This window comes from Callospermophilus lateralis, chromosome 16 (genome assembly GCF_048772815.1).
Source record: "Callospermophilus lateralis isolate mCalLat2 chromosome 16, mCalLat2.hap1, whole genome shotgun sequence".
NCBI classification, from domain to species: Eukaryota; Metazoa; Chordata; class Mammalia; order Rodentia; family Sciuridae; genus Callospermophilus; species Callospermophilus lateralis.
The window spans coordinates 89,310,529-89,450,923 of NC_135320.1; the positions used below are offsets into that span (position 1 = coordinate 89,310,529).

The window sequence follows — 140,395 nt, forward strand, 5'->3', positions numbered from 1 at the left end:
TTCTGGCTCAAATCCCACCAGCTGGGACTAGCCTCCTATTTCCCCTGCTGCCAAATGGCTGTGACATTGACAACCCTCTTGGGTGGAATGCCATAAGACCTAGATGGTGTTTTCTGCCCCAGGACCCTGCGTGCATTAGGGACCACCAAAGGTCACCCACTGCCCCTTCCTGGCAGGTCAACCAGACCCGGGGCAGTCTGCAACTTCCCAGCCCCTCCTCCACCGGAACAGCCCGGCCAGGCTGCGGAGCTGTGGCTCTCAGTGCAGCAGAAGCAGGGTTGGGGAACTCAGAGGTGGGCCCAGGTCTGTAGCTGGGGGAGCCTCAGGGAAATGGAGACCTTCCTTGTGCCCACCCCTACCTTCAGCCCTGGGAGCAGCCCTCCTCCCTGCTCCTCAGGCCCAAGGAGGGCAGGGGGCAGCCATGGGGAAGTGACAGAAACCCACGTGGGCAGCTGAGAGGGAAGGAAGGTTTATTCAGAGGAACAGAGGAACAGAGGAACAGAGGAAGGGGTGGCGCTGACCTCTGCACAGGCTCCTCTGCAGGAGGTCAGTGCTGCAGCCCCATGCGTGCAACAAGTGGCTGCAGGGAACAAGGAACCCCAGGCTCTGCAGAGAACAGACATACACAGGAGAAGAAACTAAGTCATGTGTGACATTACTCTTCTTTATAATCCCTTTTCTCATAAAACATAACATCATGTGTTTAACACACACTTAAACCATTGCTAAAATCAGCAAGAGCTATTACAGTGTTCCAACTTAATAAGTTGATTTAAAAAGTTGTCCTGTGGCCAGTTCACAATGGAACCAAATAGCTTTGTTCCGAGGTGTTTGGGGAGTTTCTCTGGTACCAGGCATTTCAGACAAACGGACCATCCAGTCTCAATCCAGTGTACACAGTGACTGCCCCGTCAGCTCCAGGGAGGGCAGTAGAAGCCACCAGAGGAGGGCATCAGGCTCTCCTAGAGGTCTGAAGATGGGCAGGCCAAGGGGCCGCTCAGGCTGGGGCTCTGGCCAGGATGGTGATGCCAGCTTCATGTGAGGTGGTGACCAGTGCTACTTAGGCTGGGCCCAACACACCGCCTGAGCCAGGACCAGTTCACCTGGAACTGAACGGACAACACTCCCAGGTGGTGCTGGGCAGTGCCCAGGAGTTCTTGGAAGCAGGCCACTCCTGACAGGCCGGTGGGGCCCAGCTGGACACAGGCTGGACGCTGGCAGTGGGACGCAAGTCTCAGAAGCGGCTTGATGGATGTACAAAGACAGACAGGGCTGTTTCTGGTGGCAACTCACACACTTGGTCTTGGTGGCTAAGGTAGGCAGACGCTCAGGGAGATGGAGCAGCCTGGGGACAAGGCAGGGTGCCTCCTTCCTGAGGCTGGCCAGTTCCCGCTCCAACTGCCAGGCGGGAGTCGCTTTGCCGCTGCACATGCCCCCAGGAGCAGCTGGAATCAGAGTGCTCTTCAGATGTGCGACCAGTACCACAGGCCGCAGAGGTCACGGGCGCTGGAGGAGGGGACTCAGCTCTGGGCATCAGAGCAGTTGCTGTGCTGCCTCTCCCACCCAGAGCCTTGCAGAAAGACCGAGCCCAGCTGGAAGCTACTGGCGAGCTGCGGAGGGCGTATCTGTCCTGCCTCACCCAGGAACATGACTGGACATGCCTTCCCCAGGCCTGGCCCTTGCTGGGGCCCCAAAGCTCTAAAGCCAGTGGGCAACGTCACCTCAGCGAAGACCCCTGCATTAGGCTAAGAGAAGGAGACACCACGCCCACCGCCAGCTCCATAGCTATCAGGGCGCGTCAGAGCCATTCTGCCAACAGAGGGGGCCAGCTGGAGGCTGGCAGGGGCAGCCCACGCCTCTTCCCCCTCCAACCAGCCTGCGCTCCTGCAGAGGGAACTTCCCCACGTGTAAGAACCATCTTGCCAAAAGATAAGATACTCAGTTGACTCTTTACAGCTCATAAAAACACCAATCAGACCAAGGCCACCCTACCCAGGGAGCCAACAGTGCTCAGCCACTTAAACCCCGCGCAACCCTTGCAAGCACTCGGGGGCACAGCCAGGGGCCTACCCGGCCCAAACCTGAGGGTGCTGCAGGCTCACTCCACATTGTGTCCTCAGCTCTGCCAGGGTCCCGTAGGCCCAAGTCTTTCAAGTTAAGAGGCCACAGATGGGGAGCCTGTGGGACTTGGCACTCCCGCCTCTCCCCTGCTGCTGTGACTGAGGTGTGGACGGCGCATGAGCGCCAGGCCAGCGTGTCCTCTGAAGCAGCAGGCACAGCCAGCTTGCCCTTCTCCTTGGCTCTTAAGACACAGGCTCCAATGCCCACAGCCTCAGGCTTGTCGGGCTGCAGTCAACTCATCCTAAGGGAGGGCCTAAGGGTCCTGTGCCCAGACCAGACCCACGCCCAGAGTTCAGGGACCTGGGTCACCCATGTCTACCTACCAGGGGAAACCGGAAACTGACTCCACCAGTGACCCTAGGAACTAAGTACACTGACCAGACTCACAGGAACAGACTTTGGTTGCAAATATCTAAAGGGCTACAGCTCTGGAGCTCCACCAGGTGTGAGCCAACTGGTGTCACCTACGAGCGGACACTGGCTTTCTTTCTGGTATCTCACAGTGGCTCTGATGAGGCCTGTGTGGGAACACAGACGTCTTCGGTTGTCAATTGAGATCACAGTCAAGTCAAGGCCAGGGTCAGAGGGCCAACATGGCAGGTGGTGGCCCCAAGCCTCCATCTGCACACCTTGGCCAGGCAGAGCTGCAGGTGAACCAGCTTCAGGTGGCACAGTTGACAGGGGCACAGTGCATGGCTTCCGATTAGACCCCATGCTGCGCCTGGCTGTTCCACTTCTTGGTTCAGACCAGCCCCTGCCCGTCCAGCTTTCTCTGGCCCCTGTTTCCTAGTCACTAGGTGGGGAAGGACCAGCGGCAGCCAACAGCCAAGGCGGGATATCCCCTCAGGATGGACCTGCTACAAGCTCTGAGCACTAAAGAGAATCAGGCTGCACAGGAGGGCCCCGCCAAGGATGCTCAGCCAAGGAGGAGCCCAGGAGTGCCCGTCACCCTGAGAGGGACAAAGTGCCCAGTAGGTAGGGCTTGGCTGGTGGGAGGGCTAACAATATGCCAGGGGCGCTTTCAATAGTTGAGACCTTCCCCGTCCAAGCACAAGATTCACAAGACCATTCTCAAGAGTTGGCACGTACAGAAAGCATCTGGGCTGGAAGCCTGTCCTCAGCTGGTGGAACGCGCCCTTACGCCCTGAGTACACACCTCATAAACAGGCACCAAACTGTTTCTTGTACACAAAACATAAAAGCTATAAAGTGCCACCAGTGGCAGGAGACATGGCAAGAGCAGTGGCCTGCTATGGACATTAAACAGCCATTCCTTAAGTACACAGAAAATTCAAGTAATTTATTTAAAAACTGCTTAGCTTCATCTTGAAATATATATATATATGTATAAATATATGTATATATATATCCTTTAGAATGATCATATTGCAGCATGATTCTCATGCATTTTAAAGTACTTTATTTAAAAAACAACTCGTGGCAACACGAGCATTACAAGGTCTGGCTCCGTCTGGGTGACTGCGGGGCTGCCCTCCTCCTCCTGACCTCAGTGAGCTCAGACCGACCGTTTCAAACAAGTGGACACGGCTGAGTTTTTCATAGAGATTGTGGTTGAAAACACTCCAACCACCGCAGCATTTGGTGACTGTTCTTCCCCACAGCCTGAGTTTTGCTGATTCGCTGAAACCAGGAAGACCACGCTGAGCCGGGGGCCTTGAGAAAGACACTCGCTGACCCAGGAAGAGACACTTGTTTCTCTCTACACGGGTTCCATGTCCTGTGATGAGCGTCCCGTGACGAGCGGGTGAGCAGCAAAGAAGCTGCGAGAGTTCAGATGAGCTCCAGCAGGGAGTCCGACAGCAGGTGGGCCAAGGCCACCACCTACACACTCGAGGTAGTCTGGCCAGGGCTCCCAGCACATGACAGAGGGGACAGAGGGCCCTGGGACTGACGATGGGAGCAGCCTGCAGGTGGCGGGCCTGGGAGGGCATGCCGGGGTCTGGACGCGGACACACACAGGTGCCAGCTGATCTGACATGGCCGCTCTGCCAGCAGCCACCATTGGGCCTCCCAGCTCGGGTGTGTGGCTGCCAGAGCAGGCAGTTGTCCCAGCCCAGGCTCACCCCAGGCACGATTCGTCAGACTCTCTGAGGACGAGATGAGACGCTGTTCTTCTAAGAAAACCACAGTTGTGAAGGAGAAAAATAAACTTTTAAAAATGATCATAAAGAAAAATACTCTCCAACAGCTGGAGCACCAACAAAATGTGACAAGACCCGATGGACATCCACACCTGAGCGCCAGTGAGGGACGTCTGGTGTACGTCCCCCGTCACCAGCTGCACTGTGATTTTCTGACATAGTATGACAAGATATGTCAAGGACGTCAGAGTTTCTGCATTTTCAATTATAATTTTAGAAATGCAATATCTTTTCTTCTAAATTGCTTATTGGCTATATTGTTTTACAATTTAAAAACATGCAGAATAATATACCTGCAGAATAAAAGAGCTGAAATTAAAAGATCTTTTTCAATTAAAAAAAAAAGATTTCAAATGATTTTTTTTTTTTAATTGTGGAAAAAGTAATTAGTGTGATATCTTTGCCTAAAGAGCTCAAACCTACCCCTACAACTACGGAATTTCGACTGTTCTGAGAAGGACCTCTGCTTGCACTGGCCTGGAAGCCCCAGTGAGGACAGGGCCCAGCAGTCCCTGCCCACAGTCTCCCGCACGGAATATGCCAATGGAGTGCTCAGACCATAGACTCGGTCTCCACCAGCCCCTGCAGGCCCTCCTTCCGCGACAGCTTCAGCACAGTGGGCTTCTCACTGCCCCCGTGGCCTTCACCTTCCAGGGCAGGCTGGGAGGACAGAACTTTCTGCTCATCCTTGGCCTCCTCTGACACCTCAGGATAGATCACCAGGAACGTGGCCGTCAGGAAGCCCAGGAAAGAGCCCACAGAGGCCACCATTGGGATGACACGCACAGTTCCCACGGCATCAACCACACCCCCGAGGGCGGATGCCACCAGGATCTGGGAGATGTAGACCTGGCAGGAGAGGATGGCGCAGTCGATGCCAAACCCACGCTTCGAGTTCCCAGGACTGTGGTGAACGTACTAGAAGAGAAGAGAATTCAGAGTGAGGGGTTCTGGGGAAGGGAGACCTGCCGGGGTTTCAGAGGTGGGACCCTGCTGAGGGGTCTGCACAGAGCCCTGCCTTCCTCTCAGCTTCCAGGCAGCTGCTCAAGACGGGGGATGTTCTTGCTCCCTGGAGGGGAGAGGTGAGGAAGCAGCTTTGTCAGCCCCATCCATCAGAATACAGGCTCCCTGGGTCCCGGCCTCTAGTCCCAAGGAAGGGCAGCAGGGCTGACTCTGCCCACCCAGGTGGTCTCCAGTGAGGGCTGGAGGGCAGGGGCTCTGAGTCCATGCCAATACTTCCCACGCATTCTGAATGCACTGACACGTAGATCATACTAACAGAACATGGGGCTTCATCTGTTTCCTAAGATACAAGTGAACCCTGGTGCATAGACACTTGTGGTCACACTAAGTGACCACATCTTCTGATGGAAGGCAAAGCAACCTTGATGTGTGTGTACCATGACTACAGAGGGAGGTTCCAACGTACCTTTCACAGAGTTAGTGGACACAGGATGGAAGGGAACAGAAGAGCTCAACACACTCAGGGCACTAAGCACAGCACACACTTTCTTTCCAAGAGCATAAAGAATGTTTATAAACATTGGTGACACACTGGGCCACAAGGGGGGGCTCAATTAATTTTAGGGGCTGAAGTCATGTAAGATTGTCTTCTGACTTTGAGGAATTACACTAGAAACTGGAAAATCCACCATATGTCAGAAATTCATCAATATACTTCTAAATAATTCATGGTTCAAAACAGAAATCATCACAAAAATTAGAAAATCTTTTAAGTGATTGAAACTCAATGAATTACAACTTCTCAGAGTGCAGCTCAAGCTGTGAGTAGAGGGAAATTAGTACCTTTAAGTGCAAATACTCAGCTAAAATCAAAGAAAGAAATTAGAAGATAGCAAATTAAATAAAAAAAAAAAATAACAGAAAGCAAAAGACCTGTAAAGAGCAGAAACAGATACAAAGTGAACGTACCACAGAGGACCGAGGGTCCGAAAAGCTCCTGGAAACAGACTCCACTGATTCCCAGACAATATAAAAAATGATAACAATGCTACTGCATTACATTGTAAGGAAATACTCTGAACAATTTAATGTAAATATATTGGAAATTTCAGTTGCAATGAATGAATTTCCAGAAAACCCTGACTTCTGTAGTGAGATGTCAGCACTCCTGGCTAGAGTTTGAACAAGAAAACAACGACGGCACTTGCACCCAGCCTCACGTTGGAGGTACTAGTCGTGACCAGAAGGCAAGGAAAAGAAAGAAAACATACCAAGGTTAGAAAGGAAGAACTAAAACTCATACACACAGCTAATGTGGTTTTGTATGCAGAAAATCATGAGAATTCATAACAGAATAACACATATTTGTGCCCAGGAGGGCTTGGCTCTGCCGCGTTATCAATCATTCCCAGGAGGATGCATATGGGTAAAGGTGTACTCAAAAGCTCAGAGTGGAAGAAAAACAAATGATTAGGAGAAGCCAAGACACTTCTGAAGAGCCAGAGTCGCTTCACTCAAGCCAGCACGCACCTGTCCCAGGAGAGGAAGATGACTGGCCAGCACCCAGCCACCTGCGGGAGGACACACGGCTGTCTCCGTCCCCCACCTCAAGCCAGCCACAGGATCAGATGGGGCATGGAAGACCATGAAGGCATAGGGAGGGGTGCTCACTACTGCAGTATCTCAAACAGCTCCAAACCGGAAGAACCCAAGTGCCAATAAGGGGGCGTATCAGAGCCCATCAGGGCACAGGGATTAAGAGCACGCATGCAGAGCTGCTGGCAATGCACTTGTCACAAGAAGGAGGTGAAAGAAAGAGGCCAGATGGGAGAGGACAGTGCTAGAGGTCAGGATCACGGTCACCTTCAGAGTGAGGGCAAGGAGGCCAGGGATTCTGGCTTGGATTAGATGCATCTATGCAGCTACTCAGTAAATCCATTTTGCTTGGACCACTGTACAAGAGACTGCGAGTAAGCACAGCTGAGGCTCAGGTAGGAGAAACGAGCACCTCCTTTCCCCTCAGAGGTGTACAGTGCTGGACAGTCATGGTCCACACCCATGCCCAGGTGTATGATGAACTCTGTACTAGGGCAGATGACTATGCTTAATGGGTCTTTCGAGCAGGGCAGGGAGTGACCCTCCAGGGAGCACTTCCAGAAGCCTCTTGGCAGGACTGGCCTACAGTGCTGGAGGGGTCCTGTGGCCAGAGACTGACCAGGGCAGACAGCAGCTGAAGGCTTCTGGGAGTGCAGATGGACAGCACAGTCTGGGATGGGGATGTCCCTGGCTGGAGTGTGGCTCCCTAGGCCTCCTTTTTGCCACCCCTACCCCAGCACCCTGGGGATGGACATACCTCCTTGACTTCATGGTAGTGTCCCAGCAGGGCATAGGGGCAATAGGAGATGCTCATGGAGACAATGCCCATGGTGCTGATGGTGACCATGGCCACATAGACATTGGGGAACATGGCCATCACAGCTGTGCCTGCAGAGAAGCCCAGTGTCCCCAGCACGTAGATGACCTTGATGCTCAGGTCGTAGTTGTCCAGGTACTTCTGTAGCAAGGCTGCAGAGAGGGACCACAGGGACAGGGATGAGCTCATGGCTGCTGTCCTGTCTCATCCAACATGGCTTCCTCCAGCAGAAATGGGGTCTGGGGTACAGGTACTGCCTGCTCTTGAATGCATCTGCAGCCTTGGATCCGCCTGGCCCCCCGTGGCTCTGGCACCTCTGCAAGGCCAGCAGCTGGCCCTTCCTACAGCTCTGGGCCTCCCTGACCTGCCAGAACACTCTCTCTCGCCTGACCCAGCACTACTTTGTTCTCCTGATGGGGGCACCCCAGGTCGTCGTCGTCTCAGGACCTTGCCTTGCACCACCCATCCTGACCTGGTGGCTTAGATGACACCTCCTCCAGGAGGTGCCTCCCAAGCTCCTGAGAATTCCTCTACCAGAGCTGAGTCACAGCTGCTCCAGTGCCTGGCTGACCTCGTGGCATTTACCTTAGCCACCCAAGTCCACTCGAGGCTGGTGTAAAGCTGGCCTCCTCCCCAGGGTTTAGACAGTGTGGGTAGGCAGGGGGACCCTGACCATGATCATGTCTAGTCCCAGAGGTTGAGCTGGACATGCTGCTCCTGGGGTGGGTGCCTGTCACCCCACCCTGTCCATCAGGATAAAGCTGTGCCTGCAGGTAGAGGCCTCATGCCCATGAAAGCCTGGACCCTGCTCCTCCTGCTGAGCCCTGGGCAGGAACTGGCAGGACCCAGGGCAGCCTAGACAGAGGTACCGTCCATATGGACAGCATTGTGGGACAGCACAGACAGCCTCCACGGGCTCTCAGAGACACCCCTTCCTAGCACAGCCGACAGCAGCTATTCCCACAGCTTCTCATCTGCCCAGACAGAAGTCAGGGTCCCACGGACACTTCAGCCTTATGAGGTACGGGATCCCCTCATCTGACTGCTGAGAACTCTCTAGGGCTACAGCTTACCTGAGCTGGACATTCTTACCTGAGCAAATAGCACCGGTAGCAGCGTAAATGACCAAGCCCCAGCAGCCCATCTTCACACCAGCGTTGTAGGCGTGCCAGGCAGTTGAGTTGGAGGCGTCCTGTTCAGAAGGAGACTGGGTAAGCAGGGTATATGCTGCGTGCTCAGGACAAAGGGGTGATTCTGCATTTCAACTGTGGCTGACTGTATTTCAGGAGGTGAGAAACACTCCAGCAAGGAAGGGCCCTCCCTGGTCCACAGGAGGTAAGAAGCGCTCCAAGCAAGAAGGGGGCCCTCCCTGGTCCAGTCTTCAGTGGGTCAGTGGTTTCGGGTCACTCCTTGCCACATCTGACTCTGAAGCTCAGAAACCCAGGGGTGACCCTGCCCTCTTTAAGCCCCAGGTTAGACCTGAAGAGGAGTGGACATGTGGGCCTGGTGTGTGTTGACTACTGAGGCCCTCCTGACCAGGTAGCAAACACGTCACAGGGTGTGCCCCGCTGATACCACAGGGGCTGGAAGAACCGCCAGCACAGCTGGCATGAGTGACGCCAGATGGTCACCTGAACTGCCAGGTTGGGTGAGCTTGGCACAGGGCAGCAGACAGCTGAAGACAGCCTCACTTGGGCTTCTCAAAGTGCCTCTTCCTGGTGGAGTGCCTGGGGGGCATGACGGCTCCTGGGGCCCCATGGTGACCTGCTTCAGGCTTGCACAGCGCTTGGTCCACGTGGACGGGGCAGTGAGGGCAGGCTTGGCAGAGGCCCTATTTTCATTCTCAGCGTGCCACACTTCCTCCCCACCACCCTACGCTCCTAGCCGCCTGCCCAGGTGCTCACCTTGGGGTCCCCTTTGAAGATGACCTGGCCCATGAAGTCGGTGTAGAAGACGGCTTCAGCGATGACAGAGAACCAGGTGAGCAGGTGGCAGAGGCACAGCCGCTTCAGCTCCTTGGGCATCTTGAGCATGGATAGCCACAGCAGGCGCACGGTGGTCTCACTCTCGCCCTCCTCGCTCTCTGTGTCCCCGCTGGAGGTGGTGGCCCCGCTCTGGTTCCGGTGCCGACAGCGCTGCCGCTGCCTCTGCTGCAGGTCGTACAGGTCGCTCATGCTGCGGGACGGCTTGATGAGCACCACGGCGTTGGCCCGCCGGTAGCGGTAGCAGTGGGACCCGACCTTGCCGTAGTAGGAGAAGGTGCTGGAGGCCTGCCTACGGAATGCATGCCGTCGCCGCCGCATGGAGCCAGATGTGGCCGAGGGCTTCATGCCCACCCTCACGTAGCCAAGGGGGTCCCTGGGCGGAGAGCCGCTTCCGTTTGGGACTTTAGCTTCATTCAAGTGATTATCAAGCAAGGTCTCGTCCTCCTTGGCCGTTTCCCTGAGGAACGTGGACAGGCGGGGCAGTGTGGCCTTCAGTAGCTCCTGGCTGGTGCTCCGGGGGGTGTTGGGGCAGGAGGTGTCATGGAAGATGGAGGGCTCGATGTCGTGCAGGAAGAGCAGCTCAGGCTCCATGTCCAGCGCAGCATCCGGCACGTGCAACACAGAGTCGCTCTTACTGCGCACCAGGTCCACGTCCAGGTAGTCCAGGGGGAGCTCATGCTCCGACTGCACCTCGTCTGGGAACAGGGGGCTGCCGTCTTGTGCAAGGCCAGGGGTGGGGGCCAGGGCGCCACTGAGCCTGGTGCTGGGCAGGGCGGCCTCCTCCGAGCTGCGGTCCTGCTGCGGGCAGTACTGCTCCTCCTCGATACTGAAGACATGCAGGGCCACTGACACCGTGAAGACGATGGCAGCGAAGAAGAAAAGCACCTGGTTCTGTGTCCGGAACCAGCTGCCCAGGAAGGTCTGCGTCCAGTCCAGCCCGCCCAGCACATAGCCAATGGCCCCGCCGAGGCCTGGTGGGGAGAGCAGGGGTGAGCCAGTGACCACTGCGGCCCCCATCCCCAGGCCCACCCTGAGTGAGTCAGGACACAGGGGCTGGGAAGGAGCACGAGATGGCAGTGGGGGCCGGGAGGGAGGGGACAAAACAGGGGACCCTGACTGTGGAACTGAGGACTAGGGTCTCCCAAATCCCTGCCTAATTAACTAAATGCAAACTACTTCCAGATCTGACATGGCCATAGGTTCAGGATCCTCTACTGGATGCGTGTGGAACTGCCTGGCAGAGGGCAGAGATCAGGATGGGGCCTGCCCATCTGCCCTGTGAGCACGTCACCCCAGGCAGGACTGGCCGGACACTCTGTCCCCATTCCTGCCTCTTCATCCTGCTAGGGCTGCACACAGGGCAGCAGAGGCCCACCCCCTCCTGGAACCCTGGCAGATGACTGAGGGAGGCTGGTCTGCCCCAGGCAAGGCGTTACCAGCAGAGAAGGCATGGATGTTGAGGGCCATGTCCTGTTCCTCGCTGTCCACCACATCCAGCAGGTAGGCGCGGATGGGCCCTTCGGTCGCATCAGCGCTGAAATCCAGGACTACCACTCCCAGCACTGTGAGAACGATGCCGATGGGCTGCCGGGTGGGGACATCACCAAGGGCCAGACCTGGACAGAGAATGGGAGGGGGTGATCAGATTGCAATACCTGCCTCGTTGGACCGGGGAGCTAGCAGTCCCCTGCAGGGAGGCGGCCGGCACAGTGGGACCTCTCCAGAGCAAGAGCCTCGTTCTTTGGCAGACCCTTGGGAAAGAAACGAGCTGCTTCTTCCCGCTGTGTGGCGTGTGGGGAGATTCTTCCAAAAGGCTCCTGGCCCTGTGCTGTGAGCAGGAAGGGGAGCAGGCCGGGCTTACTGTACCATTGCTAGGGGTGGCCTCCTTCTGGGGGTGCCAGCTAGTGCCAGCTAAGCACTGCCATTTCGCCTTCTGTGAGAAAAGCATCTCCTTGCCCTTCTCAACAAGAACTGATGCCGAAGGCCAGTCCCCAGGCCGCCTGTGGCCCCAGAAGGCCAGCCCCCAGGGCCAGCCCACGGGCTAGAAGACCTCTGAGAGGGCCCCTCGGGCTTTCTGCCTCCTGCCTGTACCAGCCTGGCCCTGGAGGGTGCAGCCAAGAGGGACCCGAGTGGCCAACCACCCTGGTCCCAGTCCTATGGAGACAGCGTGAGCCTGCAGGAAGCTCCTCAGGAGTCTACCCTGACCCAGAGATCAAACTGCCCTCCTGTCCCCGATGCCTGACCAGCCAAACTGGGCCTCGTGTTCCCATGAAAAAAGCACACACCCTCCTGTATGAGGGTCAGAGGGCATGGGGTGGGATTGAAGCCTGGGGCCCAGGACTGGCCCCACAGCACTGTTCGGCCAAATCTGGACAAATTGGTTCATAGGAGGCACAGAAAACGGGGTTTCTGCCAGGAAGCACCCCACTGGCCTCAGACTGCAAACAGAGACAGCACCCAGGTTGAGGGCTGGAGCTTCTGGGCTGGCTGTGTTTGGCTATATGTGATGGGGCTGTACCCCAGACATGGCCCAGGAAAGCCACCCTGCTATCGGAGGACCTCCCTGCTCATGGGAAAGAGGAGGCTAAGCCCAGAGCCAGCAGCAGGCATGGGAGGCAAGCGGCCCCAGGGCATCTGTACAGGGCCTGGGCTGGCTGGAGGACACTAGGCTCAGGAGGTGGGCAGGACCAAGCCCACAGCCCCACCTGCAGCAGGCCCATTGAGTCAGCAGCCCTCCTGCACCAAGGTTCCTGGCCCCGAACCTGACCTCAGGTGAGGCCCTCTCTCCTTGGGCGTGCACAGGCACCTCCACCTCAGGATGTGCAGGGAGCCACTACCCCATTTGACAAATGCCCTCAAGGCAAACACACTTTCCCACACATAGTTGCTTTGATTAAAAACAAAACCACCACCAGTAAAAACAGCACGTGAGAGCCTGAAACAAAAAACAAGTATCAGACCTGCCTCTGGACGCTTTCAACACCAACTCTGAGAAAAGGAGAACAAAAAGAGAAGAGATAATTACTGAAATAAGCTGGAAACAGGACGTGGTGTCAGATATGCATGAAAAAACAAACGGTCGGTGGGCAGGAAGCCTTTCCCTGTGAGCAGGTTCCTTCAGCTTTCCCACAAGGCGGCTCCAGCAGCCGCCTGGGCCTGGCCACCGCCAGGGGGCCAGAGTGAAGTCCGGGTTACTGCACAGGGTGAGCAGCAGCACTCACCTATGGCAGAGCCGTTGAGGAACAGCGCCACGCCCACGAGGACGCCCACGCAGAGTGCCAGGATGAAGGGCCGGCGGCGGCCCCAGCTCAGGGTGCAGCGGTCACTGGCAGAACCGATGAGCGGCGTGAAGAGCAGGCCGAGGACAGGGCTCAGGAACCAGGTGAGACTGTAGTACTGCTCCGGGAGCCCTGGGGGAACATGTGGTGTGAGGCGGGCGTGTGCCCCCGTGCAAGGTTCCTAGGGCATACCTCCTCCTGAGGGAGTCCAGGCAAGCCAGGAGCCTTGGTGTGGGTGACCAGGCCTGCAGGACCCCACCTGCTGCATACAGTACCAGGGCAGCACACACTGGGCGCAGCTGTGTGGTCTGGCTGTGCGTGCTGCAGGTGCTGGGGCAGCATGGCCTGGGCAGACGCTCCAAGCTGCTGGTGCTGCCAAGTGCCAGAGGGCTGATGAAGGGCCTTGGGGCACCAGAGGTGGCACCACAGTAGGCACAGACTCTGGCTTCTCCTTGAGAGGCACACGAGGGGGACACATGGGCTGCCACTGGCCACACCACCCCGACCACCCTTAACGATGCTCATGTTAGGAATCCTCTCTCTGAAATAGCTCTTGACCAAACCTACTTAGAGTGAGGCTAAAAACTCAGAGAATGGGAAACACATCACCCCCACAGACTGTCACAGCTTCATGACAAGTGTTGAGTCCAGATTGTGTCCCTGTGCTCAGCACCTCCCTACTTCTCTCCATGGGTCCTGCACCCCTGGTGCAGGCCTCCAAAGAGCTGGGGTACCCTCTAGCACCCCATTGGCTCTCATGTTCATGCCAAAATGAGGCACTCACCTGTCACTGTTCAAACTCCTGGTGGGGGGGGTGGGACACCTGTTCAGGAGGCCCCACACCTACTTCCTGCCCTGCCTGCAGCATCACCCACCCTGAGCACAAGGTGCACTTTGGAACACCTGAGACACCATATGCACTGCCGACAGGCTGTGGCTCCCTGGAGATCCGTGACAGCTCACCTACAGCCCCCTCCCCTCCCAGCCTGGAGCCAAATGACACCCACAGAGAAAAAGGCTTGCTGACCTAAACCATACAGAGATGCTGGCCAGGGAGCGTCAGTCTGCCCTGTGCAGAAGTCACCTCTCTGCTCAGCCTCCAATAGCCTCCATTCCTTTTCTAAGACTCCTACTCTGTCCCTGCCATGCTGCTCAGGGACCTGTTAACCAAACTCTGGTCCTGTCTTGGGCTGTGGCTGGCCAAGCCCTTAGTGCAGATCCTCGGGTGCCCTCCACTGCGAGGCCTTGCAGTGTGGTCTGCTACCAAGTCCCTTCTGAGACCAGGTTTTCCACAAATCAGACCTTTCCCAGTGAGACTGAAGTGCCACATAAGGGACCCTGTGGCTCCATCAACCTGGACACACACACACCTGGCACATCAGTGTGCAAGTTACAGCAGACGCATTTGTTTGATGCTGGTCCAGCTGCAGGAGATGAGCAGACATGAGGGGGACCTGTTGCATGTCCCCCTGGGTAACAGCAGCAGGCCTGGTGCTGGGCCTGGCCTGGGCAGCCTCCAGTCCCCAGGCCACCACATGGGATGAGAAGCCGGCCGTGAAGAGATGTCATATGATTGTGCTGCTCAGGGTGGCTGACAGGGTTGGGAGGCCACACCATTCAGCCAAGGGAAGAGGAGTGGACAGGGGAACTGGCCTGTGGACGAGGCAGGAGCAGGTACCTGAGCCCATGGAGGGTGGGGCTGTGGGGTCATAGTCTTCAGAGGGGGACACAGGCAGTCCGGCAGGTGCTCTCTCCCAGCAGGTTGACAGAGCAGGCTTTGAAGTCCTGCCGAGCCTGTGTGCCCCACACGCTTGCCCCCATATCAGGGACAGCTTGCTCAAGTCAGGGCTGTGCCTGGGCCCGAGGAACACACTGCTCCTCCCCACACTTCTAGGTGTGTGTGGCTGGTAGGAGGCTGCCCAGGGTCAGGGGCAGGGGCAGGGCTCCAGTGTGGGCTCTTCAGGGCCCAGCTGTCTGTCATCACTTGTGCTATTTGGAGGAGCTCATAGGTGCACCCCAGTCTCAGCTCCTTCTCGAGAGCTATGGCTCTAGCACAGGGACTAGCAAATTCTGCCATCTATTTTTGTGTGGCCTTCCAGTTAAGAATGGATGTTACATTTTACCAAGTTGAAAAGATCAAAGTAAAACTATTTCCTGACATAAAAAGCTATGAGATTCAAAATCTGGAGTCCCCAGGTTAGACGCTGCAGTTTGCCGCCAACCCGGCGGCTCCCCAGCTGCACTCTGTCTGGAGGCCCTTCACCTGAAGGTGACAGCCACCCCGCCGAGGCACCCCTCTGCCAGCTGGGTCTTCACCAGTCCCCCTCTCAAGGCACTTTTTAAATACATGGTATATAAATGGCTCTTATTTTTCTATGCATCTTTGTTGGCATATTCAGTTTACTTACACTTAACGTAATTATGATTAGGTTGGAGTTAGGTCTGCCATTTGCTATTTGCTTTCTGTCTGACCCCCCTTGTTTCTTTGCTTTTCTGTTCCTATTTTCTTTTGATTAACTGAATATCTAGGCAAATTCCAATATACTAGAGCCTTCAGTGGTAGGTACTTTTAGTGATCGCTACAGATATTATCTATCAAACACTTACAGTCCATTTAGTGAATATGATAACACATAACACAAACCCCACTATATGCTTTTGCTTTTACTAGTTGTATCTATTCTAAAGGAATCCAGAAGAAACGATCGTATATACCTACACATTTCACCATTTGCAGGACAACTCCTTCCTTCTTGAAAGATCTTTTTCTTTGTACCTGAAGACGCTTCTTTGGTTTATTTGGCATTCCTTAAAAAGCATCTGCTGATGTTTTTTTTCAGATTTGGACTCTGAAATCTCCTACTGCATTTTTATTCTTGAATATTTCTGCTGGATACAGAGTTGGGGCTCCGACCCTCTTCACGGAGAACCCTGAGGAGGGTTCCCAGTGGTCCAGCTCCACTGTGTCATTCAAGGAGGCTGTGGCGGTCCTCGGGACTGTGCCCTGCTCATCGTGCGCCAGGCTGCTCTCCAGAGCCTCCTGCTGTTGCTGCTTCTCAGCAGTGTGGCTCTGATGAGTCTAGGGAAGAGGTGCTTGACACGTACCATGCTCGGGCTCGCTGGACTTCACGAATCTGTAGATTTACAACTCTTACAATGTTGTGATGATCTGTTCTCTGTTTCTTCTATTCTACGACTCCGATTATAGACGTATCATACGTGGTTATATACATACATCACACAGACTGACTCTTTGATACTGTCCCCGTTTCCTCAGGCTCTCTTCATCTCTCTTTACGATCTTTATTCTCTGTCCTTTGCTGTGGATGATCTCTACTGAGCAATCTTTAGGTCTCCTGTCTCCTCTGCCATCTCCAATCTGCTCTTAATCCTACCGGTTAACTTTCAATTCGGATGTTGTATTTTTTGGTTCTCGAGTTTGTCAGTTTCCCCTCTCTTACACTTGTTCCTGTGCTAGAACTCTACGTCATGAGCATGTTTCCCTTCATGTAACAACCAGTCACGCGGGCTTCCTGACAATCCCAATCTGAGTCCTCCCCCTGAGGTCAGTTTCCCCTGCTGCCTTTTCTCTAGAGTACAGGGACATTTCTTTTTTATTTTTTTAGTCCTTTTTCTTTGTGTCTAGAAATACTGTGGGGCTGGGGACATAGCTCTCAGTTGGTAGAGTGCTTGCCTTGCATGAACAAGGCCCTGGGTTCAATCTCCAGCACCACAAAAAAAAAAAAAAAGGAAAAAGAAATGCTGAATTGTGCACTAGACATTGCGAATAGTGTGTCACGAAGACTTCATACTCTTGTTATGTTCCTTCCAGGACTATCGATATTTCTGCTGTACACACAATTAACCGAGCTGGACTCAAACTTCAGAGCTCTGTTCTCCCCACAGAGTGAGACGGCAGAACTCCGTGCAGTTCTACCAGCTGCAGCTACGCAGCCTGAGATCTGGCTATGAATGTGCAAAGGCCATTCAGGAAGCAAACAGAGCCACGAGCAGTGTACACGCGAGGCTTGGTCCCTCCCTGGGTCTTTGGTTCTGTGAGACAGGAAGAGGGCTGGCAGCTGCCATGTCTTCGCCACCCCGTGGCACGACTAAGGAATTTTCAGTTCAAGTTGGAGAGAACAGAGACAGACAGACACACCGGTCAGCCCATGCCATTCCTTTCTTCCAATTGCCCCTCCTCTTCCAGGTTCTGGCCCTCTGTTACTCTACTGCCTTTGGGGAGTCGTTCTTTACATCCTGTCCATAATCTGCGCCCGTTACCTGTGGGAGGGCTACTGCAGGTGCTTCTCTGTGACCTCTGGCTGCCTGATCCTTGGCAGCCATTATTGGCCTCATGGACTCTGTGTCGTGACCATCTGCCTTCTGCCCTGCTTTGTCACACTGCAAGCTGCAGAGAGAGGCAACCAACATGTCCTGTTCCCTCAAACCAAACTGTGTCATGCAGCAACTGCCAGCTCTCTCTGCATGCCACACTGCCCTAACCTTCCGACTCAGGGTAACTGGTAAGTGGCCAGCAGGTAGGGTGAACTGCAGTCACTGACACAGGCCAGAAGGGAGACTGGTGGCAGGGACAGCTCTCCATGACCTACTGATGGTGATGATCTTGTGACAGGATTTACAGAGCCTGGTCACATGTCATTGTGTTCTCACAGTCACCACTGAGGCTTATATTACGGTTCCTGCTTTTCTGGTGAGGAGAGGAAGGCTCAGAGAAGTGACCTGCTGACATGGTGACAGTCCAATGAATGGCCTGACAAAGACAATCCGCCAGCACCCACGATCCCAACACCCCTTGTCAGCTCTGCGTGGGTGCAGCCACCCGAGGGCCAGTAGCAGCACCAGGAGGACTGGTTCGAATCTCTAGCTGGGGTCTGGAGACAGGTCTGTTACCTCCTCTGTTACACCTGGGCCAACTGGCCAACCTGGCACCTGCTACTAGCGGGTCTCAGGGCTGGAAGCCTAGGCTCAGGAAGTGGCTGGGAAGGTAGGTGTTAAGGCAGAAGGAGGGCAAGCTGGCACCAGGAGGATGGGCGTAGACACATGCCACTCATCCCCTTCCCACTGAACACTCTCCATGTAAGAATAGAGATGCACCAGGCTTCCTGGCAGAAGCTCCAGCCAACTTCAGCCTCTCAGGTTGAGGTCAGTAAGGTGGAGGGAGACCACCAGGCCTCATACCTGGAGAAGTGAGCTACATGCCTCTGTAGGGCCGTGGTCAGCCATGAACACTCTGGGACCAAGCATGGACATGCATAGGGCCTGGCCACAGGGGACTGTCCATAATTCATCCTCTTGAGTGTGTGCAAGGCCCTGTGTCAGCTGGACTCATGCAGAAGCCCCACTACAAGGACAGGCAGAGGGAACCTGCCCACTGAGCCCCACAAAAAATGTCTGGGGGTCGTCACTAGACCCCACAGAGCACTCGGGTCGACTGCCCCACGTTCCTCTCCTCAGAGACTCTTTCACTGCAGGCCAACGGGTCGGCTCAGGAAGTGGTGGGAGTCGCGGCGTGAGGGACAGACACCCTGTGCTCTGCTGAATAGCTGCAGCTGCTTTTCAAAGCTGCAACCACAGGAAGTCAGGGAGACTGAGGCACAGAGGCCATGGCTTAGCACCCATTCAACCCAACAATGGCGGGGGTCAGATGCAGCCTCCCCAGGGCCAGTGGCCCTGTTCTCAGTCCACCCACATGCTGTACCCCAAGGTTGCTCTCCAGAGGCTGTCCCCAAGGGCAAGAGTGTGCTGGGGCGAGCCTGCTCTGTGGGTGTGTGCTTCTCTGGGCAGAGCCCTGCACTGACCTGCAGATCTGGCTGGGAGGGATGCGGGTGGCTCTAGGCACAGAGTTCTCAGATGGGAGCTGGGAAAGCCCACCACTCTTCTGAAAATAGGGCTGTAACTGGAGAGTATTTTATGATGGGGCAGCAGTGGCCAGGGATCAGGGAGGCAAAAGGAGATTGCAGGCGTGGGCCAAAGCTCCACGCCCCCAGGGAGAATGCTCCCAGTCACCAGCTACATCCGGCCTGGTACTGATGGCTCCAGGGGATGCACAGACCCACTGGGCACCAGCCTGCCTTCTCCAGCTCATAGCAAGCCTGATGCCCGAAGGGCAAAAAGAGATGGCCTTGGGGAAAACCACCTGCCAGGCCCTCAGCTCCCTGCTCCTACCCCACCTGCTCACCCGGCCAGCCATTACTCACTGCCGTGGCCTTGAGCCTTTGGGCAGAGTCCTCGCAGGCTCATCAGCTCACCTGGGCCCCAGAGGAGGTAGAGGTCCCTGGGTGGCCTGCTCAGGCCACCCCTCTCCTCCTGTCCGCAGCCACTCTCCCCTCCCCTCCTCACATGCCCCCATCTGTGTCTCTGGCTTGGTGCTTTGCTCTGCTGAGCAGCATGTGCTGGCACCTCCACCTGGGGGCTGCTTCCCTCTCCCTCAGTCCTGACCCCCACAGTCACCCTGCCCTGCCCTGCCAACCAAGCTCTCTTGTCAGGCCACCAACCCAGGAGGGCCTCCTCAAGGCCAGAGCTGCTGAAGACCCATGCTCAGAGCCTTTGGCAGCTCCTCCTGGCCTGATGTTATAAATAACTTTAACACACAAGGTGGAGGGCCCAGGTTAGATCTTCCCAAGCCATGTGTCCTCAGAGCCTGGTCAGACCCAGCAGCTTAGGGGCTTCTCCTGTCTACCCTTCCCCTGCCCTTGGGCACCCAGTCTACTTGGAACAGCATCACCGTATTGAGACAACAGGCCCTGGGCAGGTCTGCTCCAGCAGCGGTCACACCAAGCCTGCTGGGCATGAAGACACCTGCTGAGGCACCAGCTCCCAGTGATTGGGGACACACTTTTGCTTCCCTTCAGTGGATACAACACTGCTTGGTGGCAGGCTCAGCCCACTGCTGCAATCCCACCATGTTGGAGGATGGCTTATGGAGGAGCTGCAGACCAGCCTGGCCAAATGAGACCCCATCTCAAAGTCAAATCAGCCAAGTGCCGCAGCGCATGCCTGTCGTCTCAGCAACTTGGGAGGCTTCAGTAGGAGGACTACAGATGAGCGAGATCCTGTCTCAAAATTAAATGAAAAGGGCCGGGGATTTGCTCAGTGGTAGAGTGCTTGCCTAGCAAGTGGGAGGCCCTGGGTTCCATCCCAAGCACTGCACAAAACAAACACACCCAACTACAGGCAGCCAACCTACCCCTTGGGCATACAGGTGCTACTTAATCTGCTAGAGCCTATCACAGACGAGGTGTCTAGAAGAGGAGACCAAAGCAGGGATCACAGTACTGCCAACCATGTGGCCTGGTTCCCTTAGCACGTGTGGCCCCCACCCTGAATGGACCCCACCTCCCTAGCAGCCCACTAGCTCCTGAGGGCTGGCCACGCAGCCAATTCCTCTGTGCTCAGCAATGCTGACTGACAACAGTGTGGGGTCGAGCCATGCCAATCCAACCCCCAACTCTCCTCCCCGGAAGGAGTCTGATGCCTGAGATGAGAGCTCTTTACTATGGCAATAGACACAGGTTACTGGACACCTATGGGTGGGTTTGCGGTCTCCTAGGTGTTGCCTTGGGGTTAAGTAAGACACCACCAAAGCCTAAAAACCATGGCTGGGTGAGGCAGGCAGCTGGCACAGCCAGGGCTCCGGCAGGAAGGCTGAAGGACCTGGGTAGCACAGGCTGGAAGAAGGGTTGAGCCCAGGCCCACAGAGCAGCAGGGGCAGCCTCTCCCTTCTCCCAACTCCCCTGGAAGTTCTTTCCAGGCTGCCAAGGGTCAGACCAGCAGGAAATGAGGGCCTCTGCTCCAGAGCTACCTGCCACTGAGCTAACAAGTCCCAGGAATGGGACAGAGCCCACAGAGCTGGCCAGGTGACAGGGTGACAGCTCTCTTTTGTTTCACATGTTGGCAAGAAAAATAAACACTTCCCATCACGTCTCCAAGGCAGCCCTGGATGAGCGAGCCCCCTGCACCTGCCGCAGGCTGAGACGCCCCAGCACCCCCCTGCCCCCCCCTCCGGGGCCGTTCCCCCCTCCCCTGCAGGCTGAGATGCCCCAGACAGGCAGTTCCCAGCAAAGCGCCGCACACAACGCCGGTCCCTAGTAAATAACTCTTGTTTTTTCCAGGCAAAAACTGAACAACAATGGTGGGACCCGGAAGGCTCCCCGTTCACAGGAAACACTCACTGTGTCACTGCGCGTCGGCGGGCTGTGTGAGGTCACTGCGACGCTCGGGTCACGTGGGGCGACTTCTATTCACAAGGGCACTTTTGATAAACTGGTGCTTTTGAGGGGGAGGGGGCTGGGAAAGTGGCCTATAAATGTTAACAAAAGGTCTGGGATGGGAATAGGAACTCACGCTCTTTCACTCAATAGCCAAAGCCTGCCATGTCCAGATATGCTTGTATTCTCAGACAAAAATTCATGATAGCAGCCTCGTGAGAACCGGTCCTCCATGGGAACGGCTCTGCATCCTCGAGTGACCTTAGGCCTGCCACTCAGAGAAGCCAAGCCCAGGTCAGGCTGCCAGGGGTGCAGCCCACCCCTTACCAGGCCCAGAACCCAGGATGAAGGGTGATGGGGCCTTGTCGGGTAGGGGCCCTGCCATGGGGAAGGGGCACCTCCAGCTGTGGGGGAGCACAGGGCTGCAAGGAGTGCTCTGGAGAGGGTTCAGAGTGGAGGAGGGACACCCAGGTGGTGTCTCCCCAGCCCCATTTCAAATTCTGCATCCTCAGAGATGGGAGGGGCGGGATTGCTGCCAGGCTATTTTGTAAGTCACCTCTGTATCCCTGCCTGCCACCCACCAAGCCTTCCTAGAGGTCTACAATCCTCAGAGTCCTATGGGACCAAGGGCCAGGATGAGGGTGGGCCCTGGGTTGCCTCTCTGGGCTTTCCCAGGAGTGGAGTAGTTAAATCTTAGCATGAGCGACCAGAAGCCCCAGGGCCAGGGAGGCGACCCCCATCACATCACTCTACCTTATTCTAGATTCCCTGGGAGCAATGAGCAAGGGTGACACGGAGAGTGGCCCAGGGGACAGTGGGCCCAGTCTTATGAGGCCAAAAAGGTCAGAAGGTGGAGTCCTGGGACCCCCGGTACCTCCCCAAGTCTGCTCCCTGCAGGGGGTGGAATGGTCCAGAATGGCCCTTCCTGTGATAAAGGAAACTTCTAGCTGCTCTTGCCAGCCAGTGCTGGGTATGGCTGTAGGCCTACCCCATGCCAAGGGCTTCCCAGTGACTCTGCAAGGCCGTTGCCTCCTGTTTTTGAACCATGAGGAAACTCAATAGTCCAGCTAGGTTAGATGCATCTGGCCAGTGCTGCCCCCCAGAAGCTGGGGTCACCCTACCTGCTCCTCTGCCATTTCAGCTAGCCCGCCCAGCTTACAGGGGTCTTTATGTACTGGCAAGTTGGGATGTGAGCTGCTCTCTGACTCTTAATAGCTGCCCATCTCACAACTCTTTAAAACAGATGTTCTGGTGCTGGGGATGTAGTGCAGTGGTAATGCACTTGTCTAGAATGTGCAAGGCCTTGGGTTTAATTCCCAGCACTGAAAAAAAAACAAGTAGAACAGGCGTTTTGTCCTGTGTAAGCAATCACATGGCACTTGGCTTAGGACTCCTGAAGCTTCCCCAGAGTACACCATGCACACACAGCATACCCGGCAGCCTAAACCCAGGGTCCACACGGCCAAACCCCACTGCCTCTAACAAGCAAGACTTGGGCTTCAGAGAGGGAAAGGTCCTCAAATTTAGTATGCACAGAACCCATCTCTTGCCCTCCTGTGGGGTCCCTGAGTCAGAGAAAAGACCCCATCATCCATCCACTTGTGCTGGCAAGACCCTAGGGTCACCCAGCAATCCCAGCCCACAGCCCAAGCAGTGCCAGATGCCACAGGCCTCCTGGCCACATGTACCAGCCTGGCACTTAGCTTCTGTCAGCTCCTCTTGCCCACAGGGCTTAGCTCACGCTGCTGCCTCTGTCCCCAGCTCTCTGCCTTTCCCCTCCCACGTGCCCTGAAACACCTGTGATGTCATGAGTTCTACTTAAGCACCATGACTTCCAACTGGTGTTCCCTTCCTCCCTTGTCCCACCACCTCCCAGCCCCACCTGGCAGCCAGTGATCTCAAACCTCACAGGAGGTCTGTACCCTGCACAAACTGCCAGCCCGGGACAGTCCAGCCTCCTGCCCAAGGCTGCAAGGCCTTGCCCTGGCTGCTGGCTGGCCAATCCTCCAGCCCTCTTCCCTCCTAACTGCCCCAGCCGATGGGACCCACCTCCTATTCCCAGGAAACATGGGGCTCCCATCCAGCTCAGAATCTCAGCCCCACCCCACCCCACCCCACCGTGGCAGGCGGCTCCACCGTGCTCCCACATTCCTGCTCTTGCGCCATCTACCATCCCTACTCATGGTGCCCGTGCATCTGCTTCCTCACTGCCCAAGTGCAAGCTCCAAGACGGCATGGCCTTGTCCACTGTCTCGAGGTTCCCAGGCAGCACCTGTTAAGCAAGAATGCCAAATACACACCCACGGCATGTGGGAGATGGGCCTGAAAACTGACTGCTAAAGAGTTCTAGAGCAGCTGCCGGACCCAGATATGTGCCAGGACCTCCCACAAGAGGCTGCAAGCCACAGAGGCCTCGGGCTCCACGGCAGACCCGAGCTGAGCCCACTGTGCAGCTGAGGGACCCAGGGAGCAGACCGGACATCCTGTCACCTGGCAAGGAGGGGGCACACTAAAAAAGGCAGACACACAGAGGATTAAAGAAAGCAGAAACCCTAGCTCAGTGCCTCGCATGAGGAACGCCGTGTATGTGGAGTCCCTCTGTACTTTCGAGGCCCCAGTGCTGCAACAAATTCCACAGAGGCCAAGGTCGGCAGGCTGGAGGAGTCCACTAGCTCCTGGTCTACAGAGAACAGTGAAAGCCCGTCCTGGGTGAGCGTTCACCCACAGCTGGCCTGGTGAGCCTGCTCTTCACAGCAAAGTTCCCTAGGAACTGGGGAGGACGACCAGGTGTGGGAGGGGAGCTACTCACAAGCCAAAGCCAGTAGACACAACCCTGAGCAATTAGGCCATCCAAGAAGCACCCAACCCCTTCTTCAGCAAGGAAGAGGACACACAGGACACAGTTCCCAGACCCCGGCCTCATCCCCAAGGCTCCAAAATGCCTGGGTGGACCCTACAAACCCACAGCAGTCCCTGCATCCCACACACCTGTGTGAGAGGGAAAGGTTCCTTTAGCAAGGAGCAGGGTTCAGGCCTGCACGGGTGTCCAATTTGATGCTCTTTCTTGTGAAATCAGCTGCCTGAAGTCTCTTGTGTATTCAGGTAGCAAAACTGGCAAATTCACCTCCTGGAGACAGCTGAGGGGACAGCAATGCCACAGGGACCCACATGTCACACATAGGACAGACAGTGATGCCATCGAGAGAGGTGTCCCAAAGAAGTCTGACACCACAACCCCTGTGGAGGGACTCAGACAGGGCACCCGAGGGCTCCTGCCAGGGCCGGTGCTGTGCTGGCTGTAAGGCATTCCCATGACCTTGGGGAGCTTGGGGAGGCTTGCTTTCTTGTCTGTCACTTGGGGAAGTGCCTGATTTCCAAGGACCAAGTCACACGAGGAGCCTGACACATAAGAACTCCCCAACAATGCTGGTGTGAGAGTTCCTTTTCACACTTGCCACTGGGGAAACAGAGTCCCTGCACCTGGGCCCTGGGACAGGCACAGGGACTCACCGGGAGCAGGAACCTGCACCAGGTGACATTGGGGATGGTGAGACGTTGGTGGGGTGTGGGGAGCTGAGACGAAGAAGGAGCTATCAGATGGCAGAGGACCAGGCAGGAGAGGCCTCCCTGTCTGCTTCATCCCGTGTCTGCCTCACTAGAAGCTGAGGTTCTCCTGCTAGCCAAGGGCCCAGGGCCGGCATCCATGGCCTGGTGCATGAGGAAGAGGGCATCAGGGGAGGCAGAACAGGAACAGTGTGAAGAGAGTCAGGACCTTTGCAGGTGGTATCAGCACCACGAAGGAAGTGCAGCCAACTCTACCTGTGTGACACCCCCAGGAGCACAGGTCTGGTTCATTGGGCTTAGAGTGTCACAGGCCACTCTGCACATGAACCCTGTTAATGGCACATAGTTGGGATCCATGGCCATGCAGGGGATGCATTAGTGGGCTCTGTGACCAGCAGCTGTGGTCCCAAGGACCCATGGGAAGGCAACGGGAACAGCCGGGGGGTGACTCTTGTTTCTCCCTGAGGTTTGAGCCAAGACTTCTCAGCTTTCTGTCTAGGTTCCTAGAAGTACTTCCAGCCCTCCTCAAAGATGACCTTTCCTTTCACATGCCTGAGGCCTACGGCCACCTAGACAGGCAGGGACCTGAGGTAGCTTGATGAGAAGAAGGGCACAGGTGTGCTTCTTGAGGGACGAGCAGACTGGTGGAGGGGAGCTGTGGGTCCAACACAGGGCCAGCAGAGGGAAAGTGGCTGTGAGTGTCAGGCCAGGGCACTACCCTGGTACCCCAGGCAGCAGGAACGCCTCAAAAACTTCTGGTCCATCAGATGCAGGGGAGGGTGGGGCACAACGCTAACAAGGCCTACTGGGAGGGCTCAGAATACTGGGGTCAGAGGACCTACCAAGTCACCAAAGATCAGGTGCCAGGTAACATGGATCAAAGACCCTAGAACAGCTATAAGAAGCTACTCCTGGAGGGCAGCCAGCTACCCTGAGCTGGGCAGCAAGTTGGGCAGCACTCAGGGCAATAGCAGGAGGCCAAGAGTGGAGATTCACATCCAGAATGATCAGACCACCTGGCTTCTTTAGAGCAAGACTCCCTGGTGCACAGGAACAGGCCTGAGGACCAAGGAGGGTCCTCCCTCAGCAGAAAGGTCAGCACCCAGCTGCAACCTGCAGAGTCCAATGCAAGATGGAAATGGTGCAGGACATCAGACCCCCACCTGGATGCATCTGCAAATGAGGATTGATTTTAGTTTGCAAACCTGTTGGCTTGCTGAGACCAGGGACTGGCACGCAAGGGCAAATGGCCTGAACATCTGAAAATTGCAGTTTGCTCACAGAGGACCAATAACCAGCTCTTCTTCCCTCCGTGGGAGCTGGACAACAGTGCTGGGTAACCAGCAGCCACTGGGCTGAGGGCAAAGGGCAGCAGCAGGACAGCACCACGGCATGCTCAGCAGGTGCCAGGCACTAGGCCAGGGTCTCCACTCACCCTGCCCTGCCTTGCAGATGGCATGTCCAGGTGAGCTTTAAAGTAAGGGGGGGCTGAGCTTCCAGAAGATTCTGTCACGGCCAAGGTCACATAGCTACTAGGGATGGAGCAGGTAGGAACCCAAATCTGCCCTCCACACTTGGGTTCTGGGAATCTCCCTAATCTGTGTTCCAGTTCTGGGGGCATAGGGCTTCGCATCCATGACGAGGACAAGAACACAGCAAATGCGTCTTTCACCCCAAGATGTTACCATTTGAAGAGGGACAGGCCAGAAACCCAGGCACCATGCTTGCACAGTGTTATATATAGCTCTGATTCCAACAAGTGGCCAGAAACCCCCAGGGGAGCTTGATGCCATCTTCACATGACAAGGCCAAGTGTGGCCTCCACAACAAGTGCACGAACATTCCACTGGCCACAGAGTCTCCTCCACAGTGCCATGGTCCCAGTGGTGTAAACACCCCCCTGTGGCTGACTTCAACCACCGAGGGTGTCACTGAGCAAGGAGCTGAGGAGGGTGGCAGCCAGCGTTCCATTGACAGGACGCAGCAGATGACCTTGCCGTGGGCACGGGCAAAGGCTGCTGATCAGGAAGTAGGGAATCCTTATCACCTTTGTTGCTAACACAATTCAAACTGTGAACACATAATTTAGTTTTTAATAACAGATATGTCAGCAACCACCCAAAGGGCTGCCTCTGGCCAGCTGGTACCAGCCAGTTCCAACTCAGAGCAGGGTGAGGGAGCTGGAAATCCCAGGATTCAGAGATTACACCTTGCCCTTCCGCAAGGAGTTTCTGAGGTAGCTTGAGAATGCTTTTGAATTGGAACTAGCAAGGGAATGGAAATTAGGAGGACTAAATTCTTATTAATGGCTGCTGTCTCAATTCACCCCCAGCCTCATCTGCCTCCATGGCACCTCTGCTCACAGGCACCCCCACTCCTGCCTTCTTGCTCTCTGGGTGCAGGGCCTCAGCAGGGAGGGGCTGTGGGTCCGCTGATGGGTGAAGCTGTCCTGCGAGGCTGTGCAGGGCCCTGAAGGAGCAGGCACTGTGGTCTGGACTCTCACCAGTGCTGTAAGAACTGCAACCTTGGAGCTGCTGAGACCACGGTGGACAGCCCTTGGCACGGGGCTGCGGTTTCGGGTCTGTTGGAGTTCTCTCCTTGTGGGGGCCTAATGTGCCCAGCATGGTCAGGAGCTGGCCTGGGAAGCCGGCCTAGTGGCCCTGTGAGAGGCAGCGGCTGGAAGAAAAGCTCATGTTCTCACTTTTCACCCACTGGCTGGGGCCCCAGGCAGGTCACTTTCCCTTCAGCTTTGATTCTGACCTCAGAGAGGCCGCCTCCTCTTGTCGCAGCTTTGTAGGCCTGAAAGGGCCAGTGTGCAAAGTGGCCTTGAGACCTGCTCCCTGCCCCATCCTGACACTCAGCTCTGGGTGCTACTTGAGTCCTTCCACCCGAATGGGGTCTTGGGTGTTCTAGCAGCACATGCCCCCACACAGGGTACCAGAGGTGGGTAGGAAGTGCCGGCCTGTCAGCTCTGTCCACAAATGGACAGCTTGCTCTAGGTCATTCTCCTGCTCAGGGCCAGGATCCTCACCCCACACAAATGTGGCAGTGATCTGAGAAGACCAATCAGCCAGCCCACACACTGCCAGACCATATCCCTGAGAACCAGCCCCGATGACCACAGGCCTCTCCCCAGGGCTCAGCTTGCTTCCAGCATGGTGCTATCTCCTGGGTGTGAACCCACCTCCTAGGAGCACTTCACCCCAGGCTTCTGCTCACACTGGGCAGGCGGTCCCTGGAGGGGTGTGCCCCTGCCGGTCTGCCCTCCAGGGGGACAGGGTGTGTCTGGCAGCTGGCAGCTGCTTCCTAACAGGCTCTCAAAATGCATGCTGCAAAAGGAAACTGACTCCTCAGCTCCGAGCTAGTCACTGCTGCCCAGTTTCCAGCGAAGGTCACATGCCTGGGCCAGAGATGCAAGTGACCCACATACAGGGCCACAGCTGGGCCTGTGCAAGGTCAACACACTGTGAAGTACTCTGACCCACAGCAGCACTGCTGAAAACAATCCATGCGAAACTAACTCCGCTCAGAAGCCCCCGCTTCATGTAAGAGTGACAGTTAAAACGTCCGAGCTGCGCAGAGGCCCCACTTGCAGAGCATGAGCTGTGGGCAGAGGGGCTGCAGGCTGCAGCAGAATCACACCTGGCTGTCACACTCTACAAGGACACAGGAGAAGACAGGATGTCTGCAGTTGGGAGAAAACTGGGCACAAAGGCCCCTGGAACCTGGTGAGGACTTCTGAGGATGCCAACTCAATGCCTGCGAGCTAGGCAGTACGCCTGCAGAGCGCGGGCAGGGTTCCGGAAGAGGAAGAGAGCAGCACTGCCCCCAGCTGCTGCCAGGTAAAACACAGTCCTCTGAAGATGGGCTGCCTTCCTCACCGGCATGTTTCCAGACAATACTGAAAAGTGCAGGTGTGTGACCCTCAAGAGTGTTTAAGCAAGAAACAACAATGTAAGATTTACATAACTTTTTTTTCTGCAGTGCTAGGGATCAAACCCAGGGCCTCAAATGCATTAGGCAAGAGCTCCTCTACCAAGCCACATCCCCAGACTAAAAGTGAGATTTTTAATTAAAAATTACCATTATTAGGAAGTACTTCCCTGGCAGACCCATTCTTTGCTGGTTGGTTTTAAGAGTAAAGACAACACTTATTTTGAAATTTATAGTGTAGAAGAATACAGTTCTCCATGATGCTAACTCTGCTTTTAGAGTTAAACATCTTACAGTAATTCCCTTGAGCAATGTCTCACCCTTCCCAGGGAGTCACTCTCCTGTTTGTGAGTGGCACTGAACACCTGGACCCACAGGCCTCTGCGGGGCTCCGCTGGTCTCCAGATCTTGTCCTGTCCTTTCAACACATGCCCATGATGTTCTGCTAAAATCTAACTTATTTTTGGATTTTACTGGAGTTTAAAGATCATTTTCTGCAGGAATAACTGATAAGATCTTTTGTCTTTCCTAATCCAGAGTATAGAGGGCTCAAGTTGTCACTATATTTTGACATTCACCATGACCCAGGAAGCTCAGAAACTGCTGCAGTACAAGGTGGCCTACTGCTGAGGCTCACCCAGTTCTGGAGCCCTGCCAGTCTCAGGCTGCTCCCCTGCCCAGTGCCCCTCCCTGCTGTGCTGCCTCACCTTGCTCCACTGCTGGCTACTAGGCCTCTGCAGCTGGAGACACACACCCACTGCCCACGCCCTCTTTTGGTGCTGTGCCGGCTTCCCCATCCTGAACCTGCTGCACCCCCTGCTCTCCTTATGAAGTCCTTCCCACTCCCCCACCCCCCACACACTGGGAGGGCCCAGGGCAAAGACCAAAGACCACAACCTTTGTCCCAAGCCTGGCAGAGCACCTAGCACATGGTGGACGCTCACTGGCTAGGGACCTAAGTGGACAGTCTCACCTGAGGCTCCCCATCTGAACTGTGACACAAACCCTCAGGCCCTTTGTACCTCCCCAAATTCACTGCCCAGGTGACAAAGCCCGTGTCCAGGTGAGCCCCAGGTTTCCAGATGCATGTCACCTCCAGTGCCAGGCCTGGTGCCCAGAACTCGAGGCAGGTGTTTGGTAGGAATCAGATATAAGAATAATATACACATTTAACTCCTTGGGAAAAACAATTGCAGTGAACATTTCATTGTTCACAAACACAATGATGAAAGTCGAGGAAATGCAGACTTCCCGGCCCAAACAAAGCCCCTAGCACAAGAGACTTCTCAGCCCTGTGGTCAAAATCCAGGAGACTCGCCACGCCCAGACCCCACACTGGGATGTCCTCTGGTGGGTTTTAACTGACTCTGGATGTGGTGAGGCCTGCGTAGGTGGGTTTCACACAAGGACTCCCAAGGGGCCATACACGTCCCCCAGCTCCCTTCACTGGACTGGTGTGGGCTGTGCTGTGGTCCCTTCAGGCTCTCCATCCAACCATTACTGGAATTCCATGGTTCACCCATTTCCCCACATCTCATGGTGATAAACTACGTAAGATTTACCACTTGAACCTTTTTAAGTGTAAGGTCCAGTGGCTTAAGTACACTACCTGACTGTCACCGTCGTCCACCCTGCCACTCCTTCCTCTTCCTGAACTGCCAATCTGCCCCTTCAGACACCAACCAACTCCCCAGCCCTTGGCACCCACCAGTTCACCTCCTGCCTCTGAGGTGACTCCTCTAGGGACCTCACTCAATGGCATCCTGTGGTATTTGTCCTTCTGTGACTGGCTCGTCTCACTGAGCAGAACATCCTCAAGTTCCAAGCTTGTCCGACTGGGCCATTCACCTCCTCCTCAGCAGCGCTGGCCCACTGCCCTCCTGCCTCCTGGAAGCTGAGGCACAGGCAGACGCGGACTCAGCCCCAGCATCAGCCACAGGAAGGGCTGCAGGTCATGTGTCCCTCACTCAGCCGTAGGCGTCCCCGAGTGTCTGCCTAGCACCTCCCCAGACCAGGCGCGGCTCTGTGCTGTGTGCTCCAGCCCTGGCCACAGTTCCAGGGGACCAGTGGGGGCAGAGCAGGCGGCCAGTCTGGGGGGCTGCAGACAAGCAAGCACACTAGTCGAGGCCCAGGCACCCACTGTGAGGTGTCCTGGGCTTCCACAGTGCCATTTCCAGCCCTGCAGAGGTGGCTGTCTGAGGGAGGGAGCACTGCCAGGCAGAGGCACACCAAGCAGGTCTCTACCACCTGAATGCTGGCACTTCTGGGCTGTCATGCTTGCAGTGACAAAGTGAAGCAGGACAGGGGTGCCTCTTAGGGGAGCTAAGACGGGGTCTTCCACTATGCTGCCCATGCGGATCTTGAGGTCCTGGGCTCAAGTGACCCCCTCGTTCGCCCTCCCAAGTAGAGCTATAGGCGCACACTTGGCTAAAACACCTGCAGTGTTTTAGCTGCACCCATCCCGCAGGCCTCGTGCACTAGGAGCACCGTACTCCACGCCTGAGCTACACCCCAGCCCTGGTTTCTCAAGGAAGGAAAACACAACCCAGGGGCATGTTGCCTCTGAAGCCCCTCCAGCCAGCTGCTGCCTTTGTTTCCAAGAGCCATGCTGGGAACTCTAAGAAAGGTGTCAGTGCTTCTGAGCTGCAGGAGTGCTTTACTGAAATACCTGCACCCCACAGCAAGGGGCTGCAATGTCGTCATGCCAACCCACCAGCTCCCCAGATCAAAACATGCACACATGCATGATCAAAAACCAAAGAAATGCCAGGCGCGGTGGTGCACATCTACAATCCCAGTGGCTCAAGAGGCTGAGGCAGGAGGATCGCAAGTTCAAAGCCAGCCTCAGCAACTTAGCAAGGCCCTAAGCAATTCAGAGAGACCCTGCCTCAAAGTAAAATAGGAAAAGGGCTGGGGATATGGCTCAGTGATTAAGTGCCCCTGGGTTCAATCCCTGATATGAATTTAAAAAAAAAAAAAAGACATCTGGGCACCCTTGCAAATATGCACCACCCACGTGCAAGCACACCTGTCACCAGTGGCATTTCCACTCATGGTGGGAAGGCAAGCTTCTCAACTCCGGCCAAGGCTCGCTGTCCCTGGATTCCAACACAAGGCCACCAGTCAGCTGCACAGGAAAGCAGTGCTCTGGAGACAGTGTGCAGGGTCCCTATAGTGGGCTGGGCCGGGCCTGAACCTGGGAGGCATCTGCCTGCAGGTGACTCTTGCAAGGCAGCCTCAGAGGTCCTGCCCTCCACACCCTGGCAGTGGGGAAGGCACCAGCACTGGGGCATCTGCTGAGAGGTGGCTTTTAAGGGGCAAGCCATGCCAGGGAGGGAAGGCGAGCTCTCAACCACAGCAGACCGCACCTCAAAGCTCCGACTCACAAGAGGCCACCAGGAAAAGTGCAGACGCTTAAGACCAAGTGGACGTGTACAAAATGAACATAAGCTTTGGCCTTCAGACCTGCCTCCCCACGACAGGCTCATCTGGCTTTCCCCATAAACAACCCCCAGACACGACTGCTCACCCCTGGATGCTACCCCAGGATTTGGCCGAGGAGGGGACAGGTAGGATCCCACACCAACGCCATTCTCATTCATGAGTCAGCCCCTAGAGACGGAAACCAAAGACGCCCTTTTGCTCTGTTATCTGATTTTTCTCTTTCCCTGGAGTATACTTCCTGAGCCAAGAGGGAAACAATAAACGGAGGGGAGCCTGGACTTTTCCTTCCCAAGAGAAAGGACTACATGGGAACAAAACGGAGGAGGGCTCCCCAAAAGGCCACTTGTGACTCAGCACCCAGGCCGGCTCTCCAGAACAGGCCTTCCTGGTTGCTCCCGGCGCCTGCTCCTGCCCACCTCCCCAAAGTGCCTGCCACATACTGCAGTTCTGCTCCAAGCTGGAGATGTCAGGTGCACCGCCGGCTTGTTACTAAGTGAGGGTCTTCATGGCAAGTGTCCCTCCCCCCAGCGTGGGGGGGCCAGGGACAGGTACTGGGAGAACCACTCAGGCTCTGTAGGGTTCTCCATGTCAGGCAAGGGTCTTGCCACCCCCCACCCATCTTGTGCAGGGCAGGGTTGTGGTCTTATCATCACAAACAACTTTGGCACCAATAAGACCAAAACCAAAACACAGGATTTTAGGTGAATCTCTGATGGGCTCTATCCAAATCTTTTGAGCCTGGAACTAAGAATGCATGCATTTTTAAAAGTCTCTTCCAAAACAGTTGAAGCATTCAGTAAATGGTGTGGAAATCCTGTATGTCCTACATGTGGCATCTCAAACTGGCCAGGAAGCTCTGAAGGCAGTTGCAACAGCACAAAGCATAGTAGCCAGGGTGGCCCGGGCCAGTGCACATGACACAGGCCTCGAGGGAGCTGGCAGGCTTTCTGCTCTGACTCCACCTGTTGCACATGCTCTCCAAGAGCCACACAGATGCTGCCTCACAGGGGATCTGCGTAGCAGGCAGGCAACACAGGGGACAGGAACCTGGTGCCTGGGAGACAGGAGTGACAGACTTCACTGTCTACCCGAGTGCAACTTCGGCACTCTGCATCGGATGTAAATGCTATTGATTTAAAGAAGTAGACTGGTGTTCTTAGAACAGCTCCCCACCAGGGAGGGCTGGGGAACTGTGGGTGGGTCTACTCCTAAGGCCAAACCACATCCTGCGCAGATAGGGACAGTAGATTGGCCCTCCTGTATAGACTTCCTGTCGGCCAAGTCCCAGGTGTGCAGGACTGGGACAGGAGGGGCTGGCTCTGCTCCCAGCTGGCCATACTCCCTACATACCTACCTCCTCATCAAACATCAAGGATTCCCCGCCCCCCCACCTAGAAACTTGGCAACAGTCTCTCCAGCACCAGGCCCAGCACTGTAGCTGGCCCAAACCACTTTCAGGAAAGGGGCAGGTCATCTGGAACCAAGAGAGCTGGATCCAGGTGTCTACCTGGCCCAGTCAAATGCTGACGAAGACCTCCCTGTTGAGTCACACAGTGTGGTGTTCGGGAGTGCTGGGGAGAGGCAAGTCCCCATCCTGTCTCAGGATCAGAGAAAGGAAGGGTACGCCTCTTCTAGGTGTCAGGTGCCTGCTCAGACTCCCTCTAGAAGACCAGACAGGCAGACTACATCTTCCTCAAAGTTTGGAAATGCAGAATCCCACCAAGTCCAGGGTCCAGCACATGTGCACAGTGCTAAGAATCAGAGAGGAGGACCTGTAACCAAAAATAAAAATCCACACCCTCCAACTTCACCGTGGAAGAAAACAGGCAAAAACCTGTATAACTAAGAGTACCAGCAGACTCCAAGGGCCAGGGTTCTCCTGGAGCACCAGCTCCCAGGAGGAAGTCAAGAAGCAAAACCGCATCGACCCTGGAATTACTGACTTCTTAACTTCTCAAGCCCAGATGTCCAACAGGCCAACCCAATGCCCTCTACACCAGGAAGGTCTGGCTCCTGCTTCTGATGGTCTCCAGCAGTTTCCTACAAGAACACTCAGAACAAGGAAGAAAGCTGTAGTTAACAAGGCAGGCTCCTGTATCAAAAGTGAAAACACGGTACTCTTCCATTATCAGGACCTGGGAACAGATGGGGCTGGGTTCAAGAACCCAGGGCTCTCATGAGAACAAATGTTCCTTGGTGGTCGCCTACTTGGGCTCACAGTAGGGTGAGACGTGTGCACTGATGTCAAGCTGAAAGCACCCTGGACAAGTCCTTGGCCCAGTCTCATTAGGTGGCCAAGAGTGCTTGGCACCCTTGCCCTCACGCGTGCTGCTGCAGAGCTACTGGAAGCTGTGGTGGGCTCGTCTCTCCTGCGCTCAGCACAGTGCAGCTGCTGTGTAACGGGCCACACCTGATCAGTCCTCACGGGTTCTGCTCAGCTGGGTGGTTCTGGCTCAGGGGCCCTGGAGAGGTGCACTTAAGGAGGTGGCCCTGGCTGTGGCCATCTCCATGCTCAAGCGCAGGCAGGGCTTGAGTTCTCACAGGCTTCCAGACACAGAGCTGCAGGCCCTCGCTAACTGGGCTCCTCCTTGTTTCTTGCCCCCCAGGTCTCTCTAAGAAGGTCACTTGGTCCATCAAAATGTGCAGGCCAAGAAGGCCACAGTGTCTCCTGGCAGGATGGAAGCTGCAGTCTTCTGTAACTTAACCACAAAGTGACATCCCCCAACATTGCCATATTCTGTTGGTTAGCAAAAATTTACTCGAGGAGAGGGAACTAGAAGAGGTCACAAAAAAGCAGGAGGTAAAGACCAGGGGCCATCTCTATCTCAGGGGCCTCCTGGATTCCATCCATGCTCCTCCCTGGCCCTGCTCTGTGACCCCAGTCTTGAGTGCCCTCTAACATGTACAAGGCCCTGGGTTCAATCCCTGAGTCGGGGGGAACCTAAAAATCAGTCTGACCCTGACCTTGAGAAGCTAGAAGTAGGAAATGGTCAAATAGCAGGGGGAAAAATCAAAATTAAAATCTGAGCTTTTGAGAAGACCAATAAAATTAATAAACCTTTAACCAGACTTATCAAAAACAAGAGATAATGCAAACTACCAATATCAGAGAAGAGGGAACATCATTACAGATCTCATACACTTTACAAGCTACCAGAGAATAGATGAAAATCATTTCCATTCCTCTATGTAGTGATGAACCATCAGAAGTTGAAATTAAAACAGTGTTCACAACAGCATTAGTCATGCTCAGGGATAAACTTAAATAGCAGGATAGATGTACACACTGTAAGCCACAAAGCACCCTGAGGAGAAGCCAGACCGTAGAGGTACACAGAGGACACCCATTTTCAAAGACTGCAGGACTCGCCATGTGTTGATTCCCCCTACACTGATGACGGTTCGACTTGGTCCCAGTGGAAACCCAGGAAGCTCTTCTGTAGGGATGGGCGGATGGCATCACAGCTCCCGTGGGAATGTGAGGTCCCAAGACGCCCAGAGGGAGCTGTAAAAGGCCAGGGCGGGCCTCCTCCCAACCACAAGCTGCAGCGCAGAGCCCGCCGGCTCCGGCTCTGGCACCAGGCACAGACACAGAGGGGCTCTCTGGTGAGAGGGCAGTCAAAGCCAACCCAGGGGAGGACCGCGCGGGAACAGGTGTGTCTGCCATGGCTGGATCCCACACGCCAGAGGGAGGGGGAGTCCTCAACGCTCATTGCGGAAAAAGTGAATTCGTGGGAGAGTTCAAACTGCGAAACATCTAGAAGGAGAAGCTGAGAGAAAACCATGACCTTGGGCCAGGCAAAGATTTCTTAGTTTAAAGGGAAAGAATTAATATGCCAGATCTCATCAAAATCAAAAAGAGCTTTTTGAAAGATACCAGGAAAAAAATGAAAAGGCGAGCCCCAGCCTGAGGCAGACCTCTGCAGAGCTGCAACTGCTGCAGGGCTCCTGTGAAGGAGCCAGGAGAGGACAACCCCCAGCAGACCCTCGCTGGAGGCCACCAGGATGACACAGGAGCACCACCCACCAGGGGGATGCCAAGGGAACCACAGAAGATGGGGTTCCTGACAGAGGGCCAGCACCGAGGGCTGCGAGGGTGGGGGAGCCAGCACTGTGGTGGCCACACTGCTGCAGACTCAGTCAAGACCACGGAACTGTTCACTCGAGAGAGAAATTGTCCCCAAATCCTGAAATAAACAACCCCTAAGGTGTGAGAAGTCCAAGAAGTTGTGGTTCGGGGTTTCAGCCCTAATGCACAGACCCTGCACAAAGAAGACCTGGGAGGGAACATTTGCTCATCAAATCCAGTCATTTTCTCAGTAGTTGGTATGGCTACAACTGAAGGACGCACCACTTTAACCAGCGTGAAGCTCCCAGGATTTCCTTGCTGCATGTCCCTATAGCCAAAGGGGCTTCAGTGTCTGATAGGACAGGCTGCAACCCATCTACTCCCTCCCTGGGACCAGCCTCAAAGGTGGGCTTCCAGCCCTGAACACACCAAAGCCCATCTTTCCTCAGGCCTAGGGACCTGCTGCCCTGGTCCCCTCTCCTGTGGAGAAATCAGCAACCCCACCACCAAAGAGGGTCTGCGTTTCATTCCCTTGGGGCTTTTGATACCAGGAACTGAACCCAGGTGTGCACTGAACCACAACCTCAGCCCCTTCTATATTTTACTTTGGGACAGGGTCTAAGTTGCTTAGGGCCTTGAAGTTGCTGAGGCAGGCCTTGAACTTGAGCTCTCCTGCTTCAGCCCCCCCCCCCCTCCAGTCACTGGGAGTAAGGCATGTGAGGTTACACCCAGCTCCCTCGGGGCATTTTTACAGTGATGCTGTGGACAGCTTGCTACACAAAGTCAGAGGTGGTGTCCTGTCCACCCCAGTGCCTTAGCATGGCAACACTCAAGGGATGAGAAAGGAAATGAAGAGTCATCACAGGTCACGCTCCGCAACTCCCAGGCCCTCCTGCCGCACGCCTGTGGGCTGGCTGGCCTGCTGGGCACAGGGCCCACGGGGCAGTGCACTGACCCAGGGGTCACGGCAGAACACTGCACTGACAGATGGGGCGGGGCAGCGGTAAGGAGCCCCATGGCACCTCAGGCTGCTCTCACACAGGGGGACAGAAACCTGGGTCAAGCCCAATGACACTGGGGCTGCCACTTGCAAGGGGAGGAGCTGCACAGCTTCCCACTGCACTGCACTTCAGACCTGCGCTTGTCGCATACGCGGGGTGGAAGCGGTTCTCGCAGAGCACCAGACTTGTGGTGAGAAACTCCCTCAAGTGACTGACCTGTACACATGTGGCCTCGGGCATGTGGGGTCACAGAGCAGAGCTCAGGCCTCTACAGTCTTGTCCTCACCCAGCTCTCTCAGGAGGCCAAGGAGTATGAAATTAGAGATTCAGACCTTCCTGGGACCAGGAGGAAAAACCCAACGTTCTGACATAACTTCTGGAGCCCAAGACTCCCCAGGGGCATCTGTAGGGGATACCTGCTCTTTCCACTGTGCCAGCGTCCCTCTGTGAACCACAGCACTTCTAGAAACAATTGCCCTTGGCACTGGAAGTCCACCCTGATCCCCATGCCAGGCACTGCTGTGAGCATGCGCCCTATCCCCGCGGGGTCAGTCTGCGCTTCCCCACTTCAGAGGCGAGGAGCCTGAGCGCGACAGAGCCCGGCTTGCAGGGGAGCCCACTGCCCTCAGCACTCAGCCTGCTCCAAACACTACCTGCGGCTCTGACAAAGCACAGGGGCCCACGCCCCACCTCCAGCCAGGCTTCAAACAGGAGAAAGCCCGGAGGGCAGGTCAAGGGGGAGAGGGCAGGATGTGTGTCAGGACTCCACCACTGGTGGCAGGGTCACAGCTGTGCTGGACGCCAAGCCCACAGGCAGGAGCAGCACTTACCAATCTGCAATAGGACAGGCGTGACCAGCGCCGTTTCCATGGCATAACAGAACTCCCTGCCAAACATCACCGCCCCATGCATCACCCACAGGCGCAGGGGGATCCTGTCTATGGACCCCTCGCTGAGGGTCTCCTCGTGGTTCTCAGCCTCGGGGTCTCCAGGCTTCTGCAGGTCTGGCAGGGGCACGGGCAGCTCTTGGACTTGCATGGACTCGGAGTCGGCATTCTGCGGGGCCATTTTCATCACCACCAGATGAAGCGTCAGTGTGTGCTCCACCTACACGGACGAGACGCAGCTCTGCGGGCAGAGGGAGATGCCTCCCGGGGCTCAGGTGCGCTCTGCAGGCAGGCCGCGCTCACACCCCGCTCTGCAGGCACAGGGCTCTCCCTCACAGTGGCACATGGCTCGCTGGCTCACTGCGAGCGAGGGCTAAAAATCCATAAGTGCCACTCAGTTAATACCAGTGTCATCGTCATTGCTGAGGAGGCGCTGCGGTCACTTCTCCTGCCACAGAGAGGTGGGAAGGCGACACACACTGGCAGTCCTCTGTGAATCCCCATCGAGTGGCTCGAGGCTCTGCAAGAGGAGAGAGGACGGCCAGTCAGGAGAGTCGGGTGGGCTGTCTGTGCCACCTACCCCCGCCCACCTGCACCTCCAAGGTGTCCCCCAGGACCCACCAGCCCCGGCTGCAGAGCCTATCTGTGCTGTTACACCATCTGCTCACGGGAGCTCCATGCTGGGGGTGGACAAAGATGGGCAACAAAGGGAAGCGGGGTCACAGGAGGCCAATACCATGGCCTCTGTGTCCTGTGGGAGGCGCTGGCAGTGACCCCTGTGGTCCACCAGTGCAGCGATGGGGCGGAGAGGCACAGGGGAGGCACAGGGGAGCCAGGGTGGCAGCTGAGGGAACTGCAGAGGGATTCTATGCGGGCAGAGGCAGCAGGGAGGATGGAAAGCAGGCCTGGCGGAGGGAGGACTCGCCTGCTCCACCCAAAGGGGGTCCAGATCTCTCCTGAGCCTGGGCTGGCCTGCACCCATTCAGCTATATGGGCAGTGGTCCTTGACCCGCCCAGATCACAAGACCAAGGATCATCAATGACAGTTACAGACCCTCTCTCAAGAAATGACACACCAAGAGCCAAACCTTCTGTACCTTCCGGGCATGCAGGACCAGGACTCCATGCAGCCCCAGGTCTGAAGTCTCCTCCACCCCTCTCCTATGACCAGCTTGTGAGGGAGGGTCTTCCTGGGGACAACTGGTTATAGCCAGGCACTGGCTGCCAAGAAATGACCAATAGGATAGTGCCCTGCAGATGCTTCAGCAGGGCAAGGCCAGCTGCCCCTATGAGGCAAGGTCAGCAGGCACGGCACCCCGCGTTCCTCTGGAGGGGCCTCCAGACGTGGGTTCCACCTGGAGTGCACTAGAGGAAGGGACCTAAAGTCACACCCGACAGTGGGCCCACTTGATGTCAAGACAGTTTTGTAGTTTGATACTTTACTGCTTATGACATGCGAATAATATCTCATCACCGAAATATGACTCAACCAGCCTCCCCTTCTCCTGGGGACGGGGTGCGAGCAGGGTGGGGCGGCAGGGCCCCTTTCTGTCACTCAGCCAATCTTACACCAAAACAGGGGCAGCGACTTAACTGCCACCCCCACCAGAAGAGGGCTGGCTCTCAGGAGTGGGCCAGCTGGGCTGCGGCAGGAAGGGCAGCGGTGAGGACTCTCCCAGCAACACTGGCAGCCTGACCATCACGACCACGACCCGCCCACCCTGCCCGGCGGCCCAGGCCCACTGCCTGCCGTCCTGTTCTTAGAAGCTCGTCCTGACACAGCTGCAGCCCCACAGGGGTCTCAACTACACATGTGGTCTTCTGAGAGAAGGCGGCCTTCCGGGTCGGGAACCCTGACCTCTAGGGCTCCACCCGGGTCCAGGTCCTAGTGGAAAAGGGAAGGAACCGTCCTGCAGAGCAGCACCTCTCACTGCAGCCGTCCTTCACTGCTGCACCCAGGAACCGGGCTCTGCCACTCTCACCTTCAGCTCAAGTCACCTCCAGGGTCACCCCTCCTTACAATGGATGGCCCCTGCCTCGCACAAAGGGCTCCCGTAGCTGCTGTACTTTGCCAGGCAGTGAGAAGCCCCTGCCCCTGGACTCGGCCCCTTGGTTGCCCCCGGCTTTCCCAGGCCTCCTTGTGCACTGCGGGCCGCACAGCCAGAGTCAGTGAGATCTAGTGAAGGGAGGACGAGCGGGTGGTGGTTGAGGAGAGCTAGCCGCCCCAAACCCCATCTGGAAGAGCTCCTCATGCGTGGTGTGGGTGCCTGTCCCGCACCCAGGAGGAGGATGATGGGTGCCAGCCGGCCCAAGGTATCCTGCAGGAGCACCCATGTGCTGCGGGGGACTTAGGCCGGGCGGGACACAGGCTCAGCCGCTGGTGGTTATAATCGCACTTGCTTAGCACCAGGGCCTCCCCAGTGTCTCCTGGTGGCCAGCCTGGTGTCACCACACCATCTGCTTGAATGTGGGTTCCCAGCCCTTTGAGATGTCTCTCCTGTCACACAGCAAGTTTCCGTCCCCCAGCGAGCCGTCTCCCGGGCCAGCGTCCCTGCATGGGGCAGAGAGGCCTGGAGCATGCTCAGCCAGAGCCCGGGCAGAGCCATTCCACCCCTGCTGCTTTTCCCAGCATTCCCCCAATTGCTCTTCCACGTGCGTGCTTTTCCCAGCACTTTATGAGCATATGAACTTTTAAGAGCAGCCTGAAGAACTCTGGGGGAAAAGATTTTGTTGGCATTTTTATGGAGGTTCCAGTCATTTTCTAAACCAGCAGGGAGCACGGCAGCTTCCCGCTGGGCCGTCCTCTGCTGCGCCCAGCACTGGGCAGGAGAGCCCAGCACTCGCCCTGCAGGCTCTGCGCATCCGCATGGCCACAGCAGACAGATCTCCAGCCCTTCGCTTCCCAGCTGCTCAGTCCACACACACAAAGACTAGCAGGCACTGTCCCTTCACTGAGGGCCTGGATCCCTGCCCATCTGACTGGGGCTACTGATGTTCAGGTTCTAATTTCATAATCAAATGCGCATTGTCTGAGAATGGACAAAAAGAAAAGGAAATCCATTTAACCACAGCTCTCACCATCACCAGAGCATGGGCGCCCCTCACTCTGGGGGTGCATTCCCACAGCAGTGGGTACGGCTCCCACTTCCTCACTGAGGATGCTGCTGGTCTCATCCAACTGACCTGAACTTCCCACAGCCCTCATCTGGAGACTTGACAAGGCCCACATGGCATACAGAAGGGATGACTGGGGCACAACAGGGCAGCGGCCGCCACTGCAGGACAACCAGTGGGGCAGTGTGACCAGCTCACTGTCCATGAACATGTGGCCACAGCCCACGCAGCTGTCCCCTCTCAAGAGGCTCAGAAACACCATACAGCACTGGTGTCTCTGAGATTCAAAAACACACTAGGATGCTCCCTTTCAGGGCGGGGCCAGAGGAGAATAGCCAAGCCATGGTGTGATGGCTCTGCCCCCTCGGCAGCTCCTGGCCTCCTCCAGTCGCCCAGAAGGCCAAGTTCAAGAGTCAGCTGTGGCCTCTCCAGGCATCTTCCCTGTATGAGACAAATCTTCCCCAGCACCCAAGACAGATCTTCCCCAGCACCCAAGACAGATCTTCCCCAGCACCCAAGACAGATCTTCCCCAGCACCGAGGGAAGCATTCCCCTGGAACCCACTGCCGCAACTGCCCTGTGCTCAGGGACAGCAGCTTTGCTGGGACCTGCAGATGCACTCAGACAGCAATTGTTCCAATCAACAACTTCCTCTATTGTCCTGCTCTTATAATCTACAGACACGGATGCCAAGCACGTGACTTCCCAGTGTGCTGGGGGAAGGCCACTATGTATCGAGCCCAAGAGAAGCCAACCGGACAGTGTATCTGCACAGCACCCCATGCTCGGCTCAAGTTTTAGGTGGACGCCATCACTGCAAATTCTTGACAAGCAGCATGGATGTGGCAGTCATACTTCCTTGAAGGTGGTCCCACCAGCTCTGATGCCTCACATCGGGCTGAGGATACCAATGCTCACAGACGTAGACAGCCAGCTGCCCATCATTCCATCATTCAGAGACAGGCACAAGATGGGGTGTGCCACCCTTGGAAAGCCCACAGGACCACAGAGGCTCCTGGACTTAGGACAGCACTTCATCTCCAAATACCGATCTTAGTGGAAACCTCACTAACCTACTGGTCTGGCTCTGCAGCACACAAAGGGTACATGCTCTCTGGTCGTCACAGGACTGCCCAGAGTGGACAGCAGCATCTTACCAGGTCACTAGCCTGGAAGAGATCAAAACTCAAAGTTTGAAATGTGATTTCTACCTTGCCTGCCACTTCCTCATGTCACAAAGTCAGAAGACGGTCACACAGACCTGTCCTAAGTTGGGGAATAGCTGTCCTGTTTTCCGTTAGAAAAGCTGTCAGCTGCTCCCTGACGACCCAGCTAATGTGCGCTAGTCAGCTAGTCCTCCCGTACATGCACATGGTTGTGGGCAGAAGCAGTGTGGGGACAGCATGGAAGCCAGGGACCAGGACGCTGGCAGTGTGTAAGGAGGAAGCCAAGGTAGGGTGCAGCCCAGCGGGGTGCCTGTCCAGCACACTCAGGGCCCACGTTCAATCCACAGAACTGCAAAATAGCAGTAGCACCAATAAAATTAGAAGAAAACCAGCTTTTAGATCAAGAGCATAAAAAACATGAAATCGGATCAAGCAACTCCAAAGCACCTTGGCAAGATTGAAACCAGCCGACGGCAGTTCTGCTTACAGCAGTACTTCCTGAATGGCACTTCAGAAACTCCACTGACCCAAACGCAAAGTCAGCATTGCCCCCACAGAATGAAAGCACAGCCACAGGCTAGGAGGAAGTATCTGCAGAAGACACATCTGATAAAATATCATCTAAAATACCCAAGGAACTATTAAAGTCCAACAATAGGAAAACGACTTGATTTAAAGTAGGTCAAAGACCTCAAGAGGCAGCTCACAAAAGGGACGTTGCAGATATGTAAACCATACAGGGACCATTCCACATCAGTTTCACCAGGGACAGACAGACAAAGCAGATAGGCCACCATACAGCACTGGGAGCGGCCCAAACCCAGAATGCTAGCCCCACTGGGAGCTGGGAGGGCCTAGGCCTGCAGGCCCCCACTGACTGCAGGGGGTGCAAAATGGTCTGGCTGCTCCAAACACAACCTGACCAAGTTTGGTTCTGTTTTTTTTTTTTTTTTTAATGGAATATCCTCTAACAGTGCAATCAAGATCTGGGTTCCTTGGACTTACCCAAAGGAGGTGAAAACTAGTGTCCAAAAACTGGCACCAAAGGTTTACAGTGGCTACATTTATAGGTGCCAACACCTGGAAGCAACCCAGATGTCCTTTAAAGGTGACAAATTATGGCCTATCCCAACAATGGAATATTATTCAGCACTGAAAAGAGATGCGCTCTTGAGCACTGCAGTCATGTGGGCCCCTCAGATGCTAAGTGAAAGGAGCCACCGGATGAAAGAAATGTACTGTGTTTACAGCAGGTCAACGGGAGTCAGGTTAAGAGGGGACTGTTGGACAGGAGGAGCAGTGTCTAGGGCAGGGAAAACATTCTGGTGCGTCAAAGGGAGATGCATATCATGGCATCTTTGTCCAAACCCACAGAAAACACAACACCACAGGCAGCCGTCACTCTGGTGACACTGTGGTGTCAGGAGGCCCCCTCTGGTGGGCTATACGCATCTGAGAGCAATAGGCATAAAGATACTCTCTGTATAGTCCTCTGAATTCTGCTGCAAATTTGAAACTGCTCTGTAAAGTGTAGGATTTAAAAAATAATTAGTGTTTTGTCCTTATATTTAAACAAATAAGTAACATGCTCTAGACAAGAAAGGACTCAGGACAGTCACTGGTGTCACACGGTTGGGAAAGCTTTTCTCAAGCTGGCTCACATATGTGCTGATCCCTCCTGGACGTGTCTACTCCTGGTGTTACGTGTCACCTGCAGGAACTCTGACCGGCCCCTCAGGTTGCACAACATACCCCTGGTCTAAGGCATACAAAATAACATAAATTCAACCGAGGCGCAGGACTTTGTGGCCTCTCCAAAACTCGGCTGGTCGCCCTGTGAGTCTGAATCAGAGGGGTGTTTCTGCACTGCAGGCTCCTGGGCTCCACTCCAACCCCACACACCAGGCTGCCCACCTGTTGCTGGAGCAGGGGTGAGGCAAGGGGTCACTCATCTGTGTGCACAAACTTGTGCCTGTGAGTCTGTCTCCATCCACCTGTCTGTGAACGTGCATGCTTGTGTCTGAGCATCTCTTTATCTATGTGTATAAATTACTCTTGAGCATTACGAAATGGAATTGAGGAAACCTGGAAAGAGTCCCCAGGGCGTGAGGGGATCAAAACATTGTCACACTGTACACAATCATCATTAAGGTTTCCTCAGTGAATCAGTATCCCAGCAACAGAGGAACCGCCCAACCCTGGACTCAGACCACAGCCTTACCAGGGTCCTGCTAGAGGACCCAGTCTTCCCAGACCCTGGGGTCCTCCGGTCCTCCACACAGCCTGCACTCTTCCTTCCACCCGCCAGCCCAGAAGCATGTGCAGCACCTGCCCAGATCAGGCAGGCACCACATGGTCAAAAAAACAAAACAAAAAAAACATTCAGAAGCACTGAATGCAGAGGACCCGACTAACCCCTCACCACTCCATTAAAAAAGAAAACCAAATTTTACAAATGTCCCTCTTTTAGTGAGAAGGAGGAGAAAAAGGGCTCCAAGAAGACCCATCCCTCTTCCAGCCAGGAAGCAAAGGCCAGTGTGACTTGCCACCAAGCATCAGAGACTGCTTTTCTAGTTCCAAGCTGGGACACTGGCACACTGCAGCAAGAGTGCGTTTCCAAGACAGACACACACACCAGGCCTGCTGAACCCCTCTGGAAGTGCACCACACGCTGCACCTCATGGACTGCACAGCCACCTGTTGTTCCTCAGAGAACTGCCACCCAGACCGTCCCATGCCCCACCCACCCACTGGGCATGACCCAGCTGCGTCTGCATGCTACAACCACCTGGCAGACCTTGGCAAGTCCACTTACCTAGACTGGGCCTGCTTCCTCAGCGGTAAACTGCAGATACCAAAGGGTGCTTCCTCCAGTCCAGGGGCTTCCTGGTCCCCCCATGACAACAGGGGGCCACTCCTGTATAATCTGTGATGTACGGTCACCCTGCCCATTGCAAATCATGACCCAGCAGCTGGCAGAGAGCAATACCTGCCAAACAGATCCAACAGACCTGCAACCAGCACACAATGCCAGCACTACCTGCAGACACCAGGAAAGGTGCCCCAGCCTGGCCGGCACTGAGGGACACTGTCCTTACAGCAGCTCATCTGTGGAGACACTCAGCCCCTTCTGAGCCCAGCACACAGGGCTTACAGTAGGTAAGAGGGCAAGAAAATCCACAAGGAACAGAGCCCCAGGGGATGAGCCATGAGGCTCCCCCACAGCAAGAGGCTGTCAGAGTCCTGCAAGCCTCAGGCTGTCCACTCGAACGGCCTTTGTTTTCACGGCTGGCACTTCCATTTCTGGAAGCCACTTTTCCACCTGCAAAGGAGAACATCAGGATGGCCAACAGAGCTCCAGGGTGCAACTGGGATCCCCAGGGCAACTGGGATCCCCAGGGCTCCTGGGGCAGGATATCAGTTGCAGACTTGTCCAGACACCCAAGAACAGCACCTCAGAAAGTGGTGTACAACTAGACCAGGGCTCCAGTGACCCTGGAAGGGCTGCTGGGGTGACTCGGTGGGAGCCAACTGCAAGCATTGTCTAAGGAGCAAGAAGACAGGTGCCAGAGGCAGCTCAGCCTCTCCAACAAATGCCACCCACCCAAGGCAGCGGCCACAACGGGGCTGCCCGAGCATCCACAGCTCATCAGCAGCCTCCTCAACCCGCCAGAGGCACATGTGTAGGGCAGGCATGGGCACACGCAGACACCTGAGAAAACGGCCAGCACCTCTCCACTTCTGATTTTCCAGGTCTTCCTGGTCTCAAAAGCAGGGAATGCATTTTCACTGGTTACCCTCAGGACACTAGAGCCTGTTGCTGACTCACCAGCCCATTCCTGGGCCTGGCATGCACAGTGGCAGGCTGCCTCCCAGCCCCTCCACTCCTCCCATCAGTGCCACCTGGGGCTCCACCAGAGGATCCGAACTGGCCTGATGGCTTGCCCTTCACCCGAAGAGCCTGTTTTCTCAATATTGTCACCTGGGCAACCCCTTAAAAAGCCAATTAGACACACCACTCCCTGCACCAACTCCCCCGTAGTCTGGGCTGGTCCCAAAGTCCCCCTAAAGGGCCACCTGTTCTCTGGCCATCACTCTGCTCTCCCCGTGTTGCAGGGTCCACCTCAGCCCCTGCACCTGCTGACTTCTGACTGCTCCCTCAGCAGCCCTTTCTCATGGGCCAGGCAGACTACCTGGCCACACAGCCTCCAGGCAGAGCAACCTCCTGGCCGAGAGGACCCCGTCAGATCAACAGCAGGCCCAACGGCAAGCTTCCAGGGAGACAGGCAAACTGATGACATGAGGTCGAATTCCAAACTTCCACCTCTTAAAACCACAATAAAATCCACTTAGAATCAGAAATCTCTACACCACTAAGACAACTGCCACCCAAACATCAAGGGAACAAAAAAGCACCCAACAAAAATAAAAAGCCCAGGACGAAAGTTCACTTATGAAAAAATGACCTGAACCAAGGACAGGCATCCCCAAAGAAAACCGTCCCCCAACATTTAGCCTTCTTACCACAGTTCTTTACAGCCTCCTTGATTTGCCCAATCAGCCGAGTAGGTTTTTTAATTAAAAAGCAGTGAGGGGTTCTTCTCTCCCTTTCTTTCTAAATGTTCCTAGCACTGATTTGCTGATTTGAGCCACTGGAGTCAGAACGAAGCTTTGGCTACCATGGAAACAGCAGCAAGCGTTTAAACTGCGCAGCTCCTGGAATCCCGGCTGGCTCAGGAAACCAAGCTGCAGCATGGATCCAAAATGCCAAACGAGTATCTCAGCCAGGAGTCCCGAGGGAGATGAGCGAGTGCTTCTCTGAATCACTGCTCGCCTCATCTAGCAGCAGACCCAGGGCAAGCAGGCAGGCAGCCTCAGTCACCCATCACACAGAGAGGCCAGGGCCAGCCACCTCCGGCCCGCAGGATGACCAAGCGGCGTGGAAATGAAGCAAGAATCCCTCGCGGGGCTGGGGATGTGGCTCAAGTGGTAGCGCGCTCGCCTGGCACGCGTGAGGCCCGGGTTCGATCCTCAGCACCACATACAAACAAAGATGTTGTGTCCGCCAAAAACTAAAAAATAAATATTAAAAAAAAAAAAAGAATCCCTCGCGCTGCACACATACAGTCCAGACCTGACCGAGGACATGGGCACAACTGAGGAAACAGCCCAAAGGACAGCCAGGATGTGAGGGGCTCTTGAGTGGTGCTCGTTCCTGCCGTGACTCACTGACTCAGATCCTGCAGGCATCCTAAGGCCACGATGGACGCAGGGCTTCGAGAAGTGAGAGCTGGGACTAAGCCATCCACTGGCACAGAACTACAGTGCTCACGTGGTCAGACAAACACCAGGCGCAGGTCAGGCTGGCAAAGCACACCTGTCATCTCAGCGACTTGGGAGGCTAAGGCAGGAGAATCCCAAGATCTAGGCCAGCCTCAGCAACTTAGTGAGACCCTGTACCAAAATAAAATATAAAAGACTGGGGATGCAGCTCAGAGGTAGAGCACCCCTGGGTTAAGTGCCCAGAGTGCAAAGAAAGAGAAGACGAAACCCATGAAGCACTGGCATTCTTTTTTTTTTTAATGTTGATTTTTTAGTTTTAGGTGGACACAACATCTTTATTTTATTTTTATGTGGTGTTGAGGATCAAACCCAGCGCCCCGCACATGCCAGGCAAGCGCGCTACCACTTGAGCCAAATCCCCAGCCCAGCACTGATATTTTTAAAGAGAAGCACAGGGCGTACAGCAGCACCCCTGCCCACAGGAACCACTCCAAGACCCCAGGGACGCTGACACTGTGGCCATAAAGCCAGCACTGGTCCTTTCTCCTGCAGGTGCATGCAGGCTCAGCTGCCACCTGGGCCGTGGCCTCGCACTGCTGCAGTCTGAGGCACAGCAGGCAGCTCACACCCTTTCCTCCACCACGACTCCCTGGGGAGGCCACTCTTCCTGTGAAGGACAGCGGAGGACTCTGACCTCTCCACTTAAAGGAAGTGCTCTCTGGCTTCTCCAGTGCCACCACTCTATGCCCAGGGGCCACCATGAAGTAAGACAGGCTCGCCCTCACCACCAGCACTCGATATGTGCAGCCATCTGGTGACCGCCCTGCAGGCAGTGGCACAGGGGTCCCAGGTGGGAGGGAGGGACGCACAAGACTCCTCTACACTCAGACGGACGCACAACTTAGAAGTCTATGAGCTGTTTCTTTCTGGAACCTTCTCATTTATATTTCAGACCTTGGTTGATGGCAGACAACTGAAATAGTGGGACATGGGACACTACTTTTTCTTCGACAACTGTTAAAATGACAACTAGTTTTTTTTTAAAGTCAAGTTTAGAAGACAATTTACATGGGCTGTAGCCTGAGGTCCCATTTGTTTTCGTCCTTCCTATGACCAAAGTGATGGGCTGAAACCACAAGCCTTCCTGCATGGTGCTCCCAGAGCACCAAGGACTTTATCTAAAGCCACAGGGCTGAGTCACCATAGTGCCACCCACCAGGAAAAGGTGCTGCAGAGACCTCAGCGCCTCCTCAAGTGGCAGCCTTCTCAGATCCCTGGCGCTAACCTCCATGAGCAGGCAGAGGGGGAGAACTGGACAACCACTGCTTCTTCCTCCTCCTGGTCCCCACTCAGGGAAGCAGCTGGAACTGGGGACACCTCCCACAGAAGAGGTGGCCTGGCCTTCCTTAACTGCATAAATCAGACCAAAACCTACCAATATCTCCCCACCTCTGTAGAGAAGAGGAGTCCCCCAATCTGGTACCCTCCATTTTTTCTGTGATGAGGAAACCCAGTCAGGTATTTAATGACCCCAAAGCTCTGGGGAGAGCTGGCTTTTCAGGACCAAGCAAGCACCTTCTGGAACTGTGGACAAAGCACTGCTCTTGCCCACACCAGCGCAGCCTCCTGGACCACCACAGCAGCTTCCTGTGCTGGGCAGCCCCATGGCATGGCTCCTGCCCAGTGTGTGAGGCCTGGTACAACCCCCAGCACAGAAAGAACACCAGCACCCTCCCCAGACTGCAGCCTGCTCAGGGTACACAGAAGCTCAGCACACTCCACCCCCAGGAAGCCCCGGCGGGCAGGGTGTGGCTCGGTGGCACATGAGGCCTTGGGTTCCATCCCCAGGCCCGCAAAAAAAGAGAGAAATCTCAAGCATCCAGAAGAAACTGGCTAAAGAGTGGCATGTCCATAAAGAAAGCCACACTGTACAACAGTTGACAGGAAACACCTGATAGTAAGTGTAAAAAGCAGGCCATAAATCAAGTGCGCATCATGACCACATTAGAAGCTTTAAAAGATGGATACACAAATTTCTGTGTGGTTCATTCATACTTAGGTTCTTTGTGCTTCTATATGACCTAAACTTTAATCAAAAACAAGTAAGTATGGGCTGGGGCTGTAGCTCAGTGGTGGAGCACTTGCCTAGCATAAGTGAGGTACTGGGTTCGATCCTCAGCACCACATAAAAATAAATTAACAAAGATACTGTGTGACCATCTACAACTAAAAAAAATATATTTTTTTAAATAAGTAAACTTGGCTGGGACTGTGGCTCAGCGGTGGGACACTCGCCTGGCATGTGTGGGGCCCTGGGTTTGATTCTCAGCACCATATAAAAATAAATGAATGGAATAAAGGTATAGAAAATAAATAAATGAATAAGTAAAATAAGTAAATTATCTTTAAAAATATAGCTCAGTGTGGTGAACATGCCTGTAATTCCATCAACTCAGGAGGCTGAGGCAGGAGGTCTGCAAGTTTGAGGCCAGCCTCAGCAACTTAGCAAGATCCTATCTCCAAATGAAAATAAAAGGGGCTGGGGATATGGCTCAGAAATGAAGCATCCCCAAGTTCAATCCCCAGGAATTAAAAAACAAATAAAAACATAGATATATCACTGTTTTTGGGTGGCCAGCCCGTCCCACAGAGGACTGCATTGGGAGGCCAGCAGTAGCCCAAGAGGTAGGTTGGGAAAGTCTGTAAAGATGCCTGTGGACTGAGCTGTTGGGGGATCTACACCATTCAGTTGCTGCAGACATGAAAGACTCAACCAGGGGACACCCAGCAGCCTGTGGGGATGCCCCAAACCCCTCCAGGGACGACAGTGGGCTCCTCTGGATCAACCATCTCCGGGTACAGGGGCCAGTACTTCACTGGGGCACTCCTCCCAGACCTGTAGCTCAGACTGTCCTTCCTGCCTGCCTCCCCCATGGTGAGGGTGAGCCTCCCGCCCTGCCACTGCAGGCTCAGGGCTATTCCATATGCCCTGCACGATGGGTATCCATGGCCTAGTCCAGCCCACAGGACACTGGCCCGCTAGGGATAGGACCAGCCATAGGCTTCTCTTTTCTCTAGAATGAGATGAGATAGAGGGTCGTGGGCCCAGGCCCCAGACCCCAGGCAGGTCAGTGTGGGATCAGGCAGCTCCACCCCTTGTCTGGGTGATCGATAGCTTCCTTCCTGCCCAAGGTCTCCTACTGGCACTGGGCTCCCCAGCCAAAGGCCCGTTGTGGTTTCTCAGCTGAAGACAACAACAAGCACCTTCCCACTGGTAATTCTCGGGGTACCATCACCCCAGGCCTCAGCACTGCCCTGCAGCATCAGATCAGACCCTGGGCACCAGCACCAGGCTGCCTCCCAACAGGCCAAGAACAGCCAGGAACCAACTTGGGAACCAAAGGGACCAGGTTCCCCAGCCACCTGAATTGCAGAGGGGCGCAGGCACTGGGGCAGGGTGACTCACATGTGCCCAGAGCAACCCGGTGTGCCAGGAATGCGGGCCACATACTTCACACCATACATGCCGCCGCCGACGCTTCCGCTCCCATGCTGGGGACTAGCCACCACTGTCAGACCCTCCACATACGGAAGCTCCATATGGACTCGAGTCAATCAAGGACTGGATGTCACTACAATCGTGGGCTCCAGGCCAGACCCACCTCGAACACCAGCCGCTGGCTTCTGTCCCCTGTGTGAGAACCTCTCTGCTAAGCACCAGACTCAGGTTCATGAAACTGAAGCCCAAAAGGCTTGGAATCCAGAAAGCCAGGAGGGTCAAGCTGCGGGGTACAGTAGGGTCCCTAGGGGTGCAACTACGACTTCCTATGTCCTGGAGACACATGCTGTGATCCCAGCGAACGGCCAGGATGGGGGTGGGGGTGGGGCTGAGGCAGGAAGAGCACAAGTTCAAGGCCAGCCTCAGCAACTTAGTGAGACCCTGTCTCAAAGTAAAATAATAAAAAGGCCTGAGGTGTGACTCAGCGCCAGACCCCCAGGGTCCAAGCCCGAACCAAGTCAGGCCAGACACATGTGCTGGCACAAACAAGCAAACCAGTCAGGGTTTTCCTCCTCTGGAAACAAAGGGCAACTCCCTCAGAAGTTGCAGCTCTCAGGTACAGCACACACACACACACACACCCCACGTCAGCAAGCTCAGGAGGCCCTCCACACACGCTATCTGGGCAGCAAGGGTAAAGCCACACCCCTCCCCTGCCCCGTGGGCACTCAGCGCACCTCCCAACAGTCTAGCCCAACAGCCATCTTTTCAACACACACCAGCCAGGGTGCAGCCCAGGGACAGACCCTTGCCTAGCATGTACAGCCCTGGGTTCTGTCCCCAACACTACACAGGCAGGAAGAAGAAAAACTTCAAACAGACTGTGAAACCCACAGGGACATGGGCATGGCACCTGGTGGGGGTTGGGGGGACAGCAGACTGCCTCCTGGCCTAGTGTTGGCCACACCCAGGGGCAGGAGCCAGGCAGAGGGGGAAGGAGAACTGCAAGCCAGCAAGAAAGCACAGTCATCTGACCAAAGAGGAAGTCCCAGGGCTGCTTACCAACACAGCCAGCACCATTGCCAGTGTGCAGCAGGGTCCTGAAGGACAGCAAGCGGCAGCTGCTCCAGCCTCAGCTCAGTCCCCAGGGCACACTGCACAGGGCTGTGGAAGGGACTCCAACCTGCAGAGCAGCCACCTGGACCCTTCCTGTCCACAAAAGGCCAGCCAGCCAGGCCTAAGCCTCACCCTGGCTACTCTGGCTCCTGGGTGAAGTTGGGGGCTCAGCTGGGCTCCACCTCAGACCTCCCTTCTCTGCTCTCAGTCCACACCAGTCCTGACGCCATGACTCGCCTCCCTCCCCCACCTGTTCACACACACACACACACACACACACACGCGCGCGCGCGCGCGGGAGGCTGGTGAGTGCCAAGCCCTGCTCCACCCCTGCCTCCCATCTACACACCAAGCAGCCCAGGACCGTGGCCTGGCCAAGGCAGAGGCTCTGGAGGAGAGGCAGAGGGGCTCCTTTCATCGGGAAGTAACATCCTTCCTCAGGAAAGACGTCTTTTAAGGAGTAATTTCCGAGCCCCTCACAGTGGCACCTGCCTGTGATCCCAGCGACTTGGGGGGCTGAGGCAGGAAGAACTCACAAGTTCAAGGTCAGCCTCAGCAACTTACTGAGACCCTGTCTTCAAGTAAAATAAAAGGGCTGAGGTGTGGCTCAGTGCCAGACCGACCCTGGGTCCAACCCAGTACCAATGGAGGGAGGGACAGTTCTGTACTGTTTCCTTCAGAGCAGCATCCCCAGGGCACTGGCCATGCCACCTACCCGGCCTCCCTGATCTGGACGATCACTGTTCTTTGGAACTTGCCTGTGCAAGTGGTCTGAGGACCAGTTCCCTCAGAAAAAGGCACCTGCAGCTTTAAAGTGAGGTTCACAAAAAGCAGAGGGCTCCAGTACCACACTCTGCACTTCCACAAAGCAGCCTGCCAATCACACAAGCAGCAACACCTGCTGACCACAGGGCCTGGGCTGCAGGCCCCACCCAGCACACACCCCACGCCTGCTCCGGCAAAGGGAACCCACAAAGGGAACCCACACGGGTAAAGCAGCCTGCACAAGAAAGCTCCAAACAATCCATCTGTTGGCAAGAACTAACAGGCTGCAAGTTCGAACACAATCTGCCATTGTAACAGTGCCTCAGTTTATCAATGTAACAATGACTCTCTTTCAGAGATTAATGAAGTCCCTGCAAATGCTTGGCACCCCAGCATTGTTAAGATACTCTGCAGTATAAATATTAGCTTGGGACTTGCCTACATGAGAAGCAAAAGCTGCCAAAGCAGCCCTTCTAGAGGGAAGCGGTGCAGCAGGCTGCAGGGGAGCAGGGTGCCTGACCTGGCTGGCTTCGGACCTTGCTGGGCTGTCTGCCTGCGGGTCCTCAGCATCCTGCAGGGAGGCTAGGATGCCAAGACCCCTGCCCCCACAAGCCCCTGCCCAAGGGACCACAGGGGCCAGCCCAAGGGCAGCTGTAGCTCTGTCTCTGAGTAGCTAGCTCCGAGTCCAGCCCACAACAAACAAACAGTAGGAAAGGAGTTAATTAAAAGGAGGGATTTTAAGATGCTTACTGGATGAAAGGGAGCAAGGGGGCATTAAGGCTTAACTCTGACTTCAACTTAGGTTTCTTGAAAGACATGTAAACTGCCTGGGTGACCAACAGAAGCATGGCCATGGAGCATGCCAACAGAGGGCCCTGGGCCCCCAACATCGTCAGCAGGAGCCCAGACCCCAAAGAGCCAGGCTGTTCATTGCCGGCCTCACCAGGGGAATGCCAACAGCCTGAACAGGCAGCATGGCACAGGTGACCTGAATACTTGTCAACAGGCCACCGGCCCCATCAGTGCTGGGAGCAGCAGCAGCAGCAGTTCTCCTGAGCCAGGCAGCTGGGCAGAGGGAACCTCCGAGCACAAACTCGTCTCTCAGGAAGACGGGCTGCACCACACCACTGTCTTCTTCACGTCCTACAGCACAGTGTTCCTGGGCCTCTAGCAGTGACTGTGGAACGCACAAGAACTCGGGGTGCAGAGGTGTCCCCTCTAACAGCTACAGCCAGGCCCTGCCCCTGCTCATAGGCTCCCAGGGCAGAGCTGCAGCCGCAACACCTGGAGACTCAGCAGATGGTCAGTTAGGTGAATCAGACGCCACCCGCCTCCTGTCACAGTGTGCCGACACAAGCACTGAGACCAGAGAGCACTCAACTATAGAGAACAGCTTAGCTGAAACTGGAACAGCTACTGCAGGTAGTCTGATTTTTCTTTGACTAGCTCAAAAGAATAAACTAATAGTGATAATATCATTAGTTTGACAAGAATTTCTACCCAAAGTTGTACTAAAAGGGATGCATTCCTAGAGTGGTAACTGGAAATTGTAGGTTAGCAAGTGCTGGTGGCCAGTCCTTGGGAATGAAGCACAGGGGAGGGTGAGGACAGCCAAGAGTCAGCCTCCCTGCAGCCCTGCACAGCCCTGCTGCAACTGGCAGGGCAGGGACCTGTTGGCTTGGAAGGGCTGAGGGCCAGCAGGTAGAGGACCCCTGGCTCCTGATGACAAGCTGACTTTCGGGGTGGTTCTACCTCCAGCAGACCTGTGGCTGGAACTGGAAGCAACGGCCCTCCCAGAACCTCTCAGAAGCAGCAGTCTGATTTTATCTGTCACTCACTAAGCTTTCTGCGTAAAGTATCTCTTAGGAAAAAAAAAAAAAAAAAAAGGCCAGTTGCTACAAAAATACCAAGTCTGAGCACTGCATGCACAGTGGCAAGAAGGCTGGCGCCCTCGTCCTCAGGGAGAGAGGGACACCTTAACTCCAGAGCTGCTTCACTTGACACACTCAGCACAACACCGCCCATCTTCTCCTGCTCCCACCCCAAACATCCATTCCTCATGGTTCCCATCCAGGCCACACATAATGGATGTTCCCAGTGTCCCGTGGAGGCAGCAAGATCGGTCTGGGCAACACTGGGAGCCTGATGTGTTTCTCTGAGCATCAGGCTGGGCTCCATAGTTCTTGCTTATCTGTGCACATAGTGGTGGGACCAGTCAAATGGGACCTGAATCAGAGAACAGGCCTCGTGCATGGTCCACCAAGGAGACAGCCAGCGGAGGAGCCCCGCATGGTGCCCCTCACAGACCCACAAGCAGAGCTTCAGGCCAGAGTCCTGCCCGTGGCCCACCACCAGGGAGAAAAGCTGTTCGGGGCCAAGCCTGCAGGTCTAAGAAGGCACTCATAAGCCACCCCAGCTGCCTCTGGGACTTCTGTTACTCTACAGCTTACCATGTGCAAAATCTGTCCTGTCCTGCTTCTCCTATCCCACAACCTCAACAGCACGCAATACCCCAGTCCTGAGCCACCAGGCAGACCTGTGGAGCACAGTGCAGTGGTGGGAGCCCAGGCCAACACCCATGGACATCAGGAGGCCTGGGCTGGCCGGGTCAGGGAGGGCACTTCCTGCAGGGTGTAGCAGCAGCATCCTAGCCTCCCGCACTGGCGCAGTCTCTGTGTCTCCTCCCCAGTACCCCCAGAGCCCTTGACAGGCAGGAGGAGACAGCTGGAGGAAGACACGGGCACTTCTGACACTGCATCCTTGGGTGTCTCAACTTCCCCAGAAGTTCTAGGCATCCACAACAACTCTGACCCTGCTCCTAGACAGTCCCAGGAGCCATGAACACCAAGGATGCCCAAGGGGCTGTGGAAAGGCAGCTTTCTGTCACCCAAGGGCAGAGCTTCAGGGACTGCCCTGCAGCCACTGCTGAGCAGCATGAAGGCACAGAAGAGCTGTGACACCGGCCCTGGACACCTGCCACTGCTCCAGAACCAATCATACATACCAAGCACTTCCCCTGAGCACGTGCCACTTGGATCCACCAAGCCAGAGACGGTGTTTAATGTGGATCTTAACAGCAGTTACAAGACAGTAAGAGCAGAATAAGCACTGAGCTCCCTCCAAAACCCCATGATGACGGCCTACCCATGGACTGAGCACACCCAGATCCCGCATCTGCAGGTCAGCAAGCAGAACCAGAGGTCTATGTGAAAGGAGGAGCCGCAGAGAGTACTCGGCCAGGAGCCGAGGCAGGCCAGCTGCCTGAAGGCCCACAGCTCCTCTGGCTGGCTCAGCTGGAGAGAGAGGAGGGCGGCTGGTGGCACACTCTGGCCATCTCAGGATGGAAAGTTGGCTGGGCTGGCGAGGACGTCTGGTGTCTATAAAAATGTCCCTCCTGGGAGACTGCTAGAAACAGACACTGGGAGACACTTTCATTCTTTTCCTTATTTGCCACTCTGAAAAAATAAGCTGTTCTTCCTACTCTGAAAGGAAAGGGGCTGGAACCTTCCACAGCAAACAGCAACCCAAGAAACAGGATCACCAGGTCCAAGATATTTCTAGTGTGGCAAGCGGCCCCAGTGACTCTACTCTGTTTACTTGGTGAAAGAGAAACCCTCTTGGGGGATTAAACACCTAATCCCACACCCAGGCAGCCCCGTCTGTCGGAGTCCTAGGGAGAGGAGCTCATGTGGAGGGCATCTGCCTGCCGGCCCCACACGCTTCTGCTTCCGCCAGGCCTGTGGGTGAGGGCAACTGTTGGGTCCAGCCATGGCTCCAGGTCCACAGGGGTCATGCTTTGGATCTGGACTGTACCCCAAAGGCTCAAGTGCTGAAGGCTTGGTCCCCAGTCCAGCAGTGTTCAGAAGGAAGGCCTAAAAGAGATCACCGGAGGCTGTGTCCTGGAAGGTTCCTTCTGGTCCGTGGCCCCTTTCTCTCTAGTCTCAGCTGCCATAAGCAGACGCTGTTCTACACCACGCCCTTCCACCATGATGCTGGGCGCCTCATCGCCAGCCTACAGTACCAACGCCATGGACTGGGACTTTTATGACACTGTGAGCCACAATAAGGCCTTTCTCCTGTAACTAGTTCTTCTCAGGTTTTCATCACAGTGACCAAAACCTGACTAACAATTGTGGCTGCAGAGCTGCCCTGCACATCCCTGGAGCCCAGACCGCCAGCGACCAGCAAGAAGGCAGTCGATAAGAACATCGGGCTGGCAAGGGCAGAGCCCCTGGGGCTGCGGATGGAGCTCAGGGCCTGCATCTTAGGGCAAGCCCCTCCTGGCCTTGCCTCACCTTCTCAGGCTACCTTATTTTGTGGGGTAAGAGGAGGGCTCCTGCCTCCACTGCAGGGTTATCACCCTGACCTCTGAACATCCACTGAAGCAACAATGTCACGCCCCACCTTGGCAGGCCGTGCCTGGCTCCGGTACTCAGAGGCCTGTAGTCACCACATCAGCCCAGCCACCTCGGGCCAAGGCTCTCCGCCCTGGTGGTGCTAGAATGCGGGCGGTGAGCTTCGTCTCCTCCCCAGCACACAAGTTCCACCTCATCAAATACTGCCAGTCCCCACCCCACACAGATGGGCTGGGCCCTTGCCCCCTAGGCCAGAGTGTGTCCCATGTATCCATAGCAGATGCATGACCCTGGTTCAGCTGAGCGTCCAGAGAACACTGTGAGCTCTGCATGCCACTCCCCTCCGTCAGTTCCCAGGGTGGGCACCCCAGTCAGATTAGCCCTGCTCAGGAGGCCAGGACAGTGGACAAGATGGAAAGACTTGCTGTGGTGGGAAGCTCCAGAGAGCCTGGGAGCCAGCTTAACAGGAAGCAAAAAGGAGGATGGGCCTCTCTGTGGGCTGCCCAAGGGCCTGCTTGAAAACCAGGGAAGGCTTTCCCACTCCGGAATCCCTAGAGGGTAAAAGGTGGGTTCCAGCAAGGACTCCCAAGAGCCCAAGTACTACAGCCCTCAGGAGCCCCCACCACGTCAGCAGGATGGAGCTCACAGCTCCCTTTCTGCCCCAGCTCCTGCTGAAGTGGGGATGGACAAAGAGCAGAGATTGGTTGCACTCCATGTCACATGCCACCTTAGGGCACAGCACACTCCAACCGGGGATTCTTCAAGACTGAGAGTCAGTCTCACCTGTAACCATTAAGAACTGACCAAGGACAGCAAGGCAAGCCCAGGAGCCTGTAAACACGCCTTACCTTTAACACAGGCGCAAAGAGGCTCCCTACCTGGATCCCTTCCACAACAGGGTGAGTACAAACAGAAGGGTTTACCTCAAAAGTGAGTGCCTCCCACGCAGCACACACTGCAAGCACCTTCACTGGCTCCTGGGCCCTGCCCTCGGCAGCGTGGCCCCTTGACTTCCAGAGCCCCTAGGAATGGAAAGGGGCCCGCTCTGCTGCTGCTCCCGTCCTACAGTCCATCCCCCAATACCACTGCCTTCGACCTCACCCCATTCCCTGGAAGTTCTAGACCAGGGAAAAACAGAGGTAGCCCAAGCCCACTTAACCTTGCAATAAAGCTCCCTGACGGTGCAGCTCACTGGTAGAGCACTTGCCTACAAGTATCAAGCCCTGGGTTCCTCCCAAGTGCAAGGAGAAAGAAAGAAAAAAAAAAAGAGAGAAGCCAAACAAACAAATTAACAGTTCAACCTCAGCTGGAAGGTCCTCCAGTGGGCCCCAGCATTCCACCTGCAGCCTGCCCCTGCCACTGGACACTGAGAAACAGCAGCGAGCATAAATCCCAGGCCAGCTACCACTGTGACCTTGACTGGGTCATGTTACCTCTCAGGTCTAAGTTAAATGACAAGGTGCAAGCAGAGTGGCTGCTCTGAAAGCCTGTGCCACACACCTGGGCAGGAGAAGACCTGCAGGACCGGCAGGAGGCCCACAAGACAGCTGTAAACTCGACACAACTCTTTCTGCAAAAGACTAATTTTAACAGGTAGAAAACATAACCACAACTAAGAAAACTTTCCCGGCAGACGCTAATTCATGGCACTATGACTCAGCTGCCCTGATGACTGACAGGTGAGCTCAACCTGGGGAGAAAAAGGCCCTTTCCAGGAGGAAATCCCTGCCCAGGGCAGAGAGCAGACCTGCTCCTCCCCAGGTCCCTGTTAACCCTCCACCTCCTGCAGGAAACACTCCCAGCAGGGATGTTGGTCCTGTGGCCAAAGAGTCATTGAGCACGCAATTAAGGACAGTACAGATGTGAAAATTACTTATGTATTTGGGGCATTTTGAAAGTCTAGCAAGAAAAAACTGACGCTATGAAAGGTGAGATGTGTCTTTTGCCTATCCCCCTCTCCAAGGGCTGCCACCACTGCAGCAGCTCCTTGCTGGGCCAAAAAGGATACTCAGCCGGGAACCTGGCACACAGACCAGTGGTCAGGCAGAGCTGCTGGCCTCTTCAGATCCTGCTGCTGCCTGCAAGCAGACCTGGGAAGGCAGAGTGGGGGCGGCTCCCAGGGCACGAGCCCCCCAGGCCCTCTGAGCCCTTGCTATTTCAACCCTCCAAACCCTCTTCTAGCTAGTCTCCTGCAACGCTCTGCGGAGCCTGGACCCAAGGTGCGCAGAGGAGGACCAGGTGCACTCCCGAGGCCTGCCAGGATCGCCTGCTCTACCCCGCACCAGCCTGAGCAGGCAGAAATGTGCCTCCCAGCCTGCTCGCCTTCACTAGCAGTGGCCTCCTCTGCGCCAGGTGACCCTGGGCCTGACTGGCTACTTCTTCCTGATGGGGTGTGAGTCCCGATGTTCGGAATGTTCAGCTGCGCCCTTTTTGTTCATCAAGGCCTTGGTTCAACAGTGGATCCAGAAGTGAGCTCAGCTTACCCCCAAATCCCTCACCACTCTGCCACGCCTCCTTATGCCTTCATGGGTAGTCAGAGCGTTGTATCTGGGTATGTTTCTGCATAGAGTCTGCCTCTTCAACTGCTCCGTGTGGGTGTTCAGCATTTGTAACTAAAACTTGGAAAGCACTTCCTATGAACCCATTTCCACGTTAAAAACTGGATATCTACTAACTCACAGCAATCCGAAGCAGGTAATCCCATTATCAGCGCCATTTTACAGACAAAGAAACTGAGGCATGGAAGACCACGTCATTTGCCCAGAGATGTGAGATTAGAACCCAGGCAGTCTGGCCGTCTCCCTCTGGTCCAAGCCATCTGCACCATCCCAGTGATGGCCTGAGCCTCCCTGTGGAGAGGCAATGCAGCGGGTGGCCTGTGCATTCCTACAGAGAACCCCTAAACTGACACCTAGGGACATGCTTCACAGAAAGCCACTTACAGCCTAGGCGAGGAACCCACTGAGCACCCCAGTGTCCTGAAGGGCACACAGGTGGTAGCCTGGGTATTTCGCTCTCCACCAGCAGCACCTGTGGGTCTCTCCTCATCAGGTGTGGAATGGGCCAAATGGTTCTCAAGCTCGTTTGGAAAAGCCCATGGGAAGGAGGAGGGGCAGGCCGAGGTTTCGGAGGGGTGGGAAGAGCACACAGGGGCAGACAGCCCCAGAGAGAGGAGGAAATCGAAGCAGACGGCACGCTCACACAGCCAGCTGGAAGGGAGGCAGGAGGTGGCCCTCACGGGCTCCCCGCACGAGAGGAGAGACTTGGGGCAAAAATGTCTGCACAGAAGAGCCATCACTCTGGAGAGAAGGCCCTGAAGAAAGAAGACGTCTCCAGAAGAAAGAAGAAGCCCCAGGAGAAAGGACACCTGTCACCCTGAGCAGTCACAGACAAACTGGGATCAGTGTTCCCAGCACCTCTGCTTTCCCTGCACTATGCAAAAACCCTCAGGAAACGGCTGCCTGACTCTAACTCCCGCCCAGAACTAGACCAGCAAGCCGGCAGCAAGGAGGCGATGTGCAACACTGCGCCCACATGCTCATTCACATGCTGCCGGTGGGGACAGGGGTTTGGGCTGGGCCTTTTACCTGGGCCTGCTTTGCCAGGCCTGTGGCCTGCGTACAGCATGCAGCACTGTTTTGGGCCCAAGGCTGAGATGCCTGGCTTTGGCCTTCCTCAGCATGCAGTGTGCTCAGCCTGGACAGCAGTTCTGCCCCTGGGGTACCCACCTATTCACAAGGTGCCACCCAAAGGCAGGAAGAGGAGGGGGCAGGCTAGAAGCCCCATGTGGGCACACTTTTCTGTAGGAATCTTTGTCCACACAAGCAGGACAGGCAGCTAGGCACAATGAGAGCTAATAGGCTACCTCCAGGTGCTTGTCCTTGGCACGGGTGGGGACCAGGTTAGGAAGGGCCCACCACTCCCAAGAGGGAAGGCAGAAGGCAAGGGGCTGGTCCCAAGAGGAGTGAGCAGAGGGCAGCACACTGGCACTGGATGCTGGAGCCTTGGGATGCGAATGGCCTTCTAAGGCAGCTTCAGGGAGGGGTGGGCAGAGGCCAGAACAGAGGGGCTGAGGCGAGGGAAGAAGGAGGCAGGCTGCGCTCACACTTCTGAAGGACAGAGCAGAGCAGCCTCTGGAGGGAGCTGTGCCTACAGCTGAAACTGCTGGGTTTTTTCTTTTCATGGAAGAGATGAAATCCTGGGCTAATGGAAACCTCCATATGAAACAGCCCTACTTCAGCCCCTCTATGAGCAGCAGATTTTCATCTGGAGTGAGGTCTAGGAGGACAAGGATGCTATTCAGATGGTGGCTTACCATTCAGACAAGGACACCGGCCTGCAGAGCTGCAGATGGAAACAACTGTCCATACCAGAGACCAAAGGCTTGCAGAGGTGACTTATGAATGTGAATCTGGTTCTCCTGGGCTTATAAGAGCAGCCACATGCAAGGTGTCCCCTGCAAAGGGGGTTTCATGGGAAACTGATGGTCAATGCTGGAAAGAGCTGCAGCTCTGGGTCCTACAGCCCAACCCAGGAAGGGCCATGGTCAAGCTGTGCCAGGGACCCTCCACTCCTGCATGCCTGCAGGCCCAAAACACAGGGCTCCCAGGTGACTCCAGACCACAGTCCTTGATGAAACACAGCAAAAGTGAACCACTGTAGATCAAAAACCCTGATAGCCAGCCAGCCTCAAAGAACACAGATAATACCACACCAGACATAACATGTACGATTATATGGGTGCATTGTGCATATATTATAACTTGCAGTATATTACATAAATATCTTCATCTTCTAAATAAATACATGCACTAATACATGATCTACACCTTCTATGGTAACATAACATCCCACTATGTGTAAGAGAATATATATAGTCAGCATGTTTCTACATCCACAGATCCAAACAACTGCAGATGGAAAATAGTCAGAAAGGGCTGGGGTTGTGGCTCAGTGGTAGAGTGCTTGCCTAGCATGCACAAGGCACTGGGTTCAATCCCCAGTACCACATAAATGTAAAATAAAGATACTGTGTCCACCTAAAACTAAAAAATAAAAATTTTTAAAAAAAGAAAATATTCAGAAAACACCCTACATCTATAGTGAACATGTATGAAGTTTTTTCTTCTTGTTATTCCCTAAACAATATAGTATAACAACTCTTTTCAAAGCATTCACATTGTATTAGGGTTATAAGCAATCTACAGATGACTTCAGGTACAGAGGCTGCATGCAAACACCAGCGCTGTTCACCAGGGACTGGCCATCCTGGACTTTGGCATGGGCCAGGGTCCTGGAAGCAATTCCCCAAGGATAAAATGGAACAACTGCAGTTTTTCAGGTCCTGGCACACAATGCACCACGGTGCACATCTGGGAGTGGGATTAAGCACACATGCAGATGCAAAGGTTGAACTGCAGATAGAAAATACAAGAGCCCTCTCCCAGGGCTCTTCCGTGCTGGCAGGAAGGTCCCACCGGGCCCCCCAGGCTGCAGTTCCAGACCTGGCCTCCCACCTGCCAGTCCCTGGCTGCCAACTCCCGTCTCCACCAAATGTCCGACGTCACCCTGCTTAGTTCTTCTGGACAACCCTGTTTCTCTGATGTGCTCACTGCTGATGTTAAATCCCTGATGTTTCCCCAAATGCTACATTGCCACAGCACTCCGGCAGTGACTAGGGATGGCATCTGACCACACAACCAGCAGATGCGTGAGTGCCCGGCAGGGGCTGAGTCCTGTGGCCATAGTCACTGTTAACCTTGGTCTACATGCGGCACCAGCCAGTAGCTGATCTCTACAGGGCCGGGAGCAGAGGGCCTGCACAGCAGCAGCGCAACACAGCACAACGCAATTCCCAGGACCACTGGTCATCACCCTCCTGGATGCAGAGATGAGCAGTGGCCCACCCTGTGCATGGGAGCAAGCAGAATTCTCCCTGGCTGGGTATTAGGGGACCTGCAAATGTCACCTAAGTTACACAAAAAATTGTGTCAATTTGTGTTGTCAGAGAGGCACACATCTTTCACCAGATTCAAAAGCATTTATGGCCCAGGAAACGTTAAAACTGTCCCAGTCTAGAGACAGGGGGAGGGGGATAGCCACTTGGTCTCTCAACTGGCTAAAGGAGTTTTCTTTGTGATGTGGTTATTACATAATGTTTTTGTGATTTTTTAAAAGTAGGTCCTCCCTTTTGTTTCCTTTAGGACTTGGTTGAGCAATTTTAGTTCATACCAAAAAAAAAAAAAAAAAAAAAAAAAAGGCAGAAGAAACAAAGAAAAATAGAAAACTAGCACATGCCTGTAGTCCCACACTTTGGAGACTGAGGCAGGAGGATTGCTTGAGCCGTGGAATTTGAGGCCAGTCTTGACTGTTGACTGTGAAACCCTGTCACAAAGGGGAACAGGAGAGGAAAATAGAAAGGTGCTCTAAGTTAGGGAAAACTGTAAGAACCAGCCCAGATCACAGGAGCCAGAACCTTCTGCAGCTACCACACATACACTGGATGACATCAGACAGCAACAGTCAAACTACATTTTCTAGAACTGATCCCAGAGACATGGACCAAAATATCAACAACTACAAATAAAACAACTGCCACCCTGTCAGATAAAGCCAATCAGGGAGGCAGGCAGGGGTGTGGAGTGTGCCCTGGGTGAATCTACCCTGCTTGGGGGTGGGTGGCGTGCTCCAGACAACCCACACATGGCATCAGCTCCCATGCTTTGAGAGGAAACTCCACACAGACCCCCGTTAGCAAATGCTGGCATCCCCCCAGATGAGACAAGCACCCAGCCTGCATGCTCCTGCCCAGATTCCAGGGAAGAACCCGCTCCCTTCCCTGCTTGGTGCTCAGAGCCTGCCACACCTGCCCACCAGGTGCACAGGGCCAGGCAGGTCACTCAAGTTCTCAGCACACAGAAACCTGACTTAAACAAAAGCTCTCCCCACCGAATGCTCTCAGGGCCCCACAGCTTCAATCCAGGTGGTGCATGCCCAGGAGGCACAAGGAACCCTAAAACCTCTCCTAAAACTTCTCACCCTGCTCTGAGCTGGGATCTCTCAGCTACGCTGCCAAGGCAGTCCCCTTCTGGTCCCACCCTGCAGGACCCCATGAAACCATAAACACATAGCCAGCAGCTCCCTCCAGAAAGGGACTTGGGGCAGGAAGCTGCAGGGCGGAGAGCCTCAGGTCCCTGGAGGTCCCATCTCCCCTAGCCTCCTCCAGGGAAGACCCACCCTTTCCTACAGCCTCTCTTCCTTAGGTGGCTTTGGTACCTGCTCCCTCCCCATGCCCATGGACCAAGGGTTGAAGCTCCCTGCTGTGGTCATCATCCCCAACCCTGCCCACCCCTTCCTGTGGACCTTTCATTAATTCCCCTCCCCTCCCCTCCTTGCAGGTGGCATCTGCTTTCTGGCACCAGAACCTGAGTGATACAGCAACAAACAGCTGCCCAGAGGCACACACAAAGGTCTCCAGGCGGCCCTGAAGCTCAATGGGGACACCAGATACATGGTGTTCCACAGGAGCATCAAGCAGCAGCCAGAACCTACCAATCTATCTGTTGGCAAAGAAGGGGCTTGATGATCCCTGGAGGGTGGGAAAGCGCACCCTAACAGGGGAAGAAGAGCTGCGAGGTGCAGTCTCTGGCTGCAGCAGGGCCCAAGGCTGGGAGGCCAGCAACCCTTCCAGGCAAGCAGATGGCAGGGGGCAAGTCCACTTCAGCCCACTTCACTTCACCCAGCACGTTGCCCCGGCTTTATCATGCCTGTTTTATAGCTGGGGCCCTGGGACTCACAGAGCTGAGTAGCACAGCCAGAGTCCCAGACCCCTGGAAGGAGGGACGCATGTCCAGTTGCTGCAGACCTAGAGCCCCGTAAACACTGGTAGTCCTGGCCCACGGTGTGAGGCCGATATTCCCAGGGCCACGGTTTGCCAGGAAGATAAAAAGGAGAGCTTTCATCTAAAAAATGAGCATAACTGCTCATTGGAAGACTGCCTTTATGTTTAAATACTATCACAAACTCCAGGTGCCTGGTGGCATCGGGCACTGCAGATCCTCCCTGGCTTCCCTGGGCAGGACGCCCAACACAAGGCACCTGGTCTACAGCACCCAGGAGGTCCAGAAAGCTGGGATCATGTGGGCTCAGCCAAGCAGCCCTACTCCCAGTCTCTTCTCCTGAGAGACAGTACTGGCAGCAGTAGGGGCAAGGGAGTCCTGGCCACTGCACCTCCCAGGTGGAAGCACAGGGCAGATGGCCTGGGACAGGCTGCAACAGTTTTCTGGGGCTTTTCCTAGCACTAGACATTTCACAGGATGGAATGAAAGAAAAACTATCTTCAAAGACAAAAGCCCTCAGACCCAAGCTGCACTCAGAGGATCACAACATTAAAGCAGCCCCCTGGATGGCTGCAGGGTGCCCCTTGAGCACAGCCCAGCAGGGAGGTGAAAGTCTCTCCGGAGACAGCAGCACTTGTGGGATCTACCCCATCTCGTCTGCATCTCCTTGGTCCAGAGACAGGATCCCTGCCCCTCTTGGCATGACAGCCCAGGGGGCCAGCCCCTGACCAGGCCACCATCCAGGCCTGGCCCTGAGGACACCTGCCAGTCAGGCTTGCTTCTTCCCTGGCCACTTAGAGAAACCAATAGACGGTGGGGCTGGGGTTGTAGCTCAGTGGTAGAGCACTAGCCTAGCATGTGCAAGGCTCTGGGTTCGATCCTCAGCATCACATAAAAATAAATAAATAAAATAAAGGTATTGTGTCCAACTACAACTAAAAAATAAATATTAAAGAAAACCCACCAACAGACGGACTGGGATTGTAACTCAGCGGTAGAGCACTCGCCTAGCACGTGTGAGGCACTGGGTTCTATCCTCAGCGCCACATAAAAATAGATACATAAAAAATCAAGGTACTATGTCCCAAAAAAATCTTAAAAAAGAAGATTCTTTAAAAAAAAAAAAAAAGGTACTGTGTCCATTTATAATTAAATAAATATACACATATGAAACCAATGGACACACGCCAAGGCCACTCCAGTTCCATCTTCCCAGAAGGCGTCTGCTGCACCACTATCCTGTCTTACAGCAGGGACAGCCAGCCAGGGGGTGGAGTCCCAGCAAGTCTCTCAAGGGCTCTGAGCCTCAGCTTACACTTCCACAAAATGCAGATATCACTGCATCCACATGCGGGAGCAGATCCAGAAGTCAGTTCTGAACCACCTGGCCCTGCAGACAGCCTGCTCGGGCACACCTCTGAGTGCCTGAGGAGATGCACAGCGACTCCCGTGGGGCAGGAGACCAGCGATGACTTCAAGGAACGGCACCTCTGCACAGCCTCAACGGGTTCTAGTGGTGGGGAAGGCTACCAGCACTAGCAGCTAAGCCGTGGTCTGAGCATGTGTCTCCTCGAATTCACATGCTGCCTCCCAGGCTGTGGTGTTTGTTAGGAGGTGGTACCCTTAGGTGGCCAGCCCATGTGGGCAGGGCCTCTGAGAAAGAGGTCATGCCCTCATGAAGAGGTGGAGCAGCACTGTGGGAGGTACACCCCTGCTTCTCCATGCCCAGGCCCACGTACTGCTCCAGGGCCAGCACACTGCTCCAGGAGCAGACCCGGCTCACAGAGGACACAGCTGGGTGACGGGTACTTCACTGTGTAATGAACTTGGCGTTTTAGGAGTATCATCATCACAGCTGGGCCCTCCCTGAGTCATTAAGGTCAAATGCATGCAGACACTGACAAAAAGGGTGCAGGGACATGGCTAGATGCAGGAACGTCCCACCTGGCAGCAGTGCAGGCAGATGCTCTGTGGGGAAGGCAGGCCTGGGATCCCAGTCCAAGCCCAAAGACCCCCCCAAGCCACAGGAGAACTGTGCGGGTGGGGGGGACAAGGCCCAGGCAGACGGAGTGCTGGGAGACCATGAGGAAATCCACATTAAACGCTGTAAAGCTACCTTCCAAACCACATAGTGACCAGGCAGAAAGCTTGGCCTACATTTACTTGGCTTCCAGTCTCCCACGGGCCACAGAACTGAAGCAAGACCTATCTCAGCTGGACAGCCACAGCCAGCACCGCCCACAGGAGCCTTATCTGCAGGCACCCCCCCCCCCCCCGCCCCTGCCGCAGCCTCCAGCCAGTCCCCAGCCCTAACAAGGACGCCGACCCACCAGGGACCTCAGGAGCAGAGGCCCTCTTCTCACCCTGCTCCATACGGGGGGCTGCCATGGCGACTCACACTCTCAAGACGTTTCCCATTTTGTTTACTTACTTTCTTATTGTTTCTGTGTGCTGGAGATGGACCAGGTGCACACGTGCCAAGCTCCACCCCAGGAGGCACCCAGCCCTGGACCACACACCACCACACCCCTTGTGTGAAAAGGTACCGATGCTTTCCACACACAGTCAGCATTAAAGAGGAAACAACGCTCAACATGCAAAGGCTCCACACATGCTCCACACACCTAGCCACCCACTGTCCACATGCAGAGAGCACTCTGCCCATGAGGCTATCATGCTGGGCAGGGCGCCAAACCCCCCAGGCAGCTCCCTGACTGACTGGCCTGACTCTGGGTACACGGCCAGCCTGCTCCCACAGGCCTCCATATTCACATCTTCCCACAGCTACTGTCTCTTAAAGTTCAAGACAAGCAATACATCAACAGAGTCACTGATGCTGGGCCATGGCGTGTGGATGCCATTATCACACCATGTTCAGTGCTTTCAGCTACATCTGCAAACGTCCATGACAAACTTTAGTTCTTTAGGACTGACTGTGATCAGCAGTCTCCTTAGCATCTGCACCCAGAAACTTCGTTTGGAGTAGCTCACCTGGTGAGCATCTTTGGAAAAGAATGGATCACCAACGGCCCAGCACTTCCAAAGCTATAGCCTCACCTAACAAGTGACAGTCACAGGCTGAACTAGGCACCCAAGAAAGCCAAGCAAGCTGACTGGCCAACACGACAGAAATCGCTAGGAATTCAACCAAGTGGTACTTCAAGACCAATGGCACCAACACAAGGGATGAGTCAATTGCTGGGGTCCTTTTCCTGTCACGCTCCTGGCTGGGTAAGTGTGGTGTGGGGATGCAGGCCTGGTGCCACAGCCTCCAGGGCCAGCACCCTCCTGGCACCAACAGTGAGGTGGCATATGAAGATGAATGGCACGTCCCTGTTGCTCTGTGCAGAAAACATGCAGCATTCTTAAGCAGGGGCAGCGTGAGAGCTGGGAGCCAGGCAACACCTGGGCAGGCTCTGCTCACCCTCTACCACGCAGCTTTGGCAGGTCGCTCACCCTCCCCCTGTGGGCTCTGTCAGGGAGAGGGGGCCCAGTGCTCAGTGTGGCCCAGGGCTGAGTCAATGGCTGACACTGCTATTCCTTAAGGGTCTACTAAATGTTAGGAACAAACACCCTGTGCTCCCCAGTGACCATGCAGAAGGTGGAGCTGTAGGCGCCAGGTGGCTTCTGGGTCAAGGTCTCAAAGCCATGGTGGTCCTGCCAGCTGTGGTAGCCCTGCATTCCTTCATGGTCACGCTGGGCACTGTACTGTTCCCACTGAAGGAGAGGCACAGGCCTTCCCCATCTTTTTAGGAATTAAAAACATTTCAGACATCTGGATAACTCAATGCTGGGCTAAAAATGCTATACACAGTGCTAAGCTACCCTTCAGCTTATGCAGGGGACACCTGTCCCCCGAGGGACAGGGAACCGGGCAGCATGCTCTCCCTGTGCTCTCCACCCAGCCACCAGGAAGGGAGTCTCAGGGAAAAGGCCAATAACAGCCACTCTAGCATTCCTGCAGCACACCTGGCTGGGAGAAGATGTGCATAGGAGAGAAGCCCCAGGTGAGCATGGGGGATTCTAGAAACAACCCAACTCGCTGGATCTGCTCTCCTTCGTTTGGCACAGAGCACTTCTCAGTGTTCAAGAGCCTGAAACCTTAATTTCAGTACAGAAATCCCCAATGCCAAGAAGATGTGAGCACTGGCAGCGTGAGAGAGGAGGTCGAGGAGGGGCCACCTTCCAGGCCTGCTCACTTGTTCTTGGGGTGGTGTGGGACTATGTCACCCAGCCCCTTCTTTGCTGCTGGGATACACCACAGGGTTCCCAGAACAAGGTCTGGAGCCAATTGCTCTCTTCACTGGCCCCCAGGACCAGGCGCTGGCCCACAGTCCCAGGGCGTGGTGACCTCCCCAAACACTGAAGTGTTCCTCAGTGGGCCCCTGAGGTGGGGCAGAAGATGAGTGGCCAAACCCCAGAGCAGCCTGCACCCTGCCTGCAGTCACAGGCCCGCCCTAGGTCATGAACTATGCACAGTGTCAAGCCCCAGGGCTGAGTCCATGGTGCTCTGTTTCTACATGTGAAGGTAATTTGTTGTTGTCATTTAATTACTAAACTTATTCTCATACCAAATATCAGTTGGCTTTTAGGCTAAAAATAATAAATGGCTCTGCTCTGGCAGCATTTCAGATCTGAGCAAGCCCTCGGGGCTCCCCATACCAACCCCATCCCAGGCTTTGGAAGGGGGCCACCTTCCAACCCCCAGCCAATCTCCTCTTCATCAGCACCCCCAGCCCACCAAAAGGCCCTGACCCCAGGAACACTCAGATGGCCCTAGGCAGAGAAGACACATTGACCCTGAGGGACCAAGAGCAGATAGGGCACTGGATTCCTGCCAGGCAAAGCCTGGGGAGCCCAGACCCAGCCACCTCAGTCTTTTCTGCTTCTAACACATCTTTCTGGCAAATTAAAATTTAACTCAAGGCACAATTCCAAAGGCTTACATTTTAACCCAACCAAATAAAAATGCACTCCATTAACCAAGCCATGCATGTTCAGGAAATTCATCATTTCACCCTTTAGCACACTGCATTTAGACAGCATGCAGCTAAATACTAAGGTTTAAGACGGAGCAGCTCTGTGTCACAAGCCAACACGGTACAGGGTTTCACCCTGCACCAAGCACAGTGATACCCAGCGATACCCAGCACGCCCGCAGGCTGCACTTGAGGGTGTGTCGACACAGACCACCGGGGAACTCCCTAAGATCCTGAGACCCACAAACTGCTTCCTAAAACTGAGAAACAGCCCTGGTGGAAGCCGCAGTACCCTGCTGCAGGCCCTACCACCACGCAACCACCTCCATACTCCCCTTTCCCCACCTGGGCAAGGGGAGGCGTTCTTCACCGAGACTCAGCAGCAGAGCTGTACCTGGCACCAGGGCAGTCAGAAATTCCCCTAATTCAGGCACCTTAAAAGTACCCCCATCTAGCTCTTTGAGAACCCCTTCTTTTTATTTTTTGCATTCAGTAACTACTTATGAAGATCTATGACATTTTCGCTTCTGTGATCAATTCTGTACTGATAACTACAATGGGTACAGTGGCACACGCCTATAATCCCAGTGACTAGGGGGCTGAGGTAAGACTCTATCTTTATATAAAATTAAAAAGGCTGGGGATGTAGCTCAGTGGTAGAGCACTCCTGGGTTCAATCCCCTTAATGGGGTGGGGGATCACAAAGACAAACACATTGTTCTGGATTGGGTTAATGGCCTGAGGATTAAAGGGATGTTTTACATTAAAGAGATGTAAATTGTGATTTACATGTACTTTTGTCACAGGAAAAGAAAGAAGAATGCCCACTGAAAACACTTTCAAGTTTAAAGGCACATTGCATTAGATAAGATTCCAAGAGGAACATAGAGCAAACACAAGTTTAGGGACAAAAAAGAAAGATGCAATTTTCACGCTGTTTTAGAGGCAGCCAGTGGTGGGTGCGGAATCATCAGGGCACTTACTTTATTTCTAAAACCAGCAGCACACTGACCTACTCATTTTAAATGCCTTCCAGATTCTAGAAACAACACCTTTTACAGCTATTTAAAATTATGAGAAAAATATTGACATATGTCCATAGTTCTTCAAAGTTATTTTATTTAACTCATGAGCAGAAATGCTGGAAAGCCCTGCTTCAACACGACCTGACACTAACACAGTCCTAACTTAATCCACGACCACTGATGAGAAAGTGGCCTTCTACCAGCTCCTGGCTGGCTAGCCCTTCCCCTGTGCCCAGCACACTTCTAAAAAGTGGCTTCACCTCCACTTCAGAGCCTTCAAACCCCTCCCCTCAAAAAAAAAAAAAAAAAACAAAAACAAAAGCCATGTTCACTGGCTTGGGAGGCAGACTTCAACCCCCAGCACCAAAACAACACAACCAAACAAAAATCAATGCAAAAATACTCCCTTCCCACTCCAAACTCACACTCCTTAGGATTCACACATTTCCCCAGAGTGATAACTCTATCATGGGTGATGGACAGGTGAAGAGGACTTATTACACCTGAGTGACTGCTTAAAGCTGCGAGTAAGGTGTGAGTGCAGGGACCGCTGCACCTGCGCCAAAGGGTGCAGACTCTGAGGGTCTGCTAGTCAGTCTCACTCAAGAGCTCCCTTTCCTTCTGCCAACCAATGCAAGTGGTCAGAGGACAGGCAGAAGCCCAGGAGAGACCATAAACTACAGCAATCCACACGCTGCGGGCAGCAGACTGGGGGTGGGAGGGGCAACTCCAGCATGGTAAATTAAGCACCCTGGGCTTGGTTCAGGAATGTGGCTTCCTCTCGCTGCCAGCAAAATCCTTCTACAGGTTTAGGGGATGAAAACACCAAGACTTCGGTCTGAACAATGCCTCCCGGACCTGGGCTTCCCGCCAAGCAGAGGTGGGAGGGCAAGTGGCCGCCCTTTGTGACTTGAGACAGTTTCACAAACCCCTTGGGGTAGGTGAGGATCCCTGGGTCCCGTTTGGGAACAGATGGCACCCTCTCATTCCTGCACTGGGAGCAAAATGCCCAGCACAAAGCACACCTTCCTTGGAGCTCCAAAGGCTCTGGGAGTGAACCTGAGTTTTGGAGCCCTCACTGCACAGGAAGGTGGCCTTGAGGACGACATGCAAGAGAAAGTGGTTTTTTTGAAAAAAGAAAAATCCTGCTTTCTCACCCAAGGGCCCAGAGCCAAAGGGAACTCGGCCTCCCTCAAGAAAACAGTAATGTGCCTAACTGGAGATAGGAGCTTAACAGGTGACCCACCCGACTGTGCAGGCCTTCGGGCATTGGCATCCAGGGCTTCCACAGGACTCCTGGGAATGCACATTTTAGATGGAAAAATCTATTAGGAGGAGGGCACCAAAAGTCTCACAGCAGGAGGGCTTTGCTGCAACCCCCAAGCCCAAGCACACTTTAATCTTCTAAAACGCCTCTTTGTAAGTCCCCTGCCAAGAGAGCCACCTGACCAACACTATCAGGCCTCCCCTGAAGGTTTCTCACCCCACCTCCACCCAAGTGGGCAGGGGCTGGAAGTGCCTATGGCACAGCCTGGTCAAGTTTCTCTCTTGGCTCTGGGCAGAGCCCAGTCCCTGCCCCAGGCATGCAGGTCTCACAGTTCTCTGAAAAATGTGCCTCATTTCAAAGAGGCTCAGAATTTGATACCAAAAAAAAAAAAAAAAAAAGGCCACTTGAAGCACATTTTGAAAGTTCCACATTTAAAAAGATCCTTGTTCATTGATTTTGGTGGGGCACTTACGCTAATCTAAACAAGGGGACCTTGTTTAGGAGCCAGTGGGGGAGGTGCGGAGCTCTGGCCCTCTGCAGACTCGTGCTCCTGGGGTCCTCTCACCCCCCCACCATATGGCTGCTCTTCATCAGTGGTGCTTGTTCCTCTGCTGAACTGTCACTCAGCACAGCTAAAATGTTCCCTATCCCCTGGCCTAAAGTCAAAGCACCCTTCTAATGTGTTTCACTAAGTATACCTTAAACAGAACTATGATGTGATAAGAACATGGAAAACCACAGGAGGCAAGTGTGGAGCTGCGTCCTCGCCCATCCTTTACAGGAACACGGCTTCCAGCACATTCCAGCTCCACAAATTACAGACATAGCTCTGCCAGGGGTGTTCCCAAGAAGGGCACTGGCAATTTGAGGTTGTCTGCCACCTACAGTGTTCACCAGTAACCCTCACTCCATGCCAGGCCGTGGGGCTGTCACAAACCACTCTTGCTAGCTACCCAAAGCTGGAATTCGGGGCCCTCAACATGAGCAAGAGAGGGCACGGGCAGAGGGAAATGCCACAGTTGGAAAATGATAGCAGCAGCAGCCCCAACCTCAACGCTGCCCCTTGTCTGTCCTCATCTGTGTTCAGACAGCAGAGATGAAATCAATTCAACACCAGGCAACCTAAGCATCAGCTTAAACGCCTTCCCAAGCTTCCTCCTCCAGCGAGCACGGGGGAGCTGCCACTGCCGCAGCCTTAGCTGTAGCCTTAGCCGTAGCCGTAGCCCTCTCCTCCCCTGCAGATCTGCAGGGCGGATGGAGGTGGGGATCTCCTGCTCCCTGAAGGGGGCAGACTCAGGTTTACAGGCCCCTCCCCCACTCCCTCTTCCCCAATCAGCAAAGTTAGGAGGGTGTTACAAGCTACAAGCCACCCTGGAGATCACCCAGTCCAATCTGACCTGCTTTCAGGAGGCAAAAAGGGCCAAAGCTGCAGTACACAGTGTCTCTGTGAGGGAAGTGAACAACCCCCATGGCAGCGTCCCCACTCCCAGGGCCCCAGGACACGGGTTCCAGACAGACCCACCTCTGCACACCTAATATGCACTTCAAAGATGTCAAATGATCTACTTTCCTTTTCACTGGCATTCACAAAAACAATTAGGCTGAATGGGATTGAAATCCTTGATTTCAGAACGACCCACTTCCCCAGCCTCTCCCCACAGCATCTGATTTCTTATCCTGCCTGAATCTCCACCCGGAGCCAGGGGGCTTCAGGCCACAACTGCTGCCCTTCCCCATTCTCACACAGCCTTTGTAAACTCTCCAGAGCACTCAGACTCCATTGGCTCTTTTAGTATGTTAATTCAGATCCACCAGAAAAGTGAGGAAATCATTCACATTTGTTCAAGGCAGGTGGGTGTTCCTGGTTCTGATGGCCAACCATTCTCACACTTCTTAATAAGTAAAACAATCTTCCAGTTTCTCATTTTCTTTCCCTTTCCTACTACAAGAACAAAATAGCCGAGAAAGATTTCTACCTCATCCTACCTGTCTGCCACTGCAGGGAACAAAAGCACAGGACACAGTACTGGGGAGGTCCAGCAATGTTTTGCCCCATTAGTCATAGCCTCTGGACCTACGACAATCACTCAGCTTACACCCTCCGGGGTCCCTAGGTGCTGGTCTAGAAAACAGCACCCAATAATAAGGAGCTACAAGCCTCCTTCTGCTGGAACTGGATGAGGTGCCAGATTGGGCAGAGGGCCAGTCCCAAGGGCTCAGTCTGTGGATCTGCAGCCACACTTCATCAGGGGCCCAAGGCTCCCTAGAAGACCAAGTGCCCCTTCCCACTCCTTGCTGGCCCCACCTTCTAAAATCACTAGAGATAATTAACCAGCAAGCTGTGCTCCTCATATGAACATACCTTCCCAGGAAAAGCCCTCACAGGACTGGGCTCCTGGGGAGCCCCTGAAGTAGCTCACTTTGGGGAGGAATGGGTTAAACTCAAGGGCCCGAAAGAATAGGGGGTGTCAGTGAAAAAAGTGGGTGTTTTTAAGTCCAGAGATACGTGCAGGGGTCTCCACAACAGAGGCTGTGAACCTGGAGCACGGACGCTCTGGCCCTTCTTCCAGGGACAAGGTCGGCCTCAGGAAATAAGGGCATCTAGAAGGGACAGTACCGATAACACACAGGGCAGAGCCGCAGCCCAAGGGGCAGGCTCCGAGCCCAGGCGGGACACTAGCAGCGCTACAGGGGGCCGAGGGGCGTGGGTGCTGGGAAGAAGAGAGGGTTAGGGAAGGGGTGGGGGACATTTCTGTGATGGGCACAGAAGCTGAACTCTCAGAAGTTGGGGGGCGCGGCAGGTGGGGAGTCTCACAAGAACGACAGGCGTCAGGCTCCTCTCTGGGCAAAGAACCGGAGCACTGGGGGTGACGAAGATGCTGATGGATGGAAGCGGCGGGTCGATCCAAAAGAGGGTGTACACTGCGGGGTGGGGGCCTGGGATGCTCGAGGAGGCTGCTGGGATGCGGTCGAGGAAGGGCAGGTGCAGTCGGGAAGGAAAGGGGCCAGGCGTGGGGGCGGGGCGCCGGGGGAGCCAGCGCCAGGCCAGAGGAGTGCGGATGCCCCCCAGGAGAGGGAATCGCGGGGCTGGGGGCGGCCACGAGTTCGAGGCCAGGACTCGCAAAGAGGATGGGGGGGTGCGGCAGGTGCCGGCGGCAGGTGTCAGGTGCGGCAGGGCCGGGCGGGCGGGCGCGGCCGCTCACCTGTCTTCTCCGGCCGGGGCCGCGGGGCGGCGGGGCGGCGGGCCGGCCGGGCGGGCGGCGGGCGTTCGGCGCGGGCCCCGGGCGCACTGAGGCGGCGGCGGGGCGTCCGGGAGGCGGCTGCGCCCTCGGCGGCCAGCCGGGGGATCCGTCAGTCAGCGACGCTGGCGCAGAGCGAGCGCTGCGAGGCTGCGGCCGGCGCGCGGGGACAACGCCGCTTTATCGGGTCGGAAACAGCCGCTCCGCGCCGCTTCCGCTGACGCAGCGCCGGCCTGCGCCTCATGACTATGCAGCGGCCTCGGGGGCGGGGTCTGCGCCGCGCGCGCCCATTGGCCGCCTCCGGCGCACGCGGCCCCGCCCTCCTAGGGGCCCCGCCCACGGCCTGGAGCCCCGCCCCGCGGGCCTCCTCCGCGTGAGCCCCCAGCTGTTCCCCCCTGTCCGCGTGTCCAGGCTGTTGGATCCCTGATCCCCTCCGCGACATGAGCGCACTCCCTCCCCCTCGGTGGCCGCGGGACTGGGACCCCTGCGCGCGCCCCCGCCACTTTCCCATGCCCCTCTCCTTCCCCCACTTTCCTGCTATAGCCAAGGGGTCAGGGAGCGGAGTCACCATCTCCCCGCCTCCCAGCCACGAGCAAACACCGCCCTCTACCAGTACCGAGACGGGTCGGGCCCCTGCTGTAGGGGTTGCACCCTCTTCCTGGGCAGCAAACGTTCTCCTTGTAACTTGCCCCCATCCCCAACCCCACCCCGGCAAACTTTCTTCCTTGCTCAGGGCGCTGGCCAGTCCCCTCCTGGGACGTCCATCCCACCCCTTCCTCATAGTCTACCCTCTACTACCTTCTTCTCCTGGAGTAGTGGGCAGGAAGCAGGACTCAAGCCTCCTGAGGGCATGGCCTCCCGCTGCAGGACTGACCTTTTGTGGGGCACCAGGGGCGGGGGTGAGGGGCAAAGATCAGGTACTCCCCACGTGTGGAATTTTCATAACCCCCAGGAGGGGACTGTTGGAAAGCCATCAAGACGAAGTTGGAAAGGCAGCTGGACAAATAAACAAAAAGAGAAAAGGATGGGCAAGGTGAGAGAGCCGTGTTTGCATCAGAGCTCTAAGCCTGTGCCAGGGTTTAAGAGGCTTTGGACAAATTACTTCACTCTCAAAGCTTTGGTGTCTTCATCTGAAAATAGAGATGGTAAAGATGCACGTCAACAATTTGGAAGGAATTTAGAAACAAAGTAGCCAATGGAGCCTGCAGAACAGCTAAAATGGGGAAAAAATGACAATGCCAAGTGTTGACGTGGAAGCAGAGCAACTGGAACTCTCCTACATTTGCCTATGGGGATGCAAGGCACCCAGCTACCTTGGAAATCTGTTAGGAACCACTTGATTACCAAGCAGTGCCCCTCCTAGAAACACACCTAACTTTGTATTTCTGTTCATAGCAGCACTGTTTATGGTACACCCAAACTGGAATGCACCCTAATGCTCATCAATGATTAAAGGGATACATAAATTGTGACATATTCACTCAGTGGAATGACAACAGTGAATAACCTATAACTACACACTTGATTCCATTGGATGGCTCTCACGAGTAATGCTGAGCAAAAGTCACATTGCTGGGCATGGTGCTGCTTACCTGTAATCCCAGCTATTTGGGAGACTGAGGCAGGAGGATCGCACGATTGAAGCCAACCTTGGCAACTTAGACCTGTCTCAAAAAACAGAAAGGGTGGGGATGTAGCTCAGTGCTTGCCTAATATGTGCTAGGCTCTGGATTCAGTCACCAGCACCCCTTCTCAAAAATGTCAGACATTTTTAAAAATTACAAGTTCCCATGTACATGGGGTAGATGTGTGGGTGGTGTTAGGAGTCAGAACAGTGGTTAGCATCAAGACAGGGGTGCCAGGGCCAGGAGCAGATGTGGAGAGTGCAGCGGGGGGCTGACGGTATCCTGTCTGGATGCTGGTAACACAGTGTGCTCAGTTTGTGACAATTTCTCCAGCTGTGCAGTCAAGATGTGTATGCCCTTCCATGTGTGTGAAACACCTCCACGAAGGACAAGCAGGATGCCAGTGGTGTGTGCATAGGCTTCAGAGCTGCACCTGACAGTTGTGGGTCTCATTGCTAAGTATCTGCCTCCCCTGTTGATTTTAACTCTGGTGGCCAGAGGCAATTCCAGCTGTGCTGCATGCCAACTGTGTGACTTGGGAGCCTTCCTGAACCTCCCTGAGTCCTCATCTGGATACGAGCATTCTAATAATACCTAATTCACAGTTGTCACAAGGCTTTAATAAAATAATGAAAAAAATCATGCTTTTTAAAAAGACAGTAAGGAGCACCAAGTAATGATTTAGTAACTTTATGTATTCACTGGTTATGGCATTTGTTGAACCTTTTCCATTTTCATTCATCAGCAAGCAACTGTGTTAGCATGTGCCTATTATGTCCACACGCTTCCTGGATTTTGGCACTGGAGCTTGCAACACAATTGGTCTTTCTCCTTAAGAAACCCATAAGGGAGTCGGAAACTCATGTAGTGGGGGAGTGGCTAATTAGCTGCAGACATGGAGCACAGCATAGGATATGACTTGCATTGGGTGCTTTAGAAATATTTCTTGAAGAATAAATGAATGCATGAAAGTGTGTGTAGAAGTTTTCATGAGGACAGAATTTGGAAAATGCTTTCTAAGGCTGGATGAGGAAACATCCAGTTAATTTACTTCTGTAATTCGGAGTTAGACACAAAGATGAGACAAAGTAGGGTTAAGGAAAAACATGTCCCCACACTTGCATGTGTGCCTGCACACATGTGTATGCATGCACATGCAAGAGGACAAGGGCAGGGCCACCCTGACAGCACTCTGTCACAGCCCGGCTAGTGAGGGCCTCATCCCAGCTGCTGCCTCTTAGAAGTGCAGTAAGATATATCTGTGTCCGTGGCTCTGCTGTCCATTTGTATGTGGAAGCCTGGGAATGGGGTCCTCTCCTGTGAGGAGTGAGCTTGACACAGAGCGGGCCTCTTGCCCAGGAGTCAAAAAGACCTGGATCTGGCCTGGCTCCAGAGCTGGGCAAGCGTGGCTACTACCTGTGTGTGAAACACCTCCATGAAGGACCTAGCATGCACCTGTGTACTCACATGGGCTCTGCTCAGAAGAGTTCCATGCCTCAGTTCCAAGGGCTGTCACTGTCTTCAAATGCTCAACAGTCTAACAAGCACCTCCACAAACTATGAAGCAGATCCTGCATCCTTGTTTGTAAAGCACACTGACCTCCCTGGTGCTTGGGAGGCACCTGGGCATGACGACTCCATCACTGTCTGAGTCTGTGACTTCATCTCCCACCTCACCTGTAGACTCCTGAGCAGCTCTGTGTTCCTCTCATACCTGGCCCTGTGTGCACACACCGTCCCCCGACATGGGTGTCCTCCTGCAGACAAAGAGGCTGGGACACAAGAGGCTGTTACCTGCAGCTGCACAGCTGGTAGGTGACAAGCCAGGATTCACAGCTGGGGTGCCTTTGATCAGGTGCAGGGTGAACAGCATGATGATGAAGGAAGGATACCCATCCTGTCATCCCTGGCCATTAATTCTTTCCTGTTCATCTCTGAATGAAGTGTGGCATTTTGCACTCCGCATCCTCCTGCAGTGACCCATCCCAGCTGGCTGCAGGTTGGTGGTCATGTGCGAGTGGCTCATAGCTCAGTGTTGGGAGACTCCCGCCTCTGGGTCTTGTGGCAAATCCCCTGGGCAACAGTAGAGGCAGAAGGTGTTCTGCAGAACAGATAAAGTGTGCAGGAGAGGAGAGGGAACACTCATTTATATTTACCCATCCCCTGTCCTCAGTCCTCTGCATGCACCAGAAGTAAAGTCCCGTTTCCCAGACAAGGAAACTGAGGTTCAGGGAGCAATGCCAGTCTTTCTGTTTGTAGGAAGACTTCAAGCTAAATGGCGGGAATGGGGCCCCAGAGTGCAGGCTGGAGGGCTGGTGAAATGGCAAGTTCCTGTGCAGTTGACTGGGCGAGGAGTTCTGCATTCTTCCTCCTGGCCCCTTGCCTGGTCACACCAGGGGACCAACTGCCCATGCCACCCTTCTGAGCCCAGCTCTGGACCTTTGCACCTGGCATTTCCTCTTCTGGGAGTGTCCTTGTTCCTCTCCTGCCTTGGAAGTGTCTGATAAGCAATAACCTTGGACTTCCCTGCTCCTGGAAAGGGCAGGGGCAGTATGAGAGCCACCAGGTGGCTCAAGCTTTATGTGCATGCACTCATCAATCCAGGCCCTTCCAAACCTTGCTGGACCCCCCCAGAGAAGTGAGACGAGGTTCTCTCCAGAGACTACAGCTTACACAGTGAAGGGACAGTGGCCAGAAAGGGAAGATACTGAGGTAGTGTTCCAGCTGGACACTGGTCAACACCTCTTCTGCTAATTTACAAATCTTTTTTTTTAAATATATATTTTTAGTGGTAGGTAGACACAATACCTTTATTTTATTTTTATGTGGTGCTGAGGATGGAACCCAGGGCCTCATGCATGCCAGGTGAGCGCTCTATAGCTGAGCCACAACCCCAGCCCCCAAACCAGTTTTTTAAGCACAAAACAAAACAAAACAAAACAATAAAAAACACTTTTTACTGGGAAAGCCCAATGCCAGTTATCATGCTTATTTATGCAGGGTTTTCTGAGCACCTTGCTTTCCAGGGTGATGTGGGTGCCCTCACAGTGTCCGTCCTTCCTGTTCCTTAACCTCTAAAAGAGCCTTAAGCATGGCTGGGAGAGTGGAGACCCCAAGACTCTTCCCCTTCCTACTGTGTGACCTGGGGTACCTTGTGGCCATGAGTAAGAGGGACAGGGTGTGACCTCCACAGAGGGAGGGGGTTGACTCCTTAAGAGATTTCCAGCAAGGCCAAGCCCCCAAATGGGACCTGAGACATACTTGCCCAGGTGTTCTGGGCAGTGAGGAGCTCCCAGGTAGAGGCGCGAGTCCGCATCAGGACTTCCAGGTGATCTAATTGGCTCTAGAGCCGAGAGCTTCCTAAGTCCTAAGACTTCTATGTCCAATGGCTTCTCAGGGTCATCTAGCCTCCCAAGGTCATGTGGCCACTTAGGGACCATATAGCTTGCCACGGTCATAGGTTTTGGGGGTCATGTGGCTACCTGGAGTCATACAACTGCCTAGGCTTACACAATGACAGGAGCTATTTGGTTACCTGGTCTAACAGTGACCCAAGGTCCTCTGGCTTCCCAGGTCACGTGGATGCCTGGGGTGACGTGGCTTCCTATGCAGGTGTGTGTTGTGGCAAGTTCAGGCCGTCTCTACATCCTAGGTGGCCCCATCTGTCCCTGAGCCTCCGTCTCCACACGTGTGAGGTGGGCAGAATCTGTTTCCAGAGCGTGGAGAAGGGCCCAGGGGCAGATCAATAAATGGCCACAGTGCTGGGAAGGGGCAGTTGTCCAGAACAGGCAGCAGCAATCAGAGGCTCCCAGGAGAGACTGGGGCAGGTTTTCACCAGAGGATAACAATGCATGCAGGGGATCCCTCAACCCAACAGAGCGAGGGCGCAGGGGCTTGGGATCGGGGGCAGGGCATGTGGGAGGGGAGCTAGGAGAGGCTGGCCTGAGTTGGCAGCGGCGCTCTGCCTGTCTGGGTAATGGTTTCAAATCCCACAGTTAAACATGTACCATCAACAAGTAGAACAATAGAAAGGGCATCAGTTTTGTCCAGTTTGAGAAGCCTCAGAATCAGGCCTTTTTCCTGGGGGTAAGGGAGCTTTGGAAGGGCTCTGGAGGCCAGAGAGGCTGTGGGGAGGCCGACTCGCACACTGCACCAAGGAACGATTACAGGCTGCCTCTGTGCTCCCTAAAGATTGCCTGGATCCCTTCTCCTGGCCCCTCCCTCTCTGGCTGCCCAGCACTGTGGTCAGGTCTGCCTGTCCCTCTCCTGGTACGTCAGCCTGCTGGCTCCTTAGACAGATCAGCACTTCCCCCAGGACAGCACCACAGGGGTACCAGTGTCCACTGAGAGGTCACAACTCCCTAAAGTGGGCACACATACACACGCACGCACACATACATATGCACATAAGTTTGTACTCATGCCACACCATAGTGAGAACTCTAACCTCTCAGTTCCTTCCCTGGCGGACAGGCAGGCCCTGGCTCAGGTGTGGTGGCAGGGCTGGCTTCTCAGGCATGTGACTCAGAGTCTCACAAGGCCTTGCTTGCAGGAGGGCCCAGCACTTCATCAAATGCTCTGCCAATTCCATGCAACGATTCCTAGTGATTTGTCAACAGAGAGACCCAATTTTCCATTTTGCACCAGGCCTGAAAATCATGTGGTCTGTCCTGGCAGTGGATAAGTCTCTTGGCTTCTGAGGGCCCCAGCTTCTGCATCTGTAAGGTGGGCCACGCTCACACTCATCAGACTCAGCCTGTCCAGGACCCTGAATGAGGTGGACACACCTGGACCAGGCCCCGCCTGATCAAAGCCACCTGGTGGTCACAGCAGCCCTGTGCTGGTGCAGTCAGTCTCCCCACGGTCTAGAAGACTGGAGATGCAGGCACACAGCGAGAGCAGGCCTGAGGTCGCGAGTGGGCAAGTGGCCGAACTGGGACGTGAGTCCAGGCTGTCTGCTCTTTTTTTGGGCCACCACCCCACCTACCTTTTTTTGTTTTCTTTTTTGGTACCAGGGATTGAACTCAGGGACACTTAACCACTGAGCCATGTCCCCAGTCCTCTGTGTGTGTGTGTGTGTGTGTGTGTGTGTGTTTAGAGACAGGGCCTCCCTAAGTTGCTGAGGCTGGCTTTGAACTTGCAACCCTCCTGCCTCAGCCTCCCAAGCCACTGGGACTACAGGCCTGTGCCACATGCCGGGCTGTCCTGTGCCCCACTGCGTGAGGTCGTAGGGTTGCAAGGATCTCCTGGATCATCCAGAGCTGGGGGGAGGGGCACAGCTCCATCTCCATCTCACTTGTCCAGATAGGAGAGGAGAGGCCAGGGCCACGTCTCCAGCTGGGCACTGGAGCCACAGCCATGAACCAAATGACCAGGGTGACCTGTAGAGGAGGCCGGGAGCCAACTGCCCACACAAGTGGCAGGGCGGGGCACCTGGCAGGGCTCTCAGAAGGAAGGTGAAGGCAAGTGATGTGTGGGGCCGCCCCACCCACTGGTGTCAACAGGGCAGGGCAGGTCCCCAGGGTGCTCCCCCTCCCAGGCGTCCCAGCTGCACCACTGTCTTCAGCCTGTCACCTATCCCCAGACTCCCAACCTCGCCCCAGCTTGGTGGCAACCCTCTCAGCCCTCTGGGCTGGCTCTCCCTCCTCCTGTCTTTGGTCTCCCTCCCTCCTGGGCTGCGCCTCCTCCAGGAAGCCCTCCCAGACCACCCCAGCTGACAGTAATTCCTGCCTCCCCCAGCATGCAGCAAAAAGAAAGACGGGCTTGGCTTTATGTCCCAAATCGTCATGTAAAGAACCATCTACAGTCTGTGAGGTGCTTTTCTCACCCACAGCCTCCTTGGAGCCTTAAAGCACCCCAGGGGGTTCAAATGATTTCATCTCCACTCCACAGATGGGGCCCATGGGGCAAGGGAAGGACCCGGGCTCCTCTGTGGTCTCAACGACCAAAATCTAATACTGACTGAGACTCCCCAGGGGCCCAGGGCGGGTCCGTTCCTTCATTCAGTGGGAGCCCCCCGCTCCAGGCTGTCTGTCACAGAGGCTGGGGGAGCAGCAACAAAAACGAACCAGTCATCCCTCCTGGGACCCCCATCTTGGTGGGAGACAGACCATGGACCAGGCAGTGGCCACCCAGTGCAGAGCCCCCCAGGCCTCATGGGTCCATCCACCTGCCTTCCCATGGGTCCATCCACCTGCCCTCCGCGGGCTCCCTTCAGCCTTGACCTCCATACAGGATGGACTTCAGCTGGCTGGTTCGTCCCTGGTCCCGGTGTCCAGGATGGGCCAGGTGCCCAGAACACAGCTACCGAGTGGACAGGGGACTGTGCAGAGGAGAGGATGTTGGGTGCAGCAGCGAGAGGAGCTGGCCACCCCGGGGGCGGGATGGGTGGCACGCCTTGGGAGCAGGCCAGGACGGCTTGCAGCTCTGCTGGCTCACGCACCTGAGTGGCTGCACTCTTGCCTTCAACCAGAGCGTGGCTGGTCCAGGGGGCACCCTGTGGAAACAAAGTCCCTGGCCTTGAGGGGGAGACCTCCAGTAGGGTAGTGGCACTGAATACACGAGAGAGAAGAGGGTAGGGAAAGGGGCATTCTTGACCATAGCAGATGGCTAGCAAAGCCCTGGACTGGCGTGAGAGTCCCCAGAAGGGACCCAGGGAACTTGACATCTTCAAAGTTCCCTCTGACTGCAGCTGGAGAGACCTAGAGGGCAGGCTGTTGGGACGGGGGCCAGTGGAGTGGGCAGAGGCTGAGCTCTTGGTACACACAGAGGCTGCAGGCCAGACTCTCTGGCAGGCTGGTGTGGACCATCATGAACATGGATAAGCCTCCTCCAGCCCCAGTCTTCTCACCTGTGAAGTGGGCTGCTGTCCCGGCTGCCCAGGATCTGGTGAGAGGAAAGCCAGGGAAGCTGAACGAGGACCAGTGTTCATTTGCTCAGGGTGTCCTGCAGGCTCCACCTGCGCTGGGCTCTGCCCTGGGCCCAGGGGACAGGGCTCCCACAGGTTCATAACAAAGGAGGTGGGAGAACGCTGCACCCAAAGGTGACGAGGCTGCCGTGACAGGGTGAGGGGGAAGGTTGCTTGGGACCAGGGCAGGAGATCTGCCAGGTGGCTGCCTGGTCAGTACTGAGGCTGCAGAGCCCAGGAGAAGTTGCCAGGGTGACCGGAGTCCAGGCCAAGAATGACCCGCCGCAGAGAGGCCTGACCCATTCCCGAGGTGGCAGAGCCAGGAGGCCAGTGTTCCATGTGTTTACAGAGCTGCCCCAGCTCCAAGGAGCTCTGAGTGTGTGGGCCATGCTCCCTGGGTCACCCCCTGGACATCAACAGCATGCTGGAGGCGGGGAGGCTGAGCGCTGCTGTCCCGGGCCAGCTGGGCAGGGTGAGGGTGCAGGCGGCCTGTGCGGGACGTGGCCCAACCCCTTCATCTGCAGCATGGAAAGCTACTTTCCTGCCTCCCTCTGGCTTGGGCAGAGCTGGGGCTGGGGAGGAGATGAGCCAAGAGCCCTTTCCCCAGCCTGCCTGGTGAAGGAGGGGCAGGGCAGACGGCAAAGGGATCGCGGCTCAGCCAGGGAGCAAGCAAGGTCAGGGCTCGGTTGGTAAAACTACCAATGTCAAGCTGAAGGAAGGATCAGGGCTTAACATCCAGCCTAGTCAGAGGTTGATGTCTGACCAAGGTCAGGTTTCAGAATGGGAACGAGAACCAACGCTTAGTCTACAAAGATAAGGCTCAGAGGACGTCAAGGGTCAGGGCTTACCCTGTGACCAGGCTTGGTGTGTGATCAGGATCAGGGCTGTCTGTGACAAAGGTCAAGGGTCAGTGTGTGACGAGGGTCAGGGTTCAACCTGTCACCAGGGTCAGGTCTCAGTGTGTGATCAGGGCAAGGGCTCAGTGTATGAGCAGGATCAGGGATCAGTGTGGCCAGGATCAGGGCTTAGAATGTAAACTTGACCAAGCCTCAGTCTGAGACAAGGGTTAGAGTTCAACCTGTGACTCGGTCAGGACTCTCTGCTGCTAGGACTCGTCTGTGAGTGGAATCAGGTCCCTGTGAATGAGGCTGATATGACAGTTACAACCCTAAGGTGGCCTTGGAGTGGACTGACCGCTGTTCTCTAAACTTGTCAGTCCCCTTTGTATTCCTTTCTCTTTTGTTTGAGAATCTGTCCAGTCCTCACCAGCTATTGTCCTCAAGGACCACTTACTGCCATCCAGCCCTCCACCTCCTCCTGTCTCCCAGGCAGCCCCAGAGGGTCTCCTCTGGACACTGCCAGACAGCTCGGAGTCAGGGGAGCACTTCTCTTGGGAACTCAGGATGGCTTTTTGCAGAAGGCTCTGGCTGTGGACTGGACAGAGTGGGCAGGAGGTGTCCCGCAGAGGGTGCTACTCATGCCAGGGCCAGAGGCTGGTCAGCCAGCGCAGGGGTCTCGGGTCGCCGGGAGTGTGCTCAGCCCTTGGGTGCTGGGGGAGGCCGTGCTTGATGGGCTTGGTGGTCAGGAGTTCTGGCCAGCGGCATGGGTGGCTCCAATCAGCTCCCACAAGGTGACGGAATTGCCTCAGCAGCCAGTGGGCACTCCCTGCCCAGAGGCCACCCACCTTGGGTGGGACAAAGCCTCGCAGACAATGGGAAGGAACGAAAGTGCGTGAGGCGGAGAAGGAGGACTGGTGCAGGGGGCGGAGGGTGTGGAAGGGAGGGTGGAGGCCTGAGCTGCCAAGCAGGTGAGAGCCAGGAGTGTGCTGGAAGGATCACACCGAGTGGCCGTGAGTGGGTTGGGCATCCAGCTGGGCACTGTCCCCTGGTGGTTGGCTGCACTGGCCAAGTCCCTGCAGCCTGAGCCCCTCTCTGCACCTCTGCTTGAAGGCTGGCCCTCGCCCTTGGTAGGGAGGCCAAGGTTCAGGGCTGGCAGGTGGGCACCCAGAAGGAGGAAGCTGCTTGACCTTGGCCTCCCAGCTCCCCCAGACCTCAGCCTCGGCATGCAGCTGGCCCTCTCTGGCCCTCACAGAGCTTCTGGAATTGTCTTTTCAAACACAGTGGACCAGGCCCTGGCCCTCTTGGCACCTTCTGTTTCTCCTGCCCCTACCTCCTGGTGGCCAACTCCCTTTGGCCCCTCCTCCTGAAACTCTTCCATAGCCTGCCCCTTCCTCATTTTCCTATCCTGAGACCTCTGAGGCCACAGTGGTCCGAGTTCATCCAGAGCTGGTTGGGGACAGAGAGGAGGGAGAACTCTGAGGCCCAACAGGCTACGGGTCCAGGCTGGCTGGGGAAGGTGTGGGCTCAGGGGAGGGAGTGTGATCCTGGGAACAGAGCAGAATGGCTGGGTCAGGTGGGGCAGGGTCCTTCTGGCCAGGACTGCACAGATCCCTTCTGTGGGTACTAGTGCTGTCACGACTCCTCTGCTAGGGTGAGAAGATTGAGGCCTGCAGCAGTTAAGGGACAGGTCCTAAGGCACCCAGAAAATTGGGCAGAGCCAGAATCCAAACTGCTGACCTTGGATGGGGAGCTCTGACCCCCGGAGCTGCCAGGACCTCCACTCACAGAGCTGTGCATGCGAAGGTCGGATGTGGGAAGGATGTCTGAGCTCAGAGGTGGCTGCACGTCTGTGGACTGGGGTATGCCCCAGCACCTCACCGTCCCGTGGGCCCCTCACCCTGCCTGCACCTGCTCATGCGGATGTGGCCCTGCCGCTCTCATGGACAATGTTGCCTGAGTGGGACTTATTCCCTCTGGCTGCCATCTACAGGGCACATGCCATGCGCAAACCCTTTTCCTCCTGCTCTTTCAACTTCAGGACCATGTCTGATGCCCACAGCCTGAGAAGGGAAGGAGGTCAGAGCCGTGCAGCGGCCAGGCCACACATGAGGGGAGGGCAGAGCACTGGCCTCTCTGTTTATTGCCCCAGGCTGTCCTCAAGGCCTGGAATAAGGTCACCCTAGGCCTGCAGGGGTGGGGTGTAGGATGGAACAAGGCCCACCCAGTTCTGGCCTAACCTGCTGGGTTGGTTTGGCCCTGCTGGCACCCCACGCCTTGGGAGCCCGCAGGCTACACCCTCCCCACCCGCTCCAAGAGCAGGGACTTTGACTACTGGGCCCAGCAGGACCCCACCATGGGGGTGCAGGCATTGGAGTGCCCTCCACACTCTACAGAAAACCCAGGTTTCAAGGAGAGAGGGCTGGACCTCTCAGCTCTAGAGGCAAAGCCTCATGCCCACCAGCCTGCAGAGTGAGGGCAGGTGAACCCCCTGGCCTGAGGCAAGTGTACTGGGAGCCCTCTGCACCTGGGCACATCAGCAGCAGAAGGCCATGTGCATTTCTTGCAGAAGCCCAGGAGGTTTCTGGACTCTGCTCCTCCACTCTGCATGCAGGATCAGCATAAAAGCTCTGTCCCCAGTTCCCAGGGCACCTGGGGCCTGGCTGTCTCCTGCCCTGATGTGGGATGGGGTCAAAAGGCACAAGGTGTCGTCAGATCCAGACGTTCAAGTCCCCTTTAGCCTCTTTGAGCTGCGACATCAGACAAACTGCTTCTTCTCTCTGTGCCTCCATTTCCTCATATGGCCTTGGCGCAGATTGGCCGGGAGCATTCAGTTCTCAGATGCCAACGAGAGAGACCTGTAGCTAGTGGAGAAGAGGTCCCAGGGCACAAGTCAGGATTTGTGAGTGCACACCCGCACACTGTGCCCTCACATCGGCAGGTGAACACACATGTGTGCGTGCATAGGCACTGGCGGCTCTCATGCAGGCTCACACCCACATGTCCATGGGCCCTTCCCCAGCTGTGACCTGCCTCCTGTGGGGGCACATGGACGCACCACTGCCCCTCTGCTCACAGCACAGGCTCTAAGGTCACCCACGCCCATTCCCTGAGCTTGGCTTCCTCTGCGCGAGCTCAGGACCTTCTGTTGCCCTTGTCTTCCTGGGAGCCAGTTCAGGACCCAAGGGTTTAACAGAAGCTGTCCAGCTCTGAGCTGAGGCCCCTCCCTCCTGCTGCAGGGGCCCAGAGCCGAGGTCATCTCCCTGTCATTCTCCTCCCTGTGTTCCACCATCTGTGCCTAGCACCCTGACCCGAAGCTTCGGTATCCCCAGGGTGAGGGGTCCTCCTGTCCCTCATTCAGGTGACCCAGGACACTTGTCTCACTCCAGAGCTGGTGACCATGCTGGGGTCGTCTGAATAAGGTCTGCTTGTCCTTCAAGGCCCCTTCATAAACAATGAGGCCCTCGGGACCCTCCCGACAGTGGAGAGAGGAGCCACTGCCATGCCCACGACGCAGGTCCAGACGGTGGGAGTGCAGAGAGGTGTGGTGAAGTTGTGTACCTGTGTACCTGGACGTCCTCAACAAAGCAGGCAGGATGGAGGTGGCAGGGGTGGGCTACATGCTCTTCTTCCCCAGACCACGGCACCCTGAGATAGGTGCTCCTTCCAGAAGCTTCTAGATTCCATGGAACTGGCGGGGATTGAGCCTTCTGCCTGGTCTCCCTGCCGCAGCCCTCCAGTGCCCAGGGCTCAGGCTCACCTCCAGCTCTTTGGGCCAAGGGGTCCTGTGGCAGCACATAGCAGGCCCCAGCCCCGGCCTCAACCTGGGGAGAGTGAAGGAAAAGGAGCCGTGCTGCCGCCTGACTCCCCGGGACTGAAGCCTGCGGCACCCGCTGATGGGCAAGCTCCCTGCAAGGGTTTTCCAGGCACTAGAGAGGCTCTTTCCAAAGTCACCTGACTCCTGAGCCCAGCAGAGCCTTGACGACCGACCGTCCACCGTGGTTTTTGGCAACTCACTCCCTGCAAAGCCCCTTGGAGTGAGAGCAGCTGTTTAGTGCTGCCACTTACTTGGGGGTCGCCGGTTCCTGCCCTCTTGGGCATTAACCCTCTCCCTCCTCATCACGCCCATTTTACAGATGGGCACTCGAGAGAGATGCCTGCCTGGGTCCCACATCTGGATGGTAGCAAGGCTGAGCCAAGAATGTGCTGGAGAAAAATCTCATCCAGGCCCAAGGGTGGGGTGGCCAGGCTAGGAGATGCCAGGGCTATGCCGGGAGCAGGGCAGGACCTGGAGAAGAAACATCGATACCCCTGTGGGCGCCCACTGCCAATTAGCGGAGGAGGAAGAGGCTGTCGCAAGGTCCTGGATTTTGAAATTCAGCTTTGACAACCGCCCTGTGGAGCTGGGTTCACCCACAGCCCTGGACCCACCTCCTCCTGGGGCTCTGTCTCCCCAGGCAATGCCGCAGCCCCTGTGCCCTGCACCGCCGGGCCCTCTTCTGAACCCACCAGTCCCTTCGTCTACGAGGCACCTGTTAGTCTCCCCTCTTGGGGGAGTTGCAGGATGAACTGTGAGCCCCTGTTGACATGTGGGAACCCTAATCCCCCAGCTCTTCAGAATGTGACCTTATCTGGGGAGTCTCCACAGAGGCGGTCAGGTTACATGTGGCGGTTGGGTGGCTCTAACCCCGCATGACTGGACCTCGAGAAAGGCGGGGCTGGGACCTGCACGCAGCAAGGAGGCTCTGTCAAGATGGAGAGGGCTCCGCAAGGCCGGGGACCCTTGGAGCAGGTCCAGGCTCCCAACCTCAGAAAGGACCCGCCCTGCGACACCTTGATTTCTGACTCTGCTCCAGAGCTGTGGGGCCGTCAACGTCTGACGTTTAAACCACCCAGGTGTGGCTGTTTGCCAGGGCAGCAGCCCCGGCTGACCAAGGCAGGGGGCCGTCGGAGCACTCAGGAAAGTCACCCAGGAGAGTTGGGCAGGCACGGGCTCCACAGCGTAACCAGCACCGGGCAACCTCCTCACAACAAAAGCAGCTGCCAAGACCCACGTTAGCAGCCGGGAGAAGCAGGACGCTTAGCCCCGGGCACCACGAAGCCAGTCGCACATCCAACGGCGAGGGCCCTTTGGGGACTTCTGTTCCCCTCTCGGTTCCCTGCCAGCCAATGGCACCTACCAGGGCTCTGAACTTCACCTAAGGATGGGGTTGCAAGGTTCTGGAAAGGGCCGGAGAGGAGCCATTTTCCTCTTTGCAGGTTGTGCTGCCCGCGCACCATGAATGCAACCTTGGACAACAGGGGACGGAAGGGGCGTGGCTGTGCTCCAATAAGACTCCACTCGGGCACTGAAAGTTGAATTTCACATAATTTTCATGAGCCATGAAATAATCTCCTTTGATTTTTTTCAACTACTTAAAAATATAAAACTGTTCTTGACGCGCAGTCTGTGCATGAGCAGGAAGGTGTCTGGCCAGGTCTGGCCACGGCTGCAGTTTGCCAGCTCTGCCTGGTGAAGGGGGCTCCTCAGCACCTAGGGGCTACCACCACGACCTGTGCTCAGGACACACCTCTGAAATTCCCAGCTCCATTCAGGAGGGTGGCTGACCTGGGGACCTTCCACACACTCACCCTCCAACCAGCTCTTTCGGAACGCATACCGCAGTGAGCACGGTGGCCCTGCCAGAGTGGCACCTCGGCCCCAGGAAGCAGGTCCTGCCGGCACCAGGTCCACGCTGCAGACATCAAACCAAAGCTCAGAGGTAAGTAGCTCAACCTCTTGGAGCCTGAGCAACCCCAGGAGCGGAGCAGGGGATCAGGAGGCTCTGAAGAAGGGGAGGCAGTGGGGGCCCTGGAGCCAGAGGACATCCCCAGACAGGGAGGAACAGGGATGAGCAAGGGCGTTCCCCAGGGAGAGAACAGCTGGTCTGAAGGCCCCGAGGTGGGAAGGGAGGTGGCCCGGCTGGGCGGCCTGGTGGCTGGGCCATGGTGGTGGTGGACGGGGCTGAGTCTCAAAGTACAGAGCATACTCAGCTGGCTTCCTCCAGGGCAGTGGGAGCCTCGGAGGAGCTGGGAGGAGCCTGGTGAGGGAGGGCCGGCTCTCAGTTTAAGACGCTCCTTCCGTTGCCATGTAGACAGCACACTCCAAGAGACGTCTCAGGCCAGCCTCAGGAGTCATTTTAAATTTTCTAGTAGCCACATTTAAAAAGGAAACAGAAATGGGTGCGATTTATTTTAATAACATATTTTACTTAACCCACTACATCCAAAATGTTGTATCAACACACCAGCGATGTAAGAGGCCATGAGTGAGCTATTTTATGTTATTTTTCTCATACTACGTCTCTGACACCCGGTGCCTGTGTGTTACCTCACACCTCCGACTGGCTGTGTTTCAAGTGCTCTGTAGACACTGGTGGCTGCTGTGCTGGGGACGCCGGCACTGGCTATGGGGGACGGGGTGGAGGCAGGGAGGCCAGCAGGAGGCTGTTCTCTTAAGGAGAAAGACTGGACTGGAGTCGTGGCAGGTTCTGGCTCCTCCTTTGGTTACTAGTCCAGGTGGGACATGCTGGAGGCGGTGATTCAGTCCAGCTATCACACAACGTGGAGACGGGGCCTGGGTCTGTGGAATTCTTCAGAATTCCCCAAGCTGGTTGGTGTTGGCCCTGGGAGGCCTGTGTCCCGGGCCTCTGAACCAGCCTCCCCACTCCAGACTGATACCAGGCTTCCTGTCTCAGCTAGAGGGTGACCCAAGGCCTGACCTGTAGGCCTGGCCCAGGCGCTGACCCAGAAGGCAGGACCCTCCTGGACACGCTCCCAGCAGGCGTTCAGCAGGGGCCTCCCTCGGGAAGGGTGCAGCCAGGCGCCCCCGCAGCTGCGCGTGTGAGGGCCTCTAGGGCAGTCCCCTTCACAGCCCTGGGGCAAGGGGTCGGCCAGGGTGGCCTCACACGAGAGCCAGACTGTCAAGACACACAGCAGGCCCCTCTCCCGGGTGAGCAGAGCTGGGTCAGGAGCACAGCCCCACTGCAGCCTGAAAGTGCCACCTTTGACACTCTGAAACCCCTGCAGCCTCCCGTAGCAGTGGGGGTGCAGTGTGCCTCCCACAGCACCAGGGAGGAAGCCAGTGGCCCTGCTCGCAGGCCTGGAGGGGAGCTCTCTGCGGCCACCGGGGAGTCCCCAGCCTGGCTCCCTTTTCTTTCGTGTGGCCTCCTCTGGCCTCAGCTAGACTCTGCTCCTGGGATGTCCACTCTGCCCTGCACTGGAAGGCATGCTCCTGGCTCACCAGTTCCTTCAGGCAAGTCCTCAAGGCCCCCCGACTGCCCAGACTGCCTGGCCTTCCTACCCACAGTTTCTCCTCTCACAAATATTTACTGAGCACCTACTATGTGCTGGGTACCACCTCAGGCACGGGGGACAGCAGGGAATGAAAGACAAACCCTGGGCCCCTGGAGCTGACAGACAGACATGACTCACAGCCGAGGAGTGCAAGGTCATGACCACCTTAGCCAGACATCTGGCTGCACTGGGAGGACAAACAGCAGAGGGCTGGGGTCAGGGAAATGGCCACTGAGAGCCAAAAGAAGTGAGTGGACTGGGGAGGCGTAGGGAAGAGCAGCCAGGCCAGGGTCCTAGCCAGGGAAGGGCTGGAGTGCCAGGTGCCTGAGCACCTGCTGGCTGTGCCGGGCCCCTCTAAGTCCGCAGCCCCTGTGCCTGAACTAGGAACAAATGCCTCCTCTGCGCAGGCGCAGCCCTGGGCTCCCCGGCTTGGTGCCTGTTCTCCTCTGCTGTGCTTTGGATGGGGCTCCCAAGGACCCGTGTGCTGAAGGCCTGGTCCCAGCCTGTGGCGCCTTGGGATGCGGTGGACCCTAGGCAGGGCCTAGTGGAAGGACGTTTGGTCATGGGGGTGCTGTTGAAGGGACTTCAGCCCCTCCTCTTCCTCCCTCTGGGCTCCTGAGCCCCAAGAGCTGAGCAACTAGTTCCATCCCAAGCTCTCTGCCATGATACGCTCCTCGTCCCAGGCCCCTCCACAGGTCAGCTGGCTACGACAGGACACTCCGAAACTCTGAGCCAAAGTGCACCTCTCTAGGTTGACGAGCCCAGGTATTCTGTTGCAGTAACAGAGCTAACCAACAGCTTCCAGAAGACACACGTCCTCAGTTCTCTTTTCTAGGCCCAGAAGGATTACATTTCTCAATCACCTGCCTCATCCCTAACCAGCCCCTTTAACCGGCTGGACCACATGACTGGTTTTGGCTCATGGTTGTGAGCAGAAGCACATAGGCTACTGCCAGGCTGCAGGGGTCAACGCCCATGTGAGACTGTGCTGGGACCTCCTGTCGCAGGAGAAACCTGGCTCCTCCCGTTCCTGCATGGGATGAGCTGCCCTTCAGGGTGGCCTGGACCTGTAGTAGCTTTGCATATGCAAGGAGTAAGCCTCTCTTGCTTTCAATCTCTGAATTTGCAGCCATTTGTCCTGGGGAAGACAGAGGCGACCCTGTGCCAGGAGCATGGACTGGTGAGTTAAACAGGAAGGGTTTTCAGTCCCTACTATTGTCGACAACTTGCACAACTGTTCACGTGACCCTGGCTGTCCAGGTCTTCTAGAACTTGGAGGTCACATAGTCAGGGTACGGTAGAAACCAGCCCCAGGGCAGACTGCCAACTGCAATGTTCCCCAGGTAGGGTACAGAGGGCAGTGTGCAGTTCAGGCTCACACAGTGAGCTGCTGTGCTGTCCGAGCACCTGGCCTGGCCCCTCTGTGCTCTCCAGCTGCCTGTCTGGCTACAGCTCATCTCTAGACTTCCCTCGCAGGACCAGCCACTGCTGCCCTCACAGTGCTCTGGGTGCTATGTGGACTCTGTCCCTTTTACCTGGGGCAGCTGTCCCTCCCCAGGCCTAGCTGCCCAAGGGTCAGCACTCTGCATGGGCCTGGCCATTCCACAAAGTCCTCTGTGACCACCACTCCTTCCATCACGGCAGCAGCGGAGTGGCGCATTTCTGCTGGCCTGGATGCAGCACCTCCTGGATGTACCTGACGACACGGTTTCACCCCTTCTCACGCAGCTGCAGGGTCGGCGCTTGGCCTGCTGTACTGGCACAGGTGGCCCTGTGCTGGTCTCTGCCCGGCGGAGCTGGAGCACCAGGGGAGATGGCGGCTAGACAGTCAGTAGACTTTTACTGCTAGGCAGTGAATCCCTGCTCAGCACAGCTGAAGTGTCCTTGATGGACAGGTCTAGGTTGTGAGGGCCACCGAGGGCCATCACCTGGGAGGATGGGCCCATGGCTATCCCAGGGGAGCCAGCAGGGGAACTTGGGAAGGCAGGAGGTGGCCAGGTGGATGAGGAGCTGGGCCCAGTGCATGTGGCCGGCAGGGCACAGGGCTGGAGGTGGCAGGGAGCCTCCGGGGAGCAGCAGGACAGCCTGAGGGCCAGCCGTGGACGCCAGCTGTACCATATGTTTCATGGTAGTTGCTGGGGAAGAGAAGCCCGTCAGGTGGAGAGCAGGCCCTGGAATTTAGGGAAAGATCCTGCTATGCCAGGAGGGGGTTGGAGAGAAGCGGAGGAGGGGCGGGGAGAGCAGGGGCTCCGGGAAAGTCCGGATTGGTGGCTGTGGATCTGGGGACCAGAGGGGTGACCCCGGGAGAGCCATGGACGGCCTGGATTCCAAGGCAGAGGCAGCCCCACCCTCCCTGGGAAGCCCGCGGGGACCCAGGCAGCCTCCAGTCTTCCGCGTACAGAAGTGCTTTCTGCTCTGAGGGCGTCTCCTAGCCTCCTGCCGCCGTCCCCTCCCGCACAGCAGGACCAGCAGTGCCCACCCCCAGGAGTGCTAGGACTAGAGGGGTAGGACACCACCTGTCCCCCAGGTGCCACATGTCACATGCCGCTGATCCCCAGGGTCTAAGGCAGATGCGGCTGTGCGTACAGATGTGGAGGAGGAGGCATTGCTGTCGAAACAGGGAGTCGTGTGGGCAAGAGCAAGGCGGGCTTCCTGGAGGAGGAGGTGTGGCAGGGGGGTTTGGATGCGCAGATCGGAAGTGAAGCTGGAGAGATGGAGAAGACAAGACTTAGGGCAGAAGGCCCTGGGGAGGACGCCCTGGCAGGGGGAGGGAAAGGGAGGCTGGGAGGACAGTGCAGAGCATCTCCCAGGGGCTCAGATGCAAACACAGTGTGTGCCAGGCAGGCCTCTGCTGTTGCCCCCCACTGCCCAGCCTCAGTGCAGGCCCAGTCTCAGCTCAGCCCTCTCCTCCCAGCCCCACCTGGCCCCAGTGTTCACAATCAGCAGCAAGGCCTGCAGACACCGTCACCTCACCCCTGCTCTGGTCCCGGCTCACTGCCCATCCAGAAGTAGCCACCATCCCTTCTCTGTGCCGGGAGGCCCCCTGTTCCCTCCCAACCATTGCTGTGCCAATGCTGCAGCCTCCCAGGGACTGTTGAGGTCTCCTGCCATCTGCTCTGCCTGGCTGATACCTCCAGTGAGAGTCCACGGACATGTGGCTGGGGCTGTGCCCTTGGGCCTGGGGACCTTTCAGGTCCTGGCAAGTGGTAAGTGCTTGGGAAACACGCTGGGAAGATGGAGCCACCCAGCCTCCTGCCAGGGACTGGGGCAGTTACTCTACCTCCTGCTCCAGGCTCTGCCTAGAGCACACAACCAGCCCCACACAAGGCTGAACTTCTAGGGAGCGCGTGGACTCTCTTGCACCTGCAGGCCCCAGGGTGGGCCAGCTCCCAGAAAGGGGACACAGCATTGGCATCTTTGAGAGCAGGAGTTGGGGCCAGGGGGTTCAGGAACTGGTTAAGCACTGGTACTGCCTAAACCAAGTCTCCTCGTGGGTAGGGCCAAGGCCCAGCATGTATCCAGGGTTATCCAGGGCTAGTGTGTGATCAGGGCCAGGGCTAAGTATGTGACCAGGGCCAGGGTTCAGTGTGTGACCAGGACTCAGGTTCAGAGTGTGACGGGATCAGGACGCGATAAGCGGCTGAGATCAGGGCGCTCTCTAAGGCTACACATCTCTGTCAATCTTCTCCACCTGCTGCATGTTGGACCAGAAGCCAAATCCTGGCCCCCTGGCGCACCCTGCTTGGAGAGGCAGAGTCAGTTGCACTTTGGGTATCATCCTCTCACCCGTGGTCTTAACTTCCTGTTGGCAAGGTCTGGACAGGGATTACAACACAAGTTCCTACTCAAACCCTGAGTTTTTCCTTCCCTGTCAGCCATCTTGCCTGTACCTGACCCTGACTCAGCCTGACCTGAAGATTCTCCAGCTCTCACCCCAGGCCTGCCTCTTGTGCACACACCTGGGCCAGAATGTGGGCAGACCCAGCTGAGCGGCTGTTTGGGGAAGCAGGAAGCTTGTAGGTGTGCACGCATCTGCCCCTGTGCACATGAGCACTGAGTGCTGGTGCCAACTCCCGGCAGGGAGACTGGAACTGCAGGCGGGAGGAGGGGTGATGGTCCTTGGCCAAGGAATCCTCAGCCTGGTGCCCAGAAGTGGGCTCAAGGGAGGCAGGAGGCATCCTGGGGTGCACAACCTTTGACTATTGGGCCGGCGTCCCCTTGAACATGTCTGCTCACCACTCTGAGCCTGTTTTCCATCTGTGGCTCCCGCCCAGGGATCTTGTGCAGACGACACAGCCTCAGTGTGAGCTGTGTCCTCACTGTCCACGTCCTGACCCTGTGTCCTGCCTGCTCACCTCTTACAGGAGCCCAGGCTGGCAACTGAGATGTTGGCTCCTTCCTGTGGAAGCTCCTGGTGGCGCTTCCTGCCAGGCAGGGGTGCTGGGATGACAACTCTGGCTGGTGCAGTGGAGGCAAGGACAAGCTGCGGTGGGAGCTCCAGGTCAGAGGACACCTCCCAGGCAAGGGGGCGGCCAGCCATCTTGCAGATGAGGGCCCGCTTGAGAGGGGCCAGGTGTGTGGAGAGGAGACAGTGAGTGGAAAGGCCTGGGCTCATGTGGAATGTGCCTGGCAGTACCTTGGGGTGGGACAGGAGGAAAAGCTTCGGCAGGCAGCCCCCGTCCCTCCTGTCCAACACCAGCCGGGCCCGGAGGGTCCTGGGTCCTTGTGGCAGGTGACTGACCCCAACAGGGAGCAAGCTGAAGGCAGAGGGGGCCCCAGACTGTTGTAGGGACAGACGAGGCCAGGCACCCAAGACAGCAGGGAACAGTTTTATCTGGCTGCAGCCAGGATCAGAGGGCACAGCTTTTGCTGTAATCAATCAATCCCCTGAACCCCGAGTTCAGGGAGTTCCAGAGTTTCATACCCAGCATGTAAGGGGAGGGGCTCAGAAGTCCACAGTCTGCAGCAGTTCACATAAAAGCAGCGTTTTCTTTCACTGTTCTGGGCAAGTTAACTCTTCAAGGACCACACCTGAGAAGGGGAGAGCTTCTTCTCCCCTTCTTTCCTCCCCCTGCCAGCTGTTACCATGGAGCCCAGTTGGTGACTTATCTTAAAAATGTAGACATCTCTGTGAAGCCCAGCTCAAGGCCAGAGGCCTTGTTTGCACATTTCTACAAACTACTATACAGGATACATGTTTGTGAAAAACTCGTAAGAGGGTGTCCAGCACCTGGAGTGCTGATATCTTCCCGGTCAGTGGCCAGGTAAAACAGGGCGACATGAAAATAGGAAGTTTATCTACACTGGACTCTTTTGCTGACAGTCCTAAAATCAGCCACGGTGAAGAGGGCTTTTCTGTGGAGAAAGGGGTGCCACTTCAAGATCACCCTGTGTCACACAGCAGAGGAAGCCCAGCATGATGGGAAAAAACAGTGCTGGGGGTCTGCCCAGCCTTGCCCAGACGTCCCAGTGACATGGCCAGGATGCTGGGCTTCTGTGACCCTCCCAGGAACACTGCTGTTTTGAAGAAGGAGGACAGTGCTTTCCCAAGAGCTGGAACACTCTCCCACTGACACGTCTGACCTGGTCCTTGGCCAGGCCCCAGCTCTGATTCCTTGTTTACGTCCAGGCCTCTCCCGGAGAGCACAGTCGCATCCCTTCCCCCAGGCCTGCCTGGGCAGGGCAGAGGTGAGACCAGACAGAGATAAAGAGTCACCGCCAGGCTAGGTCTCAATTAACACCGCCGCCTGATAACATCACTTCCCACTGACTCTCCCTCTCCGGTCAGCCCACTGGTTAGTCCACTGGCCGTCTGTAATCGGTGCAGTGGCCTGTCAGCACACCTCCAACGGGAAGGAGCTGCACTCTGCCCTCTCTTCCTGGTCCCAGCTCCTCTGGAAGCTTCCGGAGCTCCTAACTCACAAGGCACCATATAAAATGTTGGCTAAAAATAACACTGTCCCTCACTGAGGGACACACTGTGCTGCTGTACACCTCGAACACTCACTGAGAGCAGACCCCAGATACAATGTAAAATTAAAAAAAAAAAAATCCAGTTTTCATTCTGCAAAATGTTTCAAGAGACCCAGGGGTAACTTGTGGGCAGAGCCCTGAGCTCCAGCTGGGTGGCCTGAGCGGGGTGACCTTCCTCCCACCTCTGTCTCAGGCTAGGCCTTAGGACCGTGAGGGTGGGTGGGCTTCCATCCCCAGCAGGATGAGGGATCTGTTGTGGGCAGGTTCCAGCCCAGGGTGGGGACCCCTGCCCTGACCCCCTCTTGATTGGCAGGCTTCCTCCTGCCCTGACCCTGCTGGGCCCCTGGACTCTGTGGCCTGGATGCATGGGGCCTGTCCTTCCAGCTGGGCAGCCTGCCAACCCAGGCCCCCCTAGCCAGAGGCCTGTTGGGGAGGGAGGAGGGGCTGGGGCTGGGGGTTGCTCCACTTCTCTCCTCTGTAGTCCTCCTGTAGGCCTTGGTTTTCTACCCTCTGAAATGACCGGTTTGGGCCACAGCATCCCTGAACTTGCCTGGCCCAAGGGCCCAGAGGCCTGACCCCCCCACCGGCCTTTCCAGACCAGGACTTACTCTGGTCCTTGAGGTCTCCAGGCTCAGAAGTCTGTACTGAGCCCCCTCCCCATATGCAGCGGGGGCTGGGGAGGGGTGCAGGGCAACCTTGTGCAGCAGTGCGGGGCTCGGGAAGTCCCCCCAGGGGAGTGGGAGGACTCGCTCCCGTGGCGTGTGGGGACTTGGACCTATGTGCTCCCATGCTCCCCAGCGCCAGCCTTCCCATCCATAACCAGGCCCAGGGTCCCTGTCTTCTCTAGGGCTCAGTCAAAAAGGCAGGGGGCACAGTCCTGGGAACTGAGACCACCCACCAGGAGCTATGCTGACCCAGGGTCCCAGACTCTGTCCCTGCAGACAGGGCAGCAGGCAGAGGAGGATAGCTGGCAGATGGGGACAGTTGGCAGTGTCTCAGGCCCATGGCAAGGTCCCCAAGGTCTCAGGCCTGTTCCCTGGCCGGCTGGGGGTGACGGTCATTGACAGGAGCCCCCGATGTTCTCTTCCATGAGTCAGCAGAGATGGAAACATTAATTTATTTGAGTGGCTGGTGAGATTGAGGCCTTGGAGGACAAGGAAGGTTGCCAAGGCTGTGCCAAGGGTGCCAGGGTGGGGGCAGGGCGCTGGTGCCAGGGACATGCCTTTGAAGATACCTGGTTGACAATTCCAGGTCTGCTGGGTGCTGGGCCCCCAGCACTGGGACCAAGAGGGTACCCTCAGTGAAGCCATCCTGGGGAGCGCCATCTGACAGGGGCAGCCGAGGGGCAAGTGTGGTTCTGGGGGTTTTGCAGAGGGTTGATCAGTGACCAGCAGGGGCCAAGAAGTGTAGTATGGGCAGAAGGGACAGAGGGTGGCCTGCAGGGGAGCAGGCAGAGCAGCAGGGAGGGTCTCCAAGTGGGCTCAGTGTGCAAGCTGGGCTTGGCGGGGAGGTGGCAGCCCTGGTGGGGAGGGGAGCCCCGAGCTGTTGGGGGCTCCAGGGATGGGCTGGGGAGGCTCCAGGGTAGAACTAGTCCTGCCCAGAATGGAAGGGGGTAAGCAGGGACCACCAGGTGGCTGGAGCTGCCCTCCACCTGGCCTGTGGCCCCCGGTCCCTGCACGGCATCTGCACAGTGCATCCCAGGCCCATCCTGCCCTCCTGGCTCACTTGGGGAGATACATGGGCAGCAGGCCAAGGGGAGAGAAGAGAGCTGCTGGACGTGGCCCTTCCTTGCAGGGACACTGGGGGCAGCAGAGGGAGTCAAGGCCAGAGTCCCCGCATTCCTGGCCCAGCTGAGGAGGTCAGGAGCAGAATTTCCCTGGAGCTTCCAGAAGGAAGCAGTCCTGCTGGCAGCTGGACCTTGAATTCTGACCGCCAGGACCGGGAGAGGGGTCACAGTGTTGGTGGTCTCTTGTTACAGCGGTCGGAGAAAAGCAGCACAGTGGAGGACCAGGCCCATGCTGACCGGAGCCCTGCCAGCTGTGACTGGGGCAGGGCGGGGCAGGCCAATTCCAGGACCCAGTGACAGTCACAGGAACCCGTCACTGGCTTCTGCCCACAGGCACAGCCCACTGAGCTGGCAGGCATGCATGCAGGCTGGCACAGTACCCGTGACGCCCCACACCCAGGCCCTGCCCAGGGCGGGTCTCCAAGGCACCTTCAGCCCAAGAGGCATGCTGGGGGCGCTGTGCAGCGCGGGGTGGAGCTGCAGTCAGTCTCTTGCACATGGGAGGTCTCCCTGGAAGGGTCGAGTGAGTGGGGCCTGCAGGTCACTTTCAGAGCATTTTTAGCCACGATTCCCGTCCCTCTCACACCTGGCCACTCACTGAGGGCCTGGGACGGGCTCCAGCGTCTTCCTGGACACAAGCAGCACTTTCCTTGATCGTCGCCCCTCTGTGGGGTGCTGCGATCCTTGTTTTCGGGTCAGGATGCTTCACGATACCTTTTTTTATTGGGATGAAATCCACAAGGCACCAAGTTGAGTATTTTAAAGTGGACCTGTGGGTGGCGCTGAGTCCCCGGTGAAGGTGCAGCTATCTCCAAACCCAGTTCCGGAGCTGCCCTCTCCACCCACCCGCCTTGGCACCCCCCTGTCTGCCTCTGCCTGTTCCAGGGACCGCCTGCAGGTGGCCCACCCAGCGCCAGTCCCCACACCGGCTTCTTCCACTCAGGGTGGGGTCAGAGTTGCTGTTTCTGCGGTTGTAAAACACTTTTGTCAGCTGCTGATTGTTCCTCTTGATGCGAATTTGGGCTGTCTTCCCTTCTTGGCTGTTGGGAGTGGTCCCCGAAGCCATAAAAGTGTCCAGTAGAGGTGACGGACTCAGAGCTCCGTGCTTGAAATTACAGGCCCAGCTGTGCTCTCTCCCTACCCCTGGCCCCTGCACAACTGCCCACCCTTGGTTCCAGCACTGTGTCTTGGTGGCTCTGGTCTTCTGGGGTGAACGGCTCCCCTGGACCAAGCTGGGCTGAGGAGCAGGATGGGCTTCCTGGAGTAAGGGGCCCTTCGCCCTGGGCCTTGCAAGAGGAGCGGGCTGCCTGGGGATGGTGACCAGAGGCATTGCAAGCTGAATGGCAGTGGGCTGCCTGGAGGGGCGTGGTCCAGGCTGGTCCATGAGCCAGGTGCTGGGGAGGGGTCATCCAGGGACCACTGTGCGGTCCCTCCAGGCTGCACTACCAGTGAGGTTCTGCAGGCCTTCCTGCTGGGGCTCTACAGCCGGCGGACCCTGCAGCGCCCACCTGCCACGGCTCCTGAACTCTAGGACAGGAATGCTGGGACTCAAGGAACCTGTGACGCCGACTTCTGGGCCGGATGTTGCCTCCGAGCAACTCCTGCCCACGGCAAGAATCCTCTACCGATGCCCACACGCCACGGCTCCGGGCAGAGACAGCCTTGCTTGGCAAAGCTTCGACCTGGACCTGCTTGCCCGAGCTCCGGCCATTCCTCCCCAGCCATCCCCCTTCCTCCTCCTCCTCCTGGGCCTTTCTGCAGCCAGGGGCTCTTCCATGTCCCATAGTCCCCCAGCCCTAGGGGGTACTAGGTGCTCCTTCCTGCCACCTCCGTCTGGTACCTGGTCACACAGGGGCAGGACCATGGACACACTGGAGGGCTCCTGGTAGGGGAGCTGAGCGGGTCTCAGGGTGGGCATAGGGGCTTTGTGAAAGGGTGAGGGAGGTTGCCCAAGGTGTCCTGGTTTCTTGGTCCCTGAACCTGGCTGGAAGGCAGTGGCCCCGCGGCCGCTCCCCAGGCTGGTCACTCAGGGCTACAGGGAGATGGCAGTTTTGTGGGTGCGTAGGCCTCAGCTCCCCAGCCTTCTTCCCAGGGGTCAACCCCTCTGGGCCAGTCCTCTGCACGGGGACGGGGCTGAGGAGGATGTGGGAAGCTGGGAGACCTGGCAGAGCCTCGGGCCAGGAGGACAGTCACCGCCAGGTGGTATCGTGGGCAGGCCCTCTGCAGGGCTGGGTGGCGGGAGCCTGTTGTGCAGGGCTGCTGCGGCCCCCCCGCAGCCATGGAGCCTCGTCCTACTTCATCTGGGGCTGCCTGATCCTCCCCGGGTTCCTGCCTGGACTCATGGAGCCTGGGCGTCCTAGGCAGGTGCTCAGCAGTGTCTGGCCCATCACCAGGTCCATGTGGCTTGTCTTGGAAGCAGGATTCTGTCTCTGTCGCATGTGCCCCCTGCCTGCCCCACCAGGGCCAGGAGTGGGGACTGTGACAGGGACAGGCGGCTCTCCCTGGGAAAGCACAAGCTCAGGCTGAGAGCCACCACTGTGGACGGAAAACACCCTGGTTTCCAAAATGACATGGAGACTCAACAGGGGACACGAGCCTCTGCCCAGCACTGTCCACATCCTCCTCCTTGGGAGTGGCTTTTTATCCTCATGTGCAGACAGGGGAACTGGGGCCCTGCGAGGGGAAGTGGCCGGCCTGAGGGCCTTCTGCCAGCCGGCCTGGACTCGGCCCCTGTGCCTCCCGGGACACGGCCTGCGCCTCCACGTCTACCCTGACTGTGTCTGCAGCCTGAAAGGCCCCTCCCCACTCCCCCCAGGTGAAACTCCTGCTCATCGCTCAGAGCCCAGGGGACATTGCTTCTTGTGAAAAGCCCTCCCCAACCCTGGCTGGCAGATGGACCCCAGCGCAGGGCTCTCTGAGCACCTCGCCACACTGCTTCATAGCTGTGGGCTCCTTGAGGGCAGGGGTTGTGCCTCCTTCACTGCTGCACACCCCAGTTTCACATCAAGGCCCATAGTAGGTGCTCAGTAAACACCGGCCTCATGTGGTGAGTTGAGATTTCTCCTCCTTCCTGGACTTTGACGACAGCAACTTGAGAACTTAGCATTATTGTGGCCATTGCCCTGAGGAGAAGACCAGAGCCCAGAGAGGTGACTCACCTGCTAAGTGTCAAACTAAGGGCGGGTCTTGGGATTTGGGTTCCACCCCACAGCCACAGAGGTCTTCCTGGGATGTGCCCCCTACAGCTGCCAGGAGCCACATGGAGAGGCAAGGGCCTGGTGCACCCTTGGTCAGACATCTGAGCTGGGGACCTGCAGGCTGTCTCCAGGGCTGCGGGCACCTGTGGCTGCTTCTGGTCCCTTCAGAGTGCTCTTGGCAAGCCCTTGACAGAGGTGTCCTTACCTTGGGGGTGCAGGGTAAGGAGCAGCAGAGAAGGAGTGCATGGAACGTTCTAGGCCATCACAGTGAAGCGAAGGAAGAGGGGTTTCAGATTCTGGTTTGAAGAATCAGGACTCTGGATTCTGGTTTTTTCTATCCCTATGGTCACCTGGGTCCAGCACAGACCTGGGGTGGGGCAGGACGAGGGGCACCCTGGGAACAGTGGCAGGTGGATGGGAAGGAGGAGAGAGAGGGCTGGGGGCAGCATGTACCCACAGGAGGTGGGCCTGGCCCTGCTCTGGCAGCTGCCCTGGAGGGTCTCAGGCCCAGTGTCCCCACCACAGGAGTATCCTCTGGGTTCTGCAGGAGCTTGGGCACTGGGCAGAGCTGGCTGGGGGCTGGTGATTGCGCTGCCCAGGCCGTACCACTTCTTCAGCTGAGCAGGGCGAGGGCAGCACCATGGCCTAGCAGTCAGGATAGCGTCTGCTGGTCACGTCTCCCTCTGTCCAGGGGACCCCTTTGCTGGATCAGAGAGGCCAGAGTCTGCTAAGTGACTCAATGTAGTCATTCTCCCCAGGTGTCTGTCTGTCCATCTGTCCATCTGTCTGGTGCTCCCTTGCTGCCTGGCCTCAGGGCAGGTGCCAGCGCTGTGGTGGTGGCGGCCAGGCTCTGCCTGTGGGACATCCCAGCCCTCGGGCGTGTTTCCCTCTGCTGCCCACACAGTGGGCTCCCCTGCCCGGCCGAGTGACTCAGGGCAGACACCTGACCGCTCTGGGCTCACTGATGGTAGAAAAGGCTTCCACTCTGGAAACGCCAGTGGCCTGGGGGGCCTCAGCTCCTGCAAAACACCTGCAAACGCAGCCCACGCTTCTGGGGGGAGAAGGCAGGATCTCAGGCCCTGAGCTGCCCACAGAGCCCGCCATCCCCATGTGCCTGGACACAGGAGGCCTGGTTACCCACCCGCGGGAGGGCTGGCTCCTGTCGCAGCCCACTGCCCTGGGGGCTCAGCAGAGCATTGATTGTCCCTGTCCCTCCTGTCTCTGTGCAGGGAAAGCAGTGTCTGCCTGCCTGGTGATGTGAGCCTGGGGTCACCTCCTGGGCCTCAGCCTCCTCCTGGGGGAGGGACCCTGCGAGGCAGCCCCCCAAGGCCCAGGGAGCTGACCTGCTGGGTGCAGGTGCCAGCTTTGGATGTGCCACTGCAGCCTGTTGCCTGGCTGGCCGCACCCTGCCCGCACTCTCAGTTGTGGAAGGGGCGGTTTTGAGCAACCTTCATTCCTTAGCAGGAGAAACCGGCCCAGAGGGTGCAGACCTACCCCGCTGCCACAGGGCTGGCCGCCCAGGGCTTCCCTGACAGTGGGGGACAGGCCTCTCCTTCCTGGTACAGCCTGCCTGCCTGCCTGGCAGAATGACTGGTGCCACCTCAGGACCAGGTGGGCTCTGACCATGAGCAGAGGACACACTCGTGTCAGGGAGGAAGGGAAAGCCCTGCTGCCCGCGCACCCTCTGAACACCCACGGGACAGCCCTGCTTCTTTCTCAAAGCCAAACATCTCCCCTCTGCTGCCCCCACACCCTCGCCCTTCCCGTGTGGCCTGCTCCTTCTCCAGGAGGCCCGCGGAGGCACCATCAGAAGCAGCTCTCCCCAACCTCCTGTTCCAGCCAGGGAAGGGCAACTCGAAGTGGGCGTGTATGAGGATGGTGAGGCGCAGAGGGCGTGGAGCCCAGGCACCGACCATTCATTGTCCTCTCTGCTGTGTGTGCTGGCTCCTGCACAGGGTGGGCATGCGGTGGAGATGTCCCATTCCACCCAGGCTCAGAGGGTAAAGGAGCTTGCCAGCCTGGGCAAGCAGGAGGAGAGGAGACTGGCTGGTCAGTGTGCTCTTCTGCCCCTTCCCAGCCTGCCTAACACCTGGATGGAGGAACTGTTCTGAAGTGGCTGAGTCCCAGGGCCTGGGTCCTCCAGACCTGGGGCCACGGCTCCCCTAGCAGTGTCCCTGGGTTGCCTGGTTCTGGGGGCTGGGGGTGGACTGCTGCCTCCATCACCTCTTCCAGGTCAGCAGCGCCACCTGGTGGCCCATTGCTCTGGAGGCCTCTGCATAGCTGTGTGCCCAGTGCAGCAGCCTCAGAGCTGTGGCCAGCCGGCAGGGACTTGCCCAAGGTCATAAGCATCCAGGAACCCAGGAAACCTGCACCCAGCCCAGACAGTGCTCCTGTGTATGTAGATTTCAGGGGAAGCCCAGGGGAGTAGGATGTGCCCCAGGGGGACGAGCACCAGTGGGGCTCCCCATTGTGCTCACCGTGAGAGTGTCTGAGTATGTGAGTGTGTGTGTGCAGATGTCCTGAGGGGAGAGACCTTAAACCATATTGTCCACAGTGGTCAGAGGGACTGGAGTGAAGGGGCAGATGACTGCACGTGCTGGGGCTCCTGGGGGCAGCCCTGTGCCCCTAACTAGCTCAGATAATCAAGAGTTATGGGGGGCCAAACCCCAAGACAGACACGTGCATGCACACACCCAGGTGTATCCCTACACGCCCCTCACACATGCAGACACGTTCACACACATACTCACATGCACAGATGCATGCACACATGTGCCACCCACGTGTGCTCATGCCCAGGCTCACACACCCAGACACACACAAAGACTCTCACAGACACATTCCTACACACAGATCACACGTGTGCATGGCTCCTACGCACATACACCTACACCAGATCACACTCGTGCATGGACTCACACCCATGCACACACACCGACCACACAAGTGTGCATGGGCTCCCATACACACATAGACTGATGTACACACGCATACACACTCTCCTACTTAGCTCACAGCCTCCTCTTAAGGTAGAGTGAGTCAATTATTCTCCCCGGAAGAAGAGGAAACTGAGGTTCAGGGAAGATTTGTGACTGGCTGGGGTTGGAGAAGCGGGGCTCACGTACACTTTTACCGGCACTTGCCCCCTGACCTGGGCTCTGCTGCTGAGGGCCTGCCCTTGGGTGTGAAGGTCTTGAGGGAACTGGGCCCAGGGTTCTCACCTTGTGCCCACCTCTTTGCCGAGATAAGCCGCAGAATCATGTGTGGACTGTAAAGTGTGTGGTCTTCTTGCTCAGGGAGGATGGGCTCCAGTGGGCTCTGGGCAGGCCGGGAGGGTGATGCCACCCTGTCCTTGGAGCCCCAGCACAGCAGGCTCTGAGAGCCAGTGCCCACTCTCTTGGGACCTGGGCGACTGGCAATGCCTGCAGTCCTACCCACGTGCACACTGGCGCTTTCCCTGACCAGCAACGCTGCCCCTGGTCTGGCTGTGCCCAGGGGCAGCCCTCGCTGGGAGGCTGGACAGCAGCCTGCACGCCTGGGACTCAGGTGACACTGTCCTGCTAGGAATGTACTAGAGCCACAGTCCTGGCTGATGGTTCCACGAAGGGCAAGTGACAGTGCACCTGTCCTCTCCCCAGCCGGGGCCCCAGGAGGCCCGGGTGGGGGGAGGGGCGAGAGCCTGGGGGGTTGTAAACACAGAGAGCCCTTCCCCTTCAAGTCTTGCTGCTGATGGGAGTTGGAGGGTCTGAGCGGTGGGCTGGCGGGTGGGCAGAGGGCGTGAGAGGCCCTGGATGGGCAGAGGGAGAGGGCAGGACCTGATGGGCAGCACCTTGCTCGCCAGGGCTAGGGAGCCTCGCCTCCAGATTACAGAGGAGGCACTGGAGGCCCAGAGGGCAGGGGAGCTGTGCTGCAGGCCTCCGCCAACGCCCCACCGCGGTGTGAGGCGTGAGGGCCAGGAGAAAGAGAGGGCCCTCCTCCATGAGGCCCTCCAGTGGCCCTGCCCTGCACTTGACCATGTTGCTGTGTGGTGGGACCGGAGCCCAGCTCTGCCACCAGGCTCCGGGCTCCTAGTGCCAAGGGCTGGCCAGGGCCTGGCCACACCAGGATAGCCCCTGAGCCCTCCCGGTCTGGCTTGCCCCTCCTCACCCTGCACATGAGCATACCCCTCCAAAGCCAGGTGGCCCTGCTGACAGTCTGTGGCCACAGCTTTCTGTGGTTTCTGGGGGGCGGGGGGGTTAGGTGTGCCCTGACCCTAGAGCCACGCAGGTCTCAGCCAGGACTGCTAGCCTGTCCCCTCAAGTGACACTGGGGAGCCTTGAAGAGCTCTTATCATGTCTCTGAGCCTCAGTTTCCCGTGAGCTGGGAGCACAGACCCAGGGGATGGGTGGGCGTGTGCAGGACGGACCCCAGGGTGGCTTCTCTTCACATGCCACATGGCCTTATCCCACCTCCTGACCCCAGGAGGGGAGGCACACAGAGCCCAGGAGTGTCCTTGAGTACAGGGAGGAGCAGGAGACCCTATGGGAGGGACGGGGCCAGAGTTTGCAGCCAGACCTCCTCTGGGTGTCCAGCTCAGACAGAGCCCTGGCCCCGCCTCAGGCCTCCAGGCCTCCAGGAAGCCAGGGCGGGCGCCTGAGGTGACATTTCCTGCTATTAATGGCGTTTAATCTAAACAGGACCTAATATTTACCTCCAGACGCCTCCGGCCTGGAGGATGCCAGACAGGGAGAGTGATGGGCGGCCTGCTCCTCCCACCCCAGTGCTGCCCTGGGCAGAGGCCAGAGAGGGGGCTGCAGGCTGGCAGGTTGGCCCCGGGGGACGGAGTGAGCCCTCCAAGCCCCCCCACAAGCCTCAAGGCCATATCTGAAGGCGGCTAGAACCTGGCCTCCCAGGGACATAGGAGGGAGGGCTCATGGCACCTAGTGGGCCTTGGGCGGGTGCCCCCCTGTCTCCAGACCACAGCTCTGGTGGTCTGGAGGGACTCTGTGGGGGGTCTGGCCGTCCGCCCACCTTTGCGTCCCCTCCCTGGACTGAGGATGAGGTGAGGGCCCACCGTTCTGCTGGTTCACAGGACATCAGGTGGACGAGGAGGCGGACACTCAGCCCTGCGCTTGGCGCCCCACACCCCTGCCTGGCAGCCTGGGAGCCGAGTCGTGGGTCCTGGGGATAAGCAGCCTTAGCTCAGCACCAGGGCCTCTCGTGAAGGGCTTGTTGACATCAGATATAAATACACACACCACTCCGCCCGCTCGGGCTTTTTGGGAATCTGGAGAGGAAGGGCAGGGAGTGGGGGTGCAGGGGCCTCATGCCCTGTGGGACCGCAGGCCTGGCTTGACCTGCAGCATCAGGAGGGTACTGTGGGCCAGACAAGGCCACAGGTGGACGCCAGGCCCTGTCCTGGCTGCCAGGCTGGGGGAGAGGAGTGGCACAGGCCTGCCTGTCGGGGTTCTGTGAGACGGACGTCAGACTGAGTTCTCAGAGGTGGGACCATGGCCCTGGAGGACAGGTGGCCCTCCTTGGCAGTTTGAGAAGCCTTCAAGGCCCAAGGGAATCCAGGTTGCAGGGTAAGATTTCAGAGGGGGCACTTGGCTCCCCCGTCTCAGGGACCCCTCCTCCTGGAAGAGATTGAAAACCTGCAGTCCCTCCTCCTCCAGGCAGAGCAGGCAGCGACTGTCAGCCCCTCCCTCTCCAGTGTGAATTAGAGCACCCCTTCTCTCTCCAGGGTCAATTAGGGCTCTAACCGGACAGGGAACGGGGTGGGGGCCTGGAGGGGTGGGAAAACGGCAGAGTGGCAGAAAGGTGGTGGGGGCCCAACGCTGGCAGAGGAGGGGGCACTTGCTACAAAAGAAGGGGACCACAGCCCACATGTGAAGTCGGGCGTTCTGGTGTGTCCTTGCCCCTCACTGACCTCCAGGAGGCAGGCTAGGATCTGCTTTGGCCCAGGCTGTCCCCTGCTGAGCATCCCTCCCCATAGCCGTGCCCAGGGAGGTGGTCGGCGCAGGGCAGCGGGGAAGGGAGGTGAGGCTGTCATGGCCCAGGTCACATGGGGAGCTGGCCTGGCCAGGGCTTGGGGTAACTGGTGGGCAGCTGCTGGGGCTTGGGGGGGTCCCCTGGGATGAGCAAGAGCAGCCAAAGCCCTCGAGGGTCCCTGACCTGAACAACTGTGCACAGAGGGTCCTGGGTGAGCCGAGCGGCCCAGGGAGTGCCAGCCAGGGGCCCTGCTCCAGGCTTTTCTCCCAGGGAGTGTGCCCACGGGGACCGTCCTGCCCCAGCGGAGCCTCCTGGTCTGAAGGGTGGCTTCAGGTCTTTCCCGGCTGCTGGCCACCTCCTACCTGAGCCAGGCCCTCTTGTCTTTTGGAACTCTGGGTCCTGGTGAGCTGTGGGTGCTCTGAGCACCCTGAGAGCTGGGGTGGAGGCAGTTCCCAGCCAAAGGGCCTGCACCAGTGAGGGTCAGGGATAGGGTGGCCAGGACAACAATGACAGTGATGCCCACTGCTTCTTGGGCACGGGGCCAGGGAGTCGTCCCTGTCGAGGGTCACAGCACCCCCTGCTGGGCATGCCTTTGGTGCCAGGGCTCGGGTCCTGCCAGCTAGACGCTAGGGGTGCTCCCCGCCCCAGCAGCCCCATGACGTCCTGGAGCCAGAGGCCCATGGGCTCCGTGGGGACCACACTGGGCCCTGCTCCAGGTACTCCCTCTGCAGCCTCAGCAAACCCGTTCCACTGAGCCTCAGTGTTCCTGTCGTCAGTGGGGTTGTAAGTGGCATTCCTAGCTCCTGTCCACACCCTCTCCAGGGCCTGCAGTGGCAACGACACTTTGCCTGGGGCCAAGGAGGGGGCTTTTGCCCCCCTGCCCCACCCCTCTCCCAGCTGCCCAGGCCACAGGGCACCTGAGCACAGAGGACTTTCTCATAGGCAAGGGCCCGACCTGGGCCTGATTCCACCTCACCTGCTTCAGTGGTCCTGGCCAAGTCCCCAGGCAGGGACACCCAGAGCGCCTGTCCTCCTCCACAGCCCCCTTCCCACGTAAGGCCTGGTTAGGGCCCTGGGAGCTCAGGCAAGGGCAGAAGCATGTGGGAGGTGATTCCAGGGTCCACGGAGCTGATCAGAGATCCAAGCCAGAGAGTGCTTCTCCTGGGTCAAAGGCATGGAGCCGCGGGCTGGGCCAGGGCGGCCAGGCTTGTCCTCTGTAACTCCGGAGGGGAGACCCACCCTGTGGTCTTCAGCCGGCTGGCCTGTGTGCCAGTGGTCATGTCCGGTCCGCAGGATGAGGCCTGAGGCCTGCTGTCCTCCCGGGGCAGGAGGGCCTTCTGAGTCTGTTTCTTGGGAGGCTCTGAGCAGTGCCCACGGGAGGAGCAGGGCTCTGGGCTTTGGTTCTGTTCCTGCCCTTGCTGTGGTGGCACTGCACACCATTCCCTCCAGCACAAGAGGTGGACAGAGATGCCCCTCCTGCCCAGGCTCAGGTGCAGCCTTTGGGGGTTTAGGGGGCCTCAGGTGGGGGCCTTACAGAGGTGACCCCCTGTCCTGGCCCAGTGTGCAGCATTTATGTCCCCACATTCCCTGTCCTTGTGCTGCCACCTGGGTGTGGGCAGGTCTCTTTGGGTTGCTTCTCTAACCTTCCTGGGAGGCTACAGACCCAGGTGACCTCTGCTCCTTTTCCTGAGGAGCTCCTTCTGCAGACAAGGGGCCCAGTGAACAGCAGCCCGCCTACCCTCCTGGGTTTTCAGTGGGTGCAGGAGACCCCAGGAAGGCAAGTAACTGGCACTCAGACCACCACACCCATCCGGAGCCCAGGCAGACATGGCTAATCAACCGCAGCACAGTGGCTCTAGAATCTCAGTGCGGTGCCCTGGTACCCATCTGCAGTCCATCCAAATGAGACCAGTTTGCTGCCCCGGCCCAGCAGGTGTCTGGGCTGGCCACCCGGCCAAGCCCTGACCTTTGGCTCCTGGCAGAGTGCTGCTGACCTAAGGCTCAGGCCCATTGGTGAGGGCCTGGGTGAGTGCACGAGGACCAGCACTGAGAAGGACCTGGGGGCCCGAGCCCTTGGAGCTCTTGTGCAGGCCGACCACGTCGCCGCTGCTGGGCTCACACTCTGCTCCGTGCCTGCGGAAGAGGCCACGGACGGTGGCCTGGAAGCCACTGGTGACGAAGCAGTAGACAATGGGGTCCATGCAGCTATTGAGGCTGCTGAGGGTCACGGCCACGTGGTAGACCACCAGGCTGGTGTGGTGCGGCACGCTGGGCCACAGCGCCACAGCCACCTGGCGGGCGTGGAAGGGCGTGAAGCAGACGAGGAAGATGACCAGCACCGTGAGCAGCAGCTGCATGGCCCGCACGCGGCGCTGCCGGCCCTGGCGCAGCAGGCCTGGCCGCGACAGCGCACACACGATCCGGCCCGTGAACACGCTGATGACCAGCAGCGGCAGCAGGAACTCCAGCACGGTCAGTGCGAACACGCGGCAGCAGGGCCGCCCGCCGGCCGTCACCCCCAGCACCGACAAGGTCACGGAACCAGCGGCCAGCCACACGAAGGCGCACACAGCCCTGGCACAGGCGGGCTGGCGCCAGCGGCGGGAGCCCTCAGGCTGCACGATGGCCAGGTAGCGGTCCACGCAGATGCAGGTGAGGAAGAGGATGGAGCAGTGCATGTTGAGGAAGTAGCCCAGGACGTGCGGGAAGGCGCAGCGCAGGCAGCCCCGCGCACCGTAGAAGACCGCGAAGCGTGTGGGCAGGGACAGGCCCACCAGCAGGTCGGTCACCACCAGGTTGATGGTGTAGATGACCGACGGCGTCTTGGCCCTGGTGCGGCAGCAGAAGACGTACAAGGCCAGCCCGTTGAGCACCAGCCCGGCCAGAAAGATGACCCCGTGCACCACCATCAGCGCCAGCCAGAGGCCTGGGAAGGCTGAGTGCAGCTCCTCGTCCAGCAGGGCGAACAGGTGGAAGAGAGAGGTCTCTGGCACACTGCTGTTGGCCGACACCGTGGCGTTGGGGGCTGCCCAGGCCCAGGGCACTGCTGCAGGCGCAGAGGGCATGGCGGTGGCCCTGGAAGAAGGAGAAGGGGTTACCTGCTGCACCAGCCTGGCAGCCAGCTCTGTTTGAGGTTGGCCCTTGCTTGGTCTGTCCACTCTGTCCCCTCCCCACACCCTTGCCTGGCCCCGCCTAAGATCCTGCTCTCTCTGCACCACTCACACCTGACACTTGCAGTGTGGAGCTTCAGCAAAATGCTAAGGTTTTGGGGACTGTCCTCACTAGACAGGCACAAACACATTCCCCACAGGACTGAGTTCAGGTTGGGGGGAGAAAACAAAGGTAAGATCATGGGGCTCAAAATGTGGTTTCAGGGCCTGGTTCCATTCTGGTTCTTCTACTTACCTGCTGTGCATCCTCAGGCAAGTCACTGAACCACCCTGTGCCTTATTTCCTAATCTACCGTATTGGAATTTAGCTGCTGCTGGGAGGATTAACTGAACTGATCTGGATCAAGGGCACAGCAGCCCCTAGCACATGTGGTGGCTGATAAACTTGTTCTGCTGGGACAGAGCCCTGCCCATGGGGAGGGCCATGAGCTGCTCGCCCCACCCCTGACCCCACACCCACCATCCTCCAACCACCTGTCTGTCCTCACCTCCACCAGGTCAGCTCCAGGTCAACACCCTGGTCCTTTCCCAAAGGGAGTGGGTGCCCAGCAGAGCAGATGGGCTGAGAGCCAGCTGCTGTCCTCTACGCGCCCTGAGAGCAGGGCCACTTACCCTGACCACCAGGCTGCTCGCTGGGGTGGAGCCTGGAGCCAGGTCCCAGCAGCCACCGGGAGGGTGTGGGTCTCAGGCACCCTGTGCTCTGCGCAGGGGAGGGTGGGCAGGAGCTGGGCTGGAGCCGCCCCCTCTGTTTACGTTCCTGCGAGCAGTGTTTAACTGGCCCTGATTTATCCCTTTATTTATAAAGGAAGGGTTAACAGGATCCTGCTCCCACCCCAGGCTGGGCTGACCCTCCAAATAAGGACATTTCTATCTTTTTCAGGAGAGAAGAGAAGCCTCTGGGGAGAGGCAGGGAGGCGGGGTGGGCACCCAGACATTCTTGGTGCACAGGGTCCCCCTGCGGGGGCAGGAAGACTCTTCCCGATTCCTCCTAGGGGCCATCTGCTGTAAATAGCCTGGGCACTGCCACTCCCAGAGACTGGCTGCGTGGCCTTGGGCAGCAGGCTCCCTCGGCCATTCCATCCTGCTGAAGGGGGAACACTGAGTCCTACTTTCCAGGGGACAGGGGACTGTGCCCAGCCTAGCAGGGGTGGGTGCAGTGAAGGGACACTTGCTTCCCAAGGGTCAGGTTTGGCAGGCAGGTAGCCCCAGCTCCATCCTTAGCTCAGAGAGGTCGGCACCTGCCTGAGGTCACCCAGCATGCTCTCTGCCTCTGGGAGCCCTGCCCTGGACATCTGCCACCCCAGGCTGCTAGGGAAAGCCAAGTGAAGCCCACGCCTGTGCCTGCCCCCTGCACCCCGCTCCCCCCAAGGGCCAGGTCACAGTGTCCACTGGGTGGGCTCTCTGTCACCCCTCACAGGCAGGCCATCCCTGATGGTGATGAGTGGATTGGTCTTCCTCCTGGCAGCAGGGAGAGCCAGAGGCCTTCAGGAAGGAGAGGAACGTCATCTTGGAGGCAGGACCTGAGGCGTCACCAGTGTCAGCAAGGGGACAGTGTTGCAGAGTGGCTTTCCACTTTGTCTGCGCTGGCCTGTCTCAGTGTCACAACCAAAGACAAATAATAAACATAACCAAATGTTTCCTCTGGGAGCTGGTCCCAGGATGTCGCTGACCACAGGGTCCTGCCCTCCCAGGAATCTCCCCAGGGCCAGTCTTGCGTGCTCACCAGCCACTGTGGTGCTGGGGACATGGACCAGGGCAGTGGGAACTCTGGGGTCTCCAGAGTCTGGGGATGGATGGGACCTTCAGAACACCCCAGAGGCCAGACAGGTGAGGAGAGAGGGATTCTCAACTCTGAAGTCTGATCCCTGATCTCACACAGAGCTGAGCCCTGATCTCGGTCACACAACAGTTCTAAAACCGGTTGCACTGAGCCATGATCCCAGCGATGTGATGAACCTTGATACCGGCCACTCTGAGGCCTGATGTACTGAACCCTAATCCTGGTCACACACTTATCCTCAATCCCAGTAACGCATTGAGCCTTGGTCCTCGTCATGGCCTGAGACCTGATCCAGGTCACATTCTAACCCCTGATCTCAGTCACATACTGAGTCCTGATCCTGGTCACATGCAGATCCCCAGTCCCAGTAACAGAAGGAGCCTCATCCCTTCATGCTCCAGCCTAGGACAGGCACTGGACCGACTCTGGTCTCACGCTGGCCCAGTCCCTGTTGGACTCTTACACTTGGTCCACATCACACTGGGAGCCTTAATGCCAGCCACACTCAGCCCTGGTCCTGGCCACAGCCTGCTCCCATCCTGCCCTCCCCTCTTCTCTCTGCTGAGTCTGGCTTCTCTGTGACGATGCCCCCCACCCCCAGCACCTCTCCTGTCCTCTGCCTCCCTTTCCACAGTGACTAATTAATTGGCCACTCTCTGCGCATCTGCTCACAACCCTTTTTGTCCTGGAGGACGAGGAACTCAAGTGTGTGCTCCAGTCCCTGTTGGCCGTGAAGGTGGCCAGTGAACACTTCAGAGGAGGAAAGTCTAGACCCTCGGGGGTCGGCTGGCCTTGGCCCACCTGCCCAGGCAGAGGGGGAGGCAGAGGGCCTGGGGGAGATGCTCCTTCGCCTGTCCCCTTCCTGGAGGGTGCTTTGGGACTGTCCATGGCTGAGCAGCCTCCATGGCCTGAAGAGCTGGTCGGAGCCCAGCGGGCCGGGCTTGCAGTGCGGGCATGGTGCTGGGGCTCTGGGCCTGGGGCCTGCGCCAGGGCTGCAAGACTTCACATAGCACTGGTCCCAGCCTGCTCTGCCTGCCCACACCTGGACACTTCCCTGGGGTGGGCAGAAGAACAGCCCTCTGTGGTTAGAGTCAGACGGAAGAAGAGCTGGGGGACACCACGACCCTTAATGCCACTCCTGATCCTGCCTCGGGGGGCTTCCTGAAGACCTCTGGCTCTCCCAGTGCCAGGAGGCCAAGCTCAGAGGCTGGGCCTCCAGGTTCTGTTACTGGGATTGGGGATCTGCATGCGACCAGGATCAGGGCTCAGTATGTGACTGAGATTAGACACCAAGGAACTGGAGTCCAGCTCGAGCTCGGACTGCCCCATCCATGCCTGGGTCCCTCGCTGAAAACAATGTGTCCTTCCTTAGAGTCTCCGAGCCTCTGTTTCCTCATCTGTAAAGTGGGGGTCATTGCACCAACATGACACTGGGCACGTAGTAGGTGCTCAAAATAGGGAAGCGGGGTAATGAGGAGATGAGCTCCACCTGATGGGATGCAGGGCCCAGGGGGCATGTCCTGCTCCCCTCCTCAGCAGGGCCTGGACTGGACCTGCTAGCAGGAGGGTGGCTTCTCCCAGAGTGACCTTGCCGCCCTCCTCCTGGGGTCCTGGTGCTGCTAACTGCCCTGGCAGCCTGGCAGGCCTCCGGGGCCAGGGCCCTCAGGGCACCCTGCCTGAGGGAGCCACAGTGGGCCCCCATTCTGCACGCCCTGCCCCTCCAGGCCTCTGCTCCCTCCCTGCACCTGGACACACTCGGTGACAGCTGTCAGGACCCGCTCCCAGCTCTCCTCCCGGCTCCTCCCTGGGCCCCAGGAGCCTCTTCCTGCGCTCCCCACCGGAGTGGTCCCCTGCACTGCTGTGTGCCACCCTGCCATCAGACCGTGGCATCTGGGGTGAGCAGCCCAGGGCGGGTCTGCCATCTTTCTGAGTCAGCCCCATGGAGGATGGCAGGGTGGGCCATGCCCACCAAAGGGGCAGAGGGGGCCTGATTTGGCTCCGCCTTACCATCCCCCCGCCCAGAAAGGCTGACAGCTCCTCTAGGAAGCCCACGGCAGTCACTGACCACTGGGTCCTGCTAACATTAGCTCCCGCTCCCACTGCTGCGTGGTGACCTCCACCTGTGAGGCCTGGGCCAGGTACTCCACCCCTGGGAGCCTCAGTTCCCTCACCCGTGACTCTGGGGACCCTGTCTGTCGAGTGCATCAAGGAAACCTGGCAGTGACTGGAGGTGTTGGATGACGGGGAGACGCACCTGTGGACACCCCACCTGGGAGGAAGGCTTAATTCCAGAAAGGGCGCTAGAGGCCCGCCGCCCACAGGTGGGAGAGTGGGACCACCCGGCACTTCTCGGAGCCCATGACTCTGGGGATCTCCCAGAGAGGGGAACCTTCCCACCAAGTCATCTGATTCTGTCCCCTTCCCTGGGGCCCACCCCATCCAGCCTGGTGGCCACAACAAAGCCCCACACCCAAAGGGGCATGGTTGCCGCCCCACTGCCCCTCCCAGCTGCTGCGCATCTGCTGTGGGCAGGGCAGGCGAGGCCAGGGCTCCTGCTGGACGCCACCTGGGCATCAGGTGGGGGGTGTCTCTGTAGCTGCCTCCTTGGTGGGTAGGGAGGGCAGGTCCTGAGTGCTCTCTAGGCCCCTCTCAGGTCCAGCTGTCCCTCCTCTGCCTGCTGCATGTGGGGCTGGGTAAAGAGGTGGCCTGGGCTCCGGAGTCTGCGTGTGGCCTGCAGCTCATGAGCCAGGGCAGGGAGGGCAGGCGTAGAGAATGGGTGCGGAACCTTCCCACCAAGTGTCCAAGCTCCACTAGGAGGAAGGAGCCCCAGAGAAGGCCGCAGCATGCCCAAGGTCACCCAGCGTGGAACTGGTGGACCTGGGGACCAGACCCCGATTGGGCAGGACCAGACACGGACAGCAGTGATCTGCTCAGGGCGTCTCTGGGCCAGGAGTGTCCCTGTGGATGCTCCTGTCTGTGTGGGCTTTAGCCTGCACCCCCGATGAGTGACACTCATGGTCTTCCATGGCCAGAATAGCCGTTATCAGGGACCGTGTGCTGCAGAACCATCGTCCACCATTTTCATGGGTCTGAGCTTCTGTTTGTTCTACTAAGGGGCAGCCAGGACCCATCGAGTCCTCCAAAATGGACCATATGACCCGAGTCACCCAGATGGTCTCAGTTGGCTTGGCCAGGGCTTCCCCATCCCGGATTGGAGGGCACCACTTGGCAGAGAGGGCCCCTGGCTCCATCCTGCCCGACTGCCTCGAGGGCCACCAGCAGAGAGCCCCTTCCTCTGGGACTGTGTCTCTGATAGAACTCCCTCATCTTCTGGGGGGCGGGCACCGGCCATCTGCAGGCCCTGCAGGTCCCCAGCCAGTGCCCGCCTGTACCTGGCTCATTGTTCACCTCTAGCCTGGACAGCAGTGGCTGCAGCAGCCAGACATGCCCATCCCATTGACCCTTTCTCTCTGGGGGACAGGCAATCCACGGTGTGTGGCAGCTTGGCCGCTGCCCACCTCTTCTGCCTGATGACCCTGAGCCTGGCACTCTTGGCCTTCACACTGCTGTCCCCTGCCTGGGTCACCTGGTACAGGCTCCTGGCACTGACACAGCCCTCCCGAACCCTCTAACCTCCTGGTGCCCTGGAAACTCTCCCTGGGGTTTCGAACCCCACAACATGTGGGGCTGATATGATCCCTTCCAGGGTCCCACTGATGCCTCCTATGATGTCCCCAAGTGGATGTGGCTGGTCCCACCTTGGCTATGCAGAAACGGAGGTAGGGAGGGGTCACGCCCTGTGTTCAGGGCCACCCAGCCAAGGTAGGGGCTGGGTGTGGGCTTCTGCGGGTGCTCAGCTCGGCTCTGGCTGATCCGTGTTCACTGTGCCCTGTTGTGCAGAGGGGTGGGCAGACGCTGAGCAGGCTGCAGCCAGGGCTGGGACAGGGGACATCGAGGACGGTGTGTTTTGGAGACATAGACCTGGGCTCGAACCTCAGCACTGTGAGCACGAAGAAGCCCCAGGCACACCCAGCGCCTCCTGACAGTGCACACGGCGAGGACGGGGGACAGGGCCGGGAAGTGGCCATGAAGGCAGGACAGCTGAGGGGGGCCTGAGAGCACAGCCCTCCAGGGGAGGGAAGAGCTGGGACCTTAGGGTGGGGGAGCTGTACTGGGCACCCTTCAGGCCCTCACCACCTCCTGGGGTCCTCCCTGAGTGCCTGAACCCCACACACCTGAGCTAGCCCACAGGGCTGCAGCAGGGAGCTGCTGAGCCAACAAGTGTGATTTAGAAATGACACCGGCCTCGGGACAGACAGACACCACCTCCCCTTGGTTACCCAAGACAGAGGGGGTCCCCAGGCTCCCCGTGGAGCAAGGTCACAGCCTGCCTTTGCTGAGGGTCCTGCTTGGCAAGGCACAGAGATGGGTAGTTACTTGCCCATGGCACAGAGATGGGAGAGGAGAGGCGAAGAGAGCCCCTAGATGACCCAGTATCAAGGACAGAAGGTGGGGACAAGTGGGCAGGTCCAGCCTCCTGCCCTGGGCTGTGCACTGCCACCACCAGCCTTTGGTCCCAGTCCTGCCACAGGCGGCCCAGCTGCTCCATGTCTGCCCCGCCAGGCACCCTGGCTGCTGTCCAGTTCCCATCCCGCCTGCCCCCCTCGGGACCCTGCTCCTGCTGACTTCTCACAGGGCAGCTGCGCAGGGACAGCAGGCTGGTTAGTGCCAGCTCTGAGGTCCATGCTAGAAGCTGAGCTGCTGAGCCTTCCCTGGACCTCAGCTTCCCCATCCCTCAAAGGGAAGGGGGGGCCAGAGTGGGAGCTGAGGCCCTGAACCGTGGGATGGTGGGGCTGACTCTGCAGGGGGACCCGGAGACTGTCCCACAAATCCCTCAACCTCAGCCCTGCCCCAGCCCCGGGTGGTGGTGGCTGTGGCCCCAAGCTTGCTCACTGCCTCTGGGATTCCCCGATCCCTTTGTAGGCTCAGCCTCTGGGGCCACCCCACTGCCTTGACAGGTGGAGAGACCAAGTTCCAGTTTGGGGTCCCCAGCAGATACTGAGGGTGTCACTGAATGAATAAATGGACATAGGGAGGACATCCAGAGACTGTCAGGCACCTAGCAGCCTGGGAAGAACTCTGCTCTGTTCCCAGGGAAGCCGGGTCCTCTGCACCCGGCTCTCAGCCTGGCCAGCTCCTGCCTGCCCTCCCTGGAGGCCTCAGTTTCCCCTCTGCAAGGATCCTGCCCGGCAGGCGGGCTTGGGCTCTGCGCTCCGGGCTTGCGGGGTCTTCGGGCAGTTTCCCGCCCTCCCCCGCTGCCTGCTGGGCTGGGCAGCAAGGGCTCTGCCGGAGCCTCCTGCCTGGGGCGCGGGGGAGCGAGTACGCCTGCCCGCGGGAGACTCACCGCGCCTTCCGGGGGTTGGAGACTGAGCGGCTTGGCCTCCGCTGGTACGTGAGCGCTCGGCTGCCGCGGACCGACTGGACCGCGCCCTCCAGGGCCTGACGTCAGGCCCGCTTGGGGCCGCTTTTGGGCAAAGGCGGTGGGTGGGGGCGGGGCGGGCTCCTTCCCCCCTCCGCCGGGGCGCTGGGACCCAGGAGAGCGTGCCTGTGGGCGCAGAGGCCCCGCGTCCGCCTGAAGATAGAGGGGGAAACTGAGGCACGGGGGCGGAGCCATCCAGGAGGCGCGGTCTCAGGCTGCAGGGGCTGGAGGTGGGGCTGGCACTCCTGCCTGTGGGGTGGGGGGCAGGAGCACCCCAGGCCGGTTTTGTGCCCGGGAGGGGCGGAGTCCTGCGCACGTGGTGCTGGGCCTCCGTGTGTACCCATGCACCCGGGGTTGGTCGTTGGATTTGGGCTGGGTGCATGGGAAAGGCCTGGAGGTGACAGAGGCCCCTGGATTGCGCCCTGGGGGAGGGTGAGTGGGCACCACCACACCGCTCTCAGCAGCCCCAGTGGGCACAGTGGTGGATTTGATGCTGTGGGCAACTGAGAGCATTGAAGGTTCTGGGAGAGGGGATGCCATGGCTCTGGATCCCCACTGTGGCTGGCAGAGCCCACAGCTTCCGTCTGTCCTTGTGCTGTGACTGTCTCAGATGGGGAGGATGAGGCCAGAGCTGGGCAGGAGCCGCTGGTCCACCCACACTGCTACGCTGGACCAGCACCAGCCCCTCCTGGCAAGGCAGGGCTGGAGGGGTCCTGCTGGAGGGGTCACTTGCTGGAGGTGGCAGGGCCACTGGGGCAGGGTTCAGTGTCCTCTGGGCCGGGCAGGGGGGCCTGTGGAGGCTGAGCAGGCGAAGGCTCTGAGTCACAGGCAGGACTGGCCAGCCTCGGGTCCACCTTCAGCCTGCTTCTCACAGAAATTTCAGAGTCCCCAAACACAAGTGACACTAGAGGACGTCTGGGAAGGGTGACAGCACGAAGTGGCTCTCAGTTGCCCACAGGATCGAACCTACCCACTGGGGCTCCTGAGATGGTGGTGCCCGTGACCCAGGGGTCCTCGAGGGCTCTCTGCTAAGGACTCCGGGCTTTTGGGGTGGCAGAGAAGGTGCTGGAGCCAGGAGGCCGGGGTGCTGAGGGTCAGATTGACCTTTGAGCCCTGTAGGAGACAGGCACAGGGACAGTGTCACCATCACCTTTACTGAAGCTGTGGCTCAGAACAGGCTGTCTCTAGTCGGGGTCAGAGTTAGACAGTGCCTGGGCCAGGGGTCGGGGCCCTTCAGGTGGGTCTGATGGAGCACAGTTGGGCACTCTGGGCCCAGCCCATAAAAGCACCTCAGGGGTATCAGGCACCGGGTCCTTCCTTCCTTGAGGGGACAGAAGGTAGAGAGAAGCACAGCCATGACTTCCTGGTAGGACATGGAGTGTGCCCCTGGGAGACACTGGGTACATCTGCCTGTGGGGTCAGCTTGGACCCTGTCCCCTGGTCCCAGCCTTGGCCTTGACTCTAAGGCCTGACCTTGCAGCCCAGTGACCTGGGTGGCTCCTCACTTGCCATGGGACTCCACACAGGAGGGAACATACCCACAGGGACAGCGTGGCTCCTGCTGCCGTCAGGAAGGGGGCCCTGTCAGGAATCACCGTCCTGCCTTGCGACTGGAGAAATGGGGCTGAGGTGCAGGGATGGGAGGGGCCAGGACCCGCCCAAGGTCCATGGAAGTGAGCAGGGGCTACTTGATGCACTGAAGGGGAAGACACAGGCCAGATGTGGGCTCAGAGGTTTAGACCTCTGGAGGGTACGTGGGGCTCAGCTATGGCAGAACCCCTGGGAGTCAGCTGGGAAGTGCCCAGCATCCAGATCCACCAGGCCAGCTTGGGTGGGATAGTCGAACCCGGCCACAGCCTGCCTGTTGCCGGATAACCAGGACACGCGCCTTTGTGCACAGCGATGGTTGGAGACCTGAGGCCACATAACAAACAGGGCAGGAAGACTGGCTTCTAGTGGCCCCGCGGCTGTGTGCCTCAGTGACCTGGTAAACTCTGTGTCCTGGGCTGTGTAAGGGCAACACTCAAGGGACATTCTTCCCATGGCTGCAGTGGACTGGCCCTGGCTACCCAGGCAGGAGTGGGGCACTGTGTGGGCTGTGGGTACTGCTGAGGGAGCACAGAGCAAAGGGAGGTACCCTGATAGGATGGCGGGGGCAGAGCGGGGCTCCTGGGTGTGCAGGGGAGCAGAGGCCCAGGCCCAGGATGGGTGCCGAGGGCTTGCTGGAGGAGGTTGGTCACTTGCCTCCACACCTCCCCAGGATCCACTCTGGCTCTGCCCGCCCTGCTGCGTGCCTAGGATCCTGGGTGAGGTCGAGTGGTGGGCTGCCCGCCTGCTCTCCTGAGCTTCGGCCTGCAGAATGGGCCCACAGGGCCTGGGAAGGAACCCTGGAGTCAGAGGAGCTGGAAGCCCACCCAAGTGGCCCACCTTTCGCAGGCAGGGAACCCGAGGCCTGGGGTGGGACTTGGTTCTTACAGCAGAGTCTCGGCTTCAGCCTCCTCTGAGCCCCGTGGCCCTGACCTCCTGGCCTGGGACTGGGAGGTGTGTCCTTCATATCTTTCCAGGACCCCAGGGCCCCAAGGCCAGCTCAGGAGATGCTGGGTGAGTGGTGGGTTCCCCTGAGCAGGAAGGACAAGAGGGTGTGATGGCAGTTTACCTGGGGCTTCCGTGCGGCCATTCCAGAGGGTACCCGGTCAGCTCCTGTCCCTGCCCTCCGCCTGGGGAGGGCCCTGCGGAGTTCAAGCCCTCCTTTCTTGGGCTCATGCCCCTGGGCCCCTGGAGCTCCCTCCACTCTGAGCGCCACTCTGCTCAATGGAGGTGGCAGAGCTTTCGGGGTCTGATCCCACAGGGCTGCTGGGGACCATGCTCACCAGGCCCTCCCACCACGGCCTCCTCTGGACACTGGCTGGGGAGGTGCTGGAGTGGGCGTGGGTGCTACGGGCCAGGTGGCAGTGCAGGGCCCTGCCTGCCCTTCGTACAACACGGCCAGTCAGAGATCCCAGAAAACTCGCCCCCACCAGGTGGTGACCCGAGTTCAAAGCACTGGTCTGTGCCGTCACTCCGGGAGCAGCACTGAGAAAGCACCGGGGTGTGGCTGCCACCTCGCAGGAGCTGGCCTGGGGTCCAGGTCTTCCAGTGTGCTCCCCCCAGTCCCCGAAGACCCCCTGGGGCACCCTTGGTACCACCTCAGAAGAGCAACCGGGGGGTTCAGAGAGGTCACACGGCCGGGAGGCAGGGAGCAGGGTTGAGCCCAGGTGGCCGCAGCCGGACCCGGAGCCTGTGTCCTGAGTCCCTCACCTCTGCAAGGTCCACCTTCTCTCTGGAAGCTAAGGAACCCACCCACCACCAGGACCCAGCACCACGTCTTTCCTGGGTGTGTCCAGACCGCATCAGGCTGGGCCTCTGGGCTCAAGTGCTGTCCACATCCCCCGCAGGGCCTCAGGACCTGCTTTCTATTTCAGCCCTTCCTGGCCCAGGTGGCCCCAGGGGACCCCAGTAGCTATCTGTGTCTCTCTGCTCAGCAGGCCTCAGAGGGGCCTCCCCGGTGCCCGGCTCTCCTGACCTCACTGTCTGGTCCATGCTGGAGTCCCCAGGGGGCAGAGAGCTGCAATAGCAGTTGCTGTTCTCTGCTCAACCCCTTCCACACTCCTCATGAGGCAGTGAGATCCCTGTCACTTCTATGGGCTAAAATAGCTTAGACCAGCACATTCCAAGAGGTGGATAGTAGGTGCTAGGTGGGCGTGAGAACAGAAGTTCTTAGTGTCTAACCTTTTCCCTTTCTGAGTGCTTCATATCATTCTAACTGGGTTTTGAGGGTTGTAAGAGTTGGCACTGTTCATCTTACCTTCAAGAAGCCAGGTGGCCACCTCTTAGTGAGTGACAGAGGTGGGGGGATGTGACATGCACAGTCAATATTATCTTCCTAGTGGTCAGTGAAGAAACTAAGGGGTGGGGAGGCCCGGCTCACCACTTCTGAGGCCTCTGCATTTGGCTGTCACCCACCCCTCGGCAGGAGCACTGGTAGGCAGCACAGGGACAGGAGGAGGGTGCTATTGTTGGCTGGGACGGCCATTTTCCCCAGTGCTGGTGTCAAGTGTCCTGAGGTGGGTGGATGGGGCGGGTGCTGGGAACAGAGTGGCCAGTGGGCAGCCCAGGCAGGGTGGCCTGGCGAGGGTGGCAGGCCAGTGCTCATGCGCAACCCCTCCTCCAGCCTCCAAATCTAAACTGCTCTGGGGTGGGGGGCATTGAAGTTCTTTTGACAAACTCCCCTGCATCTAAGCAGCAGGGGCCAGAGGGGCAGAATCTGCTGCCCTACTCTGTGGACATGTGTGCCCCAGGGGAGTCACTGTGTGGATGGAGGCCCCCTGGCCCCACGAGGGTCACGTGATACACAGGCTGTGCCCCTTACAGTTTTCCTACAATGGGAACCAGATTTGGCCAACTGCGGATCTGACCGCCTGGGGCAGGTCACAGATGAGTGGACTGAGGCTAGAGGAAGAGTCGGCCCTCCGCTGGGGGCTGCCCCGGGCGGCTGGACCAGGACCCCAGCCTTGCTGATGGGACCCAGTTTGAGGTTGTTCCATGAGCCATCAAGTGTCCCCTTAAGGAAGTACCTCCCTGACACTGACACTCCCTAAACTCAGCCTGCGCTGGCCGAGCCCTCTCCCTGGAGCTCAGCCCCACAGGAGCTCAGCCCCACAGGCAGCCCCGGCTCCTCCAGCTCCCTCCTGTCACCGGCTATTCCCTTGGTCAGTCCTGGGCACAGACCCTCTGTCCCCAGCATCACGGCCCTCAGGCACCCTCTGTGGTCCTTGCCCAGGCCAGGTCCTCAGAAACCCTGGCGGGAGGGAACCCTGAACTCAGGTACAGGGCCCAGCTCAGCCACTGTCCAGCTGTGGGGACCCCAGTAGGGGTCAAGGGTGAGGCCTGGGTCAGGGTTCACCTTGTGCCCAGAGTTCATTCTGTGACTAGGGGCTGGGCTCAAGCTGGGACTAGGACCAAGGCTGAGTGTGGCCAGGTCCAGGGCTCAGTGTGTGGCCAGGACCAGGGCTCAGTGTGTGGCCAGCACCAGGGCTCAGTGTGTGGCCAGGACCAGGGCTCAGTGTGTGGCCAGCACCAGGGCTCAGTGTGTGGCCAGCACCAGGGCTCAGTGTGTGGCCAGGACCAGGGCTCAGTGTGTGGCCAGCACCAGGGCTCAGTGTGTGGCCAGCACCAGGGCTCAGTGTGTGGCCAGCACCAGGGCCCATTCTCTGTCTGAAGCCAGCAGTCAGGGCACCCAGCCTGGGCCCCTGCTGCCCCACCAGCTGACCTTGGTACCTCTGAGCATAGACTCTCCTACACCAGAGCTGGTCCTTCAAGGGGCGTCTCCCGTGCTGCCTGTGCTCTGCCCTGTCCCTGCCCCAGGGAGGGGCTTGAGATCCCATCTCAGGCCCCTCCCTTCTTTTTCCCCCCGTGGAGCTGGAGTCTGAGATCCACCAGGCCTGTCTGTTGGGGCCCGCTGGCCACTTTCTGCTTATGATTGTGTCAGGAGGACAGAGACCAGGCCCGGAAGCTGTCCGCCTGGGTGGGAGGTGGGAGTGGAAGTGGGCCGAGGCTCTGGAGAGAACGGGGGAGCCAGCTGGAGGAAGGCCTGTTCTCAGGCGGTCAGGTGGCTCCCAACCTGAGCCATCCCTTGGGCCACAGGCTCCCTGGATGACCTCAGGGGCCAGCGGCTCTGGGCCTCTGCTTCTGGTGAGGGTGGTGGGGAAGGTCCCTGCTCTCTCTTGAGGAGCTGGGCTCCAGGCTCTGGCTGCCTAGCACCTGCTCTCAGGAGATGAGTGTGTCCCTGCTGGGCACCTGCCCTGGACTCAGGCCCCTCTCTGTGTCTTCAGGAGCTTGGAGCGCAGTGGGAATCGGTCAACAGATCACAAACACGGATGAATGTCACAGTCACCCAGTGACCTGGCTCCTCCCAGGATGAACATCAGGGTGACGTTTGGACCGCAGCTAGGAACGCAGGCACGACCAGGAGCGACTCCCCACCTGAGGGCCATGTAACGAGCCAGGGCCGGTGACCGTCCTCCAGGCCAGTGGACTCCCCACTGACTTGGCTCAGGGACCTGGGCAGCACGGAGACCCTCACTGCCCAGAGGGAAGGAGCTGGAGCATCTGTCCTCGTGGTCCTCAGAGCTCTAAGTCACAGAAGGTCCTGCCCACAGAGGTCACATGTTCGACCCCTGATGACACCCACAGGGGCAGAGCCTCCCTGGCCACCTCCTTTGCCAGAGCCCTGGCCTCAGGAACCTGGGCAGAGCCCTGGGGCTCCGGACCCCAGTGAGACCCTGGGGAGCCCCTGTCTGACCCCCACACCCAGAGGGCCTGTGCAGGAACAGGGGAGGCTGAGGCCCCTAGTAAGGTGGGAGAGACCAGGATGGCCACTTCTGGGAGGGCCTCCTGACACCTAGAAGAGATCCTTGAATGTGTCTGCCTGTGGGTGTCTGGGCAGGGACCAGGCAGGACACAGCCATGGTAGGTGAAGTGGACAGGAAGGACTCCAGGGTCCTGGCCACCTGCCTTTGCCGTGCCCAGCACCTGAGTGGGTGGGTAAGTGGACAATGAGACACCTTTGGAGGGCACCCCAGAGTGCTCTGCTGTCCTGGCCAGAGGCCCCGGCACTCTGTGACTGCACTAGATTCAGAGTCTGGGGCAGGACTTGTGTGTGCAGTGGTCACAAGGGACAAGCACGCATGTGGCTCGGCAGCATTGTGTAGACCGTGTCTCTCTGTGACTATGGGGCGTGGCCCCAGAGGCTACCCCGGAGCCGGCAGCCACCGCAGGACAGGCTGAGGGAGCCGTGGGTGGCACCTCTCTGCCTCCGGCCTCGCACCTTCCTCTGGGGGTCAGTTTCTGTCCCCAGCCCACTTCCCAGAGATCAGAGGGACTGAGTGCAGCTTCGCTGAGCCCCGTCAACATCCAGGGGGCGTGAAACCTGGGAGATCTGCTTCACAGGCCTGTTGGAGCGTCCGTCTGTCCTTCCCTGGGGTCCAGCAGAGAAGCTGTCTGGCGCTGGACACCACTGTCAAGGGGTGTTTGGGGGCATCAAGCTGGGGTGGCTTTTGATCTCACCTTTGTGCATTCCAGTTTCTTTGAAACCTTTGATGGCCAGGAACCCTCTATAAATAGACGCCCGACAGCCCTGATCCTCCTAAGGCGCAGGAGGGACATCCCCAGAGGGGCGGGGACAGTGGGCTGGACACCGGGGGGTGAGATCTGCTCTGGATTCATTATTAATTTACCCAAAATGCATATGCTCCTCAGAGGTGCCCTGTGGTGGCCCTGCGTGTCACCGCTGCCCCGGGCTGTAGGCATTGCGAACGCAGGCTTCCATAGCCTCTCCTTCCAGACATGGGGAGGGGGAGTCGGCGGCCCCCGGCCTGCCCTGCAGCGCCCCCATCACTCAGGCTCTTGCGGCCACTGGGCCTGGACTGTCCTCCCAAGCTTCCCAGGCGGCTGGCGAGTGGACCCGGAACAGACCCACCTAGGCTGGGCCCAGGCTCCTTGATTTTCTCTAGAAACCCAAAGCCCTGAGGCACTGGGGGGAGGGAGCGTCACCAAAGCCCCGGGGGACTTGGGGGGACGGGTCCCCTCACAGTGTTCTTCCAGCTGGGAGGTGGGCTGTGGTCCTGACCTCCCCAACCCTCGCCTGGGCCCACAGGAACCCAGGCCTGGCCCTGGGGGAGCTGCGGCTTAGAGGCTTGTGACGAGGCCCTGCCCCACCCCCGTCTGCAGTCAGGATCCCTCGGGCCTCCAGCACACAGTCCCCCGACAGGACACGCAACCCCACCCAGGCTCTCAGGTCCAACGGGGCAGTCTGCACTGGGGACCCTGACCTGACAGAGGAGGCAATAGGAAATGACTCATGATGGGGTGACGGGGACACTTTGGGACGAGTTGGGTCTGCACCTGACCCACGGCCTCCTACCTGGGAGCAGTAGTGTGTCTCTCAGCCTCCGGGGCGGTGGAGCCCCACCTCGAGCGGAGGTAGGAGTGCTGGGGTGGTGTGAAGAGCCCCTGGGAGGAGGGTATTTGGGGCTGGCCCAGGTCACCGGGGTCAGGTGTGTGACGTGTTGTTGCCCCTGTCCTGAGTCAGACTGCAGATGCCCGGGCCCTCCTGGAGCGCTGATTTGAGTGGCCTGGGCACCCACACTTTAAAGGGGAGACTGATGTGCAGCCAGGGTAACCGTCACTGAGCCAGCGCCCTGAGATGCTGGCAGAGTGGATGTGGGCTGCTGGCCTGCCGCTCCCCAGATGCCAACCTGGAGAGGAGCAGCCGCCTGGCACCGAGCGACACCTCACGTGGACCCACCGTGTCCCCTCACGTGCCATCTGTTGGTGTGGTCAAGGACGAAGGGCGTCCTTCATCTGGGCCCTGTGGGTGGTGACTTCTCCCACTGCCAACCTCGTCCGCTCCAAATCCCGCTCCCATCCCAGCCGACCGCCGCCGTGCCTGCTCCTCATCTCCGGGAACAGGTTTGTTTAAGGGCCGCCTGACACGTCTCCTCCTGCGGCCCGGGGTGTTTATGCTGGCGCTGTCCGCGGAAACTCCAGGTGCAGGAAGAGGATGGAGGGTCTCAGGGGGCCTCTTCCCCACAGCTTCACAGAGAGCCCAGTCTCCAGCCCCGGGCCGACTGACAACGAGGCCTCGAAGGTCACCCGAGGGCCGGGAGCAGAGCCGAGCCTTGGGCCCAGCCCACCAGGACTCTGCTGCAGGGAGGGAGCCCTGGACGGCTTTTTGGAGGAGGGGACACCTGAATTGGTTGTCAGTGAGGACCGAGCAAGCCAGCAGGCGTGGAGTGCCAGGCGTTAATGCACTGCTGCAGCCCTCAAGTGCCACCCTGGGCCTGCTGTCAGGGTGGGGTCCTCCTGCATCCTGGCCGTGTGGCCTTGGGCACATTGCCGGCTCCGAGCCCCAGTTCCTCCTCTCAAGGGAAGGAATAAATAGTGCATTAACTTCTCCAGGTTAGCATGAGAGTAAAATAACCTGGGCCCCGGAGGGGAGCCGCTGCCTGCAGGCAAGGGGAGCTGGGCAGGCAGCTGAGCAGTGCCAAGCTGATTCGCAGCTCTGCCTGGGCTTCCAGCCAGTGCTGGGCTGCACTCTGCAGGAGCCTTTTCTGCAGTGTGGGTTGGGGGGTTTTATGCTGCAACCCTCTGACCAATCACAGATCACCTAGCCTCCCTCCTGGCCAGTGATTGGTTCGGAGGTGGATAATCCTAAATTGGTTTGAGTCAGTGAAAAGTATCCAGAGGGTCATCTGCTGATAGACAAGCAGCCTTTTTGTGACCATGAGGGGAAAATGAAGTGGGGAAGAAATTCAGAGGAGCACAGGTAGAGCCTAATCTCTCTGTGCCTGAAGCCCATATCTCTTCCCATTTCCTTTTACATGGGATCATAAATTTCCTTTCTGGGGAAGCCACCAGAGTCTGGTTTCTGTCACTTACTTCCCAACGTGCCCATTTTCCACAAGGCACCCTGAAGCATCTCCACCTGCTAGAGACGCACCCCTATGATCGACAGCCCAGCACTTCCCAGCAGCCTGCGAGGTCCGTGGACTGTGGCCTTCCCCTGTGGCTCCGGACCCCAGCCATACCAGCTCCCTGACTGTCACGCATCAGCACCCACCAGCACACATCTACCTTGAGGCCTGGGTGCTCTGGAACGCTCTTCCCCCGAGTTGTGCTGATCCCGCCCACCTCAGCACGGCCAGCACGGTGGCATCCCGAGTGGTGAGTGGTCTGGACGGCCCAGGTTAGCCACAGCAACATGGCCCCTGCTCCAGTGGCCCCAAGGAGGGTGGTGTGGCGCTCACAACACCTGTGCTTTGGGTCCACGGAGCGGGTGGGCCCCTGCTCTCCGTGGGCTGGGGAACCCCGAGTGACAGAGACTACACCCTGCAGGAAGCTACTGCTGTCCCAGGAGGCTGCAGGGTGCAGGTGGCGGAGGTCAGGCACTGCTCATGGGCAAGTCCCTTCTGTCAAAGCTGGTGGTGTGGCCAATGTCAGGGGTGACTCTGGGGCCAGGGCCCGGGAGGGACTGATGCATGGCAGCGGCATCTGTCAGGGGCCCGGGCCTTCAGCCGCCTTAGCAGCCCCTCCACATGGCCGTCCTGTTCCCATGCAGAACATTCCCCCGGAACAAAACCAGCGTTTTAAAGAGCACACTGCAGCTGTGCTTCTGCCTCCCCATGCGGGGCACTCTCTCTCCTTCTGAAACTTCCATCTCCCCAGAGGGGCCCCGAGCCCATTCAGCAATACCCCCGCCCCATGCCCCCAGCCCTTGGCAGCCACCAGTCTGTCAAGGGACTCCTGCCTCCTGGACACTTCAGATCCCGGGATCATGCAGCAGGCCATCTCTAGGTCTGGCTGCTGCTTCTTTGAGGTGTAGATAGACACAACACAATGTCTTTCTTTTTTTTTTCCTTTTTTTTTTTAATGTGGTGCTGAGGATAGAACCCGGGTCCCACTGGTGCTAGGCGAGCGCTCTACCACTGAGCTACAATCCCAGTCCCATAGGTCTGGCTTCTTTCACTGGCGGGCGCAGTGTAATTCCTGGGAAGGTGGAAGGCCGGTGCTGTGGGCATACACTGCTGATATGCCGCCTTTGGTTTGTCTGTCCCCCACGGATGGCTGGGGGCCTGGGTGGTTCCGCAGGTTTTCTGTTCTGAGGGTGCTGCTTCGCACCGGGTGCAGGTCTCTGTCAGTCCCTGCTGTCAGCCCTTCTGGGTTGGTGTGTGGCCACCCTCTGTGGTCACTAGTTCCCACTGTGCCTTTGCTTGCCTGCCTGGGGACAAGTCGGACTTAGCAGCTACGTCTGCTGGTGGAGGGACCCAAGCTTCAGCGCACTGTCCCTGTGGGCATCTTCCTGTGGCTTGTCCCACCTCCTCCTGTGTGGCTATGAGGACAGGGTCACCCTGCACACAGGAGGCCAGTGCACAGATAAACTCAGAACCGTGGCCTGCGCTTACCTGTGGGTTGGTCTACGAGGAGAATCTGCGGCTAAACGTGAACATGCCACTGGCCCCTCCAGGCAGCGATGCCGACCTCCCAGGACTGGGGCCAGGGGTCGGTGGGCCCAGATAGAGTCCGTCTGCCCTGGCAGCAGCCCCTCCCGGTGTGCGGGGCAGGATCTGTGGCCTGCCCCCTGGGCCCTGCCCTTTCATGCGAATGGGGTCTGGGTTGACTGCAGGCGTTTCCAGGTGGTCCCTCCTCCAGCCAGTGCTGTGCACACTGGCCCCTGGTGGGTGGGGGCACATCATGGGATTCAGGACGAGTCTGCTGATGAAGGCTTGCATAGCCCCATGACAAAGAGCTACTGCAATGGCGGCTTCCTGGGAAGGAGGGCTCCAACCCCACCCAAGGGCCTCAGCAGCCCCCCGGAGGTGCCCACCAGAGACGCAGCCGAGGGAGCCCTCCCTGTTCCAGAGCAGCCTGCAGCTGGGCTCTGGTGAGTGGTGCTGCCCCCTGGTGGCCACTGTCCACAGGTGCTGAGGCTTGGCAGGCTGAGGTCACTGTCTCTCACATTTGGCTTCCCTCAGCTCCTGTCCCTAAGTGTCCACTGATAGAGATGCAGGAGATGGGGACAATGAGAGCATCCCAGGGCCTGGGAACTTGGGGCCTGTGGAGAAGTCAGATGTACACAGTGGGGATAATGACCTCCCTCCTGGAGGCCACAGGCTGCCTGCTACAGTCCCTGGACTCCTGTGGCCCTGTCCTATGATGGGGCATTGGGTTTCCCTGGCCTGGACCTGCCATGTCCTGGGCAGCATCAACCTGGGGGTCCCGTGACCTCAGGGTGGGGTCACCTGTCCGGGGGCTGCTCTCACATGCTGGGCAGAGGTCCCCACTGCTGGCACTGCCCAGTGGGCAACCTGCTGGTCCACAGGAGGCACAGGGACTTCTGCACCATCCCACTCCCAAGCAACTGCCCTGCTCTGCCCGCAGACTGCCCAGCTCTGTCTCCCTCCAAAAGTGCATTTACCCCGGCAGGGAATGGACGTAATGACCAGGGCCAGTCACCAGGCCCCTCTGTCCCCTCTCCTTTCTCTCGTCCACTCCCTCTTTTGCCTGCCACTCCCTCCTTCTTCCCCTCCCTCCTCTTCTCTCCACTCCCTTGGCCCCCACAGGTTGGGGGACATTCATTTTATCTGGGGGAACAGAAGGAAGCAACCTCATCGCAAATCCCCTTTGACCAAATTATTAACTCCAAATGGTTCTTGGATTGGGCACTGGGGGCTTCCAGGTCAGGAACAGGGAGGTCTGGGTGTGGAGTGGTCAGGCCTCCCTCACCCCTTTCCATGTGCACTGCACCCCAACTTCTATGAGGGTCACAGGGCCTCTTCCAGTGCACCTGCTGCCCCTGCCCAGGAGCAGCGCCTGGGATGGGCTCTGGTGTCTGGGCAGTGCTTGGGAAAGGCCGTCCCCGCGTCGGGGCTGTGGGAGGACAGGCCCTGGTGGGCATCTGGGGGGCCTGGCTCCAGGGGTCCTGGTGCTGAGGAGCTTCTCCCAGGTCACGGTCTCTGCAGTGGGGCCAGCTCCCAGAGGGCCCTGGGGGGGCAGAGAGCTGGCTGGGCCTGGACAGGCCCACAGGAGGGGCAGGAACCGTAGACGGTCCTGGCTGTGCAGCACGTGTGCCAGCTCTCCAGGGTGCCTGGGCCAGTCTCACGGGACTGGGTGGGGGGCTCTGTAGTGTGCGCGTCCTGTTACCAGGGGTGGGGCAGGGCAGGGCAGGGGAGAGGGGACACAGGGCTGTGGTTGTCACCAGGGGTAGGGGGAGCAGGGGAGAGGACACACAGGGCTGTGGTCAGGCCTCTCTGCCCCTCAGCTTCCTAGTCCACAGTGGGTGGTCCAAGGGACAGGACATGGACACTTGGTGCCACCTGCCTTGGGTCCTGGAGGCTGAAACCAGGGCTGGCAGGGCCCACAGGCAGGGCCAGTGGTGCACTTTTCAGGACCCAGCACAAAACAAAGATGGTAGCCCGTGGGGACAGTGGTGCATTAAAGCCCATGCAGGGCAGGTCCCTTGTGCATGCCAGGCCCACAGGCGCCACCAGGGGGCACCCGTGCGGCACCACGTGCCTGGCAGTGGGCTGGGCCCAGAGCTGCCTACGCAGTTTTTCCCTGGAGGCTGTGGCTTGGTGGGTGTCTCTCTTGGCCCCTCACTGTGCCTAGTGGGGTCTGCAGCGGGGCCCTCTGGGAGGTCACTGCTGCAGTGGCAGGTGCAGATGGGCCCAGGATCAGCAGCACTGGGTGTGGGGCCACCAGACCCTCGGCCCTCCCCCTGCAGGGCACGCTGTCCTCACCCTGCAGAGCCCAGCCCTTCCCCACCCGGCAGCACACCACCTCGACTGGCCCACCATGCAGCCCAGGCTCCAGAACCCGTGCCAAGGACACACCTCCCTAAGCCCCCGCTGGGGCTTCCCCGGTGCTGAGGGCCCAGGGCAGGTGGCGAAGAACACCTGACAGGCGGGGTCTGAGGCACAGGGGTCTTCAGGTGTGGCCAGAAGCTGACTCAGGACCCACCCCCAGATCCCTCTCTGCCCTGTGGGTCTGGGCCAGACCTGCTGGACCAGAGGCTGTTTTCTAGAAATCCTCTTAGCACTGACCTCTCTCTAAGCCCATCTGTTAATCCTGTCCATCCCAGTGAATCCTCCTGTCCCCGTCCCCAGCTGTGACTGCTCTCAGCCATGCTTCCAGGGGCCTTTGGGGCCAATGTCGGGGTGGCAGGGCGGGTCCCTTCTGTGGAACTGGGCGAGCCCTGGAGCCTGGGAGCTCCGGCTTGGCTGTGTCCCGCCTTCTCCTCGATGGCTGTCCCCTCTGCAGGGCCACTATCTCCTCTGGAAACCAAGCTCAGCCCGCAGCCCCCCCCCCCACCACAGCACTGCACAGGATCCCTCCCCACCCTCCTCCGCCCCTGGGCTCCATGTCCCCTCTGCCTCCGCTGGGCCTGGTCCTACCTGCACAGCGGGCAGCAGGGCTTGCGGGGTGTGCCTTGGGGCAGCGGGTTTGGGTCCTGCAGGTGTCCATGCTCACTGGCTGAGGGATGGAGCACAGCAGGGATTTCCTTCATGGCTCCCTGCTGCCCACAGGACACAGAACCATGGCAGTGAAGGAGACCCCTGCTCCACGGGGAAGGAGCCCGTGGGGAGGGCTAGGTCCCCTGCCCCCAGCAAAGGTGGCTGGGATTCAGACCCCTGAGATTTAGGGCAGGAGAGGAGAGAGTAGGAAGTGTGTGTGTGTGTGTGTGTGTGTGTGTGAGAGAGAGAGAGAGAGGATGTGTGCCTGCGCGGTGCTCTGCAGCGAACGTAAGCACTGTAAAACACGGACAACCAAAATGGACTCAAAGTCCCACCGTGAAGTGGGACTGAGACACCCTAAGAGGCTCTGAGCTCCCTAACAGTGCAGAAGTGAAGGTACCCCTTTCCCTGGAACGCAGCTCGATACTGCCTCCACCTCCCTCCTGGTCTCTGCTTGAACACACCCTGAACGGAAAGCTGGCTTCGTGGGTAAATGTGGGAGTCCTGGACCAGCTTGACATCCAGTTTGCTGGGTGACCTTTGGAAGCTGCTTACCTTCTCTGTGCCTTATCTGCAAAACAAGGAAAACAAAAGGCCTGTTTCGAGGCTAACAGAAAATTAAATGACTAATGCACTGAGATTCGGCCCCAGGTCTGCAAGGGTCTGCCTCCAAGGTGCCCCTGCCTGGTGTCGCTGCCTCTGTCCGTGATGTGGCGCACACTGCTGTGTGCTGCATGCTGGCCAGGCACAGGAGACACAGCTGAGGACAGCCAGATGAATCTGCAGGCTGACACTGATGAGCAGTAACCTGGGGCTTTCTGGCAGAGCTGAGGGCACAGTGGCTTGTGTGAGGGGCCAGCCCAGGAGAGGCTAGGACAGGAAGGACGGGTCACACTGCCTGGAACAGCAGAAGCAAAGGGCCTGGGCTGCCAAGGAACCTGAGTTCTTGGAGGCAGGCTCATGTGACGGAGGCTGCAAGGCCCACTTGGGAGCCTGGGGACAGGTTAGGGTCTCTGGCCTTCACCAGGGCCAGTGTCCTCCAGGACTCTGCAGAGGAGGTGGCCCTCGCCTTTCCTTCTGGGGGTTCCCTCTGTCCATTGTGGGTGCATGAAGGCCTTGGGGAACGTGGAGGCAGGACCAGAGCAGCTGGGTGCTTGGGTGGGCTGGAGTCCACAGACTGGCAAAGAGTCCACTGTTTGTTTTTAGGTTGGCCTCTGTCCTGAGCCTCCAACATGAACACGCCACTGCTGGCCTTTCCAGTGACTTGTAGTCTCCAAGGGGGCTCCTTGAAGTCTCCCCGGGGCTGGCAGGCCGGGCACTACATGGAGACACCAGGAGCTGGGCCAGGGCCGCTCCGGGGCCTCGGTTCCCTTCTGAACACCTGCTGCGAGGGCGTCTCCTGGGGCCAGCTCTCAGCCCCATCCTCACATAACCACCTCGGCCGGCCTCGAACTCCGGCCTGACCCCAAGTCTCTGGGCTCGAGAGATGCTGCCTCGTCGTCTCGTCGCTGCAACCAGTCCTCCGGGTCAGGTGGGCTGGAACTGAGCCGGAGACCACGTATGGGGAAACTGAGGACTTCAGATTGTCCAAAGCCCCGGGCCTCTACTGTTGGGCGCCCGCCCTCTCCACCCTCTCCGCCCTGGCTCCTGCGGACGCCCACCCGCCTCTGGCCACTGCTCCAGCCCACGGGTCCCGGCCGGGAGGGGGCCTGGGTGGGCCCCAAGCCCGCCCCCCACCGGGAGGGGCCGCCGAGGCGCGCTCCCATTGGGCTGCGTCCACGTGACCCAGCGGGCCGGCGCGCGCCCCGAGCCGGCGGCGCCGAGGCCGCGCCTTTGCGCGCGTGCGCGCGTGCCGAGCCCTCCGCCTGTCCAGCCGGCGCCGCCCGGACCGCCAGGTCAGTCTCCTCGGCGCCCGCTCGGCCGGGGGCGCGCGGGGCGCGGCGCCTGGTGCCGGCGCGTGGGGGGCCGTCTGCGCGCGAACCCGCCGCCGCCTCGGGGCCGCGCAGGCGGAGAGCCGCCGCCTCCCTCCCGGCGGGTCCGGGACCTGCGCCCTGAGGCCGCCCCGCGGTCCTGCGTGGGCCCGGCCTGGTGCTGCCACGTGCAGGGGCTGGCCCCAGGGACGCGGACGGAGTGAGTCCCATGTGAGCACAGGACAGCACTGGCTGAAGAGGTGGCCCCGTGCCCGTCACGAGGGGCGCTGAAGACCTCTGACCCCTACCCTGGTTCATCTTCCTCCACTCTCCTGTCCCCAGGGTTTGGGCACAGGTTTCCCTGCCTCCTGGGAAACATGGAGGTCAGTGGGTGACAGTGGCAGGCTGAGCCCCAGGTTTCAGGGACCTGGGACCCTGTCCAAGCTCTGATGAGTACTAGTGTCCGGAGGTGCCTTATCTCTCCCAGCACCCCTCCTACTGTGGCCTTGTCCCAGGTGGCACAGGGACTAAACAGGTGACTCTTGACCTGCCCCTGAGATCTCCTGGGCAGTTGGCCACCAGCAGGGTTGAACTGAGTGGCCATCATCCTGACCTGGCATTTCTTGCAGGCCAGGGCCTGCTCACGGAGGGGCAACTTCCTGGCCCCTCTGTGGCAGTGGGGCAGAGGGCAGCACGGGGGCCAGGCCAGCTGGCCCTGTGGATCCATGGTCCAGAGTTGCACACTGCACCTCCTCTCTCTGCCTGTGGGCTCTTGGTGGTTGGGCTGGGTGTCAGTGTAGTGAGTGGACTCTGCAGAGGTCTGCTGCCAGGGCTGCAGAGCAGGTGGAGGTCCCTGGACAGTGCCTGTGGTCTCGCCTGGACAGAGGCCCCTCGGCAGTGCTGCATGCCAGCTGCTGAGGGCCCTTCTCAGATGGGGAGATGAGGCCCAGGAGGTGTGGCAACCTCAGCCCTCACCTGCAGGCCCGGGAGCCTTGGTTTTCCCACCTGCAGGCTGCTGTGAGGAGACCCAGGAGGGGCAGGCCCCCATCACCACCCTTGCTGTGGGACTGAAGCCAGGCTGCCTGGAGTATGTGGGCTGTTCTCCAATGCCCCTGATGGAGCTGGCCACTCCCCACATGCCCAGCGTGTTTGCCTGGCCCTCACTCTGGGCCGGGCCTGGTGTTGCATTCAAAAGGGGCTTATGGTGGGCCCAGCCTGAGGACCCCACTGGCTGCCTGGCGGGTGGAGCAAGTGGTGGACAGCCTCCACAGGTGGTCAGTTGGCAGGAGGAAGTGCACATGATGAAGAGAGGTGCCTCCAGGCTGCTCTCTGCCCTTAGCCTTCCCCCAGGACGTCTTCCCTGACCCTGAGGAGAGGTGTCGCCTTTCTCCTCAGCCCAGCTCAGGACGTGGCAGAGGGTGGCTGACTGGCACAGAGCCACAGGTGTGGGCATGGGGGTGGGAGGAGGGTGGTGGGAGGGCTTCTCAGATGAGGAGGCAGTTTGGGGCCTTGGAGTCACCATGGGTGGGTGGGCTGGAAGATGGCACGTGGGCATCTGGCAGGGGAACTGGCAACAGTGTAAAGCCCTGATACTTAGCGTTGGCCAGTTCTTGTGGCGTGAACACTCCCAGGCGCCACCTTGCTTCCCTGCCCATGGGGTTGGGGAGGGTTGCATCGTTGTGGGGAGCTGGTGTGACCTGGGAGCCTGCTGACCAGGGGCAGTGCAGGCCTGTGCACCTGCCCTTCATCCGGATGGCGACTGCAGTTCTGGGAGGGTGCCTTGCAAGGGTGGGTGAAGTGGAAAGGGTACAGAATGGTGTCCAGGTGGCATTTGTCCAAGGGGACAGTGCTGGGAGCTCCTGGGCCTGGGAGGCAGGACACTTATTTTCCCTAAGTCCTTGGGCTTCCTTGGTTCCCCAGAGGACTCAAACCTGTTCACAGCTGTGGCTGGACAACAGGGGATGCGTGGTTGCTCCTGCCCTGCCCCCCCACCATGCCCTGTCTGGGCTGCCCCCCCACCTAGCGGCTGGGACACTCCTACAGGAACCTTCCCAGACCACCCCAGGGTGCTCTCTTATCTGCCCCATCTCCCACCTGGCCACTCTTGCTGCTCCCTACTTCTGGTCCCTGGCACCCCTGCCTGTGCCCAGTAGCCTCACTCAGTGCAGGCAAGGGCAGCAGCAGGAGGCTAGGCTCCGAGCTTCTGGCCAGGTTCTTAATACCTTGTCCCTCAGCTTCTGCACCTGTGAAGTGGGAGCGATGATAGGTGTACCTGACCGGACGGGCGTGAGGATCAGCCCAGGGGCAACACCACCTGGCGCTCAGGTGGTACGTGGTGAAGAGGACCCTCTTTCCTTCCTTCCTGCCCCTCCCAGGACCCTCTGCAGGGGCCACAAGCACAGGAGGAGGTGCTATGAGCGCCCACCCAGCCTGGTGGAGGGGCGGGGCGCTGCGGGCCTCAGCTTCTGGGTGCACCTGCGACCTGGGGCGTGGCAGGCTGGTCTGGTTGTGGGTGGTGGTGGCATGCGTGCCTTGAGCCTGCCCAGCCCCTGTCAGTTGGACCCGAGGCCCACACAGTGGGCTCCCAGGGGAGGGCCTAGGGTCCTGTTGGCCATTGATGGTGCAGCCCCAGCTAGATTCTGCAGTGGAGCAGGTTGGGGTAACACGGGCAGCCCTGCCAGTGTGGGGGACCGAGGGTGGGGAAGGCATGTGGGTGCTGAAGGCTCAGTAGGAGTTCACCCAGCAGGTTGGGGGTTACCTGTCTACCATGCACCAGGTGCCTCAGATCAACATCCTGAGACCCTCACTTTAGGGGTCAAGGCCTTTGTAGGAGTTCAGAAAAGGAGCACATGGGTGGGGGAAGGGTCACCGTAACCTGCAAGCTGTTAGTTAGAACCCGGAGTGCGGGGGGCGATAGGGGATTAAGAAGGACAAAGGCTTATAGAGAGAAAGCTGGAACCAGGTGGGACATTGTCCTCTGTGCAGGAACAATAATGACCCAGAGCTAACTCAGCACATTTATTATATAGATTTTGTCATCAGAAGGGTTTCTGTGAGCCGGGTGTGGTGGCCCATGTCTGTAATCCCAGTGGCTCCCGACGCTGAGGCAGGAGGATCGTGAGTTCAAACCAGCCTCAGCAAAAGTGAGGTGTTAAGCAACTCTGTGAGACCCTGTCTAGGGCTGGGGATGTGGCTCAGTGGTCGAGTTTCCTGAGTTCAATCCAAGGTACCTTCCCCTGCATCCCACCCCCCAAAAAAATAAAATAAAAAAAAATAAAAGGGTTTCTGTGAGAAAGTTTCTCCAAAGCAGGCAGGCCTGAAGTTTGAAGCACCTGCAAGCAATTATAATTATCCAGTTGCACTGATATTCTCTATCCCTGGCAGCTGGTGTGTGAACTCAGGGTCAGAACTGACAGTTCTATACTTAGCACAGAATCTCCTCAAGCAGGGCATCACCATAGCAACTGGGCAGTCTTGACCTGCACCTTTACACAGGAAGTTCCAAGTGCAAGCTCAGCCTCCTGCTTCGAGGCACTCAAAGACCATGATCCAAGTCACCACTGTGTGCAGGTGGTGGCCCTGAAGACCCCTGTGCAAACCCTACTCCTCCAGGTCCTGGGTACAGGCTCTGTTGCCTCAGGCCAATGTCCTGGGCTGAGGCTAGGGAGCTCTGTCTGCCACCTGACATGACTGTGTGGCTAGAGCCTTCTCTGAGGGTAGGCATGCAGTATTACTTTCCCCAGGAGCCTTGGGGAGGGTGCTGTTGGGGTGGGGGACTGTTAAGTCACCTCTCCTTGCTGCTCCCCACTCCTTGAAGCCCAGGACACAAGGGCCCTCCTGCTGCCCACCTGCTCATCTGCTGCTCATGGCACAGATCTGGGAGCCCCACGTCAGGGCTCTGCATGGTAGTCATTGCTGCTGCCCAAGGTGACAGCCAGGCTGGGGACATCAGGTGCTCACTCCCCTGGCCTCCCCTGGCCTGGCCTGGCCTGCCCAGAATCCTCCCTGCACTCCTCAGAGGGGACAGGCCTGGTGTGTGATCCTAGGTGCCCCAGCCCTGCACACCAGCAGCCATGAGAAGGTGGGTTTCCTCAGCAGTGCCTGGTGGCAGTGGCAGTCAGCAGTGTCGTCGTCTGGGCTGTGAGTATTGTTAATTAAGACCATAGTGGCCTCTCCTGTCCCTCTCAGGTGGGGAGGCACACCCTGGGCGAGGTATCATGTTATCATCCTGTCTTGCAGCCGGGTAGGACCCTAGGGATGAAGTGACATCCAGGGGCATTTCATGGGCAAAAGAGCCAGGATTGAACTTTGGCTCTCTGGTCCTGGGGCCTGTGCCTATCACCATGGCACCCTGTTCCCTTCTGGGGAAGGTCAGTAAATTGGCAAGGGAGGTTCCCATTATTTAGTGGTCCTTGGGGTGCAGCTTTGGGGTCACCAGGTGGTGTGCATTTGGGCTTTATGCTGCCAGCCTGCCATTCCTTCCTTACCCAGACTGTAAAGCATGAGTGCCCACTGTGTGTCCAGTTCTGGCCCACTGTGGATAGGATGACCCGGGCCCTGCCTGCCCTGTGGAGCTGGTTGTACCATAGACATGCACTTGGAGTCAAGGTCACTTCTGATGGTTGAGCCAGGAGGGAATGAAGTAGGTTAGGGGCTGCAGGTGGTGGGGAGCTTGGCCTAGGAAG

The 140,395-nt window shown here is 57.7% G+C and overlaps 3 protein-coding genes across 3 annotated transcripts in view; 1 reads left to right on the forward strand and 2 right to left on the reverse strand.

Moving 5' to 3' along the window:
• Positions 1 to 4,370: 4,370 nt before the first annotated feature.
• Positions 4,371 to 75,728, reverse strand: Slc45a4 (solute carrier family 45 member 4). The gene is made up of 8 exons (XM_076836001.2): positions 75,659 to 75,728; positions 37,992 to 38,568; positions 12,866 to 13,054; positions 11,081 to 11,260; positions 9,564 to 10,615; positions 8,752 to 8,851; positions 7,600 to 7,811; positions 4,371 to 5,201 (listed from the first exon to the last, which is right to left on the reverse strand). The coding sequence occupies exons 2-8, from the start codon at positions 38,233 to 38,235 to the stop codon at positions 4,836 to 4,838; spliced, it is 2,343 nt and encodes a 780-aa protein (XP_076692116.2). The 5' UTR covers positions 38,236 to 38,568; positions 75,659 to 75,728; the 3' UTR covers positions 4,371 to 4,835.
• A 35,589-nt stretch (positions 75,729 to 111,317) lies between these two features.
• Gpr20 (G protein-coupled receptor 20) lies at positions 111,318 to 112,388 on the reverse strand. The gene has a single exon (XM_076836345.1). The coding sequence runs from the start codon at positions 112,386 to 112,388 to the stop codon at positions 111,318 to 111,320; it is 1,071 nt and encodes a 356-aa protein (XP_076692460.1).
• A 23,221-nt stretch (positions 112,389 to 135,609) lies between these two features.
• Positions 135,610 to 140,395, forward strand: part of Ptp4a3 (protein tyrosine phosphatase 4A3) — a 38,991-nt gene continuing 34,205 nt past the window's right edge. Inside the window, exon 1 of the mRNA XM_076836034.2 lies at positions 135,610 to 135,695. The gene's annotated coding sequence lies outside the window, so the exon portion shown is untranslated. The remainder of the gene's footprint in view (positions 135,696 to 140,395) is intronic.

Excerpts from the sequence above, each read along its gene's own strand:
- Slc45a4 (XM_076836001.2), bottom strand. The coding sequence starts at position 38,235 with ATGAAAATGGCCCCGCAGAATGCCGACTCCGAGTCCATGCAAGTCCAA. Across the intron at positions 13,055-37,991 it reads GCCTGTCCTATTGCAGATTG|GGCTCCCGGAGCAGTACTAC; the intron begins GTAAGTGCTGCT and ends ATGTTCCCCCAG. Across the intron at positions 11,261-12,865 it reads CCTCAACGGCTCTGCCATAG|GTCTGGCCCTTGGTGATGTC; the intron begins GTGAGTGCTGCT and ends TTCTCTGTCCAG.
- Gpr20 (XM_076836345.1), bottom strand. The coding sequence starts at position 112,388 with ATGCCCTCTGCGCCTGCAGCAGTGCCCTGGGCCTGGGCAGCCCCCAAC.